The 130,000-nt window shown below is 39.6% G+C and overlaps 5 protein-coding genes, 1 long non-coding RNA gene and 1 pseudogene across 11 annotated transcripts in view; 5 read left to right on the top strand and 2 right to left on the bottom strand.

Moving 5' to 3' along the window:
* The window catches only part of sh3bgrl (SH3 domain binding glutamate-rich protein like), a 7,550-nt gene extending 2,531 nt beyond the window's left edge, over positions 1–5,019 (top strand). The window contains exons 2-4 of the mRNA XM_059516583.1: positions 2,479–2,664; positions 4,210–4,290; positions 4,476–5,019. Coding sequence (XP_059372566.1) covers positions 2,479–2,664; positions 4,210–4,290; positions 4,476–4,511 — 303 coding nt within the window. The 3' untranslated portion in view covers positions 4,512–5,019. The remainder of the gene's footprint in view (positions 1–2,478; positions 2,665–4,209; positions 4,291–4,475) is intronic.
* An 18,353-nt stretch (positions 5,020–23,372) lies between these two features.
* On the top strand, positions 23,373–25,767 carry tbx22 (T-box transcription factor 22). Of its 2 annotated transcripts, XM_059516831.1 has the most exons (7): positions 23,373–23,413; positions 23,529–23,688; positions 24,088–24,189; positions 24,365–24,539; positions 24,624–24,779; positions 25,373–25,431; positions 25,608–25,767. In XM_059516831.1, the coding sequence occupies exons 2-7, from the start codon at positions 23,666–23,668 to the stop codon at positions 25,738–25,740; spliced, it is 648 nt and encodes a 215-aa protein (XP_059372814.1). In that variant the 5' UTR covers positions 23,373–23,413; positions 23,529–23,665; the 3' UTR covers positions 25,741–25,767. The 2 variants fall into 2 exon arrangements, with proteins under 2 accessions (XP_059372814.1, XP_059372813.1); XM_059516830.1 differs by lacking the exon at positions 23,373–23,413 and having other exon boundaries at positions 23,445–23,688.
* A 16,899-nt stretch (positions 25,768–42,666) lies between these two features.
* Positions 42,667–48,607, bottom strand: LOC132110237 (uncharacterized). The gene is made up of 2 exons (XR_009424627.1): positions 48,344–48,607; positions 42,667–42,947 (listed from the first exon to the last, which is right to left on the bottom strand). It is a non-coding gene; the product is annotated as an uncharacterized LOC132110237 (long non-coding RNA).
* An 824-nt stretch (positions 48,608–49,431) lies between these two features.
* LOC132110030 (uncharacterized) lies at positions 49,432–66,523 on the top strand. The gene is made up of 2 exons (XM_059516612.1): positions 49,432–49,715; positions 62,559–66,523. The coding sequence occupies exon 2, from the start codon at positions 62,579–62,581 to the stop codon at positions 65,603–65,605; it is 3,027 nt and encodes a 1,008-aa protein (XP_059372595.1). The 5' UTR covers positions 49,432–49,715; positions 62,559–62,578; the 3' UTR covers positions 65,606–66,523.
* A 6,847-nt stretch (positions 66,524–73,370) lies between these two features.
* LOC132110033 (moesin-like) lies at positions 73,371–97,324 on the bottom strand (annotated as a pseudogene).
* Positions 97,325–98,746: 1,422 nt separating this feature from the next.
* LOC132110236 (ankyrin repeat and SOCS box protein 12-like) lies at positions 98,747–103,279 on the top strand. Its single transcript, XM_059516829.1, has 3 exons — positions 98,747–98,830; positions 100,775–101,586; positions 103,110–103,279. Exons 2-3 carry the CDS (start codon positions 100,794–100,796, stop codon positions 103,241–103,243), a joined length of 927 nt encoding a protein of 308 aa, XP_059372812.1. The 5' UTR covers positions 98,747–98,830; positions 100,775–100,793; the 3' UTR covers positions 103,244–103,279.
* A 10,731-nt stretch (positions 103,280–114,010) lies between these two features.
* The window catches only part of LOC132110032 (rho guanine nucleotide exchange factor 9-like), a 22,562-nt gene continuing 6,572 nt past the window's right edge, over positions 114,011–130,000 (top strand). For 2 of the 5 annotated variants that reach the window (XM_059516618.1, XM_059516616.1), the window contains exons 1-5: positions 114,011–114,081; positions 115,529–115,667; positions 115,878–115,984; positions 128,001–128,180; positions 129,710–129,910. In XM_059516618.1, coding sequence (XP_059372601.1) covers positions 114,040–114,081; positions 115,529–115,667; positions 115,878–115,984; positions 128,001–128,180; positions 129,710–129,910 — 669 coding nt within the window. In that variant the 5' untranslated portion in view covers positions 114,011–114,039. Of the gene's footprint in view, positions 114,082–115,528; positions 115,668–115,877; positions 115,985–124,690; positions 125,413–128,000; positions 128,181–128,545; positions 128,636–129,709; positions 129,911–130,000 lie in introns of those variants that run through there. The other 3 variants (XM_059516615.1, XM_059516614.1, XM_059516617.1) reach the window with 3 other exon arrangements.

Genomic DNA, 130,000 nt, shown 5'->3' with positions numbered 1-130,000 from the left:
TTGCCTGAATTACTGCAGCAATGCAGCGTGGCATGGAGTCGATCAGTCTGTGGCACTGCTCAGGTGTTATGAGAGCCCAGGTCGCTCTGATAGTGGCCTTCAGCTCTTCTGCATTCTTGGGTCTGGCATATTGCATCTTCCTCTTCACAATACACCATAGATTGTCTATGGGGTTAAGGTCAGGCGAGTCTGCTGGCCAATTAAGAACAGGGATACCATGGTCCTTAAACCAGGTGCTGGTAGCTTTGGCACTGTGTGCAGGTGCAGAGTCCTTTTGGAAAATGAAATCTGCATCTCCATAAAGTTGGTCAGCAGCAGGAAGCATGAAGTGCTCTAAAACTTCCTGGTATACGGCTGCGTTGACCTTTGACTTCAGAAAACACAGTGGACCAACACCAGCAGATGACATGGCACCCCAAACCATCACTGACTGTGGAAACTTTACACTGGACCCCAAGCAACGTGGATTGTGTGCCTGTCCTCTCTTCCTCCAGACTCTGGGACCCTGATTTTCAAAGGAAATGCAGAATATACTTTCATCAGAGAACATAACTGTGGTCCACTCAGCAGCAGTCCAGTCCTTTCTGAAGCGAGACGCTTCTGATGCTGTCTGTTGTTCAAGAGTGTCTTGACACAAGGAGTGCGACAGCTGAAACCCATGTCTTGCATACAACTGTATGAAGTGGTTCTTGAAGCACTGACTCCAGCTGCAGTCCACTCTTTGTGAATCTCCCCCACATTTTTGAATGGGTTTTGTTTCACAATCCTCTCCAGGGTGTGGTTATCCCTATTGCTTGTACACTTTATTCTACCACATCTTTTCCTTCCCTTCTCCTCTCTATTAATGTGCTTGGACACAGAGCTCTGTGAACAGCCAGCTTCTTTTGCAATGACCTTTTGTGTCTTGTCCTCCTTGTGCAAGGTGTCAATGGTGGTCTTTTGGACAACTGTCAAGTCAGCAGTCTTCCCCATGATTGTGTACCCTACAGAACTAAACTGAGAGACCATTTAAAGGCTTTGCAGGTGTTTTGAGTTAATTAGCTGATTAGAGTGTGGCACCAGGTGTCTTCAATATTGAACCTTTTCACAATATTCTAATTTTCTGAGATACTGAATTTGGGATTTTCCTTAGTTGTCAGTTATAATAATCAAAACTAAAATAAATAAACATTTGAAATATATCAGTCTGTGTGTACTGAATGAATATGATATTCAAGTTTCACTTTTTGAATGGAATTACTTTTTGATGATATTCTAATTATATGACCAGCACCTGTAAGTCCTCCGTCACAGATCCTGGCAACGGGGCGGATGACTTGGGTCCACTTTCCTGATGAGTTTAGGTCCATACCTGATCAAACTCACCTGAATGAGCTGATCAAGGTGTCCAGGACCACTAGACAGGACACAGGCAGGTGTGTCTGATCAGAGTTGAAGCTGAACTCTAAAGAAAGTGGATCTCGAGGGCCAGAGGCTCTGTAAGAACTCAATGATGAGGTGCCTCCCCATGAATCTCTAAACGCTTCTGAGTTGTTAATCTAATAGTTCATAATGTTTGTGTTTTATATTTCTCACTTGCATTATGGGCAAAAAAAGAAGATGTGGTTGCACTGCTTAGCCAGTTACATTTGAGTACTCTGAATGGGTAAGAGATCCAAGAAGTTTCTTGGTTCACAGGTCATTCAGCTGAATGAATCATGTAATATGATACAAAAATGTACAAATATTACCTACACAAAGAGGCAAGAGTATCAAAAAGAGTCAGACTGGAGAGAAAGTAAAAACTTGAACATGGTCAGAACAAATTAAGAACAATTACAAAGATATGCATACAGACAAAACGGTATTAATTTTTGAATTTTTTAATTGTTGTTGTTGTTTTTGTTTAATGTTATCTTGAATGAGCTAATTCAAGCAACAGATGATTACGTGCCATTCACAAGACAAAGTAATGTCTGAATTCTTGTTACCTGTATGTTCCACAACTCTTTTGTGTGTCTGTGATAGTTTTTCATGAGTGCCTCGTTTGTCTTCAAGCTCCTGCACATTATTTTCTTTTCCAACATCATCTGCATATTTGAATCCTTTAAATGTTCTTAACACTTTATTGGAAGCCTTCCTCAGAACAATGGTTATGCTCATATCCCAATTTTCTGAAAAGGCTGTAACTGATAATTTAATTAAAGGGTTAGTTCACCCAAAAATTTAAATAACTCACCCTCATGTCGTTCCAAAAATCTAAGATTTTTTTAGACTAAATCTTTAAGACTAAATCTGAAATATCTTAAACTGTGTTCCGAAGATAAATGGAGGTCTTACGGGTTTGGAACGACATGAGGGTGAGTAATTAACAACATAATTTTCATTTTTGGGTGAACTATCCCTTTAATAACGCTTTCACACACAAAACACCCTCTGCTCGAGGGCAGCATAATTAGTCCATTGATTTTAATGTGTGATTTAATCTGATTCCCTCAGATCAAGAAACAGCAGCAGGATGTCAAGGGCTTCTTGGCAGCCAATAAGATCGAGTTTGAGGAATGTGACATCGCAGCTGATGAAACCAATAGGAAGTGGATGCGAGAACACGTCCCTGAGGATTCCCGGCCGGCCACAGGGAACCCTCTGCCTCCTCAGATCTTCAACGAGGACAGATACTGTGGGGTGAGTATTATGTGCTGCCTAGTAGCTCACACACTTCATAAAGCAAGCATTATGGAATATTGGGTAATAATGAAAGCAAAATAAAAAAGGCAGAACATTTTTATGATTTACTTCTTCTGCAGAACAGAAAACTATATATTAGGGGTGTGACAAGACACTTATCCCACGAGACGAGACGAGACACGAGACTGGGTTCACGACAACCAGACGAGCTGAGATGTTTAGACTCTTAAAAAAAAAAAAAGAAATCCTCAATGATGATATATAGGGGAAAATGGTCTTTTATTCAACCTAAAAACTAAATGCTAAAAAAGTAGGTGCATTTTGAAATCAACTTGTACTTTATGAAAATAAAACTTCTAATTCAGTTAATTATATGCATAAATATACACCATGCAAACTAGAGCTGCAAGATTCTGGATAAATTGAGGATCATGTTTTTATATTATATATATATATATAGGCCTGTAAATTTGTAGATCACGATTCTGTCACGATTCTAAAGAAGAAGAAAAAGATTAGAAAACTAAGCAAAATAACAATTTACTACTGGTTCTGACCAAATGTAAGGAGCTTTATTAAGGATGAATGTACAGTAATTCAGAGAGTGAAGACTATGCAGTTTTATTTTTACATTAGATTATTACATTTCTATAGTATTTTGTAAATTTAGCCAACTGTTCGTAATAATAAAATAAAATTTACGAAAAAATAATTATATTATAATAACTATATGTACCATAAAATATCATTAACCATGTCATGAAATAAAATATTAGATAAATATAAGAAATATTTTGATCCTCATTTGGAGCATTGGACCCACTGACAAAAACAACTGAGACACTCTTCATAATGTCTTCTTTTGTATTTCCCAGTAAAAAAAGCCATACAAGTTTAGAGAGACATGAGGCTGAATAAATGATGAGGTTTCCAGGTTAACAGATTCGTCCCAAAATATTCCTATTTTCAAGTTTAAAAACAAAAATGATTTAGTTTACCCAACACATGAAGCATGAAGTTCACAGTTTACACTAATACATAAAAAGCTACCAAACTGAATCTATTTCCATCTCTGTTTCAATGTGAAGCAAGACACATTTCTGCACAAGTAATTTCCAAATATCATTTTAAATGTGGTTTTATTAACAAAGTTCGGGAGGAGCACAATCAGATAATCATCCAATTTGGCACAGGTGCATCTCGTTTAGCTAATCATCGTAACTAGCACACAAGCGTATATATATCCAGTCTTCCTACCTCCTGTCCCACGACAGTTTTTCGGCATCCCTCCTCCACCCCAACTCCTTACTTCTAATCTATTTATCCCAAATTAGGGATAGGGGGAGTTATTTGGGTTTGGGCTATGCTCCGGGCCCGGACACCTCCTCCAGTACAGCACGCCAAAATATGCCTACTATTCGCCTTCAGATTAGATGTAAGGGTGAACTCGCGAACTGGCATCTGGTGTTTTGACTGATTCAAACAGACTCAAAACCAGACCATAAGATTTAAGCAGTGCTTTCTTTTGCTTCTGTGCTCTAGAACTACGAGGCGTTCTTCTGTGCCCGTGAGGACAATGCTGTGTATGCGTTTCTGGGCTTGACGGCGCCTCCAGGCTCAAAGGTAGGTGTCTGAGGGACATAAAGGCTCCTTTATTCCCAGCGCATGTGTCCAGTATGCGTCCTCTCTAGGAATGTAGTGCTTATTTCCGTCTGATTAACAAACACTGCTCTAGTCTTTCTGCTGTACTGAAAAGCTTCTCACTGCTGACTGGAACTGACTCGATGCATTTCTGTGTTTCTTCACAGGAAGCAGAAGCACTGTCTAAGAAAACTCAGATGTAATCTAGAGAAGAGCTGACGAGCTTCTGCACTTTCTAATGATTACGTTCCTTTTTTTTTTTTCTTTGCATTCATGAAATTATGTGATGTGATGAATGTTATGATTTATTTGTCCACTCAAAATTCCATCTTATTGATTGAACTGTTCAAACTGAAAAAGCATTTCTTGTGTCGTTCAAATAGACATGAGCAAAGTCGTATTTTACTATTAAAATGTGTCATCAAGGTTTGACGGTTCATCTTTTTTTTTTTTTCTAATGTTTAAGCATGCAGATTTTGTTATGTTTATGCTTGAATCTTCTTGATTATGTATGCGGTTCAAGTTACATTTAATATGTGCGCATATATTTAGGGTTTCTGTGGGTCTGAAAAATTCAGTCTTCCAAAAATGAAAGCCTTAAAAGGTCTTTGGAGCAGAAAGTCTTACATTTATTATCAGAACCTTAAATGTTTCATGCAAAAAAAGTATAATAAAACTTACTGAATGATTAAAAATAATTGACAAATATAATTGAATGTCTTCTATAATTGAATATAAAATTTTTTTCTTGTTTTCCAATACAAATATCTAAACATCTTTTCAAATTTACTTGAGATACAACATGACGATATATATACAGGTGCATCTCAATAAATTAGAATGTCGTGGAAAAGTTAATTTATTTCAGTAATTCAACTCAAATTGTGAAACTCATGTATTAAATAACTTCAGTGCACACAGACTGAAGTAGTTTAAGTCTTTGGTTCTTTTAATTGTGATAATTTTGGCTCACATTTAACAAAAACCCACCAATTCACTCTCAACAAATTAGAATATGGTGACAGGCCAAACAGCTAATCAACTCAAAACACCTGCAAAGGTTTCCTGAGCCTTCAAAATGGTCTCTCAGTTTGGTTCACTAGGCTACACAATCATGGGGAAGACTGCTGATCTGACAGATGATCAGAAGACAATCATTGACACCCTTCACAAGGAGGGTAAGCCACAAACATTCATTGCCAAAGAAGCTGGCTGTTCACAGAGTGCTGTATCCAAGCATGTTAACAGAAAGTTGAGTGGAAGGAAAAGTGTAGAAGAAAAAGATGCACATCCAACCGAGAGAACCGCAGCCTTTGAGGATTGTCAAGCAAAATCTATTCAGGAATATGAGTGAACTTCACAAGAAATGGACTGAGACTGGAGTCAAGGCATCAAGAGCCACCACACACAGACGTGTCGAGAGATTTACTGAACCACAGACATCGTCAGAGACATCTTACCTGGACTAAGAGAAGAAGAACTGGACTGTTGCCCAGTGGACCAAAGTACTCTTTTCAGATCAGAGCAAGTGTGACGAGTGGGGCGGGACCGAGAGACGTGGGAACAGGAGTGAGGCCGGTGGAGTGATTGGAAATGGAAATAGTCCGAGAGCTCTCAGTCCCTCCATTGAAGCTGTGTGTACGGTCTACTGTCCATGTCCAGAAAGGTAAGACAAACATCATCAAAGTAGTCCATGTGACATCAGAGGGTCAGTTAGAATATTTTGAAGCATAGAAAATACATTTTGGTCCAAAAATAGCAAAAACGATGACTTTATTCAGCATTGTCTTCTCTTCCGTGTCTGTTGTGAGAGAGTTCAAAACAAAGCAGTTTGTGATATCCGGTTCACGAACGAATCATTCGATGTAACCGGATCTTTTTGAACCAGTTCACCAAATCGAACTGAATCATTTTAAATGGTTCGCATCTCCAATACGCATTAATCCACAAATGACTTAAGCTGTTAACTTTTTTAATGTGGCTGACACTCCCTCTGAGTTCAAACAAACCAATATCCCGGAGTAATTCATTTACTCAAACAGTACACTGACTGAACTGCTGTGAAGAGAGAACTGAAGATGAACACCGTTTCTGTCAGACGCGTCCGATTCGTGAACCGAGGAGCTGATGATACGGCGCATGTATGATTCAGCGTGAAGCAGACCGACACACAGAGCGTCTGAACTGAACTGATTCTTTTGGTTTGATTGCACATTCAATTTGCGTCATGACGTCGAGCGCAAAAGAACCGGTGAACCGTTTTCTTCAACCGGTTTATTGAATCGAACTGTCCGAAAGAACTACTGGTGATCCGAAAACTGATGCAACCGGTTCTTGACTCGTGAATGAGTCAGTCTGTTGTTCGTTATCTGGCTCGGTGTTCATCTTCAGTTCTCTCTTCACAGCAGTTCAGTCAGTGTACTGTTTGAGTAAATGAATTACTCCGGGATATTGGTTTGTTTGAACTCAGAGGGAGTGTCAGTCACATTAAAAAAGTTAACAGCTTAAGTGATTTGTGGATTAATGCGTATTGGAGACGCGAACCGTTTAAAACGATTCAGTTCGATTTGGTGAACTGGTTCAAGAAGATCCGGTTACATCGAGTGATTCAATCACGAACCGGATATCACAAACTGCTTTGTTTTGAACTCTCTCTCACAACAGACACGGAAGAGAAGACAATGCTGAATAAAGTCGTAGTTTTTGCTATTTTTGGACCAAAATTTATTTTCGATGTTTCAAAATATTCTAACTGGCCCTCTGATGTCACATGGACTACTTTGATGATGTTTTTCTTACCTTTCTGGACATGGACAGTAGACCGTACACACAGCTTCAATGGAGGGACTGAGAGCTCTCGGACTAAATCTAAAATATCTTAAACTGTGTTCAGAAGATAAACGGAGGTCTCACGGGTTTGGAACGACATGAGGGTAAGTTATTAATGATATCATTTAGATTTTTGGGTGAACTAACCCTTTTAGTTTCCACAGTCTGTGATGATTTGGGGTGCAATGTCATCTGCTGGTGTTGGTCCATTGTATATTTTGAAAACCAAAGTCACTGCACCCATTTACCAAGAAATCTTGGAGCACTTCATGCTTCCTTCTGCTGAGCAGCTTTTTGAAGATGCTGATTTCATTTTCCAGCAGGATTTGGCACCTGTCTAAACTGCCAAAAGCACCAAAAGTTGGTTAAATGTCCATGGTGTTGGTGAGCTTGACTGGCCAGCGAACTCACCAGACCTGAACTCCAGAGACAATCTATGGGGTGTTGTCAAGAGGAAGATGAGAAACAAGAGACCAAACAATGCAGATGAGCTGAAGGCCACTGTCAAAGAAACCGGGGCTTCAGACCACCTCAGCAGCACCACAAACTGATCACCTCCACGCCACGCTGAACTGAGGCAGTAATTAAAGCACAAGGAGCCCCTACCAAGTATTGTGTACATGTACAGTAAATGAACATACTTTCCAGAAGGCCAACAATTCACTAAAAAGGTTTTTTTTTTTTTTTTGGTCCTATGAAGTTGTAAATAGTGAATTGGTGGGTTTTTGTTAAATGTGAGCCAAAATCATCAGAATTAAAATAATAATAATAATAATTCATTACATTTATATAGCGCTTTTCTAGGCACTCAAAGTGCTAACATAGTCAGGGGGTATCTTCTCATCCACCACCGGTGTGCAGCATCCACCTGGATGATGCTCCAGAATGCCCCGCACACACACACACACACACACACACAACACACACCAGCTTACGGGTGGAGAGGAGACAGAGTGATGAAGCCAATCAGCAGATATGGGGATTGTTAGGAGGCCATGATGGTCAGAGGACAATGGGTGAATCTGACCAGGATGCCGAGGTCACACCTCTACTCTTTTCGAAAGACATCCTGGGATTTTTAATGACCACAGAGAGTCAGGACCTCGGTTTAACATCTCATCCGAAGGACGGTGCTTGTTGACAGTATAGTGTCCCCATCACTACACTGGGGCGCTAGGACCCACACAGACCACAGGGTGAGCGCCCCCTGCTGACCTCACTAGCACCTCTTCCAGCAGCAACCTAGTGTTCCCTGGAGGTCTCCCATCCAGGTACTGACCAGCTCAGCCCTGCTTAGCTTCAGTGGGAAACCGGTCTTGGGCTCCAGGGTGATATTGCTGCCAACAAAGATCCAAAGACTTAAACTACTTCAGTCTGTGTGCACTGAATTTATTTAATACATGAGTTTCACAATTTGAATTGAATTACTGAAATAAATTAACTTTTCCATGACATTCTAATTTTATTGAAATACACGTGTGTGTGTGTGTGTGTGTGTGTGCTCTTGTTTTTGTGTCATATCAGGACACAACTCTGTATAATGACATGGGTATGACACAGGTATTACAAGGAGAGGGTGACTTATGAGGACATAACCCATGTCTCCATTTTTCAAATGCTTATAAATCATACAGAATGAGTTTTTTTGAGAAAGTAAAAATGCACAAAGTTTCCTGTGGGGGTTAGGGTTAGGTGTAGGGTTGGTGTAGGGCCAGAGAATATACAGTTTGTACAGTATAAAAACCATTACACCTATGGGATGAACACACTTTACACAAAAACAAACGTGTGTGTGTGTGTGTGTGTGTGTGTGTGTGTGTATTGTTTTGTTTGTTTGTTTGTTTTGAGAAAATGAACCAAAAAAAGTGAGTATATCTGTATCTTGTTTTCCCTATCAATTAATTAGATTTTCGGAGTCCATTGATATTTTTTCCTTTTTGAAAGGGGTCATGCGACATTATTTTGTGTATTTGGTGTAATGCAATTTATTAATGAGGTTCAAAAAACAAATTTTCCATATAATGTAGATAATTATTTCTCGTCTTTGCCCCGCCCTTCTGAAATGCGTTGATTTTTACAAAGCTCATCATTCTGAAAAAGCGAGGTGTGCTCTGATTGGCTAGCTATCCACTGTGTTGATTGGCCGAATGCCTCATGCATGTGAGGGAAATGTTACGCCCCTTAAAATACTGTGATCCCTTCTCCCGGCAGCATGAGACTCAGTCCAGATGCTCAGCTCGAGCACATCCCATCATCACTTTCTTTCAGCAGTTCAGTCAATGTACTGTAAGGAGTAACTGAATAACTCGGGATATTGGTTTATTTTGTGTCAGAAGGAGTATCAGGCATGTTTATAAACTGAATGACTTAAGTAATTTGTAAATTAGTGCGTACTGGAGACGCAAACGATTCAGTTTGATTTGTTGAACTGCTTTGACTGGTCCACTAAGAAGATCCAGTTAAATTATTGTATTTATATTATTACTAATTACTGTTGCCTGATGATCACAATCACATTACATATAAGCAGAATTGTGAGAGAGAGTTTGCATTTTGCAAACATGGAGCAGGATAGACTACCTGCATCAAAGAGGTGGACATGTTCCTCAACCAACTCATCAGAGAAGTGTAGGCAGAACCCAAGAGAGTGATGAAGCTGGACGCTGCTGTAACCAACACAAGTATATTTTTTGTGGATGATGTAAGTTTCAGTCTCGCAAAAACCAGATGACGTGGACAAACAGCAAAAGGACAACATCTCCATGTGTTCGGCTGATTGTGATTACGGTGTGGTGGCTGTGATAGCGTTCTAAAGGAGTTTGAACGGGCCTGTCAGGGTGAAGATCTCACCTATGTTATTGTGCAGGACAATGTTAGTTTCCAAAATGCAGAGCTGGTTCAGAAATGGTTTCAGGCTCATCCTCGGTTCATGACCCCCGCACTCACCTTTCCTCAACCCATCTGAGGAATTCTTCTCTGCATGGAGGTGGAAGGTGTGTGATCGGGATATCACTCTCCTTCATGCCATAGATGAGGCTTGCAGTGACGTCACGGAGAGGAATGTCAAGCCTGGATTCATCATGCCAGAAGGAGCAGGAAAAATGAGGGCATCCACTGTGATGCTAAAGAAAATGTAAGGCCAAATGTTGACGACCGGCTTGATGTTACCATAATTGGTGTATTTCAGATCTTTATTTACAGCCCTAGCAAAGATACAGGCTCAGCTGGACTCACACTGCTTTCACGATCTATATGAGGATTTATTACATTAGATGTACTTTATTAATCCCTGAAGGGAAATTAAGTTGTCATGGCAATTTAATACAATCAATAAATCAGTTAGAATACACATGACTACAACACCAACTTTAACTAACACAGTTCTGTCCCAGATAGATAAGTTATACACTAATAGCACCAAGCAGGAATGATTTCCTATATCATTCCTTCAAGAAAAGAGGCTGAATAAGCCTGTTGCTAAAGATACTCATAAGTTTATCCAGGGTTTTATGAAGGGGATGAGCCTCATTGTCCATAATTGCCAGCAACTTTGCCAGCATTCTGTCCCTGATCACTTCCTCCGGAGTACCATGCTTACAGACCCAGCCTTCCTAATGAGTTTTAGTCTGTTGGCATCCTTTGCTTTGATTGCCGCCCCCCAGCAAAGAAGATAGTACTTTCAACAGCAGTCTGATAGTCACAACTAGTTTCATCCGACTACACCACCCTGGTGGGGGACCAAGGAAAGAATCCCAATAAGGACACACAGGTATGTCTTACCAATTGAGGGCAGGAAATTAATGAAGTGAGACACGAGTAACCATACAAAAATACACTTTATTATAAGAACATGAATAAAATTCTCTCTTCCGACACATACCCACAAGATTATAAAAATAGTTCTCCAGGGCCAGGGCAGGCCGGCTGCAACTCGGGGTCACCTAAACCCACCTAAATTCACATCAATTCAACCACAGCACTCACACCCTGTAGAAAGATTACACAAACATACACGGCACCCTGTGAAGCACACAAAGAAAAGCGGCTAGCCTCCCCTGCTCCACACAGAGTCCTCACTGGCTCCTGGAGAAGAGAATAAACACATTAACCAAAAAATACAAAACTACAGTGAATACAAAAAAACGAATTACTTTTACAAAACACTGGACGTGGTCACTTTAGTACTCAGGCCTCCTAATTGGCACAAGATACAGCTGGCACAAGCAGCAGTGCCTGAAGGGCACCAGAAAGATCAAGACCGTAAACTAAGGACTATAACCTTTACATTGACCCAGAATAATGCATTGGACCAAACCAGAAAATAAACATTTGTACAATGAGTAGGAAAAAACAGTAAATTAACACGGTTTGTAAAAGAAATAAACTACAAAAAAGTAGAGTAACACATACACTAAATTCCATAGTTTCAAGTTATCAAAGAATTTAGTAGGTCACCAATCATACCTAAATGGGAACTTCGCCACAAAGCCGATGCCACCTGCCTCACTCTAACCAAACGGCCACAGTAAGGGAAACGCCAGGGAGAGGAGAAACCCAGAATCATTTGGATAACCTTGCACCCATCAAAATAAGAGTCCTTAAATAGTATTTTCATCTCATTGGTCTGCCAATCACACCCCAACCGGTGCCAACAGCAGATAGAATAATTAACCTGCCACACACACATTGAGAGACCTGAGCTTTCTCAAGGAAATATAACCGACTCAGGCCCTTCTTGTAGACAGCCTAGACCACTCTAACATGTTGTCCAACTCGACTCCCAAGTATGTGTATGATTTCACAAGTTCCACATTAATCCCTCCAATGCAGACTGGAGAGGGTGGGATCTTATTACTGTCGAAATTTAACACAATTTCTTTTAATTTTGCCATATTTAACTGCAAGTGATTTTCCTTGCACCACTTCACAAAATGTACACCAAGATCTCTGTACGCCGTTTCTCTACACAGCTTACTATAACTGTGTCGTCCAAACATTTTTTGCAGATGTCATAACTCTATGACATAACTGTATCTAAAGTCTGCAGTGTAAAATGTAAACAGGAAAGGAGATAGCACAGTTCCCTGAGGGGCCTCGATGTTACTTATCAGACGGTCAGACACACATCCCTGTAATCTCACAAACTGAGGCCTGCCCGTCAGATAATCATGGATCTGACTAAGGAAGCATCCACACATTTATTCTGACATGTTATTTCAGTGACAGAAGTTCAACCACAGTATTAGGATACAGCTTTTAAAATAGCTTACAATTTCTGAAATTATATGGATTATTTTCAATGAACATACAAAACATGCACACAACATGCAAAACATAATACATTTCTGGCAAAAGCAACCACTTCTTTCAAAACTTGTGATAGTTTCCTGTTGAGTACAAGAGGCGCTGTTGAGAGTGTATGTGTGTACCCTTACCGTGAAGTGTTACAATGTATTTGTTCGCTCTCTCTAGTTTTCTTTCCCCCGTTGTCAGAGTGTGCAGTGTGTTATGTGATTCACTGGCTTGTTTGCATTGAAACCCGCTTATATTAAACTTTTAGACACTGTGCAAATGTGTTGTGGAATCGATGCTAGCGATTCTTAGGGCTGAGAAAACTTTTTCTGAGAATCTTGTAAAAGTAGTTGTTTAGAGAGAGGATTATGCACATGTGGAGCAGAGTGTAAGCGCTGAACTTGAGACAGTGCGTGGTTAATATGCTCATTTAGTGTGTGACAGGCAGGCAACTGTTCATTATGGAAGCATATGGGTAGCAATATTCAATTTGGAATGTAATATGCAAAATGACAATGAAATATGTAAAATGGCAATGCATTTCTGTATTTACATTTACATTTTCCAATACATTTGTGCAACGTTTGGTGCAAAATGAAAATTAAAATTAAAATACATAATTTTCATTTGCCATTTCATACACCAGTTTTAATATGTAAAATGAATACTAATTGTAACGCTTTATAAGTTGCAAAATTAAAATGAAAATGTATTACAGAAATGATTAGATATGTATAACATGTTCAAGCAAAAACTGTGGCAAAATGATCATTTAAATGCTATTTTTCTTAAATGCATTAACACTCACAGTCAAGACACTTACGATTGCATTTTCATTCAGTGTCCCGCAATGAATGTAGCAAAATTCAATGTGCACATTGAAAATGCATTCCGAGCCGATCACGTGTCCGCCCCTCGCGCCATGTCAATCACTGCGTGAACAAGGCGGGGCTTGCAGAAGGTCAAGAGACTCAAATCTCAAGAAAAGGATTGAAGTGAGAGAACATGGACAAGACCGTTGGTCCGTGTACGTTTTGATCATTTCAGTTTATGGCTTCAATATTTCATTCGCACTGGTGGGCGGAGCTGAAACGCTGCTTTCATCTGATTGGTCGAATCGCTCCACCTTCAGCTCGGTCTTTTCATTCTTTCAGACAGAATAAGAGTCAGTGCGAGTGAAGCACTGTAATGTCTGAAACCACCGCTCACTGTTAATTAGCATAATATTTGAATCAGATGTAGCTGGGCACGTAATTCGTGCTGCTGCGACTTGCAAGAGACCCCGTTAAATTATTTCTAGGTTATAGTATTGTATAAATATTGTCCCACTGATAAAAACAGTGCAAATAGTTCTCTCTCCTTGGATAACAGTGAAGTGGAAATAAATATAGTTAAATTTATGAAATAAAATTAAATAGGATTTTTTGGGAAGGTAAGTCTGGCCAGTTATACAGCAACACGAGTCAGACGAGTCTGAAGATCTGAGCTGAATTTGGTGAAACATTAAAGTTCTAGTCTGTGTCAATTACTCTCATAATAAATAATAATAATAATGTTACGAATATTTTTCGATATAAGTTGCATCAGTCCAAAAATACGTCATGACGAGGTAAAAAACATATATAAGTCGCACTGGACTATTAAGTCGCATTTATTCAGGACCAAGAAAAAACATTACCGTCTGCAGCCGCAAGAGGGCGCTCTGTGGTAGGCTACAGGATCACTGAGCAGCATAGAGCTCATTTTACTATTTTTATTTCAGAAATGTAACTATATTTATTTGTACAATTATTTATTAATGTCACACACATATACCTAGTGCCTTATGACTTAAAAGATGAGAGTGGTAAATGTTACAGACATGGACCTGTTCAGTCTATTATTGATTTTTATTTCCACTTCACTTTTTTCCAAAGAGAGAGAACTATTTGCACTGTATTTATCAGTGGGACGATATTCATACCATACTACAACCTAGAAATAATTTGCAGGTCTCAGCAGCACGAATTATGTGCCCAGCTACATCTGATTCAAATATTATGCTAATTAACAGTGAGTGTAGTTTCAGACATTACAGTGCTTCACTCGCACTGACTCTTATTCTGTCTGAAAGAATGAAAAGACCGAGCTGAAGGTGGAGCGATTCGACCAATCAGATGAAAGCAGCGTTTCAGCTCCGCCCACCAGTGCGAATGAAATATTGAAGCCATAAACCGAAATGATCAAAACGTACACGGACCAACTGTCTTGTCCATGTTCTCTCACTTGAATCCTCTTCTTGAGATTTGAGTCTCTTGACCTTCTGCAAGCCCCGCCTTGTTCACACAGTGATTGACATGGCGCAAAGGGGCGGACACGTGATCGGCTTGGAATGCATTTTCAATGTGCACATTGAATTTTGCTACATTCATTGCGGGACACTGAATGAAAATGCAATCGTAAGTGTCTTGACTGTGAGTGTTAATGCATTTAAGAAAAATAGCATTTAAATGATAATTTTGCCACAGTTTTTGCTTGAACATGTTAGACATCTAATCATTTCTGTAATACATTTTGATTTTAATTTTGCAACTTATAAAGCGTTACAATTAGTATTCATTTTACATATTAAAACTGGTGTATGAAATGGCAAATGAAAATTATGTTATTTAATTTTCATTTTCATTTTGCACCAAACGTTGCACAAATGTATTGGAAAATGTAAATGTAAATACAGAAATGCATTGCCATTTTACATATTGCATTGTCATTTTGCATATTACATTCCAAATTGAATAATGCTACCCATACGCTTCCATAGTTCATCATTTGGAGCACTCCACATAATGATTTTTCTTTCTTCTAAACATTGTTTTTGGTATAATGCGTGTTTATATTTATGGGCCCGGTAGTTCAACTGGTAAAATGGTAAGCCGTTAATATCATTTTGTGAAAGCATGTATTGGAATTATAGTACTTGTATTGAAATAAGTGTTTAAATAGTTGATCTTCTTTCTGTAACTTTTATATAAAGTGCCTATACTGAAGACTACTATTGTGCATATGTTGAGGCCTATTATAATGTTTATATGCTGAAGTCTACTATAAAGTGCATATGTTAAAGTCTTCTACAGTATAATGTGCATTTGTTGAAGTCTACTATAAAGTCCATACTATTAAGTGCATATTCCGAAGTCTACTATAATGTTTTTATGCTGAAGTGTACTATAAAGTGCATACTATAAAGTGCACATGCTGAAGTCTACTATAGAGTGCATCCGAAGTCTACTATAATGTTTATATACTGAAGTCTACTTTAAAGTGCATCCGAAGTCTACTATAATGTTTTTATGCTGAAGTGTACTATAATGTTTATATACTGAAGTCTACTTTAAAGTGCATCCGAAGTCTACTATAATGTTTTTATGCTGAAGTGTACTATAAAGTGCATACTATAAAGTGCATATGCTGAAGTCTACTTTAATAATAATTAATAATAAAAATAATAATTAATTAGTTTTTTATATAGCTCTTTTCTAGGCACTCAAAGTGCTAACATAGTCAGGGGGTATCTCCTCATCCACCACCAGTGTGCAGCATCCACCTGGATGATGCGACGGCAGCCATAGTGCGCCAGAACGCCCACCACACACCAGCTTACTGGTGGAGAGGAGACAGCATGATGAAGCCGATCAGCAGATATGGGGATTGTTAGGAGGCCATGATGGTCAGAGGCCAATGGGAGAATCTAGCCAGGATGCCGAGGTCACACCTCTCTTTTAATGTTTATATGATGAAGTCTATTATAAAGTGCATATGCTGAAGTCTACTTTAAAGTGCATATGCTGAAGTCTACAATCGTGGCCAAAAGTTTTGAGAATTACATAAATATTGGAAATTGGAAAAGTTGCTGCTTAAGTTTTTATAATAGCCATTTGCAAATACTCCAGAATGTTATGAAGAGTGATCAGATGAATTGCATAGTCCTTCTTTGCCATGAAAATTAACTTAATCACAAAAAAACCTTTCCACTGTATTTCATTGCTGTCATTAAAGGACCTGCTGAGATCATTTCAGTAATCGTCTTGTTAACTCAGGTGAGAATGTTAACGAGCACAAGGCTGTAGATCATTATGTCAGGCTGATTGGGTTAGAATGGCAGACTTGACATGTTAAAAGGAGAGTGATGCTTGAAATCATTGTTCTTCCATTGTTAACCATGGTGACCTGCAAAGAAACGCGTGCAGCCATCATTGCGTTGCATAAAAATGGCTTCACAGGCAAGGATATTGTGGCTACTAAGATTGCACCTAAATCAACAATTTATAGCATCATCAAGAACTTCAAGGAAAGAGGTTCAATTCTTGTAAAGAAGGCTTCAGGGCGTCCAAGAAAGTCCAGCAAGCGCCAGGATCGTCTCCTAAAGAGGATTGAGCTGCGGGATCAGAGTGCCAGTGCAGAGCTTGCTCAGGAATGGCAGGAGGCAGGTGTGAGCGCATCTGCACGCACAGTGAGGACAAGACTTTTGGAAGATGGCCTGGTGTCAAGAAGGGCAGCAAAGAAGCCACTTCTCTCCAAAAAAAACATCAGGGACAGATTGATCTTCTGCAGAAATTATAGTGAATGGACTGCTGAGGACTGGGGCAAAGTCATATTCTCCGATGAAGCCCCTTTCCGATTGTTTGGGGCATCTGGAAAAAGGCTTGTCCGGAGAAGAAAAGGTGAGCGCTACCATCAGTCCTGTGTCATGCCAACAGTAAAGCATCCTGACACCATTCATGTGTGGGGTTGCTTCTCATCCAAGGGAGTGGGCTCACTCACAATTCTGCCCAAAAACACAGCCATGAATAAAGATTGGTACCAAAACACCCTTCAACAGCAACTTCTTCCAACAATCCAGCAACAGTTTGGTGAAGAACAATGCATTTTCCAGCACGATGGAGCACCGTGCCATAAGGCAAAAGTGATAACTAAGTGGCTCGGGGACCAGAAAGTTGAAATTTTGGGTCCATGGCCTGGAAACACCCCAGATCTTAATCCCATTGAGAACTTGTGGTCAATCCTCAAGAGGCGGGTGGACAAACAAAAACCCACTAATTCTGACAAACTCCAAGAAGTGATTATGAAAGAATGGGTTGCTATCAGTCAGGATTTGGCCCAGAAGTTGATTGAGAGCATGTCCAGTCGAATTGCAGAGGTCCTGAAAAAGAAGGGCCAACACTGCAAACACTGACTCTTTGCATAAATGTCATGTAATTGTGGATAAAAGCCTTTGAAACATATGAAGTGCTTGTAATTATATTTCAGTACATCACAGAAACAACTGAAACAAAGATCTAAAAGCAGTTTAGCAGCAAACTTTTTGAAAACTATTATTTATGTAATTCTCAAAACTTTTGGCCACGACTGTACTATATGCTGATGTCTACTATAAAGTTAATCCACAAATGACTTAAGCTGTTAACTTGTTTAATGTGGCTGACACTCCCTCTGAGTTCAAACAAACCAATATCCCGGAGTAATTCATTTACTCAAACAGTACACTCAGAGCCGGGGGCCCTAAGCAAAATTCGGTTGGAGGCCCCTTTGACCGTTTTTAGTAAGGCCTAAAGAAAAGCAATGACTACCTTATAACTATACTGTACATATTATATCTACTATGTTATTTTTATTTTTTTTTGTCTATTAAATTATGTTTAAATTATTCTATGTATGCTGTATGTTAATAATCTTTTTTACGCTGCTGGTCGTGAGTAAGTATTTTGTTCTTATGTGGCAACATGTACAGAATGACAATAAAAGACCTTGAGTTATTGAGTTGACTTCCATGTTTGATGTCTAAAAGGAAAATTATGATACCACTGAGCTGAATGGCAGTGCAGTTCAACGGACACACACTGATGAACTTGCTGAACAAGAAGACTGATAAAGTGGTTTTCACTGACCTTCAAAGAAACATTTTTAATTGACACCAGAGTTTAAGAGGCACAAACAACAGCCTATATATAATTTAAATGAAATCGAGCAAATAACATTTAAATAAAATATTATATATAATAATAAATAGAACATTTAAATGTTTGAATTTTTCATATAAACAAAATTAACAATACCATCTAAAACACCACAAACAAGATTAATAGTAACAATAATAAGAATTAGGTAATATTTCAATAGAACTATTAAAATCCATATTTGTGCAGAATGATGTGCTCAAAGCAACATGGAGTCACAGTGTGCAGCGCTGCTCAAGTTCGCATTTAAAAGTTCACGGCACAAAGCGAAGAAATGTCGAGCGCACAAATCCTAATGTATATCTGTCCAACAGTTTATTGATCATTTGTTTCTTCATAGTTTTAAATTCCAGTTATTGTGCGTTTGATGCAGATTCATAGTCCTTGTGATGTGTGTGATCTAACAGGCAGACGGTAGCGAGTCGTTTAAAAACAGCAACAAACATAAAATACAAATACACAAAATAAAGTCATTTTATGCAACTCCACAGCCTTTTATCTAGAGATCAAGCATTATAATGTAAATATATCATATGATATATTGGAGAGAGTTTTACCGTGCACGAGACGCGCCCTTTTTGAATAACGTTTATGAATGGAGAATGATTGACGAGGAAAAACGAGTTTCCGTAAACTTTAATTTAATGATGTTAATAGTAGGCCTTTCGTGATAGTCGATAAATCAATTAATCGCACTATAAAAAAATGAGCTCGATAATTTTTTCGGCCGCGATAATTTCTTTTTTCAATTTTTATTTAAGAAATGTAACATGTCACGATGTGTGGTCAGTCTGGAGCGCAGCCTGTGGACAGCCCGTGGCAGACACACCCTTTCCGATGGCAAAGTTGTCCCGGGAATAAAGAGATAACGACTTCACTTGTCTCCATTGAATCCAATGGGGTCGCTGTGTCCATTTCTTTTACTGTCTATGGTGTCAACGCGCCCAGTGAGTTCACACACACACACTTTCTTTCCAAAGCGCTCGGGCAGTTGCGCTCAGGGGCGGACTGGCCATCTGGATGAGTGAGTCGATCGCGCGGCCGTGGCCGGTATGTTTTGTTTGCATGAGTGTTTTGCCCTCCCTCCCTGTTTAGTTTGGTCTACTCCATTGCGTATCTTGAAACACGCCCCCTTTAACGTCCTCTATTTTACAGAGAGAGAGAGAGAGAGAGACATTTATCCGGTACAGCGAATTTATCTGAGCAGCAGGCCACTGTATACGTTCACTTAAAACATAACCGACTGTGTTTACGAGAATACTTGCAGAAACAATTATTTTTAGAGTGACTCTAGGGGGCCCTCTGCTGGCTATGGGGCCCTTTGCAATTGCAAGGGTCGCTTAGTGGCTTGGCCGGCTCTGAGTACACTGACTGAACTGCTGTGAAGAGAGAACTGAAGATGAACACCGAGCCGAGCCAGATAATGATCAAAAGACTGACTCATCGGTTTTCGGATCACCAGTACTTCTTCCGGACAGTTCAATTCAATAAACCGGTTGAAGAAAACGGTTCGCCGGTTCTTTTGCGCTCGACGTAATGGCGTCATTGCCGATGATTGCTCTTGATTCAAGCCTTCGGTTTACCTGGGCTCATAAAACTAGCACAGAATCAGTTCAGAATCAATCACCAAAAGAATCAGTTCGGTTCAGACGCTCTGTGTGTCGGTCTGCTTCACACTGAATCTGAATTGGAATAACATGAGGCTGAGTTATTAATAACATAATTATGATTTTTCAATGAACTAACCCTTTAATTATGCTGAATTTTCAGGCTTAATCTAATTTAAATGGATGAGTTAAAAAAAAAAATCAACCCCCTCACAGTTGTCGTGAAGGGCAAAATTAGCTATATAGACCACAACCACTTTTTGTAACAGACTTTACACATATTTTTTCTGCTGTAAAGTTGGCAGTTTTAACATGGAGAGTCTATGGGACTGACTTCCTGTAGCAGCCAGCCTCTAGCGGTCAGTCGATGAACTACAGTTCGCCGCTTGGAGAGCGCTGATGACGACACAGCTGTCTCAAGATTAGCCAGATTCACCGCGTGAGCGGCGTGACAACCATCACGTGTGTTTCAGGTTTATTATAACCTTTTCGATTCCAACAAATCTGTGTTTTAGAACGGTAAACTCTAGTCTCACTGTTATATTTATTCGCGTTTATCATACAACACTGATAAAATCATATATACCCCCCACTTTATTAGTACTTAAATAGTAGGCTATATGATTATGTTGAACTTTATTCTTAAAAAGATGGCGCTGTATTAAGCAGTTGGAGTATATAAAACATGTTGCTCATGAAAGCGTTTCTGAAACGTCTGTGTATTTGACAGATATTGCATTTGATTGAGTTGATCTGTGATAGAGTGTCACTAACGGGAGCAGAAGGTGTCCGGCTTGACCTGCTCTCGCTGACCGTCGAACACATTACGAGGTCACGTGGTCTGAACATGTGTCGTCTGTGATGGCTCGAGACAGGGTCGGGTCACGTTACTGTCCTGACCTCAAGGCTATCAGCGCCAACGTTATCACCATTGTAATGCATTATTTTTCTAACGCATTAATAATGTAATGTCATATTTAATGCAAATTATGATGTTTATATACAAAAAATTAACCCTCAGGGCTTCTTCGTAAATGGGTTACACTTAGCTTCCTCCGGGTCAAAAAAGACCGAAGCCTTAAAAATGTAACTTTTTTTTTCCCAGGAAAACCAATCAAATATATTTTGTTCAATAATATTTTTTGTATATTATTTAGAATTTTTAAAGATTTTTATGATACTTTGCATTAATTATATATTTTTTATGAGCAATTTTTTCCATTAGAATTAATATATATATTTTTATTTTATTTTAATTTTAATTTTTTTTCAATAAATGCACCATTGCACATCAAAATAGAGTGCAGGCCTAAAATAAAAAAAAATTCAAGTGAGAAGAGCGCCATCCAGTGGCTTTAAAATATAATAAATGTGTGTAATGTCCTGTAACCGCCTATAGGCTGCCATAGCTTTTTTTTATTTATTTTTTTTATTCCCATTTGGAAAGAAAAAAAATCGAATTACTAAGCAACCACTGAATGGAACAACACAATCTATATATCATTTTAAAGCTTAGGATCTCAGCTTTTTAATGCATCTAATCACATTTATTAACTCTTAACGAGTGCTGAGTAATCCCTCTAAAACCGAGTGTACCGCCAGCAGGCGCCACCTAGCTGCGAAAATATTCATTACCATATTTTTCAAAAATATTGCCTTGATTAACACAAAGTTGATGTCATTTGAAAGCTTAGGGTATGACCTTTACAGTGAATGTATCCACTTTGAAAAAATCTTAAGTATTGCTGAGTTATTTGGTGATAAATACAATTTCTTTTTTTTTCATAATCTATAAAATAATGTACTGCAATGTGTCAAAAACATCATACAGCTCATGAAACATTCACAGATCATTGAAAATGGCACTTCATTTTTTACAGCATATTATTACAATTACAATGAGCCTAAAATTAACATAATCTATTGCTTTTATGACTAGATATTCTTCATGGAGAAACAATTGCCCATGAGGGGGCGTCAAAGACTGTACAAAAAGGCTATCTCTGTTCCAAATGCTGTAACTTTTGATTCCTTTATCCAAATTATTATTATTTTTTATCCAGATGCAGCTAACATGTAGGGGGACTTCACTAAAAAAGAATTTTCCTCCTACCTTATTTCCTTCCTGAGTTATTCCATGACAAATAAGAAAGATATGCAAAATCATAATACAAATTATATATATATTTTGTCTTTTATCCGCAATTTCTCTGCAGGACAATGTCTAAATGTAATCTAATTTATATTTTTGAAAAATTTAAAAAGAGTTCTTTCAAACGATACCTACCTTTTGACTCTCCTTGCTATAGTTTTGGAGTTATTATGATTATATAGTAAAATATAGCAAAATTTGCTGTTTCAGTCTTACCAGTTAATTTCTCTGTGTGTGTGTGTGTTTGTGTGTGTGGGTGTGTGTGTGTGGGGGGGAGGGTGTCTTATTTGCACTCTTGATGTTTTAGAGTGTCACCCCTTCATTGCTGTACACTTTTTTTCTGCACAGTGGCTGATCTGTAGTTAGTACCACCAAAAGTTTCTCTGAGTTTTCCTATTTTCTTGTATTTCCCATTCATTTCCTATGTGGGTCATTTTTGACCCGTAGGAAGCTAAGTGTGACTTTTTTTTTTACGACCCTTTAACATATCAGAATCATCTCCTTGATTTTTTTGTGTGTTCACATAGGTAATACAACAAAAGTCACCAAGTTTCATCCCCCTCCGATGAAGCAAAAAAATTAAACAATTTAAAACGTACATGGTTTCGGTCTTTTTTGACCCGAAGAAGCCCAGATTAATTTATCTATCTCAATGTTTTTCCTCGTTGCTTTTTGTAAATATGTTACATTTAATACTAAGCAAAATAAAATAAATAAATAAAAAAATTCTAAAAGTTAGTCAGAAAACATCACTGAAAATGAGTAACCTACATTATGTTACTAAGTTTCATCATGTGACCTGTAATCAGAAACAGACTAAAATGTACCCAGCACTGACAGATACTTCTTCTACTTTTATTTTTTTTTAATTGTTTTCAAGTCATAAATAATGTAGCAGTCAGACTAACATTATCTGGTTGTCAAAACTTCTAGCCTACAAAGAAATAAATAAATGTTTCTGACTGTAAGTTATTCACTGGGAGTTCTGTTCTTCAGTCCTCCTCTGAGATCCTATTGGTGCCATCTCCTTCCCATCGGCAAACGAGGAGTTAAGAGGAACAGAAATGAAGAGGTGAAACATGAACCCAGAGGAGAGCAGAGTAAGATGTGTGCTGGTGTCTTCATCTGATCTCCACTCATAATGCAGGCGCTCTTCACGGATGATCCAGAGGAAAGATGCAAGAAGATGAAGGACAGAGACGCACCGGCAGAAACTGTCAGCGACAAACAGGGTTAGTGTAGCATAAATGAAAGGGAGAAGAAAAATATCAATGTGCGACATCTGTTTTAAGTATTTCTGTTGCATTATCATTTATGTATTCTATGTAATTTTGATGACTTGTGAAGATCAGCGAAGAAACAAGAAGAAGAAAAGCGTGAAGCCCAGCAGATCCGCAGGCACAGAATGTGAAGCTGCGAGACAAGTCGGAGTAGATCTTGAAGGATCTGACCTGTGGAAGAGATTTCATGAGATCGGCACAGAGATGATCATCACCAAAGCTGGGAGGTAATCACAGTTATGCCTCAGTATGAGCTACACTTGTGTTGAGCGTTAAGCCTGGACTGCACTGAAATGAGTGTGTTGTGTTTAGACCCACAGTCTGTTAGTATGTGATCCTTGTTTAATGTTTTTCTTTAAACATTTATAAAATCAGCAAGTTAATGAAGTTACTGAAAAAAATATGCGTTTCAATACTTTGGATACCCTGAAGCTAAAAACAAAAAAGAAAATGGTGAAATCTGTAAACTCGTACACAACTAGTGTCAGCTTGCCAGACTGTATTTGGACTTGTGATTGAACTATTGGAAGTAGTCCTATGCTAACTGTCTGACAGGATCCAGGATGTGTACCTGTAACTAGTCAAACTGCAGTGATGATGTTATAATGTCAGTGTCACGTCCTCAGGAGAATGTTCCCCTCGCTCCGAGTCAAGGTGCACAATCTGGACCCCCACCAGCAATACTCCATTGCCATGGACATCACGCCTGTGGACTCAAAGAGATACAGGTCCTCCAAACAAACAGTTCAATTAATGAATGAATATTGAGAGACTGATACCTGCAGTTGAATAAAACCTCATCTCAAAGAAATGCGTAGTTAGTAGAAACAGACGTAATGACATGCTTGAATCGTGCACTGAGCAGAACGAGGACTTCTTTATTGTCCTGCTCCTCTGTGTCAGGTATGTGTACCACAGCTCTCAGTGGATGGTGGCTGGGAACACGGATCATTCCTGCGTTCCTCCTCGTCTGTATGTTCACCCGGACTCGCCGTCTTCAGGACACAGCTGGATGAGACAGATCATCAGCTTCGATCGAGTCAAGCTCACCAACAATGAGATGGATGACAAAGGCCATGTGAGTAGCATGACTTCCTCTGCACAACTACAATGAAGAATAACAGTTCTATATCTAAACTAAATCAGTCCGTGTGAACTTCAGATCATCCTGAAGTCGATGCACAAGTACAGGCCCCGCATACACGTGATTGAGCTCAGTTCTCTGGAGACTCTGGTTTCTCTGCCGGAGGATGGCGTCTGCTTCTTCTCCTTCCCTGAGACTCAGTTCATCACAGTCACAGCCTACCAGAACCAGCAGGTCACTCAGATCAATACAACACCAGTCTGCTCTTATGTTGGAGCACTTGAGACTCACCTGGATGTAGAGAGTGCAGATGAGTGCCAAGAACTACTGTTATCTTGCATAATAACACCTTTGACAGATTCTGCTAAAACTTGGAGCATGTAATGATAGCAAGTCTTCCTGATTTCAAGCATACGATATTAAAACTATTTATATCTCATAATTGTGGATTTTTTCTGAAAACTGTGAGTTTACTTCTGAGTTGTGAGATAATGAAATGCAATAGTGAGTTATAAAGTCCAATTCAGACTTTGAACTTATGTCTAACAATTCTGACTTTATAACTCACAATTGCTTGTTATGAAGACAGAAATGTGAGATGTAAACTTGCAGTTGTGAGCAAGTCGGACTTTATTTCTCAGAAAGCCATTTTTAATTATAGCTCGCAATTGCAAGTTTATCTCACGATTCTAAGAAAAAAGTCAGAGTGAGATAAAAAGTTGCAATTATATTTTATTTTTATTCAGTGGTGGAAACAGTCTTCCGTATGTGTAAAATAATATCTGCCAAAGCGTTTGACTGATTGTGTATGTTCTGCTACCTTTAAGATAACGAAACTGAAGATCGACAGGAATCCTTTTGCCAAGGGCTTCAGGGAACGAAATGGGTAATGAAAGTTACTATCTGTGTAAACTATAATATATGTGTGCCAAGCTTTAGAAAGGTTTTTCCAGTGGCGGAATAATCTGAAATAAACACAACGATAGATGATTTTTATGACACTTGATGATGTACATATGTTATCAGATTTCTGAAATCTCATTCCTCTGCAATGCATTTTAGAGGCGTGCTGGAGTCGTATGCATGGCACAGTCCCTTTAACCTCCACTTCAAATCTTTTGCTATGGAGCTACCGGGTATGTTTCATTTAGTTATCATTTCAGCTCAAATGTTCATTAACAATAGTTTCCATTAAGAGCCGTCGTGCATTGCTGTGATGTTGTGTAGCTCCAGCAGGCCTGGGTCTCTCCTCCTTCTCTCCAGCTCATCCCGTCAGCTTCTCAAGCCCTCAGTGCTGCAGTCTTCTCACATACAGAGCATACTGCAGCATCTGCCTGGGCAAACTCAACACTTACACTGGGCTGCGGCCCGTGCTCGATCTGCCCTTCATGACGGCTCTCCAGGTACAGAGAGGAGACTCCAGAAGTGCTTCAGCTGGAGACTGTCAAGCTCAGAGAGACGTCTCCCTACAGCTCCGGTTCCCCCGCGAGCCGCCGCTTCTCTACTGTTACTCATCATCTAAAGCTGGCTCACACTGATGCCCCTGATCTCCAATACAGCAGGATCTCGTGAGCACAGAAACTGACTGTAAATATGGACAGTGTGTGAATAGTACCATTTTTGTATGAACAACTTTAGAGAAATAAACATGTTTATGAATCCTTATTGAGTCTATTGAACATTCAATTCATGGAATTAACCCGTTGATTCTGTTGTATTTATAGTCTGTAAGATTAGTAATGTTTTCAGTGCTGTTTGAGAAAAAATAAATAAATAAAAAAAGTGAACTTTGAAGCTCTGAAACTGTAATGTTTTATTTTGTTCAGTGACATCTGGTGCCACATTCAACTTGTTTTCAAATAAATGCACAATTTTCAATCTTAAAAACTCAATGTTAAAATGAATACAAACTCTATAATCATTTAACCATTTCTTATCATTATTTATTCATTTATTTTATTTTTTGGCACGGTAACCAAAATTAGTTTTCTTAATATACTTAGGTTTCAGCACAAGCCACTCTAATATTTCAATATTTTTTCAATAAAGTAATTTTATTTGCACAGAAGAACTATTATAAGGTTTTAGATCAGATATCTTAAATATACATCAGATAACCCCCCCCCACCACCACCACCGCCAAGGCCATGTAATCATTAACATTTTCAGAAGTAACTGTAATTTAAATTACACAATTTTACACAATTACAGTTAAAGTTCACTATTAGCTTAATCAGTAACTATTATTTTTCATATATCCTGGAGAACTACTATATACAGGTTCATAATTAATGTGAAGTATGCATAATTAATTCTAAAGTGAAGATCATGGTAATATACTAGTAATGACACAATTGTTACAACATTTTGCAAAGGGAATTATTATGCAGAACCTTACAAAAACCCACATTGCTTATAATAATTTTAGTCATTACTAGAGAGTTATCATGTAATAATTAGTAATTTCCTAGGAAGACTGGTAATATTTGACTCATTACTAGTCAGTTACCATGACCTCCACATTAGGATTAATTATAGATTATGCACTGATCATATAAATGATGGATTGGTATACAGTAGTTCTAAGGGAGGTATAATAGAGCACTACTGTATTGGACTAAGCACTATTACTTACTAAACCATTAATCAGAGTCTCTTGTTAGTTACTAGAGTGTTTATCTCATTGCTCGTTTGTTCCTGTGTAATCATTCACTAATGATGGACCAGGATTCTGAAGTGTTACCCTCACAGTATATCGTGTAGTGGACTGTGAGCTTATAAAACTATATAGAACACTGTTCATTTGAATGGTGAATAGCAGCATGCATGTGTGGGAAGCGTTGATACTTCTACCTCAATGAGAGTGAAAACTGTCTGAATCAGAGGCACTGTTGTGTTGCTGGATTCACCTTTTCCACAGAACAGCAATAACACCATTGTGGCGAGAGTTAACAAGTGCTAGAACAGTGGGTTTCATGACTCATGATTTATGGTCTGGTTTAGAGACTGGATTTGCCATATAGAATATTTAGCTCCATGTAAGTGTACTGTATGTATTCAGATAAAGTTGAATGTTCTATAAATACAACATTAAATATGTCACTTGCTGATAATAAAGCTGACAGCTTGCACCATATAAGCAATCAAGCAGCTGAGAGTCTATATATCACATCACATGAGTGTACTGTATGTACAGTATGTGGATGTGTGTATCACCAACACTATCTCACGACCAATTCGTACGTATTTTACGAGGTGACTAATTCATACGAATCATACGATTTGTCTAGACCCCAGTGACGGGTAGATTGCAGGTCATTCGTACAAATTCATATGAACTAGTCCCCTTGTAAAATATATACGATTTGTCAAGATATCAGGCTGCTATCACTGACGCTTCTAAATGATGCGCGTAAAGGATACAATTTTGATCATATTGTATCATATGTTACACATTATACATAATAGTCTCGTTTAGTGCACAAGTGTTAAAGCCAAAAGCGACTGTGGCGAGAAATGATAAACATAATCCGATCTTGGATAATAGAGACAAAACTTTAATAAAACTTTGAATAAATAAATAAAACTTTGGGAGAAATGAGGATACCCCAGGTGTCAGGTTCCTAAATAATGTGGGTAAAAAGTTGCTCTGTTGCTACATTGATTGAACCGTAAGAAGAAGTCTTTGAGGTCCATCTAGAACTGAATAGCACAGTGCAGGCAAATTTAGTCTTGTAGGATATAGACAGTATTAATACTGTTCGTCATATTGAATAAAAGGAAAATGATTTTCTCCTGAGGGCACCTCGGCCCAGGAGTGCCTTCAGCCGGTTTATCCAGCTTCCTGTGTGTGACACTTCTCCATTTGATCCATCTGATCCGTGTGTCTCTGACTGGAAGAGCGCAGACCTCAGGATCATTCAGGATCAGGTGATTTAGAGCCGCTGTACTTTGAAGCTGGAGTGTGAGGTCAGCGGCGTCAGGTGCCTGCAGATGCTGCTGTCCGTCCGAGAGCTGATGTTCAGGATGTGTTCAGCGTGGCTCCACTGTCCCGGGCCCCTGTGCAGGTAATTGATTTCAGGGCACATGTCCCTCCCGCCTCAGCCGCTGAGTGTTTAGAGTCCACGTTCCGGCCCGTGGTGCGCTGTCAACGCTAATTCAATTAGAGATGCAGGAGTGTGACTAACTGCAGCCTGATAAGCAACTTTCCATATGTGTGCCTTAACCCCTCTCACCACACACACACACACACACACACACACACACACTCACACTCATGCTGATGTACATGTGCATGTCATTAGACACATTTACGCAATGTTTAACATCTTATCTTTTGTCGACCTTTACGATTTTTATTTATTCAGGCCTATTTATTTATTTTTGCTTTGTGACATTTTAGAAAAACTAACACATTTATAAACCTCTAGTTAAAAAAATAAAAGTAATATGACCTAGACGTGTATCATGCAAATCATCCAGTTGTTTTTCACATCTGATGTGAAATACTAAGATGCCTTTAATATCGATGAATCGGCATGGGTTTACAGTAGACAGGAGGATCACAAGGGAACACTTTTTCAGAAAGTTAAATCTGGATTAGAATCATCTGTGGCCAGTTGTTCTAAAGTAATCTGATGGGATTTTGGCTCGGATTGGATCAAATCTTGAAAATGGGTTATTCTGATCCCAGCAGAAGGGTGGATTTCAGGACAAAAATGTAATAATAAAATAATATATAATAATAAAACTTTAAAACTGGTCCAAAATTGACAACATTTATAACATAATATATCCCCAAATCCTCAAACAGCTGTCAATATCAAACAAAAATATTATATTTAAAGTAGCTTTTTTTTCACAGATTGTAAACTACATTGGCACAATCATCAGAAATGGACAAGTCAGAAGTAGAAATTTGTGTAAATGAAATGCAAAACTAGAATGCAAAACATTGGCTTTTTTTTCTTTTCATTTTTCTCCTTCACCATGTCTCTTTCGGGGCTCTGTAGAGCATTAGTAATCCAGATTTGGAAATCTGAAAAAGCTTGCGTCTGGATTCAGGCTGATCTGTGTCACGCTGTCTAGTCTCTGTTTCCCTGAGTCTCCACTAGTGGTCTCACTTCCCCATAGGCACCTCACCGTAGGCACTACAATTCCCACAAAGCCTTGTCCCTTCATCACAATAATTGCACTCCTGTTAATTGCACTCAGGTGTCTTCACTTGATAGTCATTACCCTGCCTATATTAACCGGTCTTTTTCTGTTGTCTTCATGGAGTCCTTTCATTCCGTCACCCAGTTTCCTCGCCTTCTGAGTCTCCTGTTCCCGTTCCTGTTCCTTCCCTGTTTGTTTATTGTTGGATTTATGGTTTGGATAACCCATTAAATACCACACTGCATTTGGATCTCTCGTCTCCTGTGTTTCTCTGGGTTCCGATCGTAAGAGAAGGACTCCATCCATGTCGAGATCCAGCGGTGTGGGACTTCATTCCCGTTCCCCAGCCAGTATGGTGGAGCAGAGGGCGAAATATATAAAATTAACCACCCTCCGCCAAGAGGGCAATGTGTTCTGGACCCTGGCGGATGGTACGGGATATAATGATGCGGCCCTTAAAGACATTTTCAACACCGGTCTGGATGACCCAGTACCTCGTACCCTCCAGAGTCAAGTCAGGTTCCCGTTGACCCTCCAGAGTTGAGTCAGGTTCCCGTTGACCCTCCAGAGTCGAGTCAGGTTCCCGTTGACACTCCAGAGTTGAGTCAGGTTCCCGTTGACACTCCAGAGTCGGGTCAGGTCACCGTTGACACCTCAGAGTCGAGTCAGGTTCCCGCTGACACTCCAGAGTCGGGTCAGGTCACCGTTGACACTCCAGAGTCGGGTCAGGTCACCGTTGACACTCCGGAGTCAAGTCAAGTCACCATTGATCTTCATGGGCAAAGTCAAGTCACCAGTGTTCTTCATGAGCAAGGTCAAGTCACCGACTATCTTCATGAACAAATGCAAGTCACCATTGATCTTCATGAGCAGAGTCAGGTCACCAATGATCTTCATGAGCAGAGTCAAGTCATCATTGATCTTCCTGAATCCAGTCTAAACACCACGGAATTACCAGAGTCTCTCCACGCCTCTGCTGAACTACCAGAGCCTCCCCACGTCTCTGCTGAACTACCAGAGCCTCTCCAAGTCTCGGCTGAACTACCAGAGCCTCTCCAAGTCTCGGCTGAACTACCAGAGCCTCTCCAAGTCTCGGCTGAACTACCAGAGCCTCCCCACGTCTCTGCTGAACTACCAGAGCCTCTCCAAGTCTCGGCTGAACTACCAGAGCCTCTCCACGTCTCGGCTGAACTACCAGAGCCTCTCCACGCCTCTGCTGAACTACCAGAGCCTCCCCACGTCTCTGCTGAACTACCAGAGCCTCTCCACGTCTCGGCTGAACTACCAGAGCCTCTCCACGTCTCTGCTGAACTACCAGAGCCTCCCCACGTCTTTGCTGAACTACCAGAGCCTCTCCACGTCTCGGCTGAACTACCAGAGCCTCTCCACGCCTCTGCTGAACTACCAGAGCCTCCCCACGTCTTTGCTGAACTACCAGAGCCTCTCCACGTCTCAGCTGAACTACCAGAGCCTCCCCACGTCTCTGCTGAACTACCAGAGCCTCTCCTCGTCTCGGCTGAACTACCAAAGCCTCTCCTCGTCTCTGCGGAACTTCCAGAGCCTCGTCACGTCTCAGCCGAACTCTCTGAGCGCTCGACTGATCCTGTCGTGGCCACGGAGGCCACCCTTAACTTGTTCATGTTCTCTGATTCAGACTTGCCTAACCAGAATTGCTCTCCTGTGTCATCGATCCCAGTGTGGTGGTCTTCTGCGCCACCCGGGTGGGCTTCTGTCTCGACCTCACGGATGTGGTTGTCTTCTGCACCGCCCTAGTGGGCTTCTGTCTCGACCGCACGGATGTAGTGGTCTTCTGCGTCGCCCTGGTGGGCCTCTGTCTCGACCGCATGGATGTGGCGGTCTTCTGCGCCGCCCGGGTGGGCTTCTGTCTCGACCGCACGGATGCGGTGGTCTTCTGCACCGCCCTAGTGGGCTTCTGTCTCGACCGCACGGATGTGGTGGTCCTCTGCGCCGCCCGGGTGGGCTTCTGTCTCGACCGCACGGCTGTGGTGGTCTTCTGCGCCGCCCTGGTGGGCTTCTGTCTCGACCGCACGGATGTAGTGGTCTTCTGCGTCGCCCTGGTGGGCCTCTGTCTCGACCGCACGGATGTGGTGGTCCTCTGCGCCGCCCGGGTGGGCTTCTGTCTCGACCGCACGGATGTGGTGGTCCTCTGCGCCGCCCGGGTGGGCTTCTGTCTCGACCGCAGGGATGTGGCGGTCTTCTGCGCCGCCCGGGTGGGCTTCTGTCTCGACCGCACGGCTGTGGTGGTTTTCTGTGCCGCCCGGGTGGGCTTCTGTCTCGACCGCACTGCTGTGGCGGTCTTCTGTGCCGCCCGGGTGGGCTTCTGTCTCGACCGCACGGATGTGGCGGTCTTCTGCGCCGCCCGGGTGGGCCTCTGTCTCGACCGCACAGATGTGGCGGTCTTCTGCGCCGCCCGGGTGGGCTTCTGTCTCGACCGCATGGATGTGGCGGTCTTCTGCGCCGCCCGGGTGGGCCTCTGTTGGGTGGGCCTCTGTCTCGCCGCCTGGGTGGGCTTCTGTCTCGACCGCACGGATGTGGCGGTCTTCTGCACCGCCCGGGTGGGCTTCTGTCTCGACCGCACGGCTGTGGCGGTCTTCTGCGCCGCCCGGGTGGGCTTCTGTCTCGACCGCACGGATGTGGTGGTCTTCTGCGCCACCCGGGTGGGCTTCTGTCTCGACCGCACGGCTGTGGCGGTCTTCTGCGCCTCCCAGGTGGGCTTCTGTCTCGACCGCACGGATGCGGTGGTCTTCTGCGCCGCCCAGGTGGGCTTCTGTCTCGACCGCACGGAATGCGTTGGTCTTCTGCGCCGCCCAGGTGGGCTTCTGTCTCGACTGCACGGATGCGGTGGTCTTCTGCGCCGCCCTGGTGGGCTTCTGTCTCGACCGCACGGATGCGGTGGTCTTCTGCGCCGCCCTGGTGGGCTTCTGTCTCGACCGCACGGATGTGGCGGTCTTCTGCGCCGCCCAGGTGCGCTTCTGTCTCGACCGCATGGCTCCAATTCCACCTTGCTTCTCTCTGGATTCCTGCCCTGTCGGTTCGGCCCTGGGCCACGGAACGTTATGTTCCTTCCTGGACTTGTGTTTTGTTGTTGTTTTGTTTTTTTGCTCTTCTTCTCTCTGTTTCGCTCTGTGGACCTGGCCCTCCGTCCCTCCCCCTGATCCTCCGCCGGTCCACCTCCCTCCTGGGCTCCTTGTTTTTTTTTTTCTCTCTGTTTCCCTCTATGGACCTGGCCCTCTGTCCCTCCCCCTGATCCTCCGCCGGTCCACCTCCCTCCTGGGCTCCTTGTTGTTGTTTTTTGCACTTCTTGTCTCTGTTTCCCCATTTTACCTGTCCCTCCGTCCCTCCCCCTGGTCCTCCGCCACTCCACCTCCCTCCTGGTATCTGTGTTCTTTGGTCTCTTCTTGTGTTCGGGTGGAGCATCTGGTAGCTGCTCCGTGGAGGAGGGGGTAATGTCACGCTGTCTGGTCTCTGCCAGCAGATGGCAGTAAATGTCTTTATGAGTCATTCATTCGATTCATTCAAATGGCTGATTCATTCAGGAACGAAGTAAACCACTCTCTTTATGAATCATTGGTTCACACAATTTGTTCAAAATGAGGATTCAAACTAGACACCGATGTGTGGCTCACAGATGCAAAAACACCTAATATTTTGTTTAAAATTTAACACAATATTAAATTCTTATATACTTAACTGTTGTATAAAATCACATTTAAACTTGTGATGTTTGAGACAAAAACAGCACTTGTGTGAAACTGCTCTGGCTGCTTGTGTGAGATCGCTTATATGATATGAAATAAATATGTGATGGCCAACATCTTCCCATCAGACATGCTCTGTCTGTCAGTGAGTCGAGACAGACGGGTTCCATGATCCTGACACCACCTGACATAACCAGAACCCACAGTTAAAATAGTATGCATAAACTCTCTTTTACACATAGATTCTGAGATCAGTCCCAAACAATCAGACAACACTACATTGTCAAAGATTGTTGTTTAAAAAGCTGCATTCAAAGTCTCTTTGGTTTGAATGCGGCTTGCGTTTGATGATTTCCTCCGTCTCTGAGCACGTGAGGCTGAGACACGAGCGAGATGAGAGCTCAGTTCTTTAGCACAGGGATGTGTTGAGAAAAGTACTGTTGACTCAAGACACTTTTAAAGTGGGAAAGTGATAGGGCCAGCTGCAAAATGCAATAAAAACAAATTAGAAGCATTAGCACATATGTGAGGAAACACTGGCTTAGGCAGATGGCAGTTTGTGTGTGTGAATGATGGAGGCTGGGGAAAGACTTTTATTGCACTGATTGGACACACATGCCCCGGCAGATCAAGCAGAACCAATGCTCTCTGCTTCCTGCTCTGTCCGGAGAAAATTCAGTGCTTCAAAAAGGGGAGCAGGAACATGAGGATTCAAAGCATCTGCCAGCAGAACAGCTGTATCATCGGACAGCACAAACACTTAGTAAGGAAGTATAACATTCGCCCGTTTGCAGAATCACACACTGTTTATCCATGCTGCTGTAAGGATTTAATATGCACTGTTTGCAGAGCTTTCACAGCCATGGTGTAGACAAGCTTCTCTCTAAAGCAAAAAAAAAAAAACAAGAATATATATATATATATATATATATATATATATATATATATACAGGTCCTTCTCAAAAAATTAGCATATTGTGATAAAGTTCATTATTTTCCATAATGTAATGATAAAAATTTAACTTTCATATATTTTAGATTCATTGCACACCAACTGAAATATTTCAGGTCTTTTATTGTTTTAATACTGATGATTTTGGCATACATCTCATGAAAACCCAAAATTCCTATCTCAAAAAATTAGCATATTTCATCCGACCAATAAAAGAAAAGTGTTTTTAATACAAAAAAAGGCAACCTTCAAATAATTATGTTCAGTTATGCACTCAATACTTGGTCGGGAATTCTTTTGCAGAAATGACTGCTTCAATGCGGCGTGGCATGGAGGCAATCAGCCTGTGGCACTGCTGAGGTGTTATGGAGGCCCAGGATGCTTCGATAGCGGCCTTAAGCTCATCCAGAGTGTTGGGTCTTGCGTCTCTCAACTTTCTCTTCACAATATCCCACAGATTCTCTATGGGGTTCAGGTCAGGAGAGTTGGCAGGCCAATTGAGCACAGTAATACCATGGTCAGTAAACCATTTACCAGTGGTTTTGGCACTGTGAGCAGGTGCCAGGTCGTGCTGAAAAACGAAATCTTCATCTCCATAAAGCTTTTCAGCAGATGGAAGCATGAAGTGCTCCAATATCTCCTGATAGCTAGCTGCATTGACCCTGCCCTTGATAAAACACAGTGGACCAACACCAGCAGCTGACATGGCACCCCAAACCATCACTGACTGTGGGTACTTGACACTGGACTTCAGGCATTTTGGCATTTCCTTCTCCCCAGTCTTCCTCCAGACTCTGGCACCTTGATTTCTGAATGACATGCAAAATTTGCTTTCATCCGAAAAAAGTACTTTGGACCACTGAGCAACTGTCCAGTGCTGCTTCTCTGTAGCCCAAAAGTGGCTTGACCTGGGGAATGCGGCACCTGTAGCCCATTTCCTGCACACGCCTGTGCACGGTGGCTCTGGATGTTTCTACTCCAGACTCAGTCCACTGCTTCCGCAGGTCCCCCAAGCTCTGGAATCGGTCCTTCTCCACAATCTTCCTCAGGGTCCGGTCACCCTTCTCGTTGTGCAGCGTTTTTTGCCACACTTTTTCCTTCCCACAGACTTCCCAATGAGGTGCCTTGATAAAGCACTCTGGGAACAGCCTATTCGTTCAGAAATTTCTTTCTGTGTCTTACCCTCTTGCTTGAGGGTGTCAATGATGGCCTTCTGGACAGCAGTCTTACCCATGATTGCGGTTTTGAGTAGTGATGTGTCGTTCTTGAACGATTCGTTCATTTTGAACGAATCTTTAATGTGACTCGGGAAGAACGAGTCGTCTCGGGGAGTGATTCGTTCAGTCGCGCATGCACATTATTCTATAGGTTCTGTTCTAGTAGTAGTGATTCACCTGTCAGTCAATGCAGTCTTGAGCCGGAAAGAGAATTGATTAGTTCATAGTTCAGGTCTATCGGGTTTTTGACTCGTTCCTTAATCACGTGACAGCCCCATACGCTAAAACCAATGCAATATGAGCCGGAAAGAGAATTGATTAGTTCATCTCATGAGTCTTCGGGTCGGGTCGAGTCATTCCTTAATCACGTGACAGCCCCATGCGCTAAAACCATAGACAGTAAAAGAATGCAGTATTGAACCGGAGAGAGAATGGATTAGTTCATCTTTCGGTTCTTCGGGTTGTTCGTTCTTTTGTCCCGTGATGTGACAACATTGGCTAGAGTAATTATTAAATCAGATTGTCTTTATAAACCATACTTTTGTAACATATGACACTTTATAAACATTAAAAACACTGTGTACATACTTATTGTTGTTTATTGTTTATTTTTGTGCCAGAAAAGCTTTGTAACAAAGAGGACAACTATTCCAAAATAAATCAAAATAATAAAAAAGTAAATAATTAAAAATAAAATTAAAATTAAAAGATAATAAAGCCACAGGGTCTAATAACCTTAACAAATGAACTTTAAAAGTACAATATAAAAAAAGAAAAAGAAAAACTAAATATTGCACAACAAGCTTTGCTTTTTTTATATAATAATTTAAAATGAATACATTTTAAAATAAATAACACTTTTGTGCCAAAATAAAAACTTTATATCAAAGAGGATAACTATTCCCCAAATAATTTTAAACCATTTAAATAAAAATAAATGAAAATGAAGAGATACTAAAGCTACGGAGCCTTATAACAATAACAAATTACCTTTAAAATCACAACAACAACAAAAATATTGCACAACAAGCTAGTCTTTTTCTAAATAAATAAAAATAAATAAACTTTAAAATAAATAACACACTGTGGCTATATTTTTAGGACTTGCTTTAAGGCATGTTTGCATTAAAATAAAAAAACAAGCTCCCTGACCTTGGATGGGCTGAGTCTGTTTCTTCTATCTGAGATAATCTGCCCAGTTTTAGAAAACAATCTTTCAGATGGCACAGATGTGGCCACAATGCAAAGTCTTGTCTCTGTGACTTCAGAAAGGCTTTTGTATACTGGTGAACATCTCCTCCACCAGGCCAGAGGGTCTGATGTGCGGGGTAAGAGTGACTCTGCAAGGTAGGCCTGCACCTTTATAGCATCTGAGGTCTTAGAAGAGGTAGCAGAAGGCCTCAAGCTTGCTACCCTCTCGTCAAAGTCTTCCCAAAACATGGCCCCTGCACTGGATCTGAAGTATCCTCCTCACTCTGAGCTGGGTTAAAACTGTTAAAGCTGAAGTTATCATAACCTTAATGTTTTAAACTAACATTAATAATTCAAATTCAAAATTTTATTTGCTTTTAATGTATATGTCATTATGTCCTTTTTTGAGCAATCTTCTTATACATATATTACACCAATATGTCAAGTTTGCCTAGGAAAAGCAATTATTATACTAGCAAACTCAAAATTGGAGTAAAAATGAACAAACTAGTATAAATACCTTTTATTGTAAGCTTGAATTATTATATTATTATATAGCCTAGTGTTTATTTACCGATAGACAGTCAAAAAGACAAATTAATCAATATTTTATTTATAACAGGGTTTTATTTATTTATAAAATAATAACAAACCACAGATCCTCAACAAACAGTAACAAAAACACAGTGACAGAAAATGTCAGAAATAGCGTATGGGTCTGTCACGTGATTAAGGAACGAGTCAAACTCGACCCGAGACCCGAAAGACTCATGAGATGAACTAATCAATTCTCTTTCCGACTCAAGACTGCGTTAGTTTTGCGTATGGGGGTGTCACGTGATTAAGGAATGACTTAAACCCGAGGACTCTTGTCAGATAAGAGGTGAGGTGAGCTAATCACAGACTGAAGACCCAGGTAAAGAATGATTTTTTTTCTGTATCTTATAGCATTTTAGTTTTGTATTGTTTTTAGTGTGATCAACGTTTGCGTAAGTACTAGGTGTGTTGGGGAAGTAACACATAACATTTTCATTACATTTTGCTAAAATGAACGAAATGAACGAAATGACTCGAAAAAAGATTCGTTCATTTTGCTGAACGAGACACAAAAGTCTGAGTCGGTAAAATGATCCGAACTTCCCATCACTAGTTTTGAGTAATGAACCAGGCTGGGAGTTTTTAAAAGCCTCAGGAATCTTTTGCAGGTGTTTAGAGTTAATTAGTTGATTCAGATGATTAGGTTAATAGCTCGTTTAGAGAACCTTTTCATGATATGCTAATTTTTTGAGATAGGAATTTTGGGTTTTCATGAGATGTATGCCAAAATCATCAGTATTAAAACAATAAAAGACCTGAAATATTTCACTTGGTGTGCAATGAATCTAAAATATATGAAAGTTTAATTTTTATCATTACATTATGGAAAATAATGAACTTTATCACAATATGCAAATTTTTTGAGAAGGACCTGTATATATATATATATATATATATATATATATATATACAGGTGCTGGTCATATAATTAGAATATCATCAAAAAGTTTATTTATTTCACTAATTCCATTCAAAAAGTGAAACTTATATATTATATTCATTCATTACACACAGACTGATATATTTATATTTTTAGATTAATTTTGATGATTATATCTGACAACTAAGGAAAATCCCAAATTCAGTATCTCAGAAAATTAGAATATAACTTAAAACCAATACAAAGAAAGGATTTTTAGAAATCTTGGCCATTTGAATAGTATGAAAATGAAAAGTATGAGCATGTACAGTCGTGGCCAACAGTTTTGAGAATTACATAAATATTGGAAATTGGAAAAGTTGATGCTTAAGTTTTTATAATAGCCATTTGCATATACTCCAGAATGTTATGAAGAGTGATCAGATGAATTGCATAGTCCTTCTTTGCCATGAAAATTAACCTAATCCCAAAAAAACCTTTCCACTGCAATTGATTGCTGTCATTAAAGGACCTGCTGAGATCATTTCAGTAATCGTCTTGTTAACTCAGGTGAGAATGTTGACGAGCACAAGGCTGGAGATCATTATGTCAGGCTGATTGGGTTAGAATGGCAGACTTGACATGTTAAAAGGAGGGTGATGCTTGAAATCATTGTTCTTCCATTGTTAACCATGGTGACCTGCAAAGAAACGCGCGCAGCCATCATTGCATTGCATAAAAATGGCTTCACAGGCAAGGATATTGTGGCTACTAAGATTGCACCTAAATCAACAATTTATAGGATCATCAAGAACTTCAAGGAAAGAGGTTCAATTCTTGTAAAGAAGGCTTCAGGGCGTCCAAGAAAGTCCAGCAAGCGCCAGGATGGTCTCCTAAAGAGGATTGAGCTGCGGGATCGGAGTGCCACCAGTGCAGAGCTTGCTCAGGAATGGAAGCAGGCAGGTGTGAGCGCATCTGCATGCACAGTGAGGACAAGACTTCTGGAAGATGGCCTGGTGTCAAGAAGGGCAGCAAAGAAGCCACTTCTCTCCAAAAAAAACATCAGGGACAGATTGATCTTCTGCAGAAAGTATAGTGAATGGACTGCTGAGGACTGGGGCAAAGTCATATTCTCAGATGAAGCCCCTTTCCGATTGTTTGGGGCATCTGGAAAAAGGCTTGTCCGGAGAAGAAAAGGTGAGCGCTACCATCAGTCCTGTGTCATGCCAACAGTAAAGCATCCTGACACCATTCATGTGTGGGGTTGCTTCTCATCCAAGGGAGTGGGCTCACTCACAATTCTGCCCAAAAACACAGCCATGAATAAAGATTGGTACCAAAACACCCTCCAACAGCAACTTCTTCCAACAATCCAACAACAGTTTGGTGAAGAACAATGCATTTTCCAGCACGATGGAGCACCGTGCCATAAGGCAAAAGTGATAACTAAGTGGCTCGGGGACCAGAATGTTGAAATTTTGGGTCCATGGCCTGGAAACTCCCCAGATCTTAATCCCATTGAGAACTTGTGGTCAATCCTCAAGAGGCGGGTGGACAAACAAAAACCCACTAATTCTGACAAACTCCAAGAAGTGATTATGAAAGAATGGGTTGCTATCAGTCAGGATTTGGCCCAGAAGTTGATTGAGAGCATGCCCAGTCGAATTGCAGAGGTCCTGAAAAAGAAGGGCCAACACTGCAAATACTGACTCTTTGCATAAATGTCATGTAATTGTGGATAAAAGCCTTTGAAACATATGAAGTGCTTGTAATTATATTTCAGTACATCACAGAAACAACTGAAACAAAGATCTAAAAGCAGTTTAGCAGCAAACTTTTTGAAAACGAATATTTATGTAATTCTCGAAACTTTTGGCCACGACTGTACAGCACTCAGTACTAAGTTGGGGCTCCTTTTGCCTGAATTAATGCAGCAATGCGGCGTGGCATGGAGTCGATCAGTGTGTGGCACTGTTCAGGTGTTATGAGAGCCCAGGTTGCTCTGATAGTGGCCTTCAGCTCTTCTGTATTCTTGGGTCTGGCATATCACAACTTCCTCTTCACAATACCCCATAGATTGTCTATGGGGTTAAGGTCAGGATAGTTTGCTGGCAAATTAAGAACAGGGATACCATGGTCCTTAAACCAGGTACTGGTAGCTTTGGCACTGTGTACAGGTGCAGAGTCCTGTTGGAAAATGAAATCTGCATCTCCATAAAGTTGGTCAGCAGCAGGAAGCATGAAGTGCTCTAAAACTTCCTGGTATACGGCTGCGTTGACCTCTGACCTCAGAAAACACAGTGGACCAACACCAGCAGATGACATGGCACCCCAAATCATCACTCACTGTGGAAACTTTACACTGGACCCCAATCAATGTGGATTGTGTGCCTCTCCTCTCTTCCTCCAGACTCTGGGACCCTGATTTTCAAAGGAAATGCAAAATTTACTTTCATCAGAGAACATAACTGTGGTCCACTCAGCAGAAGTCCAGTCCTTTCTGAAGCGAGACGCTTCTGACGCTGTCTGTTGTTCAAGAGTGGCTGGACACAAGGAGTGCGACAGCTGAAACTCATGTCTTGCATACGTCTGTGTGAAGTGGTTCTTGAAGCACTGACTCCAGCTGCAGTCCACTCTTTGTGAATCTCCCCCACATTTTTGAATGGGTTTTGTTTCACAATCCTCTCCAGGGTGTGGTTATCCCTATTGCTTCTACACTCTTTTCTACCACATCTTTTCCTTCCCTTCTCCTCTCTATTAACGTGCTTGGACACAGAGCTCTGTGAACAGCCAGCTTCTTTTGCAATGACCTTTTGTGTCTTGTCCTCCTTGTGCAAGGTGTCAATGGTCGTCTTTTGGACAACTGTAAAGTCAGCAGTCTTCCCCATGATTGTGTACCCTACAGAACTAGACTGGGAGACCATTTAAAGGTGTTTGGAGTTAATTAGCTGATTAGAGTGTGGCACCAGGTGTCTTCAATATTGAACCTTTTCACAATATTCTATTTTTCTGAGATACTGAATTTGGGTTTTTCCATAGTTGTCAGTTATAAACATCAAAATTAAAAGAAATAAACATTTGAAATATATCAGTCTGTGTTTAATGAATAAATATAATATACAAGTTTCACTTTTTGAATGGAATTAGTGAAATAAATAAACTTATTGATGATATTCTAATTACATGGCCAGCACCTGTATATATTAAATGTTGTCACAATTATGAGCAAAGAGTAAATGAAGTTAAATCCTTCTGGTCAACATGTCAGCGAAGTAAGAAGAAGTGATCGTTGCTTTGAATGATCACACCAAGCCGATGCCCAGCTGTTCAAAAAGTTAATCTGGTTTTCTATCCAGGATCAGGTCATTTTTGTCCCGGTTTTTCAAACCAGCATTGGAGTGGATCACCCTGATACAGATACAGACTCATCCGGAGGACCAGATCCTGAGCTCCAGTCACAGTGCTCATATATGACAAAACAACAGGTAAAGCAGTCAGCGTGCATGGGGTCAAATTTGTCTGGCCCATCACTAATGATTACATCATCGTTATTAATATACAGTGATAAATGAAAATTACACTTTGGGGGGGGGGGGGGGGGGCATTTAACAGACATTTCAGGGATTATATTATGGGGTCCAATAATGTCATTGTTAAACAAATAAAGTGCAAACCATTTTGACCAATAAAGTTGTATTCCTGAAGTCCACCCTCAAGGCCTAGCTGTTAAAAGGAAAATTTATTGGATTTTAGCTTGGATAAAATTAGATCAAATTTGTATAAAAAACTGGGATACATTTGAAAAAACACATAAGGAACACAATGTTATAAATGAAATAAACATTTTAAGTAAACTAAATCTATCTGTCACAAGTCAGTCAGGCTCATCACCCACAGCACTCCCTGACTCGAGCATTAATCACCAGCACCTGATCTCATTCACTCTCCACCACATTAAAGCACACACCTCAGACACTTTCATTGTCTGATCTCATAACTGCACAGCGGGAATCTCCCTGTTCCAAGTTACCTGCATTGACTCCTCTAACTTACCTTTCTACCTGAAGGAAAAACCTGAAGGAACACAAGGTTATAAATGAAGTAAACGTTTTAAATAAACTAAACAAACCAAGTACACCGTTTGTATAATGCAGCATACATACACATTGACAGTTTGCACTTGATCTTGATTTGATAGAAAAATAATCTTTTAATCCTTTTAGCACCAAAAAAAAGTGCATAATATATAAAATGGATAACCTAACCCTGGATATCAAAAAAGGATTTTCAAATCCACGATATTCAGATTCAGATTAGATTGGGCCCAGAATAATCCATATTAATTAATATTTTTGGTTTATTTTGATCAACATTTTGAACAACACATACTGAATCCATACCAAAGCCAAGACTGAATTCCGTAATATAATTCAATTTCAGAATCCTTTACTTTTGAACAACTGGACGTTGCACTAGAGCAGTTAATAAACTCATCACAGCAATGTGCTCGGCAGCTCATGCATCAGTCAGAGGCTGCTGATTATGATTGGGCCGGACAGAGGATTCGTGTGTCTGTGTCCAGGCAACACACTTGAGCAGGAACTCAGATTGGTAGCAGATAGCACATGCTGCTAATGAAGGCTTGGAATGCAAAAGACCACTTCCGTCCTAGATGGGCTGTTTGATCTTCATCTGTTTCTTGCTGAGGAGCTGGAACAGAGGAAGGAATAACCGAACAAGAGCTGCTATTAAAGCTGACCTTTACAGCTCCTCAGATTTGTGAGAACAGATAAATACAACTGGAAAATAATTAGAAACATGTATAACATACAGTGCTAGAAATACATATGCAACGTTATTAATATTATTACCTGTACATATATTATTTTACATTGGGTTAACCTGAGGAAATAAAATAAGAAAAAAATACAACAAATGCAAACATAAATTATATGCATTTATTAAGAAACTCAAATTGGAACATGTGAGAACATAAAATAACATAAAAGAACATGTGACAGTAAAACCAAATTAAACTGATTTGCTGAGTAGAGAGAAACCATTTCTGATTTAAGATTTTACGTTTATAGCACCATCATGAGGTGAAAGGGACCATATGCACGTGTCTGTTGAGGATTTGCACTTTTCACATTCATAGGACACAGGCTTTGGATGCAAGCACACAAGATTATACAAATGTTTAACAAAACTGTCACATTTCAAGCAAGCAAAATCAACAGAACAAGACTTGGACTTAGTTTAGGTGAGACCACCTAAGAACAAAATAAAGCAAACTGAACAACAAACAGTACATTACAACAAGCAGTGGTTCCAGTACAATGTGACTTCACTTTAAACATTCTGTGCACTTTACTATGATCACACACTGATGATTGTTGTATGTATCTCAACATGCCTGAGCATCAGACTCCTTAGCTGCTGTGACAACTGATCACATTTTCATTCATACTTTTTGAGAATCACTAACTCTTGCTTATAACAAAATCGGACAAATATTTAATATCTTAACTGCCTTTGAACGCACAGATGTGTGCCTGAGTCACTGCGGCACTGACAGAACTGATGCAACACTATAAATACAATAGAGTTAGATCTAAATCTGGAGGATCACTCATAGCGTCATTATATATCGTCATAGCATTTTACCACAGGGCAGTAAGGCATAGACATAACAGTCTGACTTTCTGTAAAGCCACTTTGAAACACTGTGTATTATGAAAAGCATCATTGCATGCACACATCAGAATTTGCACATTCTGAACCAAACACTCATTCACCAACTCATACTCTCTCTCCGGGATCGTCAAGCGCCTTGCACAGAACTATTAAGATGCTAATCACCGACATCTTAACTGCACTTAATCTCTTAACATTAACATTTTAGGACAGTGCATAATCCAATAAAAGGGCAATGAAAACACAACTTCCATGTTTTTCATGACCGTGGGAATCATGTGGAATCATACACATTATTTTTTAAACAATACCATTACTTTGTGATACACAGATCACACAAGAGGAATTACATTACGATGAAGGATAAAAACCTTCTGCTGATGTGAAAAGTGAAACTGCATTGTGTATAAAATCTGAAAAGATTTTCAAATTTCAATTTTCAAAATATTACCAAGCATTCTATCATCTCCATGTACAGTATAATGAGAGATAAAGAGTAACAAAAGAACTTGTTTCTGAATACTTCTTTATAGATTTCTTGATTTCTAAATAGTCTGCATAATGAATACAAATCACATAATTTAAGACAGTGAAAATGCAGAAAATGATTCTCCAATTCTGGCAAAATTGCTATCGACATGTTTAGCATGAAGCCAGGAATCTGTAGACAACAAAATGATTTTCTGATGAACATTCCAAATATCGTGAGTAAAAACCTAAAACCTTATGACCTATATGTGACACTTTCACCAAACAGGGCATGCTCCCAGATCATGGTGCTAATGAGGTGCACCAAGTTTTGAATATTTTGATGAAAAAATTCCTGAGCTATAACATCTAATTTAATTTTGGGTAGGTCTCCCTAAATTCATATCATCATTCTGTGCAGCTTAATCCTTGGATCATCCAAGTCAATTTTGGTAAGAGTCTGACAAAATTTAAAGGAGGACTTTCTGTTTCAAAATGCTTCATACTTTAAAAAAAAAAATGGAGTTAATAAAGATAATAAATATTTTCACCATGAAGAGACTTATTACATTTACATTTAAATGTAATCATTTAGCAGACGCTTTTATCCATAGCTACTTTCAAAAGAGGACAATAGATGCAGTCTAACACAGTACACATAACAAATGAAAAATAGATGTCATAGAATAGGGAGGGTTAGTGTTAGAAGTCAAGTTATTATTATTATTATTATTATTATTATTACAACAACAACAACAACAAAAACTGAGTGCTAGTGTTGGAGGGTCAAGTGTAGGTATAGATGAGATGTGTCTTTAGTCATTTCTGGCTGAAGATTCAGCTGCTCGGTAAAGGAGTGCAGAGTCAGTGGTGGTTTTGTAGGCAAACATCAATGCCTTGAATTTTTTATGAGCAGCTATTGTTAGCCAGTGCAAACTGATAAAAAGAGGTGTGACGTGCTCTTTTTTTGGCTCATTAAAGCCTAATCTTGCTGCTTGCATTCTGGATTAATTGTAAAGGTTTGATAGAACTGGCTGGAAGACCTGCCAAGAGGGCATTGCAATAGTCCAGCCTGGACAGAACAAGAGATTGAACAAGGAGTTGTGCAGCATGTTTCTGAAAGAAAGTGCCTGATCTTTTTGTTGAATAAAGCAAATCTGCAGGATCGGACAGTTTTAGCAATGCAGTTTGAGAAAGTCGTGGAAGTTGTGGAAGGAGTTATGGTTGATGCACTTGCTGGATGGAGAAATTGTGATGATGTGATGGGTTGTCTGAAGCCACAAGCAGTTCTGTCTTGGCAAGGTTGAGTTGAAGGTGATGGTCCATCATCCAGGAAGAAATGTCTGTTAGACAAGCTGAGATGCGAATAGCTACCGTGGGATCATCAGGATGGAATGAGAGGTAGAGTTGAGTGTCATCAGCATAGCAGTGGTATGAAAAGCCATGTTTGTGAACGACAGAACCTAATGATGCCATGTAGACAGAGAAGAGAAGTGGTCCAAGAACTGAGCCCTGAGGCACCCCAGTAGCTAGATGTTGTGACTTGGACACCTCACCTCTCCAAGATACTTTGAAGGACCTATCTGATAGGTAAGACTCAAACCACTGGAGTGAGGATCCTGAGATGCCCTTTGCCAATAGGGTTGACAGGAGGACCTGGTGGTGAAATGTTTCAAAAGCAGCAGACAGATTCAAGTATTGAATATTTGGAAGCCTCTCTTGCCAGTCTTAGGGCTTCAACAACTGAGAGAAGGACAGTTTCGGTTGAATGTCCACTTCTGAAAACAGACTGGTTTCTGTCCAAGAGGTTTTTTTCAAGAGTGAAGAGAAGGATGTGAATGAGTGCATGTTTGCTGTAAGATGTGTCTGATAGTTTGTGGTGTGGAGAATTGTGCACTGATCGTTGAAATTACATTAATGAAGAATGTGGCAAAGTCATCAACTGTTAAGTTGATGAAGGTAGGTGAGGACAATGGAAGGGGGGACGTGTTTTTAAGAGCATGCAAGAGTGAGATGAATTGTTAAATCAGTGAACTAAGAATTTTATTTCCAGGACAAGTGTTAAAAGGGTTAAAATGTAAATTTTAGCTGGAGGTGGCGCTATAGAGTTGGTCCTAGAGACAACAAAGTCATACTGCCTTTATAGCTATGTGTGCCAAATTCACGAGTTCACACTGTGAACAGGAAACCCTGTCTGGGGCAAAGGCTCCGAGCTCGGGAATGGACTGAACCTAGTGTACATCCCCGTATATAAGTGTAGTATGAACTTGAAGTGAGGAGATGGGGTGGAGGAGGGATGCTGCTAAACCGTCAATGGATATTGGTAAGTCAGCTGTATTTACATCATGGTGTTGATTAACTTGAGTGTGCTCCACCTGTGTTAATTAGGCTAATTATATGACATATAAATTATATGCTCACACTATTGGAATGGGTGGGCTCTACCAGCTGATGGGAGGAGAGCAGCATGATTGTATGGCCTGACTGGAACAGCTCACGGTTTCGGCATTCAGACTCTATTGGCTGACAAGACCCTGCTGATCAATGGTCTGGAGGGCAAGTGGCTGACCAAGAGGGCCCACGAAGCCTCTGACTGGAGATCAAGTCTCAGAAATACGGATGAGTGGGTCCTCTAGGTTTGGCAGATAAAAAGGCTTTGGTCCGTCTGGCAAGGGGGAGTCTTGCGACATCCACGGCGTCAGATGGATAAGTCTTGCTTGCGGGCAGCAAGTTTAGAAGCCCAACCGGGAGTACTCTCACCAACGTCTGACAGGAGATCAAGACTCTCTGCATCAGACGGTTTGGTATTTTACAGTACATGTACTTACAGTTTACTTAGAGTGTAATTATCTAAGAAAGCATTGGTGATATAATGTAACTACATGGGGAGGTGTTAGGTTTAGGGGTTGGTTCAGGGTTAGCACCTAGTTATTATAATTGCTGTAATAAGTACATAGTATGTACTGTACATGAGGAACAGGACTGTAAAATAAAGTGACTTTTTATAGCATATGTTACAGCTAATAAACAGTATTATTGCTAAAGGGAATCTTATCACTTAAGGGAAGGTTTATATATATTGAAACCCAATATTGTCAACAATTAACTAGCTATGCAAACAAACCAGTGTGACATACTGGTATAAACACACTGCTTACTGTACCGGATACTGTACTACCGGCACACAACCCTTCCTAAACCTTAGCAGATCCAGTGCCTCAGAAACAACACTGTGTTCTTTAATGATCTTAAGAAAGATGATGTGCATTGAAAAAAGAGACTTTTATGATTAAAAAAAAAAAAAAAAAAAAAAAAAAAAAAAAAATATATATATATATATATATATATATATATATATATATATATATATATATAAATTATATTTATACAACTAAATCTAATTTGGCCAAACAGCCTTTCAAAAGTCAAGTATTTCAAAGGGATGTTCCATTGTATATATGTGCATGTTCCGTCAAATTTACACTGCTTTAATAAAAAAGTATTATTTTTCAAGTTTTTTTTCATAAATAATGTTGCTACCTAAACTACTATAGAATATTTATTAATGATGATAGCTTTTCATATGTAAGAGCTTTACTATTATTTTAGATAGTATATAGTATAATATTTGGGTTATGACAATGCTTGTGCAGAACAAGAGAAATCATGTACAATAACAGTCCTATTTTTTAAAGCAATTATTTAAATAATTCTTAAACAAAAGCTTGTCAGAGCTAAGGGCTTACGTGATGTCCTTTTTCACATCTTAAATGCCCATTCACACAGATTGAAAACAAGACTATGCCCTCTCACTGATATTCTTATAATAACCCCGAACTGAGGCTCAACTGAGCTTCCACAATTACAATTGCTTGCTTTATATTTAATTCTAAATGCTTGTTTTGGTTTCATCGAGCGGAATTCAGCAGAGAGCTACGTACCATCCGCGTCACCGACGGCGTCCTCCGTGACGTCACACGCATTCGGGCGGGAGCTCAGCGAAAGGCCAGACGCCAACAAGACATTTCTAATAAACTGTGCTGGAGTCCATTTAGGTAGGGGCGTAGTGACGTCGGATTTATTTATGGAAATTCGCAAATTGCCATCATGTACCGAGAGCACTGGCTTGAAACACTTATGATGTCCTGTAAAACGTAGCCATATAAGCCTATTAAACAATACTGTAACTGGAGACAAAATATAGATATCAATTCTCTGCTTTTATGGGGAACGCTTAGCACTTTTTGAAAGCAATTTCCTATTTTCTAAAAAAAAAAAAAAAACGGTAGGCTATAGTCTCTATTTCATTACAGTATTACACATTATAGAGTTTGGTCAGGCTGTACTCCATATGTCCAGAAATGAACCAGTGAGAAGTGCCTAATGCATTGGACATGACAAGTCTGTCCGGCTTTCACGGCAGAGATCTGTCTATCGTTGACGTGTGCAGCAGGGAGGGTGATTGATGCTGGCTTGTGCGTCTCTACATCATGAGAGCAAGAGAGGGATGAGTCACTAACACAGCACTGCAGCTCCTGTGCAGAGCATCTATGAGCTCACTGCCAGGAACATCTGTGTGAGCAATACAGCATTCATCTATTACATACATCTGACAGTAGGATTCATATTCAAATATGTTCAAAGTAGTGTTTATTCAGATTTGAGCTAAAGTAAGATAAAGTGGGCAAACATCAAAAAGGGAGTTCTTTTTATTGCAGTATAATCAATGGTAAGTGTGGTTCTTGTGTGTCAGCTGCATCAATGCTTTGTAAAACAAGATGTTTAAAGATCCCCTGAATTCCCTGAACATTCTATTTATCTGATGTGTGTAATCATCTCTAGATGCGCACAAGTCACCGAGACTTGACAACAATCACATTTTCGCACAATGTAAACTTTGCATCCTCCTAGACATTATTTTCCCCCCACAGGCCTTTAATGAAGGCTCGTCTGCTTTTATTTAATGCACCTTCTTAGATTAGACTGACTGTCTCAAATCCAGCTGTCGCGCAATAACACACATGCAGATGCATGAGCGCGCACTTGACACCTGTTAGCGCTCGCTGCGCGCGCTTCTGATGCGTGCCATTGTTGTGACTCGCGCTACGTGGACTACCTCAAAACTCTGACGCCAGGTCGCCATGGAAACTGCTTTAAGCTGCGGCTCCGAGAGAGCAGAAGGTGTGGGATATTTAAGAGTTTGAGAACCGCGATCCGGCTCCTGCAGCACTGCCCAGCCTCGGAGCACAGCCTGATGAACCCGACACGACTCACATCACTGTCGGATTAACACACGATTCTGCTCATCCAGCGGTGAGTTCAACAAGTCCCATCTTTATGTGCACTTGAACTAGCTCGGCTTGGCTTCTGATGCCAGCACATGACTAGATAAATCATCTTCGTTTAATGATGTATCTGTAGTAGTGTCAAGTTTTGACAGGATACTGTTTTCATTGGCAAAGTTTGAAAAACCCTCGAATGATGTGGACTACCAACGCAACTCTGATGTATGGAAATAATGAAACGAGTTAAGTGAACACTTTCAGGGTAGCAGAGTGATGACGACACCATGTTTATTATTAATCACAAATATGTGTATGCACTTGTAATAAAAACGCGCTGTTTGGTCTAACGTGTATGTCACGCATCCTGTGATTAGGGAATGTCATGTCTGTTTTGCTTCTGACCGATCAGAACTTTAAATACACTTGGTCTGTAAGCAACTGGATATCAGAAAAGGATGCTGTTCAACACAATACTGGCAAAATGTGCTCTACGCCTTTAAAAGCATCAAGAGGCATTATGCATTAGGAAGAGTCTTTTTTTTTTTTTTTGCTTCTTCTGGAAGCTTCTGGCGTGTATCTGTGAATGAATGGATGAGCAGAAGTACTCGGATGAGTCACAGCGGTTTATTTGCGGGAGAGCGCGCGCACGAGGGGCGGGGGTGCTGCAGCGTCACACTGGCCACGTTTATTCGTGTGTCTGTGGACAGATGGCACCGAAAACACGAATAAAGCTCTTCTGCACAAGTGCAGAATCACGGGGAATTAACAGTGTAATTGTAACATATGCACGGGGAATCACAGTTATTTGAGGTGTTTGACTCTATATCTCCGTGGGATTGAACTGTCGTGACGTGTCGTTCTATCTATGACGTCACCAGGCACCGGGCCGCCGTCACGCGGTCTGTCCCGCCCACTCAGTCGAGATGCACTGACAGGTTCGTTGGCTGTCTGGTGTTCAGGCTACAGAAGCAGATTTTAGTTAGGGCCTGGGGCAGTTGGGTTCATTTTGGTCAAGCATGTTCCCCACACCAGGTACAGTGTCCTGACTGCAATTCTGTAGAGCATTTCAAAGAAGAATGAGAAAGGAACTATAATGTCACTGTGCATGTCTAAACATCTGTGACCCTGGACCATAAAACCAGTAGCAATAGCCAACAAGACATTGCATGGGTCATAATTGTACATATTTTTTATTTTATGCCAAAATCATTAGGATATTAAGTATCATGTTCCATGAAGATATTTAGTAAATTCCCTAACAGAATATTTTTGTAAGTTTCACTAAGAACTTCATTTGGACAGCTTTAAAGATGATTTTCTCAATATTTTGATTCTTTCATGCATGTTTTAATGGTGTTTATATAACTGGTTAGCAGACAGATTTTGATGCACAAACGCAGAAATGTTAATGAACCTACAGCTCACATGTGCATTTATCATCAGCTTACTTGTCAGACTTCTTGGTATTCCTTGGAAACCTTGATAATTACCTGCTCCTTTAGTTCTTGGCGAAGAAGCATGCTTGGTTTGTTTGTTTCAAACCAGTCACTGATCTCGTGAGAGCTATGTGCCTGTAATGGTTAAAGAGGTTCATTCTTGTTGTAGATACATGCACCGAGTATTTCTTTAACGTCAGTCAAAACAACAAAATCAATCTAGAACTTAAGTTCGGTTCAGTTGGTTTTTGTGAAACATCTTTTTTTTTTATTTAAATGTGTTGATCTTTGGATGTGGCAATACTTTTTCTTCAAGAAAGCAGATCAAATGCTCGGGTTGCACACTATGGTTGTCTGACAGGAGGGAGATTTTGAGGTCTGAAGATATGAAGGAAGCAATCCCAGGATAGATTCATAAATAATTAAAATGATCCAGTTATTCATAATTAACTTTTCCTAGCATTGTTATCACTGTTGCTGGTTAGTTAGCTGTATAATATTACCATCCTGTAAGATTTATTTTTGGCTACATTGAAAACAAACAAGGAAGTAAGTAAATAAATCAGTTTTAATAGAATTTTGTACTTTCTACACAATGTATTCTGTGGCAAAAGTTGTAATATATAAATGTTATAGGTTAAGTATACACTATAACTTGCATATATACTGTAGCTTGTTTGCTCACAGCTTTAATGCAGTAAACCAGTTTCAAAATCACTAAATTATATGCTCTATTTAATGCCAGTTTGTTATATAAATAGTCAGATTTGTGTGTTCACTGAAAAATTGAAGAAAAACTGCATTTTAAATACCACTTGATTAACTGAAAAATATGCTGCAGCTATAATAATGTAGCGTGTGCAGAGGGACTATCAAACTCATATAAAATAACTTTATAAAGCGCACTAGACAGAAGAGTGAACTGAGTGCATAGTGTAAAGTATGTCATTTAGGACACATATAACATAAAGAGAAAAAACTAAAGTGTTAAGAGATCAGATGTAGAATGTTCTATACGAACACAAACATTCAGTCATCTAAACACAGTTACATGTTACTGTCATTTACTTTTCATATACATCCTCAGTGTACATTCTCATATATTTTTCATGTACAGCTTCAAAATTCACCAACCATCCAGGCCTAGAACAGTTCCTCGACCCGTCCCTGTCTCGGGGACATGAACACTCACTCCTGCTAATGTTTGAATGAGTTTGATAGCTAGTTCCAGGAACAATGACGTCACTTTCCAAACCAATCAACAGCATTATGGGCCTTACCCAGTACACACACTTGTGGTCTTTGTTTCTCATCACTGCTCTACTTACTTGACATGTTTCCAGTATTTGGCCCAAGTGTTGAAGTGGCCGTAAAGTGAAGGGCTCAGATGTGTATAGAACCTGTGGTAAACCAATGACTCACACTTACAACATAAAGCTGTAAATGCACAAGTAAAGTTTTACAGAGCTTTATTTACACATTTTAATTTGTAATAATTTGCACTTATATAAATAAACATCTAATGCTCTGTTCAGTAGTTTCTATGTAACAGATGACACAATTTAATTGTAGGGCTTTAAGTGATTAAAAGCATTTGCAGACATTTAGCAAAATACACATAAAAAGACTAATAGAATGTGCAATACTTTTTGTTTTAGCACTAAATTACACACAATATCTAATTCAGCTGGAAAGGTTTCCTTAAAATCTTACAGTTTATTGGCACATAAGTTCCTGAACTTGAAGAATAATAGGATGATACTGTTCCAGGGCAGTCTTAGTGAGGTGAGGATTTAGTGTGTTAAGGGGCAGTCAGATTTGACATTTGTCAGACCTGCCATAGTCTTGCACACACACTTGTTGTCTTGTGTATGGTGCTCTCTAGTGGGCAAGACTGAAAGTGTGGGTATTGGGACAGGCCCTATAAAATGTTTTTACAGTACTGTATAGCAGGTGCTAGAAACTCTGGCCCAAACAGATGAATACACTTGAATGTGTATAAAATCACACTTGAATCACACTTCATTATGCTGACAATAAGTCATTTGGATAATATCTATTAAAAGGCTAAAAGCCAATTCCGAGTCATCTAAAAGCCAATCAATAGCCCTTTGAAGGATTTTTTTGTTATTATTACTATTTTTTTTTATAATGACTTTATTTCACTTTTATTTTTAATGTTTCTTTTGAAGTTTGAGATGCTGAATAATGAGCTAATCTGTTATTACTTATGTATAAAAATGGCATAATACTGAGCTAACAAAAGTTTAACATAAATCATTACCTAAAGTGAGCCTCCAAAATTTCGGAAGTGTACACTGCATGGTTTTTGTCTTTTATGACTAGTCACACAATGTTCTGGAATGTTCCAGAAAGCATTAGAATATTAAAGAATATTCCATAATGTTCTAGAATCTTCTCATCCTTGCAAAACATCTTTAAAAAAGATGCATAATTAGTACAAAAACTGATCTGGACCAAACCAATATTTCATAATTATTAATTATATGACATAAATATTTACCAAAATATTTATTTATGGTACGTGAAAATAAATAGTAAAATAATAATTAACCCGACAGAATTACTTGGTGTTTGTTACATTGTTTTACAATTTTATGTTGTCACTGTTCAGAACTTTTCTATCATATGAACGTCTCAGGTTACGAATGTAACCATGGTTCCCTGAGTAGGGAACGAGACACTGCATCCTCTAGGGGTCGCTATGGGAAACACCTCGTCGTGACCCGTGTCTGAAGCATACATTGAAAAACACCAACGAGTTGGCTGGCGACAGCCTCTGACATCACTACCGGTGCAACGTGAGAACACGTCATTCACTTCTTCGTCTGAAGCTTGCATCCGAAGCATGGCAGGGAGCTAGAGGATGCAGTGTCTCGTTCCCTACTCAGGGAACCTTGGTTACATTCATAACCTGAGACGTTCCCTTTCAAGGGAACTTCAAACTGTGTCCTCTAGGGGTCGCTATGGGGAAAAGTATACCCACGCAGCCATGCTGAGGGGAGTGCAGGCCAGAATCATGGTGAACACCAAGTACCAACTCAACCATTTACATGGGAGTTGCCCCTGGGATGTTAGATGGCTGTCCGTGACATACCTCTTGACTAGTCACACAATGTTCTGGAATGTTCCAGAAAGCATTAGAATATTAAAGAATATTTCCATAATGTTCTAGAATCTTCTCATCCTTGCAAAACATCTTTAAAAAAGATGCATAATTAGTACAAAAACTGATCTGGACCAAAACAATATTTCATAATTATTAATTATATGACATAAATATTTACCAAAATATTTATTTATGGTACGTGAAAATAAATGGTAAAATAATAATTAACCCCACAGAATTACTTGGTGTTTGTTACATTGTTTTACAATTTTATGTTGTCACTGTTCAGAACTTTTCTATCATATGAACGTCTCAGGTTACGAATGTAACCATGGTTCCCTGAGTAGGGAACGAGACACTGCATCCTCTAGGGGTCGCTATGGGAAACACCTCGTCGTGACCCGTGTCTGAAGCATACATTGAAAAACACCAACGAGTTGGCTGGCGACAGCCTCTGACATCACTACTGGTGCAACGGGAGAACACGTCATTCACTTCTTCGTCTGAAGCTTGCATCCGAAGCATGGCAGGGAGCTAGAGGATGCAGTGTCTCGTTCCCTACTCAGGGAACCTTGGTTACATTCATAACCTGAGACGTTCCCTTTCAAGGGAACTTCAAACTGTGTCCTCTAGGGGTCGCTATGGGGAAAAGTATACCCACGCAGCCATGCTGAGGGGAGTGCAGGCCAGAATCACGGTGAACACCAAGTACCAACTCTACCATTTACATGGGAGTTGCCCCTGGGATGTTAGATGGCTGTCCGTGACATACCCCTTATGGCCAAAGGCCTAGGCTACATACCCAACCTACCTGTTAGGGCCTCGGCCCAGGGTAGAGCTGAAGGCTTGGAATAAAGAAAGATTCTTTTAAAAGGATATGGCAAAGAACCTAGCATTTTATACTTTTTAAGTCTTACCTGTCACACAGGGGCTACTGCTTGCTCTTGCATAAGCTTGCTGAAGGAGCTGTCTCAACAGATCCCTAGTAGCAACACCCTGTTTAGACAGGTATCCGAGGATAGATAAGTGGAATGGCGCCAAGATGAACGGGGCTTTTACCAACTCAAGAAAGGGCACGAAGCAACCGCATGAAGCCCTTACCATATAGGATTTTAGAAAGAACGCAGAGCACTAGCATGTGAACTTACCACAGTGTGGATTTCAGAAAGTGTGCAAAGACTTCACGTGCACACTTACCATAACATGGATTTTAAATACTGTTCTAAGGAGGGGCTCTCGTGGCACTCTGATAGAGCAGCTCATAGATGGAATGGTGCATCTCAAAACAATGTTTGAGAGTCATTAACAATTAACTCGATCTGTGGAAATAATGCTGGAGCGCTCTGGGGAAAGAACAAAGAACTCAATCTCACATGAGAGGAGAACTCCGAATTCAGAAAGAGAGTAGCGCACTCATAAGTAACCCTTCTTGGAAAAGGGGAGTGCTGCTAAACTACCACGAGAACCACCCAAATAGCCCCTCATGTTGAGAGAAGCGATGCTTGAAGTGTATAAACAAATACACACTGGCTGAGTGGAGCCCAAGTAACCAAGGTCTAACCATCTCAAGAAAGGGAACGAAGCTGAGCGCATAAAAGGATTTCAAAAAGTGCGCAGAGTCTTGAGTGCACACTTACCACTTTTGTGGATTTTAGAAAGTGCGTGCACACTCACCACCATGTGGTTTTCAGAAAGTACACAGAGCTTAGCGTGTGTACCTACAGGTTCCTAAGCATCACAGAGGCGCTGAACCGCACGGGAGAGGCAAGCTCAAATTTACAAACCTCTGGTGAGGGAAGCATCACCTGAGGCAGCATATACAAGAAGACTTCCATAACTGCCCATCCACTTCCCGCTTGATGCGACAGCAACAACTAAGCAGCCAGGAAGCCCATCAGGGTGACCTGGCCGGACATCCATGAAATTCCTTTCAGTACCGTGCCAGACCTGATGATCAAGGAGGCTCCCGCAGAAACCTTATATCTCGGCTACCTAATACCAGAAACATGAAGCCGGAACCAGGGCTATCATACCGGGTGGACATAATGCTGACAAGCGTTTAGTAAACACTGTAACTGAGCACTGCAAAGGAAACTCACTGAGGTTATTAGTACACACATAACCACCAGCAATTTAATACATATATAAGTATATATAGAATGGGTTTCATACTCACCCACCATGGTTCCTGTGCTGGAACCCCGCTCAAGGGGCACCTCCTTTTAGTCAGGACCATCAGCAGGGTTGTTGCTATACATAGAACAAAAACATCATAGGTCCAGCATAGGAGACTGTTATACAAGAAGTTCCCACCTAACCTCGGTCAGGTGGAGAGATGGTGGTTACAGGGCAATTACCAAGGGGTGGATAAGAGCAGATGTAAAAAACCCCAAAGGGAATGAGTAGATACTTAAGTATCGCTCTGATTCGGACGAGAACGCTGCCTCATCTGGATCACATCCCTTAGGTCCTGCCTCCCTCCTCATGACCAACGATTCCTCTTGCCCCTGCCCACAGGTGGGGGAGGAGCGCGAGTCATTGAAGAATTTGAAGGCAGCTGAGCAGGTCTTCACCTCCATGAACTTCTCGACTACCGTCTCAACGGAGGTACCAAAAAGTTCAGAAGGCAAAACCAGTGCATCGAGAAGAAAGCCCCTTTCTTTCTTCCCGATGTCTGCCAGGTTAAACCACAGATGTCTCTCCATTACCACCATGGCCGCCATAGACCTTCCCATGGTGGAGGCGGCCTGCTTGGTAGCACGGAGAGAGAGGTCTGTGGTGCGGCGCAGCTCGACCACCTGATCAGCTGAAAGGCCCTCGCCTTTATCCAGGTCCTTCAGGTCCTGGTCAGGTCGACCAGCCTGATAAGCCTGAAGCACTGCCATCATGTGCAATGAAGCCACTGCCTGATCTGCTGCTGCATATGCCTTGCTATTTAAGCGGGATGTATCCTGGAGGGGCTTAGATAGACAAAGAAGGAAGATTTAAGAGAGGGCATCTCCCCCACAGAGAGATAGAGACAAAGAGCTTTCCTTCGATGTTGGCATAACTTGTATGCTAAAACCAATGGATGCGAGAAGAAAATGGCCTTTTCCATTCCTTTTCGACATCTGCATGGAGATCAAACAAAATTGGAAGGATCACCTGAGCCAGAGGGCTATGATAAGAAAGATAACGCTCATCGAGCCGACCTCGCGGCGTCACCTTGCTGGCACGCTTCGATGGCAAATCCAACTTTGCCATGGCTTGATCCATAACCTCCAACAGCTCTACAAACGCAGGGCAGGAAGACATCTCCTGCTCTTCTTGGGTAGAACCCAGCAGAGCATTAACTTCAGTATCAGACAGTGTTATAGATAAAAAATCCTCCTCCTGAAGTTCACTGTCATCTGCTGCTGACGAGTGCGAAAGGGACCAAATTCCCTCTCTAAACTCCTCAGCGAGATCCACCTCTGATCCCCATGAGCTCACTCTCCTCCGTGCCTCAGCAGCGTCAGGTCCTGAACCATGTGAAGCAGATGGCTGCCCCTCTTTCCTCGAAAAGATCGACAAACGAGAGCAGAGCTTTTTCATAGAAAAACGCTCGCAATGCACACAGATTGCCCCCTCAAGGACATCACGTGCGTGCTCTTCACCCAAACAAATGACACAAAGACTGTGTGTGTCATCCGGTGTCAAATAACGCAGACACGGATGCACACACTGTCTAAATACCTTGCTAGTGGTTGCCATGATAAACAGAGAAAGATCGCTCTTAATGTGTTACTTCATATGCACGCTTCAAACAAAACAGTCAGTAAAGACGAAGAAGAGAATGACATGTTCTCCTGGCACTTATTTATCCATAGTTGCGCCGGTAGTGACGTCAGGGGCTGTCACCGGCAAACACATTGGTGTTTTTTCAATGTATGCGCCAGACTCGGGTCACGACGAGGTGTTCCCCATAGCGACCCTTAGAGGATGCAGTTCGAAGTTCCCTTGAAAGGAAACTTGACACTGTTGCAACCTTGTATGATTTTGTAGAAACTTAAAGGGTTAATCCAGCACAAAATGAATGAAACACCACACCCTTGTGGACGGCTGACACAGAAGAGCAAACAGTGGCAGACAGTGTATTCTGATTTTTTTCATACTTTTATGGACCTTGACACTGTTATTTATTTGGCAGTCTATAGGACAGAGGATGAATGAAGCTTTTACGTATTGGAACGACATGGGGGTAAGTGATTAATGACAACATTTTCATTTTGGGGTGGAGTAACCCATTAAGTTCGTAATATTCACTACATTGTATGCATTGTTTTCCTGCATTTAATTGCTTTTAATTTTTTATTTGATGATGTTCTTTGTTATTTGTCATGAGATGATTATTCAGAGTTTATCCTTATACTCTTAGCCGATACTCACAAGTTTACCTGCCAATCCAGTCTTGATTAATAATGGTTTAATACATTTTTTTATTGCTATTTTTGAAAGAGAAGACTCAGCTTGAGTCTTCCAAACTTATGTTCAGAACTTAATTTCACAAGTTTTCCATCCATCTAAAGTGCCGAGCAAACCCCAAATGATAAGATATAGGGATAGCAAGGCAGGTTTAAAAATGCTCAATATTAACATTAACATTAACATTAGGCAGAAAAGGGAACAGAGTGCCTGCAGGCTCTGACGAAAAACTCACTCCTGAGGAGGTGAAAAAGATGAGGTTAGAGAAAAAGGAGAATGTAAGGTGATATTACTGCTGCAGCACTGAAGAAAATAAAAAGCAGAAAAAGAGAAAGAGCACTCCTGCTGGAGCAGAGGAAGAGTTCACTGTTACAGAAGAATGTAAATGTAGAAAAAAGGAAAAAGTGGAGGGAAAGATCGCTACTGATGTAGTGATGAAATTAGAGATGAGAGAGAGAGAAAGCAAGACCATAGGGAGAGATCGCTATTGTGGAAGTGACTAAATGGAAGATAGAAAAGAGGAAGAGCACTCCTTCAGGAGCGGAGGAAGAGATAACTAACTTGGTAGTATTGGAATTAAAGAAAGAAGAGGAAAATAGAAAGAGTGCTTCAGTGTAAGAAGAAAGTAGAACCCCAGTTAAAGATCAGCTGTGGGAAAGAATAAAAGCTTTTTTATTGCAAACAACCATGTTAACCTGTTTGCTATAAATATAATTTATTGACTATAGTCTCCTTTATTTCAGGTGAGTAGAAGATTGTGTCTTACAGGCTACTTATGAATTATAAGGATAGTGTTCAAGCTGCTATTTAAAGAGAAATCGATTATGGTTGTTGAAGTCTTAGTCGTTAGTGTTATATTAATTACTTAAGATGTAGATGTTTAAAACAAGGTTCGATGAAGTTAATTCTTGCACTCTCATATTCTCAACTAGTGAAGCATGAAAGTTTGGAAGGGTGTCCCTTTCAGAGGCAAAATTCATGGGTGAAAAGTATTTACATAATTCGTGCCACATAATTTACTAAGGTTTGCGCTAGTCAATTTACTGGTATTTGCTCCATTATTTACACTGGAAAAAAAGCATGTCTTAACCAATTTACTCCCAATACTGTCAAGTCTTTTTTAATTATATGATGTCATTACGCTGCTGTCTTGCCACCAGCCAATTGATGCATTGCTGATCATTGTTTTGAGTAGGGCTTTAGCTATCGAATATTTTAGTAATCGAGTATTCTACCAAAAATTCCATCGATTAATCGAGTAATCGGATAAAATGTGTTTTTGCTTAATTAAAGTGCAATATTAATTTAAGAGAAAATAAGACTTCTGGGTCTCTTAAAATGAACAACTAAGTTTCCTTTTTTAGAATTTTTTTTTTTTTTTTTTTTATGCATAGAAGGCAATGCATACATCAAAAATAAACATTTAATTATTACCCATTGTTTCTCTGTCTGTACTTGTACTGTGAACAATGACAATAAAATTGACAGATGAATTAAGTCCATTTAAGTGCCATTCAGTTGGGGTTTTAAATAAAGCATTTTCTGAGATGCACATTAAACATTAAACATGTTCCTGTAGCTCAATTGGTAGAGCATTGCGCTATCAAGCGCAAGGTTGGGGGTTCGATTCCCCGGGAACACATGATAGGTAAAAATTTATAGCCTGAATGCAGTGTAAGTCGCTTTGGATAAAAGCGTCTGCTAAATGCATAAATTTAATTTAATTTTTAAATTTAAACACATAAAACATTAATTTAATTTATGCTCCATTCCTTAACAGAGACACGCAGAACATGCAGGATTCATATTTAAATCGACTGTTCGAGCTTAATATTTACAGATATTAGTCCAAATCGTGATTTGATGTAAGTGCAATGACCTTTTTTGATTAATTCATTCAAAATTTGGCAAATTCCGTGCCATTCCGTGTTTAACTGTAAATTCCGTTTTTATGACTGGATTCCGCGATTCCCTCCGCGTTTTCTGCATCGCGGAAATCATAGGGCCCTAGTTGTGGTATGTCAGCTCTATCTTGCAATGGACACACGCCACGACGCTCTCTTTACGTTTGCCCGCGCCCTCAAATCAAAACACTGCTGACTCTTTGCAGTATGCGATTTTGGATAGAGCGCTTGTGTCTCTTTCTGCTTTGTGGGTGACGTAAACGCGGTGTCGCATAAAAAAATCATTGCGAAAGAACCTGACATGTTATTAAAAATAAATTAAAAGAGGCTTCAAGGCAGAGGAATTTGCCTTGATCAGTTTTTGTAATCGAGTTACTGGAGTTACTTTAGGAATCGTTTCAACCCTAGTTTTGAGTATCGATACATAACCCCTTTTAAACCAAACCGCGCAATTATCTCAGATAACTCAATCCAACCATACAAATAATCTACAACAGGTGCGCTCGAAGTACCGAATTAGCCAGATCCTGATTAGCACGATGATATCATCTTGGATGTGACATTTCATCTCAGATGTTTTAAGTGACGTACGAAAAAGGAAAGAATGATTAATCAGATTAGGCAACTTTCTTTCATTGCTCCAGGGTCCACTTCTGACACACATGCCTATTGTAGGTGCTTTTGGCCAGAGTATGCTCTTACACACACTGTTTGTTGTTTATCAGTTGAATTTTCCAAACCTCTCCACTTATCTCCTTTAAGAGAAAGGGCAAACCTATTAGAAGCAACTGACTTGCACTGCAAAAAATGGAAGTCACCACAAAAGATATTGTATGCTCTGTGGGAAGCTTAGAAGTCCTACATTAGCTTTAATTGTCTCTCACAGATATGTGCAGTGCTACTAAAACTGCCCTAATGAACACCATGAGTGGAGTTTTTGGACATGCCAAAGAACAATGGTCCTCAACCCTGTTCTTTGAGCCCCTGCAACACTGCACTTTTTGGATGTCTCCTTTATCTCACACAACCATTTCAGGTCTTGGAGTGTCTACTTATGAGCTGATAACCTGAATCGGGTATATTTAATTAGATGGATTTACAAAATGTGCAGTTTTGTGGGAATTACTGCCATAGAACTGCCATTTTGCTGATTGTGGGTTCTTTTGTGTTCATAATTAGATTGTTCTCAATGCTCTACTGGTCTGGTTTACTTTACAGAGAGAGAAAAAAAGTTTAAATATTAAAATACTGTGTCAAGGAAAACCATTGATAAGGTTTTTTTTGGGGGGGAGGACATAAAAAGCTCATAAATCAGTGTTTGTATTAAAGTGAGCATCAGTCTGGAGTTTGTATTTATATATGGATTCTTTGTTGTTATTAAAAAGCTTTTTATGTTTTGAAGTTGGATCTGGTAAAACTATATGCCTCTTTATCCCCAAAATGCAGAGTCCCATGATCTCAGTTAAAGGTGGACATCTTTGTTAAAATCTAATGTTTCTGACAACATGCATAAAAACATGCATGACTGTAACATTATCTACACAACAACTGGTGTAAGACTGCCAACTTATGGTCTTCGTTGCCAGTATTAGAGCCATGCTTGCAAACAGGCTGTCATCAGTGTTTTTAAACAAGTCACAAAAGAAACATTAACACTATTTCAGTTGGTTCCTGTGCTTATTTTTCCTTGTTCAGATCCTTCACAGTGTCAGCTATGTTGCCATTAAGCTGAGACCACTCATTCTCCCGACTTGTTATATATATATATATATTAAAATATTATAAACTAGATGTATACCAATTGTATGTTTTGTACCTGAATACATTTAATTTAGCATAAAGGTCACTATATAAAAAGACAAGCAAATCTGGCTACTATATTGCACTTCATTAAACATAAATAGAATGTTATATGTTTTGCCCATCTATAATCAGTCTTCTCTCTGTATTCCTGCCAGATCTTGTGAACATAATAGAGATGGAAGATGATCGCCGGTTTCACAAACTGACACGAGAACAGGTGGAGAATTTGGACCAAGTTCTTACAGAGGTCATTCCCATTCATGGTAGGGGTAATTTCCCAACCCTTGAAATCAAGCCTAAAGACATAATCCATGTGGTCAGAGACAGACTGATTTTGAAGAAGATCAAGGTGAGAGATGTCCGTCTCAATGGTTCTACAGCCAGTCATGTGCTGGTCAAAGAGAATGGCACCAGCTACAAAGACTTGGATATCATCTTTGGTGTGGAGCTTCCCAAACCGGAGGACTTCCAGATTATCAAGGAGGTGGTTTTGGGCTGTCTGCTGGACTTTCTACCTAAAGGTGTCAACAAAGATAAGATTACAGCTCTCACCATGAAAGAGGCATATGTACAAAAAATGGTCAAGGTCTTCACTGAGCATGACCGTTGGAGCCTTATCTCCCTTTCAAATAATAGTGGTAAGAATGTGGAACTCAAGTTTGTCAACTCTCTACGACGCCAGTTTGAATTCAGTGTGGATTCCTTTCAGATCATCTTGGACAGTATGCTACAGTCTTATTTGGATGCTGAAACGAGGAAGATTGTGGAAGGGCAAGAGGGCCAAGATTCTACTTTAACTCAAAGTCAAGGAATTCAGACAGCCCTAATTGATGAACCACTCCTCAGCTCAAGTGACATAGGGCATCACCAGGAAAGTGACATCGACATTTCCTGCGAAACTGATAATATTCAGACTTTTCTTGACTCTCAGTGTTATTGTAAAATTAGTCAGAAAGAGCAGTCTAAATATTTAGAAAGAGAACCAACACTTGAAACAGACAAAGATGTTGAAACAGACATGGTTCAAACAACAACTACGCCTGGATCTATGGAACAGGTATCTGAGCACTCTGTAATGGTGCATGTGGAGGAAAAGAATGAACTTCATGAAAATGTGTCTTTGCAAACTGAGACACTGCTCGAAGTAAATACAAATGAAACAGGTATGCACTCAGGGGAGAGAAATGAACTAGTTGGGGTAAAAACTATGTCTGTTAAGGAAACAAATTCCAAAGTCAAAACATATATTGATGAAACAGATTCTGACAAAACAGAATACATGTTAGACGTAGAGCCAGTTAAATCCCAACCATGGCTTGAAATGGTCCATACAGACTTTTCTTGTCTTTCAACAACAGGGACCTTCAGTGAGCGATGCACATTCCAACCTGCTCCCATTACATTTCTTACACAATCAGCACTAGACACATATGCAGAGTATCCTTTACCACCCCCTGCCAAGAAAAACAGCCAAAATTCACAAATGGTTGTTCTCAAGCATTCGTCACCCAAACCTCCTCGGAAAATGTCCAAAAAGATAACTCCTGTACCGAGTTCACCAGAAAAATCAGTGTCAAGTAATTCAGATGTTAATACTTGTCAGGTTTTGCATCCACCTAAAGCTTACCCAAAAGAATCATTACCTATGCAGGTTAAAATGTCAGGTCTTACCACAAAAAGCTTTGAATTATCCAGTGCCTCAGAAAATGACTCTAAAGAATCTAAAGAACTAGCCAACTGTACCGGAGTTTTAACTGTTGCTGCTCCACAGAATGGTATGCATTCAGAAAAGACATTGTACATGAGTCTATCACCAGAGGAAAGTCTTCAAAGTCGAGTGCAAACTTCAGAACCAGAAACTGGTGAAGCTACTCACGTCACTATTCTAATTCCTACGTCCAATCCCACATATCTCCCCAAAGATCAAAACAGGATAAACCAGCCTTTTAATGAAAGTGTTCAGACAGCACAGTGTCAGGCAACGGTACCTCTTATTAATGTGAATTCTGAACCTTTACTGCAGGCAAATAACAGTTATGACCTCAACTCAGCCTCTCCCAAAAAGAAAGATACTGAGTCTTGTGCTCAAGTTGATGATGCCACATCACCAAAATATCTTATTGAACCCTCAGAATTAGTCACTATGGCAACAAACTGTGCCTCTCAAATGTTAAAACCACAGTCTGCAGACCTTCCTATTGACTCACAAGCATTAGGGACAAATTCATCAGGCTCTGAACATGTTATATCACCTCAAGTTCCTATGTCCACTCTGCAGACTCAGGAACTTCTCGTGCCAAATCCACAGACTAAAGAACCTCCAGAACTATTATCACTTGTCTCCTTACCACAAGTTCAAAGCCACACAATTTCAGCACCACATTTTTCTAAGGAACTAGAACCTTCCATATCCTCAACAGCAAATCTAGAATCTTTAAGAACCTCAGAACCTCTTTTAGTAGCAGAACCATCTGAACCACTTTCACAGTGTTTGAAACCCTCTGCAGCTCTGATGTCACATACGTTAGAAACATCTTTGTCATCAGTAAGTGAGGAGGTGGTTTCAAAGATATCAGACCCATCATTTTCAGTCATTAACGAGCCAATATGCCCTTCAATAGAGCTGCCTTGCATTACAGTGTTGGCTGAGAGCATGTATGGTGACTTTGAGCAGGCTATGGACCACCTACGCTACCGGCTAATAGCGACACGCAACCCTGAAGAGATCAGGGGTGGAGGCCTGCTCAAGTACAGTAATCTGCTTGTCCGGGACTTCAAACCTGCCTGTGAAACAGAAATTAAGACTCTTGAGCGCTACATGTGCTCACGGTTTTTTATTGACTTCCCTGATGTAAATGAGCAGCAGCGCAAGATTGAATCATACCTGCGAAACCACTTTATTGGAGAGGAGAAAAGTAAATATGATTACTTGATGACGCTTCGGAGAGTGGTCAATGAGAGCACTGTGTGCTTGATGGGGCATGAACGCCGTCAGACTCTCAATATGATTACCATTCTAGCACTCAAAGTCCTAGGTGAGCAGAACATCATTCCCAATGCCAATAATGTTACCTGCTACTACCAACCAGCACCATACATGACAGACCACAACTTCAGTAACTATTACATTTCAAACGGCCAGTCCCCACTGATATATCACCCCTATCCACTACACATACACATGCAGTCTGGATTAGTTTAGGTCTAAGTATGTAACATTGATGGGAAAATGCACAGGGAAATCTCTGAATCTTGCAACCTAAAATATCCACCACAAATGATGTGCCCCAACACTTAACTGAAAAAAACAAACAAACTAAAAAACACCTTAAGTACCTAAGTGTTGGACAACAGTGTGTGTCAATTAAGATCTGATACTGAATATAAGTGAGAATTACACATACAAACCATTGAAAATGAAGGTTAAAACAAATGTGTCATGTTTTATTGAAAAAGGACAATGGCAAGGTAATTGGTTTTAAGACAGGAAGACAGGAAAGAACTGCAATATATAGTCTACAAAAATAAATTAGGAGAAAAAAAAACCTTGGCTAGGCCTGTTCTTGTCTTAGTAGCTGAAAAGTCCTGCTTTAACAAACAAACAAAACATGATTTTGATAAAAACACTATTTTAAATAATTTAATGCTTTATTGGCATGACAAAAAGTGCAAGAGAAATAATTAGCATGCAGCCAACGCTTTATTACATGGTAAGGTACTTTTGTTGTCTGAAACAATTAAACTGATTGTTCCCGTCTTGTTATGCTCTTAAGAAAGTTCAGTAAGGTCAGTGTTCCATTCCTTTTTTTCTGATTTCTGTTTGAATTAAGTATTTTATATGTTGTGATACTTCTTAGTACATCTACTGGGTATGTGTATTTTTATTTAGAATATATGCTCATTAGTAGATAATGAATGATATTATTCCAGGGATGTCCAGTTGTGCCCCTGGAAGGGCTACTGTCCAGCAGCGTTTAGCTCCAACACAACTGCATGCAAGTTTCCAGTGATCCTGAAGATCTTGATTAGGAGGTACAGGTGTGGTTAATTAAGACTAGTGCTGAATTCTGCTGCAAGGTGGCCTTCCAGGAACAGGATTGGAAAGCCTTTATGTGTTCAATATTTCACAAGAATCACACGTTTTCAGAATATCAGAAAAAAAAGCTCCATTAATATTAACAAATGGCTAAATGAGAGATTTCAGGAAAAACTATCTAGTGATCTACAAATGTTTGTTTGACCAAATGAACTATACGAAATGCATTAAATTGATGTAAACAAATCTCAAATTTGAAAGAGTGAGGTACAAAGATTACTACAAAAAAAAAAAAGAAAAACCAACCAACTACGAAATAAGAAAGAATAATGCCGTTTACTGGTGTCTTTTGTGTATCTATGGCACACAATGTTGATTGTACACAGAGAGTAACAAGCTGTCTTCTTTAGTTTTCTTTTCTTATATACTGTAAATGTAGCCTCAAACAATCCATGTGAGGACATTAAGTGATGTTATTTAATATTTCTTTGTATTTAACAGAACCATCAGTGGTGCTGAAGACTTAAATACATTTCCACCCTGTTTTTACATCTTTGTGACAAAAATGCATATATTTTTCCAAGAATTTATGTGTAGAACTGTATTATAGCCTACATGAAAGATTGCACCAGCCATACATACAGTATACACAAATAAACATGAATAGAAACTATAAAGTCAGGAACAAAAACATAAATGTGTGTATTGTTGGACATTAATATGGCATGAAGATTACTGAACTGTTATTTTCAGTTGAGTGATTATTCTAGCAAAATTTATTCAAGTGATTTGCCTAAATACATTTTTCAGAAGCATGAGAAAATATACTTGTATGACATGTTGGCTTCACTGAAATTGTATAAAGAAATTTTATTTTTAGGTTATCTTGAGTACATAGTGGAAGTTTTAGCAAATGTTTGACCTTGACCTTAATAAAATGCAAAAGTTTGATAGATCTTACAGAGATCTCATCACTGGTATAGTTATTCAATCCTGTGGAGTTATTTTTTCATGTGCAGACCTACAGTTTTTGTAAAGTATTGGCTTGATTGTATGATGATTTAACATTCTGTTTTATCTGTTTTATGTGATCGTCTACCTATGAAATACAGCCAAAAACCCCTAGCAACACTGTGGTTAGAAATAGGTTTAGCCTGAAATTGTTTACCAAGATGATGTACACCCATCATGAAATACTTAAAACCGTTTATATGACCAAAATTATTTTTGCAGGAAAACATCAGTGCCTAAATGAGCAGGAGAAAGCAAACGCAAAGTAAAGAATGTGATAGAAAGGACAATGCTCCTGCAAACGCAGCAGTCACTTTTTTTTATTTTCAGGTGTACATTATCTCCTCTTCTCATGCTGTTTGTGTTGATGTCAGATGTGGTTCTGTGCTGTGGCTAGTTTTGTTCATTTAATAAAAAGGACAAAAAAAAGGTATAGACCCACTTCATTGCATATGAGTATTGATGTTCTGTTTATGTAAAATATAAGATATTGTGTGTGTTTCAGGTATATGCAATGCTATGGGGAATGTCCCCACCAAGGCAATTTGCTAAATGTTTGACCTTGTGTGGACATTTTACTTTTAATTTTTTTGGAGACTTATAAATCATACAGAATTAAGTTTTTGAAAAACTAAAAAGTCCTATAGTTTTGTGTGAGGGGTATGTTTAGCTGTAATGTTAGGGTAAGGCAATAGGAAATACAGTTTGTATTGTATAATAACCATTATCTTCGAATATTAGAAACAATATATTGCCCATTTCTTTAAACTTTTCCTTAAAAATGCAATGTTCAGCTATTTTTTGTCAGTTTCATTGTTATCTCTTACAAAGATTATCAATCAAATTAAACCCTCCACATCCTCTACGGACCCTGTCCCTCCACACTTTTTTAAGGATGTGTGGAAAAACGATTGGCTTTCATGTTGAGGAAATTATAAATAGTAGCCTGTCTTCTGGAGTTGTGCCTGCATTTTGTAAAAAAGCAGTGATTGAGCCACTGATTAAGAAAGTCCTACAACCCGAATTCCGGAAAAGTTGGGACGTTTTTTAAATTTTAATAAAATGAAAACTAAAAGACTTTCAAATCACATGAGCCAATATTTTATTCACAATAGAACATAGATAACATAGCAAATGTTTAAACTGAGAAAGTTTACAATTTTATGCACAAAATGAGCTCATTTCAATTTTGATTTCTGCTACAGGTCTCAAAATAGTTGGGACGGGGCATGTTTACCATGGTGTAGCATCTCCTTTTCTTTTCAAAACAGTTTGAAGACGTCTGGGCATTGAGGCTATGAGTTGCTGGAGTTTTGCTGTTGGAATTTGGTCCCATTCTTGCCTTATATAGATTTCCAGCTGCTGAAGAGTTCGTGGTCGTCTTTGACGTATTTTTCGTTTAATGATGCGCCAAATGTTCTCTATAGGTGAAAGATCTGGACTGCAGGCAGGCCAGGTTAGCACCCGGACTCTTCTACGACGAAGCCATGCTGTTGTTATAGCTGCAGTATGTGGTTTTGCATTGTCCTGCTGAAATAAACAAGGCCTTCCCTGAAATAGACGTTGTTTGGAGGGAAGCATATGTTGCTCTAAAACCTTTATATACCTTTCAGCATTCACAGAGCCTTCCAAAACATGCAAGCTGCCCATACCGTATGCACTTATGCACCCCCATACCATCAGAGATGCTGGCTTTTGAACTGAACGCTGATAACATGCTGGAAGGTCTCCCTCCTCTTTAGCCCGGAGGACACGGCGTCCGTGATTTCCAACAAGAATGTCAAATTTGGACTCGTCTGACCATAAAACACTATTCCACTTTGAAATAGTCCATTTTAAATGAGCCTTGGCCCACAGGACACGACGGCGCTTCTGGACCATGTTCACATATGGCTTCCTTTTTGCATGATAGAGCTTTAGTTGGCATCTGTCAATGACATCTAGTAATGTCATTGACACAATCATGCCGATGAGTGATGCAGTGTCGTCTGAGAGCCCGAAGACCACGGGCATCCAATAAAGGTCTCCGGCCTTGTCCCTTACGCACAGAGATTTCTCCAGTTTCTCTGAATCTTTTGATGATGTTATGCACTGTAGATGATGAGATTTGCAAAGCCTTTGCAATTTGACGTTGAGGAACATTGTTTTTAAAGTTTTCCACAATTTTTTTACGCAGTCTTTCACAGATTGGAGAGCCTCTGCCCATCTTTACTTCTGAGAGACTCTGCTTCTCTAAGACAAAGCTTTTATAGCTAATCATGTTACAGACCTGATATCAATTAACTTAATTAATCACTAGATGTTCTCCCAGCTGAATCTTTTCAAAACTGCTTGCTTTTTTAGCCATTTGTTGCCCCCGTGCCAACTTTTTTGAGACCTGTAGCAGGCATTAAATTTTAAATGAGCTAATTAAGTGGATAAAAGTGTAAAATTTCTCAGTTTAAACATTTGCTACATTATCTATGTTCTATTGTGAATAAAATATTGGCTCATGTGATTTGAAATTCCTTTAGTTTTCATTTTATTAAAATTTAAAAAACGTCCCAACTTTTCCGGAGTTCGGGTTGTATTTCAAAGGTTCCTTTTTTATCGAAAATTTTGGAAAAATTTGTATTTTTGCAGCTACAGTCTTTTCTGGTGGTACATGGCATCCTAGATACTTTTCAGTCAGGTTTTAAAGTATATCATAACACTGAGTCTGCACTTTCAAAGGTTTTTAATGACAGATTCTGGTGATTCAGCCATTTTAGTGCTTTTAGATCTCACTGCTGCTTTTGACACAGTTGACCACAAAATTATTTTATCTCGTCTGGAAAACTGTGTGGGAGTCAGGGGGACTGCCCTAAAGTGGTTTCAGTCATATCTTTTAAGGAGATGCTTTTTTGTTAAAATCGGGGACTCTACTTCATCAACTGCGCCTTTAAACTATGGGGTCCCCCAGGGATCAATTCTTGGTCCTATTCTTTTTGCATTGTACCTCCTTCCACTTGGAATAATTTTTTAAAAGCATGGCATCTCCTATCATTTGTATGCTGATGATTGTCAAATGTATATGCCAATCAGAAAGCATGAAGGCAGCCCTCTGACACCCCTTCTTGAATGTTTAAATGACGTCAAAGCGTAGTTAGCCCAAATTATTTTTAACTAAATGAGAGTAAAACAGATTATCCAGTTTGGCCCCACTAACCCCATGATAGATTTGGGCTCCCTCAATGATTTTGTGCATCCTGTTGTAAGTAACCTTGGGGTAAAAATAGACAGTGATTTTAAACTAAACAAACAAATAAATGCAGTAGTGAAATAGTTTTTATCATCTTCCCCATTTAGCCAAAGTTAAACCATGTTTGTCTTTTAACAGTTTTGAACAAGTTACACATGCTTTTATTTCTTCTCGTTTAGACTACTGTAATGCAATTTATATCGGTATTAATCAAAACGCACTTTCACGCTTACAGTTAGTCCAAAATTCTGAAGCACATCTTTTAACAGGAACCAAACAGCGCGCTCATATAACTCCAATTATTGCCTCATTGCACTGGCTTCCTGTTCGTTTTAGGATTGATTTTAAGATTTTATTGTTTGTTTTTAAAGCTGTGAATGGACCTGCCCCAACATATATCTTGGACCTCATCCAAATCTATACGCCAGCACGGACACTGAGGTCAGAGGGCCAGCTACAGCTTGCAGTCCCTAAGTAAAGACTTAAAACTCGGGGGGACAGAGCATTTTCTGTGGTTGGACTTAACTATGGAACGCTCTCCCCTCCATGTCCGAACTGCCCCTACAGTTGAGTGTTTTAAAGCTCGTCTAAAGACTCATTTTTATTATTTGGCTTTTAACTGCGCGTGAGCTGTGTGGTCCTTTTGTGGTATTTATTTTTTTCTTTTGTATTCTATATATTTTAATAGCTTTTTATGTTCTGAGTCTTTTGTGCAGCACTTTGGAAACTTTGTGTTTGTAAAATGTGCTATAGAAATAAAGTGGATTGGATTATGCCTATGGAATGAACCTATAAAACGAGAGAGAGACTCTTAGTAAGAGAGAGAGGCTTAGGTGTAAAAAGTACTCACTGTACTTAAGTTAAAGTACATATTATGTCAAAAGTAAAGTAGTATTCACATTTAATTAACTATAAGTAAACACGTTTCTTGGCTTTTTAAACAACTTTTGAAAATAAATTCTCATTTTAGTATTTTTGATGCAAAAACTTTAAAGAAATGTCAGCAATCATTATTTTCTCATTGTTTTGTGTAGGACTCAAAGAGATGGCAGACGTTCATCTAGAACAACACCTTGAAACGTTATCTATATTCTTTTAACTTAAATGAGCAGCAGGTGATTTTACAGAGGTTTGATCTGAATGCATTACAGCTGTAATGAAGTGTGAAGAGTTGAGGAGAGCGGACTCCCCTCACAATGTAGAGCACTTCGAGTGCTTAGAACAGCAGAAAAGTAATATAAATGAAATTATTATTATTATCATCATCATTACAACAATGCTTATTATAAAAACAAATTAGGCCTACTATAGTCGTCGCTATACTGTACCTGAAGGAACACAGAGTTGAGAATAATCAAGAGAGTCTTTATTAATCCAACACAGGCATAAATCCAACATGAAACACAGGAGGAAGACACACGTACTGACTTGTAACTGTTAGCCCTAACAAAACTAAACTGAAAGACTATGATATATAAAGACCGGATAATGAAGGGCAGACAGATGCATGGAATGACTTAATAAATGAGGACATGGAACACATGGGAAATAAACTAGACACACCTGGGAACTAATCAATTAACCAAACACGGGAGACAGAAACTGGGTCACAGAGAAGCTGGGGAATGAAAACACAACATAATGAGTCCAGGGGTGTGACAGCAGTCTGTTCACCCAAAAATGAACATTCTGTCATCATTCATTTACTCAGTATTGTCTTTCAATGCCTGAGTTATTTACAGCAGAATGTCCAAACTACTCTTCTGTATACAATAAGAGTGATTGAAACCATGGCTGTCAAGCTGGATTTTAAAAGTAAGTGACAATATACATTTCTCTTTTTCCCATGTAAAGCCTCACGTGGCTTTGGAAGTACGTGCATAACTTATATGAACAACTTATATGATGATTTCATGTGAATTTGCTATAATTCATGATTCATGCTATGATGCTTTTTTTTTTTTTCAACCTCCTGGCCCCCAAAAGTATTTAAACCCTTCAGAATGTCTCCTTTTGTGATCCAGTGAAGAAATTCATATCTGGAATGACGATTTTGGAATTTTTTTTTTTCTTTTTTTTGGTGAACTATGAAAAATGCTTCCTTGTAAATTAGTTAATTGGCTGTTTAAACAAAAGGAACATTTAATTGATGTGAGCATCATTGATTAGCTTTTTGGTCACATTAGCATAAAGAAAAATACTATTTTTATTTTTTTATTATTGTGGAAACATTTATTAGAGTTTAAAATACTTTCACACATTTAGAAAAAAAACACAAATGACATCAGTAATTTGTCAGTTTAAGTCTACATATAATTGTACAAAATGTTTTTTTTTTCATGTAAATGTAATTGAGAACACAAGTACATATTCCCCACAGTAATACTTCAGTATAGTAGTGCTATTACTGTCAGTCATGCTAGCAGTGCCAATGCCATTACTCAAACACGTCACACATATCCACGTCAATTTACTACTGTTTCTCATTCAAGGCCTGCCTCACAACCCTTAATTTATTATAATTGTAATTACAGAAATTAATTACAGATGAAACTTTGTATATTTATAAAAAAAATATATAAGGACAATGTAAAAATGCATGTACACAATAAGTGCATTGTATCAAATGATTCATTTGAATGTAAGTACACAGTAGTTAAGGCCACTTGATATAAAGTGGGAGCACGTAACTGACAGAATTCACATGGACTCAAATTCATTAATGCGCTGTTTGGTGTTTCCTTGTCGGATTTGTCGTAAGGTCTTGTATTTGTCCCTCCCTAACCTCACGTTCTCGGCATGGATCAGATCATTTGCAGTTTTCTTGCTTTCATCACGAGTATCTGCCAGCTCAGAGCCTGCAAACACATAAGCAAATCATACGCATCATTTCAGTGGGACTGATCTTGTTATTTGCTCTTTGGATTATGCTACAAATATTTGGCAGAATCATGATTTTTATCTTATTTTTTATAAACTGCTCTCCCAAAACAATAAACACTGCACTCCTGCAGTTAACACAGCAGGTTAAATCAATAAATATCCAGTAATTTATCAAATTATTTTACCGTTTATTTTCCTAAAGTGAGTTCTTTAAAACTTTTTCTCCTCTTTTCTTCACTTGTTATCTCTATAAATTTTCCTGAGTTTTACTAACGGGCCACAAGAAATGAAAGAAAGCAGAGGCTCTTGAAAAAGGTTTTAAAAATCTTTTTTTACAAACATGATGACTGTGTCTTCTATTCACCTGAAGGCGCTTCTGCAGACGTTCATTCTGCTCTGTTTCTGTCACGCGCTGTTCTTCACTGCGGTCTTGACATGTTCCAGTGGATGTGAGCTCAGCGCTGGCCTCAGCTCTGCTCTCATCATTTTCATCATGGTCGTTCTCCGTCTGGGACATTGCCTGGATGTGGACCCCAATAAGCTTACTCTTCATCTCCTCTTTTGTCTTCTCCAGGTCTACCTCAACCATAATCGCCTGCCAAGATATTCATACTGAGACTGCTAATGTCTTTGTCTGAGGCTAACCATATGAAACAGATGCAACAGTACATTTACACTCACCCTTCTCTGCCATTTCCTGGCTTCATCCTCTTTCTTCTGTTTGGCATCTTCCAAAAGAGTGATCTTGGATGTCAGCTCGGCCAACTCTGTTGCCTTTAGATATAAATGTTAATTCCATGTAAAGTGTTTCAGGCCGAGGAAAAGAGAAGAGGTGCTACAGAAATGTACAGTATGAAAAAAATAAGGTGTTTTTAGAACTTTTGAATAATGTGACTATTTAGGTGACTCCTAAATAAAACAATTCACTTTTTAAAGGGCACAATATGGGCACATTAAGACTAAGTTTGGAGTGGACATGATCCACCCCCATTGTACGGAAAAGAGCTAAGTGTACATGCTTCTTAATTTCTAATATGTGCTTGGAATGTCATTTATAGTGAGTGATGAAATAATTTTGTCATTCTGAATGATTTTATTTGTTTCTTTTGTACTTATGCTTTAATACCATATTTTCCTGGTTCTTCATCTGGCTCTCAGATTGCTGAAGTAATGCTGACCACTTTTTCTGCAATCCTTCGGTCTTTCTCCAGTCGCTCAGCTTCTTCCTGCGCAAACTTCCTCTCCCGCTCCAGCTCCAATGCCCGCTTGGTCCGCTCTTCAATTTCTGGACAACACAACTATGTGTTAAACAAATAAACTCCTCAGAAAAATAAAATATGATAGAAATATGTAATGTGTCTCTGTTTGATCATCCAGGCTTTCACAGCAACAATGTCTCAACCAATAGCTTCAGAGTGTGGAGGGACTATGTGATTAATTGCAGACAGGTGGTGTATTTAGGAAACCATTTTTAGAACAGCCACTATTTTTCCAATTCTATTTGGTAAGTTTAATTGTGAGGAAATAACACACTTTACCAAACCCATAAACTATTAATGTGACGTATACTAATAGGTAGACATTTGTAGTTCCAACCCTCTTAAGCTTTTTTGGTCTGCTCTTCAATTTATCGAAGTCTTTCCATGAGCTCCATTGTCTCTCTTGCAATCTTCTCAGTTTCTTTCGCTGCATTTTCTCTTCTTTTTTTCTCATTTTCCAGAAGTGCTCTAAAATTAAAATGCATTAAAAATATTGTCACCACTAAAACATTATGCTCAAAATCTAATGAGTCTTTTTCAAACAGTAATTTTAAGTCAAATACAAATATTAATTTTGAAGAAGATTTTGATTGAAAATGTCTCTGTTGCATATGTACCCCTGATTTCTTGAGTAGGAAATGAGACACTGCATTGGTTACTGACACTATAGAAACAACCTTAACGTCTGAAGCCTTTACATGATCATACCAGTTCATAGGCTGATGGCACTAGCACCACCCCACCATGCCCCAAGAATCACCTTAGATTTACATAAAGGAAGTGACAGCAGTAACGAAAGAGTATGGCCAATTTATACAGCATCCCGTTCCCTACTCAGGGAACCAGCATAAGATATGTAAATGAGACTTTCCTTTTCATAGGTTCACTCAATGCTAGTAGGCAGGTAGCTTCGATATATTTAACTCCTGTTACCCCTTCTGTGGTTCAAAAAGAAACACACTGTAAAAAAAGAAAAGTTGACTTAACTTAAAATTACAAGGTAATTTGCTGCACAGCTTTTTTGAGTTTACTCAACTTTTAAACGAATTCGTTCACTTAACTCAATTCACATGTAAGGTCACATGTCTCCCAACTTAAGATCTTCTTTTGTTCAGCTGATTGAGTTTTTATAGTTAAAAAGAACTTTTATTTCAACTTTTAATGTTATTTTCACTTGACTTAATAAAGTACGTTCAGTTGACTAAAATGTTTTTACACAGCATCACAAGGTTAAAAAAACTACTACATGCTTGATATTTTGGTCCAGGTTTTATTTCAAACCAGCTATATATCCAGCTCCCGGGAGCAACTGGGGGTTCAGTGCCTTGCGCAAAAGTACTTCAGTCATGAGTATTGAGAGTGGAAGAGAGCGCTGTTCATTCACCCCCCCCCCCCCCCCCCACCCCACATACAACTCCTGCCAGCACAGAAACTAGAACCTGCGACCTTCAAGTTACAAGTCCAACTCTCTCGCCACAGCTGCCCCCAACCAAGTCAACCAAGCTATTAAGATTACACCCAATGTTCCCTCTAATTTTTTTACTGTGCTGAGCAAATAAAACAATTCTGAGTGCAAACCTTTAAACTGTGAGCAATTTCATCAAAAATCTTATATTGTCACAAAAAGAGCACGTTTGGGCTATAGTTTGATAGAATATTAGTAAATTTTATTAACTGTTCAACAAATTGTACAGTATAGTAATAATAAATGTTCAATATACTTTTAACCAAACACATATTAAACCAGATCGGATTAAAAATATATACAAACTGTATTAACAAATTTTAGTGTAACAGTGCCATTGCTCTCTTGACTGGCCATGCAGGTCTGTGGAGATTTGGCACCTCTCTCAAAACAGCATGTGAAAACAAAGATGCACCACAATAATAAAATATTAAAGAGCCAGTGGGATGAAAATTCTAAGCTTCCTATCACTGTTTATAAGTCCTGTACAACAGGTTTAAATCCATGCAAGGTTAAAAAACATTGTCATTTTGTCAAAATATCATTTTAAAATTACCTCAATTCTCAGAGATCCCCAAACGGTTCGCGCGAAGCTGTTCAAAAGATTCAGTTTCCTTAAACCCCACCTTTCGGTAGCATACTGTGTTCTGATTGTCAACTGACATAGTTTTGATTGGTTGTTCCGCATGTACGTGTTGTAAAACGAAACGCCCATAGCTCACCTTCGGATGTTTTTAGATAGGGTATTATTACAGTACATAAATACCATGGCATCTATTTTGCCTTATCAATATGAGCCAGAATCTGAAGAGGTAACAGACGAAGTCGTTCAACCAGCCACACAATTAAATCAACGAATTGACCAGGACGTATGACTAAGGACCCATACTCATGTAAGCACGTACATAACCAAACTGAGCACACAACTTCACGGTAAACAATGCGTTAGCATTAACATATAGTGCTAGCGCGACATATTGATAAGACGCTAGGTAGAAAACAAACACATAACTTCATAATCATACTTACAGGTTGTGATTCGGAGATGCTTGTTGGTCCAAATAAAGTTGGTCATGAACCCTCTTTTATGGCCAAACGCTTTGAAAATCCCGCCTTGAACTCACCGAGATTAGAAAAGCAGTCATCAGTGAAATGTTGTGAACACAACAAAAGGGATTTGTTGTACTGCTCTGGTATTGTGGTAAAAATTAATTTTAGCCATTGGTTCTTCTGATCTTTATTCTTTGGCAGTGAAAATAAAACAAACTTGCCTTTACAATTAAAAACACACTGTCTCCTCGACATGATGCTATCACACCAACTACTAACCAGAGCGTCTGTGTGGGGGGTGGGGCAGGTCAGAGTTTTGTTTCTCCCAAGACGGTAGGTGGAGATTAGTATGCAAAGTGTTCTCACTACTTACAAAGAGATGGGCAAAAGATTTGAAATCTATAACGACTCGTTTCAGCGATTCAGAGTCGACTCCTTACTTTAGAAGCCAATAACTTTATAAACCGTGTACTTTTTGGTTGAATTACTTTGCACATTGTTTACACTGATGGACAGCTACATCATACACTGTAATACAGGTAATTTTTGATTTCCCATCTGTGTGGCTCTTTAACTGCCTATTTTCTTTCAGTGACTACAGACCTTGTTAAAGTAACTTAACCTTTAAAATAAAGTGTAAAGCTTTAGCATAATAGATAATTAACCACAATACTTAAACATAATACAATATATAAAATTATATAAAAATGTATATTTCAGCAAAAAGTATAAATATTGCAGTCAAACACATTAAATACATGCATTATTACTATGCATTTCTTAATAATGTAGCCTATAAAACATGTACCTTTAAAACTTCTCCCGTCTGTCCTTAATATCTTTCCAGTGGTTACAGACCTTATCCAGATTGATAGACCCATCTGCTTGTGTATACCGTATTCTCATTAGCTGATCCAAGTGGGTGTCCCCAAACTTTGGGGACAAACAGAATAATGTCTGCTGTATTTAAAGCACTGTCATGTTTCCCCAACAGCTCGTTCACATGGGTGCTCCAGTGAACATGCTGCGCGAGATACTGAGATCGAAGTTTTTCCATCTTAGCTCTGGCAAAGCAATGAGCATCAATAATGCTAAGATTGCTGTACTGCAGGGAAACACTGAGCTGAGCTAGTTCTTCCAACACATCTCCGAGAACAGTAATTGCAACTCTGTACTTGGGATCAGATAGTTTTTTGAGACAGTATTTCACAATCGAGTCGTCATTGTCTGCTTTTTTTGGACAGTACTCCGATAACAGACTGTAATTCTGCAAAAATGCATTAACAGCTTGGTAACGCGACAGCCAGCGAACCTCATTCAGTGGTCTGAAAGACAGTGAATCCACTTCTAAAACCTTTGCCAACTCGTCGAATTTGATTTTCTTCACAGAAGACCTTCTTAAAAGTGTTTACACTTCTTTTAACAACAGCATGCATATCCATGCATCATCAATTCCCAAATCCTCTCGATGAGCAACGCAGTGCTGCTCTGTAAGGTCTCAGTATTGCAGTGACTCCATTATGTCTGCCTAACATGACAGAAGTGCCGCCAGACGTTAACATGGCCATTTTCTGCAAATCAAGTCCATGATCAGTGTAGAAATGTATTATTGCATCAGCAATATCCTGGGCACTGCATCGTTCCAGCTGAATGATCCCGGCAAATACAGTTTTGTATGTGATTTTGTTCTCTAAACTTAATGTAAAGAACAAGCATTTTATGTACTGCAATGTCTGTGCTTTCATAGACTATCAGCGTGTGAATATTGGCATTTCTTAAATCTTCCATAGTCTCAGCTTGTACAACTTCATTAATTGACTCCACAAATAAGATTTTAGCTTCGGAGCAAATTTTGCACACAATCCCATTAGCTCCGTAAATAAATATTTCAGACAATTTAACCAATTTATCAGGGCCATCGCTTGTATCCGTTTGAACTATTTCATTTAGCCATTCTTGTTTGAAAGTCAAACAAACCTTTTTTTAAGCTGTTACAGAGATGTTTCATCTTTTAGTTTTGCCATTGCCGAGTGGATGCACATTGTCTGCGTGGACTGAACTGACCTTCAATTAGTCTGCGCGTGGCTTAAAGGGAATGTTGATTAAACCTCTTTTTGTCTTCCTGCAATGTCTGGTTGTGGCTTGCATCAAGTTCAAGATACTAATGCTTGCATACAGAACAGCCACAGACTCCACACCCTCCTATTCTACTCACTATTATGAGTCTACATCCCTTCCAGAATCCTGGGGTCAGTAAGTGTGTAACCATCACATGTGATGATACCTTTTCGTTCACTGTTCTTTGCTGGTGGAATGATCTCCCCACCTCTTCCAGAATGCCAAATCCCTGACAACATTTAAGAGACAGCTGAAAATGGACTCAGACCTCATCCTGTTTGTAGGACACAAGAAGCCACAGAGGAAGCCACATTCAGGCAATAAAACCACCCAAATGTAAGTGAGAAAGTCCAGCCTACTGCTGCATAGACCTCCTCTAAGGGCACACATTTGAATAATACCCAAGATCCCGCCATCCCTCTGGTGAAATGTGCTATCACTCTCATAGAAGGAGTGACACCTGCACTGCTACCTGTATATACCATCTCACTCACCCTGACCACCCAGAGGACCAGCCTGTTTTAACATCATCAGGCCCAGTGCTGACTCTTTATAGCTGACCAGTAGCTGATCTGGGGTGTGTTTCCCAAAAGCAACTATGATCGCAAGTTCCATCATTACAAATGGAGTTCAGAGGAACTTGTGATGATAGATGGCTAACAATAATATTGGGAAATGCACCTCTATTTTCCTTAAAGGGATGGTTGATTGAGATTTCATTTTTTAACATTAGTTAGTATGTAATGTTGCTGTTTGAGCATAAACAATATCTGCAAAGTTATGAAGTTGAAAGTTAAATGCAAACAGAGATATCTTTTACAATTCTGTCAGTTAAATGTCTACAGAAACAGCTGGTAGGGACTAAAACAAGTAACTTCCCAGGTTCATGACATAACAAACCTATATAAACCTACCCTTGGGAAAAGGCAGCAAAGGGGGCGAGGCCATGATGTGCTGCTTTAGAGAAGAAGAGGAGAAAACTAGAGTTGCACGTAAAAATCTATTCATATATGAATCATGATTCATGTTCTAAAGCAGCGGTTCTTAAAGAGGTCCTATTGTACTCTTTTACAAAGTCTTGATTTTGTTTTGGGGGTGTACTAGAACAGACTCTCATACTAGGTTGTTTGAAAAACATTTTTAAAAACATATTTTACATTATTACAACACCTCTCTCCCCAGTCTGGCATGAACGTCTCGAATACTTCCTATATCAACTGAAGGCCCCCCTCCTGAAATACGTGTGATACGTGTGTATCTAAAATGTGTTGTGATTGGTTAGCTGGGCCAGTGTGTGCAGTGTGTGTTGTGATTGGCAGCACACGGCGCCTGGTCAGGAAATGTCACGCTCCTTTACCATAGCCGCCTGCTGTGAGCTTCAGTTTAAATATTGTGTCAAAATCAAATCAATTTGAGCTCAATTTAAACAAAGATGATTGTAACCACTCTAAGTTCGTCTGTCTTGGGACTCTAGCGCAGGGGCGTCGGACTGGGGGTAAAACCAGTACTGATTACCAGGGCCCTAAAGGAAGAGAGGGCCCTTGAAAAGTCTGGAATATATATTTTCAAGGGGAGGGGGGCCCATTAGGACTGCTTTTGTATAGGGCCTGGGATCTTGTGTAGCGCCCCTGCTCTAGCGTGTCTCCGATATAGTGATAACACTCGCTGCCTTCTCTAGTGCAGCTCAACCAGGTCTCATCCCATTTGTTGATCTTTGTGATATCACAAATCCCTGAAAATATGCTTTGTAATTTAAAGGATTCATTCATTGTAATTTTTGAAAAGTGATTTATGTTAAACAAAATATCTCCGTTTGAATTGGACTTAGAGCTTTGTAACTTTGCAGATCTTTTTTATGCTGAAACAGCAACATTACAGACTAACTACAGTTGAAAAAGTGAAAAAGCATAATAGCACCCCTTTATTACAGTTCCTCATGTCCCCCTGCTCTGCACACGCTCTGCATATCTCTCTCTCTCTCATTCAGGTCAGCTCCAACTATGAACTGTTCCAATTACATACTTATTTTCACATAGCTATGAAAAGCATTAAACATGGACACGCATGTAGTTGCGATACTGTATTAAAGCTTTAAAAGCTAACTTAAGCAGTAGCATTTACAGATAACAGCGTATATAAATGTATGAGACAACAACAAACAAAAAACATAGGCCTTCCATTAAAAGTTGTGCTTGCACAGGTTCTCCACGATCCTCTTAATATCCCCTGCTTCTCATTTTGGCTCAAACTGACAAAGTGGTATTAATGACACCATTGACACCATTAATGACAACACAATGGAGCAGATGCTGATTTTAAACAAAGCATTAACACATGTTAAACTGCACCCCATAAACACAATCAAGCCTAGAAAAAATAAAAAACAGAGAACAACCCCTTCTTTCTCCATGGTCAAACATGAAAGTTTTCCAGAAACATAGGTATTGGCACATATGTGTAATTAGTAGGATATTAAGTAGTCCAGCAGGTGGCACTAATGGATTGTATAATGTTATGTGCATTTGCTAAGTGGAGTAGTAGTAGTAATTTGTGTATGATGGATGTTACACATGGAATAAAGATGCCAGCACCAGCCGTTTCTTATTATTGTTGTTCTGTTGAATATTACAATGTACCAGGTGGTGGGTAAGAAGGACACTATGGACACAATCAAACCACTGGGATTGTTGAAGTTGTGTGGAAATGTTCGCACAAATTAGAGGACTTTCAAACTGTATTTTGAGTTGTATGCTGCAGCTACTGGACAAGCGGATCCTGAAATATTGTATTGTGTTGTTACTTTAATTTTGAGGAAGAGGCAGACAAGAAAGAAAAAAAAGAAAAGGTACTGGGAAAAGAAATAGTTCAGATTAAATAATAAAAACATCTCATTGTTTGTCAAAGAAGAATGAGATTTATGAATGATATGGTTTTAGAATGTGAATGCAGCATGAAAGAGAGGCTTTCAATTGGTTTCTTACAGACTTCAAAATAAGGGCAAAAACTTGCAGTTCTAATGCACGGAGAGACTTCATGATTCATGATCATGATATTTGTGATAAGAGAATGATTGATACGGCAAACTGAACTCACCTCGGATTATACTGTCAAAATGTGCCAATCCACCAAATTAGCGAGACAGGAAGTGATGCAGTTTGATGTGGATAATTCTTCGGTGATGTCAAGTAGTAGGTGCCATTTCATTCAGAGACAAGAATCAAGGTCATTCAAGAAGAGGTATTTGGATGATGGAACCCCCTGAGCAGCGCAACCAGATCTGTCATCCACAGCTGGTGTGGCCAATCTTAAACTATGAGCAGGACTCTTGAATCTTGACCAGTACTGCTAGCAGAAGTGGAAAAGGAGGAAAGGTGTAATAAAGGCCCAGATGCCAATAATATGCTATGGCATCTACCCAAGTGTTCTCCTTGGGCCCACTGAGTACCATAGGGAACACAGTGTAGTTTCCTGGGAGGCAAAAAGCTCCATCTGTGACCTCCTGAACTGGGTCCAGGTGGCTTGCATGATCTCTGGCTGCAGTCACCATTCTCCTGGTCTAGGTACTCCCATTGACAGTATGTTGGCTGACACATTGTCTACCCCAGAAGATGTAAGACCCTGTGCCCATGCTCATATGAGGAGATCTCGAATAGCCATGGAGGGATAGAGAGTGCGTTCTCCCGTGATGGTTTATGTAAGACACCTCTGTGGAACTCTCTCTGTGCACACTGGTCTTCTGCCCAAGAGGGCTTCTAACCTTGAAACAGGTGATTTCACCATATGTCCCCACAACCGATCGTGGTTGCATCCATCTCTGTTCTTTCCCTTGACAAATTCTGATCTCAAAGGGCCTTCTGCTGGAGGCCTGGCTTTTAAAACCACAACTTCATGGCTAAGATACAAGGATCCATTCACAAAATTCTCTGACCGCTTTCATGTGCATTCCCTTTGCTACTTCTGAACCATTTATGTAATACTACCCAAGAGACTGCTGCCATCAAACCAAAAGGTCTCCATCCACACATCTCAGATTTTTTTGATTTTTCCATTATATGGTATATATTCTCCACAGTATCAGATTCCTCTGGGGTGTAAACATGTTCTCATAGTCTTTGAGTCCAGAACCAAGCCAAAATACAATACCATTCTGCATAGGGTGAGACAGCGCTTCTACTCTTTCAACATCATAAATAATCTGTATCGCTGCTCTTCTGTACTGCTCCTCGCCTGCTTTATGGTTGGGGCACATATCAGTCAGTTGTCCAAGTAATTTGTGATGCAAATTCCCTGCTGATTGACGAAAATAAATGCTGCATTCATGCACTTTGTACAACTACAAGTAGCTAGAGACAGCCAAAGGGAAAGTTCGGGAAGGGAAGTTGGGACCTCTGCCAAGAGGGACCTGCATTCCACATTTTCTTTCAAGACTGTTGGGAAAATATTGTAACATGGGGGCTTTTTTTCTGAACTGAAGCCTGTATCGGAACCTGTGGTATTGATAACCCAATGGCACTGGGTACACTGGCCCCAGTGAACGGGATGCTGAGGTATAAAGTGTTACTTTGGAGGTTGACAAGTGTCTGTGCCATGACCAGCATCCTGACATATGTAAATATGCCTGCTTTGTCGGCTATTGTTGGTGAAAAGTGTGGTGGACCAAGGTATGATGTGAGTTTCCCCAGCACTGGCTAGATTAGGCTGAATGTCCTGTACCATTCACCCAGTTTGCCGCACTGAGAAGTTAGTTCCTTTACCTTGCATAACTGTTCCAAGGCTGTCTCTAATGGAGGCAGTGTCAAATGCACTAAAAGATGTAACTACATAAAAATGTGCTGACTTTCTTTATGTCGACCTATGACCTTATGACACTGTCCTTGGCCAAAGTTTTATTAAACTATTGTAATACCTCTTTGACAGCAGCCAAGATTGGAAATGTTGTTTTGAGGAAGTGAAATGGTACATGAAGAGCTGCTGCCGATGACATGACCATTACAATTGTAAAGTATGAATGCACTTTGGAAACTGACATCTGGACCAAAAATCAGAAGACACAGTACATGACATAGAAATGACTTCAGGCCCATTCACAAGAAAAATAACAAAAACATTAACTATAAAGATAAAGTCTTTAATTTCATGCTACATTTAAGACAACCCATGGCATAACTATAATATTATAATGAAAATAACTATAATGATATTATGATATGGTGATAATGACGAAGGAACAATTGGGATCACTGGGACTGCATTGAGAGCACTGATAGCTAATAAATCCATATGAATTTAACAGGCTCACTTATTAAATGGTAGGCAGAAAACAGTAAACAGAAAAGTACATCACAAAGATTGGATGGACTCAAAACGTAGCATGCTGAGGACATCTTCTGGTTAAAGCCATGTAAATGCAAATAGATCAGCAAAAAAATGAAACTAGTACTGATTCATATGTAACTGTTAACAAAACTGATTAAAATCTCATATATGGCAAAAGCATCTGTTTTCCTGGGTGTCTTTGTGGAATGTAATAGGACATCTACAATGTCTTTCACAATTCTTGTTTGCTGTGATGGATAAAACACCCAAAAATGGCCAGATTCTGAAAAATGTGTAAAATCTAGTCACATAATTCAAATATACTGGTCTACAAGTCAAACTTGGTAAGCCTCTAATGTAATCTAGTGGAGACAAGATGGAAATCTAATTCTGAAACAGTATGATGGCATTGCAACAATAAACAGTATGACGAAGAAAAATGCATCAACAAGAATACTCTTTAAACTGTGGTGACTTTTTAAGCCATTGAAAGCTTTAGTTCTGCCATGGTCTGTAAAAATAAGAAACCAGTGCGAAGCAGCCAGAGGTTACTGTATTCTCACTGATATTGCATTGTGACTTGTGTGCAATGCTTGGACACACTACTGTTGCTAAACAGTTTAGCAGCAAGTGGAATTTACATGCTCTACAAAAAAGCAGCATTCCTCATTTAGAAATTGTGTCAGTTAAGGGTGATTGGTGTGATAATAAAAGGCAGTCTGTGACATGCTGTCAAAGTGCTAGTTGATGAGTTGGGGTTTAATGAGGAAAGCACAGAGGAAAGCTTAACTGCCACCTGCAAAAAACTGCTTTTTAAGAATTTGCCATGTACTATGCATCCCAGCAGGAAAGAGTTTTTGCAAACATATTTGCATGTACATAATGAAGCAGAGTCATCAGTGAATGACATGGACACATTAAGTAGGCCTGCATATTTATGTATTTATTGATTGATTTAGAAATATCGAAGATATGTCTGTTTTGTTTTTAGGGAAATTTAATAGTTATTGTTAATGATTGGATAGGCATTGCAAAAAGCAAAAAGGCTCTATGTATATTCTATAACAGTATATCTAAATGCTTTAAAGGTCAATGTAAAGTTCCTTTTGTGGGTGGAAGTGGGACAAAACATAATTGTGACAGGTAGGATCAGGAGAACATTATTTTTTTACTTATCCCTAACATTCTTGTGCAATAAACTATTCATTAACATCTATGCTAATATCTGACCAAAAAAAAAGTTACAAAGCAGACATATCAGTCCACATTACAGAACTATTAGAGGAAATCCATACAGAAGCCATACTCATGATATTGTGGCTACTGTAACTAACTGCATCCAACAGAAGAGTAGACAATCCAACTTTCTCTGAATCGTTCATCAATGGCAAAGTGCTCAGCCCTATGAAATGCTTCTGGCAGACTAAAATGTGCTCAAATTCTCAATTAATTATTGAGTCTGCATTAGTGGGTCTGCATAAAAGACAGATAAAGATAAAGTGATTTTACCTCAGGTATCATAAAAAACAGCTTTAGGGATGCAATGTCTGTGCTGTGTGATACATCTGTTATTAATGTTGTCACCTCTCTTGTTGTCTCATATTCTTCTCCTCCCTGGCCTGAGCTTTCATCTGCTGCACCTCAATGGTGTCTGGCTTGCGGCGTCGCATGTAAAGGTCATGGTCTCCCATGCACAGAGCCAGGATACGCTTGTTAATGCGCAGACGAGGTGCATAGAACACAAAGTCCTGTGGATGAGCAAAGGACATGTAGTGCAGCAAGTGAAAGACTGTGAACAAATGAATAAAATGATGGTTAAAGTTATAATTTTCAATTACCGGTGACTTTTTGTCTATAGGCTTAATGACAAATTTCTTGTCATTGAAAGAAATATTCCGTATCTCACTCCAAGGGAATCCGATCTTAGGTGTCAGCTTGTTGAAAAACAGGAATACTAACATGTCACAGTCCATTGCAAAGAATTTACAACACATCAAATTAGTTGTATTAGTTGCATCAAAGTTATGAATAAAACATAGATAAAGATGTACTTGTCTGAACGTTCATAAATGTTAAGACCTAAAGCATCAACACCCAACCGCAACTCTGATCCTTTTTTGTTTTTGATGCTGAAATAGTTCACTGCATACATCTCCAGGTCCTGGGAAATCTTCAAGTATTCTATCATAGCATCCTCTCTGTGGAGATAAAGCTTTACTCACCATGCACTCTAACGGTTAGTTTTAGGTTCAGAAGTTGTGATTGTTCTACCTGAGCAGGCCTTTGTGTTGCTTATGCCACACCTGGATTCGTTCTTCCCACAGCTCTTTAGACAGTTTGTGTTGCTCTAGAACTCTAAAAGAAGGTATTTAAATGAAAAAACCGGCAACTTTCAAAATGCAATACTAAAATCCATTTAAATCGTAGTTAATGTTAAAACAATAGAAAAGAGAAGCACCTTTGTGGCAGCAGTTTGTCTCTGCACAAATATCCAGACACGTGATATTCGTTGTTGTAGTCACTGTATTTCATCTGCACAGCGTATGAGGCCAGGAGAACAGCTGTCTCAGGTGGACAGTAGATATCATCGTTCAAGATCCCCTCTTTCACCTGGAGGAAGAAGAGACGCTGTGTAGCTTCCTGAATCAGCTCTTCAGCCACGTCCTCAGGGTAGAACTTTGCTTGGAATTTAATCAGCAGTGGGTTATCCTTTCTGACATCTTGAGCAGTCACCTAACATATGAACACGAATGCATTTGTTACATGTTTCACTATGTTCTTTTCAAGCAATCAAGTACTGCAAAGAAAAACTCAGTATTCACAGAAATACAAAATCTATGACACATTAAGTTTGTTTCTTGTTCTTGCTTTCCATTTTTGCTTTTCCACAGGTTTTAAGGATCCAACAGTTAATTTGAACTCAATACTGTAGATCCCCAAAATACTTAAGCTTGATTTACTAGATGTTTTTTTTTAGAAACACTCACTGTTAACATGTCCTAACAAGATCATATTTAATTTACCCCAAACCCAAACAACTCTATGATATATGAATATTTTTTTTTTCATTGTTGTATATTTAAAACAGCCCAAGCATGCCTATACATATAGAATGCTGAATCAAACTAATTCATAAAGTAAAAGTGTAAATAAATCAAATCCATAGCACATTGCAAGTGATAAAGGGCTTAGTTCCATTTCAGCCTATTGCAAGGTTTCCACCAGCAGTGGGCACTCGTGAATGAGATAGTTAGCAAGAGAATGGCATAAAAAATAAAATAAAAATGAAGTGGAATGGTGCTCCCGTGTGTCCATTCTCCTTCTTCTACAGGTCAGGAGTGGAACAGCATGAGTGCTCCCTGTTGTTCTTGGTCTGTTTTAGCATGCTGAGCTAACAAGCCATTTAGTAAAACACAGATTTCATGTTTTAGATATGCACCACATCTTCCAGCGAGGCACTTACAGACCCATGCCCACATTGCAGTTCACTGCCTATGTCTGTGAGACAGTTGCATTTGGCTAGATTTGACCATAACTAGGAATCCAATATTTTGGATTGCAAACCACAAAAAAATGCAATGTCCCTGGACATTTTTTCAAATTAAATGCTGGGGTGTTTGAAAACACATGTTGTCTGTGAACACCCAGCAGCTTATACAGATGGAACATGCTCCAAAATACAGAATGCCAGCTGCAGCCTACTTCATAAAAAAAAAGTAATTTACACAAAGCTCTTACTGCATGTTATGGTTATTAAACATCCATTATGAAACCATTAAAACTACACAATTTCCTTATGTTGTATTAAAGGGTTTCGTTTCTATCTACAGGTGAATTCAAGTTTTCAAGAATGAAAAATCCTGACCTTGGCCATTTGTCCAATGTACAAGCTTGAAAATCCTAGCCAGAAAGTTTGAAGTTGTATTAAAAGCTTAAAGTTTGAGGGTTTTCAGATTTAACTAATTTGAAGTTTTCAAGTTTTGAAGGCAATAAAATCTATCAGAAAAATAGATAAATATATAAGAAATAGTAAACTAGCATTTAATTAACATGATTAGCAAGTCCCCACCATGTTGTTATCAAGTTTCTAATATACATTTTAGCAAGTAACTAGCATGTCACTAGCATGTTTCAGACATGATTAGCAAGTGACTAGCATGTCACTAGAATGTAGTTAGCATGATTAGCAAGTCACTAGCATGTTTCTGGCATGATTAGCAAGTGACTAGCATGTCTTTAGCATGATAAACAAGTGACTAGCATGTCACTAGCATGTTGTTAGCATGATTAACAAGTGAATAGCACATCATTAGCATGATTACCAAGTTACTAGCATGTGGCTAGCATGTTTCCAGCATGATTAGAATGTGATAAGCATGCCGTTATCATGTTTCCAGCATGATTAGCAGGTGACTAGCATGTTCCTAGCATGATTAACAAATGACTAGCATGTCACTAGCATGTTATTAACATTATTAGCAAGTGAAGAGCATGTCATTAGCATGATTAGCAAGTTACTAAATTGTTGTTCGGTTGATTAGCAAGTGACTAGCATGTCACTATCATGATTAGCAAATGACTAGCATGTCATTAGCATGATTAACAAATGACTAGCATGTCACTAGCATGTTGTTAGCATGATTAGTAAGTGACTAGCATGTTGCTAGCATGACTACCAAGTGACTAGCATGTCATGATTAGCAAGTTACTAGCATGAAGAACTCAAGTTGCTATACTCACATAAAACATTAACTATATCTTCAGGATTAATGATGATAAACTTATCATTTTAAAGGTCTTTGTGTGATTGGTAAATTGGTCTCAGTAAATTTCAAAGTTGTCACTTGTATTATAAGAAAGATTGAAAACTTTTCTAGAATTGTGTTCTGCTGAGTTTGGTGTGTCTCCCTTTAGGGGTCGGTGGGAATGTTTATCTATCTCCAGTAAGGTGTGAACCTAACAAACCAAAAGGTCTTTTATGTTTTTACAACTGATTTGAAGATTTCTTTGTTGTCTGGTCTGAATATATAAGGGAAGTGACAAAACACTACTTTGCGATTCTATAGTGAGATCAGACCATAGTGTGGAGTGTATTTCATGTATTTCAATGATGCAAGGTTGCCATGTGGCTAAAATCTGATTCACAATTGCATTATCTTTTTCTAAACTGGCTTCTAATTGTTTCATTATGTAATTGGCTTGATACAATTTTACCTGACTAATAATAAAATGTTATATTTGATTTATTCTGAACTCTCCTGAAATCACTATGACTAGTAAACTGATGAGGCTTTTGTTACTGCAAATCTTTGGCTAGGATAGGTCAAACTGAAGGCTCATGAATGATAGGAGCAGTAGGCATGTCATTGGAGACCTTGTCTATGTCTATCGCTGATATTTGTACGGACATGTACGAAGTGAAATACACTTTTTGTTATAAGCAAGCAGTAGGTGGCAGGCAAAACAGGTAATTAGTCTACCTACACTCTCTGCCTAAAAATCAGACCTGCGAATTTGTGAGCATAAGTTCCACGTAAGGCCAACTTGAGACTTAAAAGAGACAATAGGTACCGATCACTCCTTTTAAAATTAAGTTAATTTTCTAATTAATTTATTTAAAAAGTAATTAGTTACATTACTAGTTACTTTTACTAGTATTTTTTTCCATGAAATTAACATGAAAAAGTAAGTTTTGTGTCACCTAGCCACAATTGATTATTGTCTGATTATTGTCATTGGTTTCAGGTGTGTGTCATTAATTACCCATATCAGCTCCACTATAATAGCTGTATTCTGTTCTCTGTTTATAATCCGGTCTACAACATCCCTATGTGTGTCTCCTGCCTGTTCTGTCCTGGATTTACCCTTGTGTGGATTTACTAAAGACTATTTGCATTCATCTTCATCTTTTTTGTGAGTTTATCCTCACCATAGCTGTGACAGAAGACCGGACCTAGAAATAAAGATGTCCCCGACGTGTTTTCCTCATGCATTTTTGTTTTTGTCAGTTTTTGTTTTTTGTTATGGACTATTATGCCTCCCAACTCATCTTCATTGCCCATGCTAACCCAGACCTGCTTGAGTTTGCCAGAAACTTAACTGTTTTCGCCACTGTCTCTGTCTGGATCAAGGTGAATCTTCACCATGCCATCAACCCCCCTACACCACTGGACTGAGTTGAAGGGAGGCCATCATCCAGTAGGAGCATCAAACCACAATCCAAAACGCTGAGTGAAGCAAGAGCCTGAGCCCATTGCTGACAGAGAGCCATCGCCAGAAAGAGCAACTGAGCTGAGGATTGCCCCTGAGCCAGAGCCTGAGACATCAGACCAGTTGTGAGAGCCGGCTACAGTGTTCACCACAGCAGAGAGCGCCGTGGACAGTGAGAGTATGGAGGGAAGCTCTGCCCACTGCTCCATGGCTGAGGGTGAGCCGAGCTCAGTAGATTTTAATTGGAATACAACCTGAACTATCTGCCTGCCACAAATGATCTGTTTGCCCTGATCTGACTATCTGTCCTGAATTGACAATGGAGGTTGTCCTCCTGTCACTGGTGCCCCCCTTGTTGGGAGTGGCCTTGTGGTGTGTTTGGGCAGCTCACACCGTTCCTGAGCCCCCTGAGCATCCTGAACTCCTGCCCAGCCATCCTATCCCAGCACCTCTGTACCAGTCCTCACCATCACCACCGCTGTCTCCTGGCCATCTCTCTGCTCACCTTCAGCACACCATATTTTGGTGGGACTGCCAGTCTCAATCGCCGTCATAGCTGGAGGATCCCTTGTCTCCACTGCCAGCCCCTTCGACCCAGCCGTTCCACCATGGCTCCTAGCTCCCTCCTCTCCATCATGGACCATCAGTCCACCAGCTCCACTGGGCTCCCTCTGGCTTTGCCTTGGTATGTCATTGACCATCCACCGCCTCGGGACTCCACTCCTCCGGCTACTCACTCTCACGGACCTTTTCCTGGACTGTACCCAGCTGGTGGAATGACCTCGCAATCTCAATTCGAACACTCATTCGAGTCTTTACTCATTTTCAAAAAACATCTAAAGACTCATCTTTTTTGCCAGCACTTGACCAACTAATACTAGCATTTACCTTACCTTTTCTTGTCTATCCTACTCTTTGGAAAAAAAACATAGCTACAGGTTCTGTGCTAGACTGAGACTTGTAATGGCACCTCTATACTGTTGTTATTCTCTTGTTGGTTTGATTGCTTCCATTGTTCTCACTTGTAAGTCGCTTTGGATAAAACGTCTCTAGGTTACGTATATAACCCTAGTTCCTCAAGGAAACGAGACGCTGCGTCGAAAACGCTTTGGGGAACGTGTTTCGCGTGAGCGACTCTGAATATCATATCCAATCTGTCTTATAGAAGAGCGTGACGTCACGGGCGGGGTGATGTAAGCGACCAGGAAGCTATAAAGGCAGAAGCCGCGCAGCTTGCTTCAGCTTCGAGTACCAGCAAGCGCTGGCAGAGGTGCCGGGGGTATGGCCTCGAGACGCAGCGTCTCGTTCCCTCGAGGAACTAGGGGTACATACGTAACCTAGAGACGTTCCTCTTCAGAAACTCGAGCTGCATCGAAAATGCTTTGGGGAACGAGTACCAACGCTGCCAGACTACCAAACCCCTGCCTAGTGTGTATCCGAAGAGCACAGCTTAGGACGAGAGGACTGAAGTGCCTGGAGTGACTGGAATGTCTAAGCCATAGAGTCTTGCAAAAGTAGGAGGCGTGGACCCCCCCCCCGCAATATTGCATATGTCCAGCATGGACACACCTGCTAGAAAGGCCTTGGAGGCCGCCATACCCCGTTTAGAGTGAGCCTTAGCTCCCGACAGTGGGAGACGACCAGAGGACTCATAGTGGCGTTGATAGTCTCAACTATCCAACGACTAATAGTCTGCTTAGAAGCAGGAAACCCCTCTTGGGGGGACCGCAGCATACAAGCAATTGGTCCGTTTTTTCTCCACAGGGCAGCTCTGTGGACGTGTGCATTCAGCGCTCGAGCTGGACACACACAATTGAGCTTCTCTTGGTCGGACTCCCAAAAGGGAGGAGGACAGAAGGCCTGCAGCACTACAGGTTGTGGTGCGATAGAGGGCACCATAGGAACATATCCCGCTCGAGGGTATATGAACACTTTGGTCATGCCAGGTGCAAAATCAAGATAGGTAGGGGCCACTGAGAGGACCTGTAAATCTCCAACTTTCCTCAGAGAGGTAATGGCCAACAGAAAGGCGGTTTTAAGAGTCAGATGTCTGCGAGATATCTTGAATCGGTTTGAATGGAGATTTGCAGAGAGCCTCTAACACCACACCCAAGTCCCAGGGGGGAACACGGGACCGTACTGGAGGTCTCAGCCTCAGCGCACCGCAGAGGAAACGTGTAACTAAGGGGTGTCATTAATGCTGCTCGTTATACAGTTGTGAAACTGATGCTTGTGTAACTGTTTGTCTGTGCAACTGATGTTTATGCAGCTTATGTTTGTGCAACTGCGAGCTCATCGATGCCCTCCGTTTCAATCTCCTCGGAGAAAAAAGGGCGGTGCGTCACGGCTTTCACTCGGGGGGAAGGACCGCAACACTCGGGCTTCTGCACCCGGAGATCGGGCAGATCTGGCAGGTGAGGTAGGAGATAGGGAAGCGCCCGTCTCCATACCCTCCAGCAGATCTTATCTGCGAACCCAGTGAGTGCAGGCGCCGCTCCACCTCTCCAGTCGGCAGTCCTACCTCCTCCCTGGCTCCTCCCTCCGTCTGGTCTGTCTGGACTCCTATAGTCACCCCCCTTCTCTTCATCCGGCCACCTCCTGAACCTCCTCCTGCCTGCCTTCCTGTCAACCCTTTGCCATCCCCTGTCGCCATCCCACACGAGAGAAGGGCAAACTGTCAGACCTCATGGACTTGTTTTGTTGTGTTTTCTACCTTATGTGCTCTGTTTGACCTAGTTTCTATTTCTTTCTGATTATTGTCATTGGTTTCAGGTAGGTGTCATTAATTACCCTTGTCAGCTCCACTATATTAGTTCTGTCAGTGTTCTGTTCTCTGTTTGTCATCCGGTCTACTATGTCCCTGTTTTTGTCTTCTGCCTGTTCTGTTCTGGATTTACTCTTGTGTGGATTTATTAAAGACTATTTGCATTCAGCTTTGTGCATTTATCTCACCGTAGCTGTGACAGGGTGCTCCCTTTATCTCAGTTTAGCGCAGTCTCACAAAGCTCTTATATATAGTCTTTCTACAATTCGTGTGTTATAATGAGAGGATTTGTGAGCACACAATTTCAGCACTGCACAGGAGTCTAGCATTTTGAGTGGTGAGTAGTAGTGTTAATTTCGTCAGACGAGACGAGACGAAATATGTTCGTCAACAACCTTTTTTTCATGACTAAGACGAGACGATGACAAGACTGCACCACTGTCCAAAAACGCAGACTAAATTAACATGCATTATTGTTGACGAAAAAAGACGAGACGAAAATGTTTTGCATAAAATAAAAACTAAGATAAAATCTCTCTTCATTTTCGTCTACAATCGTCTCTGCTTTTTCATCAACTGTTACGCCTTTAAAAATTCAGAACGAGTTTGCAGCTTCCCGCTGTTGCTCAAGTTACAGGTCTCATACTCCTGTTGCTGCCAGCCTGTGGCTGCAACACAAAACTGCTGAACACACAACACCTGAAGCGAACAAGAGTGACGAGCGAGCGACGACGACATTCTAAGTCGAAGGAAGAGGCTCGATATTTGTGTGTTATAGTTAGCTGCGGTCTGTTATCAAGAAATAAAATAGTGTGTGCGTAAAAAGAATTTGTCCACACGCCGCTCAAAAAATACAAAATAAAAAAAAATTCCTGAGCTAAATATGACTAAAACTAACAAGAACATTTGGCACAAGACTAAGACTAAGACTAAATTAAAAATAGGTGACGAAATTAACACTAGTGAGTAGATTCTCTAATTTGCTATTATGTTACTGAAATCAACTTTGCTCTGCAGTAAACGAATGTTATAAATAAAAACCCAGCCTATGCTTGTGCCTGTTAATTGTTTTTATGTTATATTAGTTGTTCTTGTTGCTTTTGTGCAATAGATAAATCACAGTTTGTGTTTTTTAGATATTTTATGTTTAGAAATTTCTACTTTGCAGGTGATTCCCGCAAATAATTTTATTCTTCTGCATCCCTCGTGCGAGTTTCCACACACAGCTACAGAATGTGTATTTTTCTCTCTCCATGGTAGTATCCGTGTCACAGGTGCTTAACCAATCAAAGTAGGTATCAGGTAGAGGATGCTGCATGTGCTACACCTTCTAAATGATAAAACACTGCATTCTGTTGGCAATGATGTAATGCACAGAGACCTCTGCTTGGAACTATAATTAAATTACTATTTTGAAAATTTAATTACTCCATTACTAAAAAAGTAATCAAATAACAGTAACTCGTTAAGTAATGCGTAACTGCCCAACACTGTTGACAATACACAACAGATAAGTGTTCGCGCCAAAAGTTTTTGAGACTGTTGTGATACAGCCCAATTTCTGGCTTTTTCTTTGGTAATTTGCCTCTTGTTGAAGAATAGAGCAAGAAAAATAATTCATCACCTTGTTTAAAGAGATGATTCTACGGTTCTACATAAGTTCTTGTTTTCTATAAATTTTGGATTACTTTAAATACTCAACACTTATCATAAAACAGTTTGCTTTCACATCTTGTGTCCTATGTTCTTGTTCTTTGGTAAGTGACAGAGAAAGATTAGCTGACAAATGTTGCAGAAGCCTATTTTCATGTTCCGATCGCCATGCATCACATGATGTTCCTATACTTCAGTTTTATAAGCCAGATAGGATTCTGCCATGTAGTCCATGACATTCATCAGAATGGCACTATTTTGTCACTATGCATGCCTTTCTATCTCAGTCTCAATCTCTTGCTTAGTTTTATCTCCATTCATCTTTCCAGTATGGGATGTTTTTGAGACTGATTGCAATGCTAATGGCAAGCATTAATGTGATTCCTTTAGGGCTACTTCACCTACAACCACTGCAAGTGTAGAACAACAAGCTTTGGTTGCATCCATCTCATCTCCATCAACAAGTTGTTGTGTCATTGCATACATGCTTGTTTGGAAATGGATAAGTCTTTTTTATTTGACAGTAGGCATACCATAGGCCCAGCCTATGAACAACATTTACCTGCTGGAGATGTTTGTAGCTTCTCTGGCTTTAAAGCACTTTTTTTTCCAGTGCCAGCAACCTGCCATGTCAGGAATGTTTGCTATGGCTCACTTACAGTATTCTAACATTGTCACATCCCCAGTTTGCATTACTAAAGGGATGTTTATGTACTGTGAGTGTTCAGTCAGGCTGGAGACACTCTGTCCAGGAACTGGCTACATATTCACCGGAATGTAGCTCTATGTATATGGCAGGAATTTGGTAAGGTGAAATGAAACATCCCACTACCCACTGTGGTCTGCCAGATGGAAATATCCCTCATACAGCTGGTTGGTTTGTCCCCTGTATGCATTTTTATCCCATTTCCAGACTTATTCAGGGCAGACGCAGGGTGCCTCTGGTAGCTCCACGGTGGCTGTCCAGACTATGGTTTCGCAAGTCTCCCACATACTCAAACAAATAGCTTACTTCCAAGTTTAAAAAAAAAGTCTTCAAGACGACTAAATTTAAAACAAGAAAACAGGTACCCATATATTGAAATTAAAGTTAAATATTTCAAGAGAGTTACCAGCTGTTATGTTTAGGGTTATGGCAAGGTTATGAGAATGAAATGAAAAGAAAGTAAATTATTTGTGGAAATTGATAAAGCAAATACTGAATTTAATGTTAAATACTTTGAAATAGTATATAATTTTTTTTACTGCTGTTGGTTTGTGATTGTCTCAGTCATACAGCAAGTGGTGGTGGGTGAATATTCGTGGGGTGCCGCGGACGAGGTCCCAGAGGAGGCGGAGGGTGCAGCTCATGGTTCACAGAGGTGGCGGTGGCTGCTCGGGAAGCACCAGAGGCGAAGGTGTCTGCTCACAATTCCGGTTCTGCCCTGGGTTCCCACCCCACCGGCTCTGCCTCAGTCCCCAAGTCCCCCTCCAGCACACGGACCTGGAGATTCTTTTCGGTTTTGTTTTTGCCCTGTTGGCATTTTTGTTCCAGTTAATTAAAGGATTATTTCTTCCCTGCATTTGGACCCAGACCCTGTTCTTTCCACGGCGCCGTCTCTACCGTGCCGTGACAAGTTGAATTTAAATTTCTTTTTTTTTTCTCTTAAAATCTTTTTTTTTTTTTTTTGTTATAGTCAAGCATGCAAATATGATGAAGATTAACCCGCTTATTGAGTTTCAGCCATGTAGAGAAGTCCTTGCTGTCCTGATACTGGAGTCCAATCGTTTTCACAACCTTCAAGAGAACAAATGCAGTGATCTCACTGATTGTTCAATGTTTATTGTGTTGCATTCAATGACTTTTGTCTTAATTCCATACAAAATACATACTTGGTCAAAAAGTTGTTTACCAGTTGTACTGGGCTTGAATGGCAAACTCCAGCTCAGCATCCATTGTACATTTATCTGAAAATACATGATGTGCAGTAACACATGGTTTTGTTCTTAGGCAGGGTCAGCTGCATTTTAAACAATTGAAATTTAGCAACATTAGTTCTTGACAAGTAACCCCCAAATCCAAGATAACTGCAGAAGAAATGGAGGCCTTTGAGATGAAAGATTCATGGGTGCTAAAGATTCATAAAGCTGAAATAAGCTAAACAATACTGTAGTAATCAGAAGAGGCTCAACATTTAGATAGAGTCACATCTCAAAATCCGGGCTTAAAAGCAGGGTTTAGAATAAAGTTATCTCAGAGTAAAGCACAGTGTGAAATGCCCAAAAATTGAATAAATTAGGATTATGATTATAGCTTTATTTGGCTTAAAATAAATTGAAAGTATTCACAATAGCATGCAAATGAACTAAATGGTTTGCATTAGACACAAGTCCTCAGCTGTGAACCACCACATTCAACTCAACTCAAACAATTAATTTTGTAATTATGTTTTAAACAAGAGTATTTAAAAAAAATTCTCAATAAATCTGCAGTAGTAAATATATAATCAGTACTCACAGACATTTGACTATATTTGTATAGCTCCTCACTGTTGTCTTCTCGTAATGGTCCGCTCTCGTCGGAGTCATATGAAAGGACTTGTGATATTCTCCAGGATTACTCCAGTTAATGTGCTCCATTGTGCCTCCAATCCAATCTCTCTTCAGATTAAAGCCTTGCGCAATTATGCAATTATTAATGAGGAATTGTTGTCGAGGTTCAGTGCAAATGGCAGACATGTAGTCAGCTGTCTGAAGCATTCTGTGTGAAAGCATCCCTTATGCATTTGTATTTTTTTTATTTTTTGCTAAAATGTATATATATGCCAGGAACAGCTCCAATAAATGTATATATAATATATATGTGTGCATTTTTTGGTATTATTTTCTTTTCTGTTTTCTGTTATTAACAGACGCCATGGACTGGAACAAACAAGGCAATGATTCAAAAAAGGCAACACTTCATTTTGTTCTGAACATTTCCGTTCATCAGGAGATTTCAGAACTCCAAGACAGTAAGAAAACAAAATGAACTGGAGAACATTTGTCTCTCAGGGCTTTAGGTGTATCAGCTGCTGACGTTATCTTCAGCTCCTGACAGCACAACAGCTGCGACTGCGGAAAGCAAAAGAAATGTGCGTTAGCATGATGAGAGTATAACACAGCCTTAATGCTTTGAGTGTAACACTGTGGTTTTGCAAATGTCCTCAGTGGATATCATGCATGTATAGATGGCATGGGAGTGAAGCTGTGATCTTACACTAACAGCTCATGCCTGTCACAGGTCTATCACCTTTCTAATTATAACTCCATTCCTCTGGCCCTCCAAGAATGGAAGTTTGGGCTGGTCCATCTGTGGCCTAAACTTAGCCGTGTGTCTGCTCAGATGTGTGTGTGTCCCACTGACCCTCAGTGCTTCAGATCCTTCATGTGTCTTTCGCTGTGGATACTTCACACTCGACAGGTAAGCTACAATTCCAGCAGAAACATGGCACAACAGCCTGCATCGCTGTCTTTTAGAGGACCTCCAGACTTCTCTCGGTGGACTGATTCTATACATTTGTTTATATGATGCTAAAATACTGACAGCAACAGCAGCTGTTGTTAATCATGACATTTGAGTGTGATTTTACTTCAAATATATCATGGGCAAAGAATTCATTTTGTTTGCAGATTTCTGTTCATGCTTGGCATTTGCTAGATTGTTTAATATCTCAGTAAATCTTTGGCTTTGAGTGTAATGTTCAATTACACAAATGCTATGTTTTCTCTAGCAGTGACTTTTAACACCTAGTCCTATATTAGGTTAATTTCTGTCATTTCAGTGCACCAAATGAAAATCCATCATGATTTTATCATATATGTGTGTGTGTGTGTGTGTGTGTGTGTGTGTGTGTGTGTGTGTATGTGTGTGTATGTACATATATATATATATATATATATATATATATATGATTCAAACTGCTGTATTATAATAATGTCAACTGCACTGATGATGGAACGCTGTATTTCTGACTCAAAAAAATACTGAGCTCATATATAAGCATACAACAAAATTACAAAGTAATCAAGAGTTAGATACGTAGATACATAAATCAGAATCAGACAGAGCTTTATTGCCAAGTGTGCTTTGTCTTGTCTTGATTTTGTCTTGTAGACAGAAGTGTCCAGCACACAGACAGGATGACAAGTGACAAGACACAGAACACACAACAGTGATTAAAATCAATGTGTAAACAATACACAATAGACAAAGAGACTAGACAATAGATTGAATGAAGTGATCATGATAAGATAATGATATCAAATGATATCTGTTAGCATATTTAATTTGCACTTTTAAACAATATCTTATTTAACACATTACCAGATTACGTGTCTTAATCCATTAACTGTGGAAAATAGGAAATGTACAATAAATAAATCCATTTTTATTCTGGTCAGTATTTGTGCAGTACAGAAAAAGACATAAATATATTACAACCAATATATCCAACCGTATATATCAAATTCTAACATTTCAGATTAGAGAAAAACACTATTTACTATTAACTAGTTGCTTATTAGAAAGAGCATTGGCTGTTTATTAGTACTTATAAAGCATTTAATAATGCGTGAGCATATTCTAGATCCTCTAATCCTCCCAAACACCTAAACATAACTACTACAACAACTGCCTTACTATCAGTTAACAACAAATTAAAAACTCATAATATTGAATATGTGTTCCCTAATCTAAAGTGTTACCATCAATCTGATTTTTCGGTTGTGCCTCCAAAAGCCCTGATTCACTGATACAAGGAGACTTTGTTGTTTCATTCGGAAGTAAAGTACATTTAGACAACGTAATTGACAGTATAGTGGCTAAAAAGTAAGCTATTCAAATATGAAGTCTTCATTAAACGAATATGTGACCCTGGACCACAAAACCAGTTATAAGATAAGAAGTTTTAGAATATACAATATCTGGCTGAGTTACAACTATTTAAAGATCTGGAATCTGGAAAATCTAAATATTGAGAAAATCATCTTTAAAGTTGTTCAAATGAAGCTCTTAGCAATGCATATTACTAATCAAACATTAAGTTTTGATATATTTACGGTAGGAAATTTACTAAATATTTTCACAGAACATGATCTTTACTTAATATCCTAATGATTTTTGTCATAAAAGAGAAATGTATAATTGTGACTCATACACTGTATTGTTGTCTATTGCTACAAATATACGTCTGTGACACTGATGACTGCTTCTGTGCTGCAGGACACACATCATGCTCACTATCACACTGATGGTCTGAATACCAGGCTATTTTCTGATATTAGAAATGATTTGCAAAGAACATTTTTATGTGGTAGAGCTTGAGAGTAATTAATTAATTGATTCTTTTTTTCTGATGGAATGGAGACCGGAGCAGTCCACCAGCATGAGTTTGATGGACATATCCAAGATCTTTTCTCTTCTTCAGCCCAGAGAGGATGAGGAGGAGGACACGGGCTGCAGTCAGGAGCTCAATCAGGCCGTGTTTCGAGACGATGAGGGACTGCTGTCTGATCTGCTGTCTCAGGACAGGTACAGGAGGTGTGTTAACCTGCGCAGCGGCTGGGGCGTCCCGGTCACTCCACTGCGCTCCGCTGCGTCTCAGGGTCACCTGCGCTGTCTGGAGCTGCTCCTGGCTCACGGGGCCCAGGTCGACAGCCTGGACGTCAAAGCCCAGACGCCGCTGTTCATGGCCGTCGCCGGCAGACACCTGGACTGTGTGGTGGCTTTATTAAGAGCTGGTGCTGACCCTAACGGCAGCCCGTATAACAACTGCTCCCCGGTGCTCACCGCGGCCCGAGAGGGAGACGTGGACATCCTGAGAGAGCTCCTGCAGCACGGAGCCGATGTAGACGTCAAACCCAAGATCCCAGACTGGGCCTCCAACACCACGGCCTGCCGGGGACCGCTCTATATCTCAGCTTGTTACGGTCATCTGGAGGTCTTCAAACTGTTACTGCAGCATGGAGCGAACCCAGACTACAACTGCACTGACGAAAAGATGCTGAGCCGCATCAAACAGCCCAAAACTGTGCTGGAGATGTGTCTCAGATACGGCTGTGGGCCTGAATACATTCAGCTGCTCGTAGACTTCGGAGCAAACGTCTATCTGCCCACGCTCACTGTAGATAAAACCTCCAGACAGAACGAAGCAGTGCTGCTTCTGCTCAGAGAGAGAGGTGAGTCTCTAACACAACAGTGATGTCTGAAAGTAGCTGTTCGGTAGAAATACACCAAAGCTGTACCTTTATTATTATTATTATTTATTTATTTTTGCAATAAGTCTGCTCTTAAATGTGCTTACAGTAAGATGCCTGTAACGGTGAAGTTTAGTGTTAGTGCATGTCCTTAATTTGTGAGGAGACAATATTTATTTTAAGTTCTAAAATATATAATTTAAGTAAATAAGTGCATTTGAAAGAAAGAAAGAAAGAAAGAAAGGAGGTAGGAAGGAAAAAAGCAAGGAACAGCATTGGTGATTTCCAGTAAACCCTTGTTCTTCCCAGCCTGTGTGTGTGTGTCTGTGTTACTGTCTGTCTGTGCATGTGTGCGTGCGTGTGTGTGTGTGTGTGTGTGTGTGTCTGAGTGTGTGTGTGTGTGTGTGTGTGTGTGTGTGTGTGTGTGTGTTACTGTCTGTCTGTGCATGTGTGCGTGCGTGTGTGTGTGTGTGTGTGTGTGTGTGTCTGAGTGTGTGTGTGTGTGTGTGTGTGTGTGTGTGTGTGTGTGTGTGTGTCTGTGTTACTGTCTGTCTGTGCATGTGTGCGTGCGTGTGTGTGTGTGTGTGTGTGTCTGAGTGTGTGTGTGTGTGTGTGTGTGTGTGTGTGTGTGTGCATGTGTGCGTGCGTGTGTGTGTGTCTCTGTCTGTGTGTGTGTGCATGTGTGCGTGCGTGTGTGTGTGTGTGTGTCTGTGTTACTGTCTGTCTGTGTGTGTGTGTGCATGTGTCTGTGTTACTGTCTGTCTGTGTGTGTGTGCATGTGTGCGTGCGTGTGTGTGTGTGTGTGTGTGTGTCTGAGTGTGTGTGTGTGTGTGTGTGTGTGTGTGCATGTGTGCGTGCGTGTGTGTGTGTGTCTCTGTCTGTGTGTGTGTGCATGTGTGCGTCCGTGTGTATGTGTGTGTGTGTGTCTGTGTTACTGTCTGTCTGTGTGTGTGTGCATGTGTGCGTGCGTGTGTATGTGTGTGTGTGTGTCTGTGTTACTGTCTGTCTGTGTGTGTGTGCATGTGTGCGTGCGTGTGTGTGTGTGTGTGTGTGTGTGTGTGTGTGTCTGAGTGTGTGTGTGTGTGTGTGTGTGTGTGCATGTGTGCGTGCGTGTGTGTGTGTGTCTCTGTCTGTGTGTGTGTGTGCATGTGTGCGTGCGTGTGTGTGTGTGTGTGTGTGTCTGTGTTACTGTCTGTCTGTGTGTGTGTGCATGTGTGCGTGCGTGTGTGTGTGTGTGTGTGTGTGTGTGTGTGTCTGTGTGTGTGTGTGTGTGTGTGTGTCTGTCTGTGTGTGCGTGTGCGTGTCTGTCTGTGTGTGTGTGTGTGTGTGTGTGTGTGTGTGTGTGTCTGTGTGTGTGTGTGTGTCTGTGTGCACGTGTGTGTGTGTGTGTGTGTGTCTGTGTGTGTGTGTGTGTGTGTGTGTGTGTGTGTGTGTGTGCTTGGCTTTCATACCTTGCTGTCATTCGTTCCTATGTGACTGTAACATCTTATCCTCTCTGTACGCAGTTTGTCCAAAAACACTGATGTCTCAGGCTCGACTTTCTTTATGGAAGTTCCTTCCCATGGAAAACAAAATGTGCTGCATAGATTGTCTGGATATTCCCAAAATACTGAAGGACTATTTGAATCATGTATCCTGATTTTCCTACATTTTCTCTTCTGACGTGGAATACATATCTGACGAATATTAGCTTCTTTTTGTAAAACATTGTAACATCTGTAATATTTGATGTATTTAGAATTCTAAAAACTACAGATAATGTAGCATTTAATGTATTGTGTTATTATTTTGCTCAAATATTTAGGAGTATGTGGTTGATACAACAGTGGAGTAGGTCATGTTCTTTTGTTGATGTAAGGTAAATGAAGCTGAAGGAGTAATGGTTGAAATGATGACAACAGCTTGTGGAGCTGATGATCTGCTGTGGTTCCCTGAACTACTGTGAAAGATGAGCATCACTTTACATCTCAAGCAAGACTGAAGTCTGTTTATGAAGTATTTTATACATGTTGATTAATTTTTATGAATGATATTATACATGCTGTAATGTTGAAGTTTACTAACGTGGTTTATTTATGCTTCGAGATGTGAAGGGGGAATTCTGCCTCTAGAATACAAAAGCTATAAACAAAGCACTGTTCTTTCACTGTGTCCTATAACAATCATTAACTACATGATTTGCAATAAATTTCTTGACTGTACTGTACATATGCGGACAAAGTTGCATTTACATCATTCGTTTTGCAGTGTTCAGTTTATAGGCTATAAAAAACCTAATCAAATATACACTGTATACAATGCTGATGCAATGTATCAAAAATGCATTTCAAAAATATACTCATTTAAAAAAACGTAACCTCTGGGCACAACACCTCAGAGTCAATCTCAGCACCGCCAGCAGAGGGCGCTGTCACCACCTGATCATCATTTACCATATACTCTAGTCCAGGGCTGGGCAACCTCGGTCCTGGATGACCACTGTCCTGCAGATCTCAGCTCCAACCCTGAACACGCCTGAACAAGCTTAGTCATGTCTTCCAGATCACTAGACAGCTACAGGCAGGACAGTGGCCCTCCAGGACCAAAGGGGTGTGTTTTTTTTTTTTTTTTTTGTAACCTGTGTTTTCACACTTTATTATCTTTTGCCAATAAAAAAAATAAAAAAAATAATTAATTCAAGTATCTTTTTTTTTTCTTTACTTTTTTTAAGTAAATTTAAGTTTAACTTTGCATTTTATTCAGTGATTGCGCCATGGAGGTTGGTATATTCTACAACCCGAATTCCGGAAAAGTTGGGACGTTTTTTAAATTTTAATAAAATGAAAACTAAAGGAATTTCAAATCACATGAGCCAATATTTTATTCACAATAGAACATAGATAACGTAGCAAATGTTTAAACTGAGAAATTTTACACTTTTATCCACTTAATTAGCTCATTTAAAATTTAATGCCTGCTACAGGTCTCAAAAAAGTTGGCACGGGGGCAACAAATGGCTAAAAAAGCAAGCAGTTTTGAAAAGATTCAGCTGGGAGAACATCTAGTGATTAATTAAGTTAATTGATATCAGGTCTGTAACATGATTAGCTATAAAAGCTTTGTCTTAGAGAAGCAGAGTCTCTCAGAAGTAAAGATGGGCAGAGGCTCTCCAATCTGTGAAAGACTGCGTAAAAAAATTGTGGAAAACTTTAAAAACAATGTTCCTCAACATCAAATTGCAAAGGCTTTGCAAATCTCATCATCTACAGTGCATAACATCATCAAAAGATTCAGAGAAACTGGAGAAATCTCTGTGCGTAAGGGACAAGGCCGGAGACCTTTATTGGATGCCCGTGGTCTTCGGGCTCTCAGACGACACTGCATCACTCATCGGCATGATTGTGTCAATGACATTACTAAATGGGCCCAGGAATACTTTCAGAAACCACTGTCGGTAAACACAATCCGCCGTGCCATCAGCAGATGCCAACTAAAGCTCTATCATGCAAAAAGGAAGCCATATGTGAACATGGTCCAGAAGCGCCGTCGTGTCCTGTGGGCCAAGGCTCATTTAAAATGGACTATTTCAAAGTGGAATAGTGTTTTATGGTCAGACGAGTCCAAATTTGACATTCTTGTTGGAAATCACGGACGCCGTGTCCTCCGGGCTAAAGAGGAGGGAGACCTTCCAGCATGTTATCAGCGTTCAGTTCAAAAGCCAGCATCTCTGATGGTATGGGGGTGCATAAGTGCATACTGTATGGGCAGCTTGCATGTTTTGGAAGGCTCTGTGAATGCTGAAAGGTATATAAAGGTTTTAGAGCAACATATGCTTCCCTCCAAACAACGTCTATTTCAGGGAAGGCCTTGTTTATTTCAGCAGGACAATGCAAAACCACATACTGCAGCTATAACAACAGCATGGCTTCGTCGTAGAAGAGTCCGGGTGCTAACCTGGCCTGCCTGCAGTCCAGATCTTTCACCTATAGAGAACATTTGGCGCATCATTAAACGAAAAATACGTCAAAGACGACCACGAACTCTTCAGCAGCTGGAAATCTATATAAGGCAAGAATGGGACCAAATTCCAACAGCAAAACTCCAGCAACTCATAGCCTCAATGCCCAGACGTCTTCAAACTGTTTTGAAAAGAAAAGGAGATGCTACACCATGGTAAACATGCCCCGTCCCAACTATTTTGAGACCTGTAGCAGAAATCAAAATTGAAATGAGCTCATTTTGTGCATAAAATTGTAAACTTTCTCAGTTTAAACATTTGCTATGTTATCTATGTTCTATTGTGAATAAAATATTGGCTCATGTGATTTGAAAGTCTTTTAGTTTTCATTTTATTAAAATTTAAAAAACGTCCCAACTTTTCCGGAATTCGGGTTGTATGATAAGAACATCTCTGGTTATAGTCTGGTGTGAATGAAAGCCCAGAGCCTTTGGGAAGAATTGAAACCTTTGACTAAAAGCAGGGCCCATCGCCTGACATCAGTGCACTTGTTTTTAGTTTCTGCTTCCATGTTCCTATATCCAGTGGAAAGACTTTCCAGAAGCTGTTACAGAGCAGAAGTGTTCAGGAAGAAACGCAGCCAGTAAACCATTTCTACATGGACATTACACAGGCGTATGGTCATTTGGAACAGAAAATGAACATCTCAAAACATTACATTCTGTTCATCAGAAGAGGGTTTCCACATACTTCATCTGTGAGTGGAATGTCAGTATGATGGATTTAGGTTTGTTTTTACATTCTTTGGATGACTGTGTCTATGTAGTCATATTGGCAGTTTAGCCACATGGATGCTGCTTCATGTATTTCAGATTTAACAGCCTCCCACAGAAAATGTAGGTGATGGGAAACTGAGTAGGATTAACTTAGTAAGATCAAGACATAATTATAGCTATGGATGCACCCGAAGCTGTATACCCTCGAATAATAGAAGAAATATTAGACAGACACAGTCACTATTGGAGTGAGCCAGAGGACATTAGAATATTATACTATTAAACCTCTAAAATAACTACACAATAATGATTGTGTGAAGTGAATGAAATCAGTGCATATCAAATTTATTTATTTAACTTTTAGTGTTTTATTTAGAAATGTTAGTAATATAATAACAAGAATAATAAACTATAAAGGTAACAGAATTACATTTAAATGCACTTATTCAGTACGAATCTTGCTGGACCTGTCTGCTGCTTTTGACACTCAGAAAGATGGGCATCTCTGGAACAGCACTCCTGTGGGTTAAGTCCTACCTCTCTGACAGATCCTTCAGAGTGTCTTGGAGGGGTGATGTTTCAAAGTCACACCACCTTGCTACTGGGGTTCCTCAAGGCTCAGTACTTGGACCACTTCTCTTCTCAATCTACATGACATCATTAGGATCTGTCATTCAGAAGCATGGCTTTTCTTATCACTGCTACGCTGATGACACCCAACTCTACCTCTCATTCCAACCAGATGACCCGACGGTAGCTGCTCGCATTTCAGCCTGTCTGAGTGACATCTCTAGCTGGATGAATGACCATCACCTTCAGCTTAACCTTACGAAGACAGAACTCCTGGTGATTCCAGCTAACCCATTGCTTCATCACAACTTCTCTATACAGCTGGGCTCATCAACCATTACTCCTTCGAGGACAGCCAGAAACCTAGGAGTTGTGATGGATCATCAGTTAAGCTTCACAGACCACATTGCTACAACTACCCGGTCCTGCAGGTTTGCCTTATACAACATTAGGAAGATTAGACCCTTCCTTTCAGAGCAAGCCACCCAACTTCTTGTCCAAGCTCTTGTTCTCTCCAGACTGGACTATTGTAATGCTCTCCTGGCTCTTCCTGCATGTACTGTCAAGCCTCTGCAATTGATCCAGAATGCAGCAGCGAGGGTTGTCTTCAATGAGCCAAAGAAAGCTCACGTTACTCCGCTCCTCATCAGGTTACACTGGCTACCAGTAGCTGCTCGCATCAAATTCAAGGTACTGATGCTTGCCTACAAGACGACCACTGGCACGGCACCAACTTACCTAAACTCATTGGTTAAATCTTATGTGCCCTCAAGAAGTTTGCGCTCTGCAAGTGATCGACGCCTTGTGGTACCATCCCAAAGAAGTTCAAAATCACTCTCAAGGACCTTTTCCTGGACTGTGTCCAGCTGCTGGAATCACCTCCCAATCTCAATTCATACAGCTGAGTCTTTACTCATTTCCAAGAAACATCTAAAGACTCATCTTTTTCGACAGCACTTAACCAGCTAATACTAGCACTTGTCCTTCTTTTCTTGTCTTTTCATAAAAAAAAAACCTGTCTCTGCATTCTGTACTAGACTAACTGAGACTTGTCATGGCACTTGTATACTGTTGTTGTTCTCTTGTTGACCTGACTGCTTCTATTTTTCTAATTTGTATGATCAAAAATGTCTGCTAAATGATTAAATGTAACTGTAAATGTAAATTTCACGAACTTCCGGTTTAAGCCCCTCCCCTTTCTGATATTTTAAGACTATTTATAAGACATAACTTTGTCTTAAATAGTTCTTTTAATGATGTTTCACTTGATTCTTGAAGTGAAAGTGGTAGAAAATGAGCGAGTGGACTGGCATCACAGAGCAACACAAGCTCCCATAGCAGAAATAAACAACACTAATCATATCCTGCTATAAAACACCTATTAATAGTCTTTGGGTTACTGACATTATAACCTCATTTTTGGCACACAATGCCGCGTGATATAAATAAACCGATCAGAGCAATGGCATTCAGATGAAGTTTCAAGAGATTCTGTCTATAAATTATCTCCAAACACACACTTCAGAAAAAAAGATGACAGATATAATAACTTGTAGAGCAAGACATAATCGATGCCTTTTGCCAAGAAGAAAGATTAAGATCTATCACCATATAATGTGAGTGTTTAACTCTTCTATTTATAGCACTTTTAACATTGGTCATAGGACAGTCACTGCTGGAACAGTTCGAGCTCTAGCTGCTGTCGAGCCTGCACTATAACACTGTTGATCTGTGTCACAGGAAACTAAGGAAGACGCCAATTGTTCTGCCAGATAAAAAGTGATGACATCACATGAGGTGCTTTCTAAACACCAGTCAGAAATAGAGATCATACAGAACATACGTCACCGCGTTAGCTGAGAAAACCTGCTTTAATTTTAAGTCAAAGTCGGGTAACTCTCCATCACCCCTTATCAGTGGGTTTTTTTCACAGCTCATTCACACCATAGTTTAGTCTTGGTTTTGAAAAACAAAAAGTGAGGGAGGGTTTTCTTATCCAGGATGTGCATTGTGACAGAAATGGATGCAAGGAAAGCTGCAGAGGAAGTGGGCTGAACGTGACCCGCGCTTCACGGCCTTTTATCTTCTTTAAGTAGAAACGCTGGTGAAGAAAAGTTGATACCAGATGAAAGCCTTTGAATGCGTGATATGTATATGTTGGATATGTATACAGAGCGCCAGCGACATGCTTCAGCAGCCCTATCATGTTAACAAACTGGAGTGTACTGACTCACAAGGGGAATAAAAACCCAATTGTCTTTCCCTCACAATGTCACAGCACAGACAGAAGGGAAAGAGTGTACAGCGCAGATATTTACATGCTGTCAGACAGGCTTCCTGTCTTTGTCAAGCTTAAAGCATTTTTTCAGTCACTTGTGTAAGATCCTCTCTTTCCTGTGTCCAGCAGGAAAATGCCATGTGATTACAGTAGTACCAAAACAGGACGAAAGGGAAGCATTTAAAAAAGGCCCTCAAAATGTTTGTTCATTGTGTTCATTCACTATGGACATTATGACGCTCAATGCCTCACTGACAAACACACTCGACATTGAATTCAGTTTCACATTCACATTTGAGTCCAAGTGTAAGCAGAACTGACCCAGCTGGAGTGTGTGTAGCTGCAGTGGCAGAAATAACTGGATGTTAATGAGAGGAACTGGGCGTGTGTGTGTGTGCCGTCTGCTCGGTCTCTGTGGGGCTTCAGGCTGAGAAAACCCTCCAGCGCTCCTGGAGAATGCTGTGGATTAATCATTATATTGGAAAACCACTGCTGACGTTAAAGGATTCGCACAGAATGACTTCTGTTCTTCTATGAGACAAACATTCTACTTTGGTAAGTCCCCCCCCCCCCCACCCCGAAATACATTTTCTTATCAAAGAACAGGATTTTTCTGATGAGTGCGTTCATAACATTGTGTCTTGTTTTTGATTAAGTGCATTCAGATTATCTAGAAGTTTGAACATTTGGTCACACTTTAGTTTAGGGATCAGTTCTCACTATTAACTAACTATTAACTACAATGTTTGACTCAATGAACTCTTAACTCACTGCTTATAGTTAGTAAGGTAGTTGTTAAGTTTATGTACTGGGCAGGATTAGGGATGTAGAATAATATAAGCACTAATAAACAGCCAATATGTTAACAATATGCATGCTAATAAGCAACTATTACACTGTAAAACCCGACAAGTTAACTTAACTCAAACCGTTTGAGTAAACAGATTGCCTTGATTTAAACCATGTAAGTTTTGACACTTTGCATTCAAGTAATTAAGTGATTAACTAAGTGCTGATTGAGAATTAGTGATGAACAGCTGCTGTTAACAAACAGAATCACAGAAGAAAAGAGAAACACAAGAACTACTACAACTGACTTCAGACACAGCCTTAGATGAAATCAACTGAAATAAAATACATGAAATCTCTCAAGATCTGATTAAACAACCCCACAAACAGCATCACCAGCTCCACTTATTAATAACCAGACTGACTTTATTTCTGTCAGACGTCTACAGAAGATCTTATTGAGAATGAACTAAGGTTTAGATGTTGATTTATTGTTTCATTTGAAGTAACCATGTTAGAGATCAGAGTTTGCTTTAGTTGGGCTCTTGATCCTTGACTTCTGTCTTTGTGTTTTCTCTGGCTGTTATAACCGTGTGTTTCTAAAACACATTTGTTGTAACTCAAAAGCCCAGAAGAAATGCCACCAGGTGTTAACCTGTACCTAGATGTAGGTTGTTATACTTTATATTGGTGATGATAATCATCAATTATTGAACTGTACTGAGTCTAATCTCTGATGAAATAGGCATTGTGTAATTTGATTGATTATATTAAAAGTGATTCTAAGTGGAAGTGGTTCTGTGATAATCAGATAATATATGAATGACTTTCCAAACAGTGTGGTCTTCTACGGTGTCAAACAGTCACACAAAGACATCAATAATCAGCATATGAACCTCAACAATGGTGACCAAAAAAATGCTGCAGAGCATGCTGGGAGACATGGATGAGTTTTGTACTACAATAGTACCCAGCATGCATTGCAGCATGTTTTTTTCGTCACCATTGTAGAGGTTCATATTCTGATTATTAATGTCTGTGTTTGACCAACTACTGGCATAGAAGAAAAATTTATGTGTAGAAAATGTTTAAAAAGTCATTTTTATATCATTTTACATCAGAGATTAGACTCCGTAAGGCTCAATAAATGTGAATAATAATGAATAACTATCATCACCTCTGACAGAAATAAAGTCAGTCTGGTTATTAATAAGTGCAGCTGGTGATGCTGTTTGTGGGGTTGTTTAATCAGATCTTGAGAGATTTCATGTATTTTATTTCAGTTGATTTCATCTAAGGCTGTGTCTGAAGTCAGTTGTAGTAGTTCTTGTGTTTCTCTTTTCTTCAGTGATTCTGTTTGTTAACAGCAGCTGTTCATCACTAATTAACAATCAGCACTTAGTTAATCAATTAATTACTTAATTGCAATGTACAGCTTCTTTCAGTGAACTCAACTGAATTAAGTTCAGAGTACTCATAACTGTTAGTTTTTTCAACTTAAATGGTTTAAGGCAATCAGTTTCCTCAAACGGTTTGAGTTAACATAACTTAAGGATATCTGTTTACTCAAACCGTTTGAGTTAAGTTAACTTGTCGGGTTTTACAGTGTAGATAAAGTGTTACCGAAAATTCTAAAAGGATTATGGTTTGAAATCACACTTTTTTATGTTGGCTGTAATTACTTGTGTATTCATATATGGTTGGGAGTCAGTAATATGTATATTGTTTTATGTTTTTGAAAGAAGACTAAAGGTTGGATCAAAAATACAGTCAAGAACTTTAATATTTTGAAATAGTATTGAGATTTCTTAAGCTTTTTTCCCATTCTTAAGAAGTTTTCATGATTGCTATTATTGTTATTATTGTTATTAATTTTAACTGCTGAAAATATTTCATGAAAGATGTGATACAGTGCTGCTTAATGATACAGTTTGTCATTTTTTTCAGTTTTCTTTGATGAACAGAAATTTGAAGAACAGCATTTATTTATTTATTAATGTTTTACTTTTTTATTTATTTAATTTATTTTTATTAATGGGTGTGTTTAATTAAGCTACATCTTAATTTGAACCTAAACTAAAGACTATGTTAGCAGGTATTAGTCAAAACAAGTCTTAAGTGTCAATGTTTTCAAAATTGAGATGTGTACATCACCTGAAAGCTGAATAAATCATCTCTCCATTGATGTGTGGTTTGTTCGGAGGACAATATTTGGCCAAGATACAACAATTTGAAAATCTGGAATCTGAGGAAGCAACAAAATCTAAATATTTACTATATACAAAATATCTTAAAAGAAAAATCTAAAAGAAAAATGTATAATTTTGACCCATAGAATGTTTTTTTGGCTATTGCTACAAATATACCCCAGATACTAAAGACTGCTTTTTGTGCTCCAGGTACACATATGATGCAGGAGAAAGTAAAGGTGATTTATGGTAGATAGACTGCTACATTTAATTCATTGTGGACCTGGTTATGGAACAAGTGTAAAAGTATTCTTCTCTGTCTTTAATGTGACAGAGTCTATTAGGAGACATGATTGAATGCCATCTGAATGTAAAAATGTTAAATAGATCATTTGCATTAGACACATTAATCTCCAGTAGTGTTTGGTTTTGTTTATCACAGATTTCCCCAATGATGGTAAAAATGATGCTTCCTGAGCTGAAGACCTGACATTTATCTTAAAATGCGAGAGGATGGATAGCGCAACCAGCCACGCATCAGAGTCTTGTCTCTCCAATGGATTCGTCAATAGCGTGTTCAACGTTTCCATTGACGAAGAGAGCACGGCTGAGATCTCATGGATTCCAGAGTGCAATTCCTCAGACTCCATTATTCCCGGTCAGACGCTCAGAAGAGAAAAACAGGAAGTGGTCCGGCACTCCAGGACGGCAGCCTTCTGGAGGATCCTGCAGCGCCGCAAGACCCCCTCGGGTCTGGACAGAAGACCTCACTCCGTCATCCTCCCCGGTGAAGCGTCCTTCCTCAAGCTGTCCATCACTAACAAAGTCAGGGTCTTCAAGAAACTAAAGTCCCCTTCTGTATTTAGAGGGAAAGCCGGTAAGATTTCTGATGCCAAATCCAGCACCGACCTTAAAGACGAGTCTGATGATGTGTACATGTGCAAGGACTCTCCTTCTTCAGACTTCAAGCATGTGTTTAGGAATAAAGCCAAGAGACATTCATTTGCAGGACACACTGCAGACTTCTACTGTTCATTTGAGGACCTCGACCCCACTGGAACCCCGAACAACATCCAGCAAGAGAACAAAGACACGGTTAGCAACCAAAACGGGTATAAGTTGTCAGAAAGAGTCATTTATACAAAAAAATCTCACCCCAGATTCTCAAACTGCAACAATTCGACAGAACAGGAAGACTGCTGTGTGAAGCAAAGCCTCGAGATACCTCAAAGAAGACGCTGGTCCAGGAGGGGTGACGTTTTGAATTACTTGAGAAGAATTTCCCTCAAAGGAAAGGGAAATCAGACGTTGGCAGAGAGTAGTTTTGAGTCGATGAATGCCCTGGACAAAACCATTGATTCTGACTACGGCTCGGTCAACTTTGAACTGGTCAAGGATTTGAACTCTGCACCTGAACAAACAGGGATCGATGGCAAAAGCAGCCATTTTCGAGGCCTTCTCCGATTTTTCAACTCCGTGGCTGAGACTGCAATGAAATGGAGAAACTCATCCCGCTCGTTCTCCCCGCCTGAAGGACAGCAGTCATCTCCCGGATTGAGAGAGACACAGGAGACCGGAGAACTCGTGCCTTTGACAGTCAGGAGCAGCGAGCAGGAAGCTGATACCTCAGTTCAAGATAAACCCACATTATCTGCTGACATGAGCAATGCGTTCTCGCCAGTCAATGCCAAGGTGGATTGCTCTCCTCCTGTTGTGCTGAAGGCCTGGAGAACATGCCCAGACTCTCCGAGAGATAACATCTCCCTGTGTAATAACTCGGATGAATCACAGTCCCAGCTCAGCTCAACTCAAATCTCTCTAGCCACCATCGAGAGCCACCCCAGATATGAAGAACAAGAGCCTATCAAAACTATTGATGAAAACCAAGATGTTTGCATGGATAGCAAAAAGATGAACTGCCCGGAGGATGTATTTAAGGTAATATAAGCTGGATCATGTTGTTTCAACATCGAAGCTTTTTGATCATCAAGCTACAACCCATATTATTTCCAAACCTCAACATATTAAAATACACATATGGTTAGTTTAAGATGTGTGCATTCAGTTAATCTGGAAAAATCATGTACTATCCTTCAATGCATTATTAAGCCAATGATTGCAGCTTGTGATCCTACAGTATAAGTATGATATTTATTGGTTGTTTATGTCCATCAAGAAATGGAATTATCTGAAGTCTTCATAAGAGACTCGAACCAAACTCCAATGACCTCAGGATGAGATAGAAGCAGGAAGTCAGAAGGAGGATAAGCATAGTTTGTGTAATTTGATATATTTTCTCCAACATCCCAAGCATATAGGCAAACTACATAAACAAAAAAATATAATTATGAATCAGCTCCATGGTGGATCATTTGTTTAGTATGTTAGCGGCGGTGGTCATAATCAATGACATACATCTGAGTCAACGAGATGGAGGGAAGTTGCAAAAAAAAAAAAAAAAAAAGTGGAACGCAGCCCAGAAATACATAAGTCAGATACAGGAGGTGCATGTGCCTTCGGGAACAGGGTTGAAAAACAGTGACTTAATGAAAAAGCTAAATTATAATGGTGTTATATTTAAAATTGAGTGTGTATTTATATTAACTCCACCTACCATTGTCTGTTCAAGCTGGATAAAATTTAAACTGGGACAGTGGATTTAGCTTTTTTTCACCCCATCCACCAAATATATTTAACAGACACTTTTATTCAAAGCGACTTCGAGTGCATTGAGGCTATACATTTGTTTTACCAGTATGTGTGTTCCCTGGGAATTGAAACCACAACCTTTTGCACTGCTAACACAATGCTCTACCACTGAGCCACAGTGAATACACATGTAGCACAAATACTATGAATACACATTTTCCCCATCTCACTCTTCTCCGTTTTCCCATCAAATATCATTTTCATTCAAATTTAACAAAACATTGGAAAAATGGATGTAAAGTGAATTATGCATATTTAATTGTAGAATAAAACAGTAAAGTGTTTAAGTTAATTTAATAGGCCTATAAGTGAAATTGGAAGTGGTGTCCTCACACTGATTCCTTGCATTCAGTACCTGTGGGCCCTGATTTTCTTCTCTACATTAACTAAGATCATATTTGAATTTAATTTCAAAGCAACTCCAGCAGGCTTGTACAACAGGATTCCATGTTTAGACTGGAAAAAAAGCTTAAAAAAAAAAATACAGAAACAGTTTTTTTGTTTTGCTGCCTGTGTGAACAATATCCAAACCTAGTTGACTCTTTTCAGATGCTGTTCTTCACTTGACTAACCCCACTCCACTACTGATGTACACTGCTGTTGGAGACGCTCTGGATGCAGTGCATTGTGAAATGTGTTGTTGTATGGTTACCTGACGTGCTGCAGTGATTTTCAGACCCTGTCGCGGCCCCGGGGCCAGTCTCCTGCAGATCCTCCTCTCAAAGCTCTGCTCCAGCGGTGTCGCTCTCTGCCACTGCCCAGCACACTGTTGGCCCTGGAGCCCATGGCCCTCACACACATGCTCACTCCTCCAGGTACAGCACAAGCCAAAACCACAGCCCAGTAATGCTTAACACACAGAGATACAGTACAGCACATACTCTAGCCCATCAATGTTCAATAGCATATTCAAGTCTAAAGTTAGCTTAATAGTGCTGATTATAGTTTTATGTTGTGGTGTGAATTACTGTATAATGTCATTTTGGATAGAGCACTTTGTCTAATACTAGCAATCTTTCCAGCAGCTAAAACCATGGCTAAATCAGTCATTCTCCGCATGAGGAACAGCAGCACTGGATCTAACAGACAGAAGCGGTTTCGACCAGGATCTGGACCACTGCACATCAACATGGTGAGTGATCCGGCCTCTGTCCTCCTGAGACTTCATCTGACTGACATTGAGTCATGTTAAGGAAGTATTATAGGACAATTGGTACTGGCATTAACAATTGAGTTGTGACTGTTAGCTGGTTAGATGAACCTCTTGTCCTCATGTTATTTCAAACCCATTGGGTTTTTTATTCCTCTTCAAAACAAAAAACAAGATATTTTTTTTAGTTAACCTGACAGTTCTCTTACCCCCAAGTTAAAGTAAATGCAACCAAAACATTGTAAATGTAATCCATTTGAATTGATTTTTTTCCAAAACTTGGCTTTATGTGATTGAACAGACTTAGTCTGAGTATTTATTGAAATATAAATACAAAAAAATCAGTCCATAATTATCTTGAAACCTATGTTTGTGACAACAATATAAGCCACCAAAAATGAAGACAGGTCCAAGTTTCCCACACAAAGGGTTTTTAATCAAAGAATAAACACAGGGCATCAAAGCCAATGTAACAGTGTGCACTTAAACGCAAACAATTGACAATGAACTGAGGAATCCAAGGAAATAAGGTATACACCGATAATAAACAGGTGTGATAATCAAATGAATTGTCATAGTAACTAAATAGCATGGGAAACTTGAATAAAGACAACAGGAAATAAAAACAAAACCAACTAAAAGTCCACGATAATAAAAACTAAATGGACAGTTTGGAACCATGTCAAGCCTCACCTTGGGCTCAGGGTTGGGCGATATTAACAGAAATATCATATCACAATTCTTTGTCATGTTGGTTACAAATGTTACATGTACTTATTATTATTATTATTATTATTACTATTATTATAACAATAGATCATGCATAATTACATTACAAATACCCCTAACCATATAACAAGTACATGTAGGTAATTAATATTACTCAGTACTTAAGTGTATAGTTACATTGTAACAAGGACACCTTAAAATAAATTGTAACACAAGCCTTCAAAAAAAGCTGATATAATGTGGCCAGTCTCCTTCAGTAATTACTACTTGTTTTTGTTTTAGTTTCGACAGCTCCAGGGCTTTTGTTGAAACTACAGATCTTACTTTCACATTTGGTTACTGTATCCCTGCTCACAGATTGAGCCCAGTGCATTATGGTGTTGAAGTTTTCACAGCCCTCGTTCTCTGTTTTCTCTACCAAGTAGCACTTCTTTCTCTTTCTTCTTCTTCTTCTTCTTCTTCTTTATTCAATTTTCTTAAGAACTAATCTTGGCAGTGGTGAATTATCACTGTTCTGCTATGAAATCAGCTGTATACACAACCCTGAGAATGCAAGAATGGGCAACGATTTGATATGATACTATGAAACTGATCTAGAAACTGATTATTATTCATAAAATTAAACACCAAAAGAGCACCTTAAAATTCTTGTGCCATTTGCTCCTGCACCCTAGATGAGAGTCTTGTGGATTAGTGCCTGGTTCAGGCATGTAGCGGTGGATGTGTAAATGAGTGAAGCACTTATCTTCTGAATGAAGGGCTGATGAAGAGCTCAAGCGCTGGTTTAGCGGTTAGCGCAGACGCTGTCAGCTTAAGCTCATCATGTTTGCAGAGTCAACCACAGAGTCAAATCTCACCCTCTCAGTTAATTTGCCATCGCTATTAAAATTGTTTCCTTGCCTGCATTACGTAATGGGTACATTTAAAGAAATGAGTCATCGAGTCATGAAAAGCATGCTGGGAATCAGAGATTAACTTTGGTGTGGAGGGGTTCTGACGAAGTTTTTCAGCTCTGCAATTTGTGTGAAGAAATCATAATAGCTTCTCTAATAACATTTTATACAAATGAGACACTAATTTGATCAATTGTTACCACATTTATAAAATTTTATAGATGTATTGCTGCTTCGCCACATTAATGTACATGCATTTAGATTTTGAGTTAATGTATTGTTGTTTGTTTTACTTCAGTTTGTACTCCTTCAGAAGCTTCAGAAACTCACAGACTTACAATTAAGAAGACTGTGCAGATGATATGTGATTATGTTTGATATAGACAAATGGTTAATTGCGATTTAATTGCAATGGCAGGTGCATAATGTATCACCATTGGCTTTCAAAATTTATGCATCATTCATGATTAATTATAATTACAGTGCAATTAACACAGATCATGCTTGCAAGACTGAGCACTAGCAGACGTTTAAGGCAGGAGTTCATAACATTTTTTGTTTATGTGGAAATATGCCTTGACACTATGTTGTTGAGGAATGTATTATTCATGCTGAAGCTGATGATGGGTTGTTATCGAGGAGAATCAGACTCATCTGATGTTAAACCGTGCGGGACATGACAGATAAATCATGCTATGTTTAAATAGGCTGTTTCTCATCAATCAGAGCCACGCTAGGGATATGTGTCTTACATCCAAACTGAAACATTTTCTCATTCTGATATGGATGCTGGATAGGGCTGATGCTCAATATGACCTTGAGTAATTCATCCAAAGTGTTCAGATGTCTAGTAAGGGATATTATGACAAACATTTGAGGTATGCATAAAGCTTTTTTCATCGTGGCCTCTGTGTCCTGGGCAGTATCTTTTACTGTAGAACAGTGGTCTTGTTTGTTAGGGTGGTCAGCATTAAAGGAGATTGGAGAAGAAGTGAGCAGCTGCTGTTACGCACAAACTCTCAGACAGGAAGTGTCATTGTTTTCATATGTTCGTCAACATTTTGTCCGGTCTGCTGTTGTTTCCTCAAAATGTATGCCTACATAACTTAAGACCTGTTCACACCAAGAGCGTTAAATATAACTATTATCATCCACACCAATGTATGATATCGTTCTTTTGCTGTGGAACTGAAAAAAAAATGATTCATTGAATTTGCTAAAAAAAAACAAGTTAAGTGGTTGCAATCAGTTTATTTTAGCTTAATTTAAATAAACAAATTTAGACAAATAACATTAAATAAATTTGTTTATTTAAATGTAGCTAAAATTCGTTGATTGAAATAACTTAAAAAATTTAGCAAATTCAACAAATATATATATATATATTTTTCAGTGAGTTTTCAGGTTGGGTGGGTTTGTTGTTATTGCTATAGCTGTGATGTGGAGTGCTCTATTCGCATAAAATGTAAATAGAATTTAGTGGAAATAAAGTTCTTTGACTCCTTCTTTAATAATCGCTGCAGAGGTTACCATCTCCTCTTAAATGTCTGGCTAGGTAACTTTAGAGGTCATTGTGCTAAAAACAGTGTAAGTTTCAGAACTCAACTTGGTCTTTTAGTCCAGAAACAGCTTTTATTGAAATCAAGCTGTCAAAAGGACTTGATATCTACCTTTAATTTTTCAGCAATAAGTGCATATTTGTGTCAGTAGGACATAAGTATATGTCATAATTGGACTTCAGATGTGCAAAAATCTTTTTAGTAAAAGACTGACATGATTAAAATGATTCCTTTCAGTGGCATAAAAAAAACAATTGATATTCAAAATGGGGTTAAATTATTTACAGAAAACTATCGATGTCTCTCTCGCCAATTCTTTGTTTGTTCACCTTGAATGAAAAATGATTCTCAAATTTTGGCTACACTTTGCTGGTTATGATGAGAGAACTTGTGAGAATCCTCTGAACAAACTGTCCATTGCATTTGTGCGTTCACCACTGGCTCTAATGCTCAGGTAAAAGCATGCTGTTAAAAGAAACCTTTGATGGAGTTCTGTAAGCACAAAACTGCAATACACACTTTCCACAACTAATAATTACACTTCAAAGGTTGCTCACGTGTAATACATTTATTCATAAGATATTACCCAGTCATAGCATTGGGCCTTTACATTGAAATCTCATGCACCCCTTTAACCAGTTTTAATCCAGAGGGTCAAAAACACAACCTGTCCTCCAACTAATTTGTCCAAATCCCTGAAATACGACCCATCAGAGCGTGTACTACAATTGCGCCCCTATCGGCAAAAGGTCGTTTTCATATTAATGTTTTGTACTCTTTTATTTGCACTCTGATTTGCGGTTCGTGTAGCTCAGTTGGTAGATTATTGCGTTATACATTGATATGCAATCATGCTATCATGGGTTTGATCCCAGAGAACGGACGTGTGGGTAAAATTTTTATACTCAATAAATTATAATTTAGCATGATTTCTGTGAGGGTTGGGTTTAGGGGTGGGGTTAGGTGTGGTCATTCGAACGAATAAGCCGCCTAGTAAAATATAACAAATTACTGTGAGATCGGTTTAAAAAGTCCACACATTGCATTTAAATAAACGCGCATTTAGATTGGTAATGACGTCATACGTCATTTCATGACGACAGACGCAACGAGATACATACAGTCGGCATCTAGTCATAGTTGGGGGCGTGGTGAGGGCGTAGTCGGCGTGGGGGAAAACACTGCGAACATTGCGTGTATTTGAATGACAAAAGTCCACATATTGAGCGCTAATTCCCAGAGACGCATAGAACAATTGTAGTCTCTTTTAACTTTAATATTCATATAAACTAGTCCATATCGATATTTGATTCATTGTACTGCCCTAATATAGATGTATTCATAAAAAAAATAGCCAAATTCCGTGACGTTCTGCTTTAGTTCCATTTTTGACTGGATTCCGCGATTTTATCCGTGTCCTTTCGCAAAAACAGACGGGGTGAATTTATTTAAGTTGTTACGTATTCTCACACTTTTATAAGAGGGTATACGGAAATCCTTGGCCTTTTCTAGTGGGAATACGGCGTATCACGTAGACTTACACCTCTTAGCAGATGCGTTTTCATGCGAGTTAAAGTTCCACACTAGGCTAAGGTTATATAGTTTTGCTTCAGGTAGAATGATAAGGCTAATTATATATGCATGCCACTTTCTGAAACAACCTTACACAGTTTTGATAACGTTAATAATGAACACGATGTTAATATAGCCTACCTGTGATGAAATGCCGACTGCACACACACACATGCTTAGTCTTGGGATTCCACAACTTCCCTTGATCATCCTCACAACTTATTGCTTGTAGCCATTTTGTCATCCTTTCCGGTTCTGTATGTTTATTAGGAAGGATGTAGAACTTCAATTCATAATTTGTTAGTTTATTGGAGGTACAGAAAACGACACAGCAACTCTTCGGCGTGATTATCCCGTGTATTTCAATTGGCGCCAAGGCAATGTTTTCCCCCACGGGCTAAAGTCACATCACGTGACGGGGCGTTCCCGGGGGCGTTCCCAGACCAACCGTCTGGATCTATACTGTCATTATTTTTATGCCTGCTAGAGGCCGCTTAACTTTAAAACGTAAATATAGGTCGTAATAAGGTGCTTACACAAATGACCTATATGGTCGTTTTTTGTTGGAGGACAGGCTCCAAAAACAGGGTAAACAAAATGGTCATATATGTGCAAATGATGACTCTTTTTGATGTAAAAATTGTATGTGTAATACTCTGGAGCAAGAGAAGGCAGGCAGAGGAGTTGATGTTACTGCAGGAGTTTTAGTGGAAGTTACAAAATAAACAAATAACCAGGAACACAAGAACAATGAAACAGAAACATGAGCAACAGGCAACCATTACATACAACACCTGACAAACAAGGGCATTTAACAAATGAGTCCACTGAGGACAAGTCTGGACCCATGCGCAGTTTTATTAATCAAACATAAACACAAAATAAAGCCTTGACAATAAACCATGAAACAAAGACTCACCAACAGCAGGTTACATTTAACAAAGGCAGACATGAAGCAATGGGAACATAAGGGCTATATACAGCGGGTAAAATAAGTATAGAACATGTCACCATTTTTTCAGTAGATATATTTATAAAGCTGCTGTTGACTTGAAATTTTCACCAGATGTCGGTAACAATCTAAGTTATCCATACAAACAAAGAAAACAAAACAATTAAGTTATGTGTAATAACGTTGAATGACACAGGGAAAAGGTATTGAACACATGAATAAAGGGAGGTGCAAAAAGGCAAGGAAAGCCAAGATCCCAGCTGAAATATATCAGTAATTAGAAATCAATCCTGCCCCTCGTCAGTGGAAATGAACACCTACAGTAACAGGATGATGAAGATTAAACATGAAGGATGGACATTTCAGCAAGACAATGACCCCAAACACAGCCAAGGAAACTCTTGATTGGTTTCAGAGAATGAAATTAAAGCTGCTACATGGCCAGCCAATCACCTGACTTGAGTTCATTGAAGAGACCCACAGACTTAACTTAATTTCTGAACTTATTTGTTTATTTGTATGGATTACTTTGGTTATCTGGTGAAAATTTCATGTCAACGGCACCTTTAGAAATATATTTACTGAGAAAAATGGTGACATGTTCAATACTCATTTTACCCGCTGCATACACATGGACTAATGACTAACAAGAAACACCTGAAAGCATTGGAACAATAAACCAGTCAGAACGTTACATGTGAAACAAAGAACCAATGAAAACAAGGAGTGTTTTTTTATAAACTTTTTATATACTGCTTAGTATAGTGCCATCTGTTCAAGAGTAGGATGCATTTCATACAAGATCTGGCAACTACGTGGACAAACTTGGAATAATAACGAGGTTTGGGCCTTACAAATTACCGGAGTTTCCCGGGAGAAATAACAAAACGGAAGGTGGGTGTGGAATACGGGAGACTCCCGGGAAAAAACCTGGAGTGTTGACAGACTTGAACAAGACAATGAAGACGAATCAACAAGACTACAAAATAGCACAGGGGACAGGAAGTAATACAGGAGTCCCAACAAGACCAGAGGAACATGTAACACCAGCATTATATGTGTAGCTCAAGGAACATTATAAAATAACACAACAATGCAGTTCATGTCCCCTTTAAGGCATATTTTGTCATATGGCAACCACCATAGAGACTACAGAAGAAGAAGATGATTCCATGAGTGAGTGTGCAGTTATATTGTAAAAATACTGTACAGCACTACATATGCATTTCAAATGTATCCCAAACAGTGATTGATTGTGGTAAAACTGTGTTCCCAAGCTTGCATTATATGTAAATGATAAAGTAGGAGACACAGCACTCCCCTCCCCAAAACAAAACGATTAATGCTGAGATTTTCAGTTTGACTTCACATATTTCTTTAAGTTGGCAGTATCATAGAGACACTGTGTCTGTGTAGAATAATGTGTGTAGCTCCTTAAATCATAATTTCGGATAAACTGTGGCTTTATATTCATGAAACCATTTGTGTCTGTTTGAATTTCAGATGTGACCTTTGTTGTGTAAATGTCAGGATGGGTGCAATTGAGGCGTATGGGAGTCAGTGTCAGTTATGTAACGGTCTGCTCTGCATCACGAGAGAAGAGCTTTTTCAATACATAATACTTCAGATAATCTCAAGACGCAAATAATTGTTTGCCTTCTGCTATACTCTGTGAAAAAAACACAATCAGTTAGTCGACATTTATAGCTTTGTGTAAAGACGTACTGTAAGATGTGTGTTGTTGTTTCTTGTTTTTTTTGCACTACTATTTCTATCTTGACTGTTACTAGGTTATACTCAGTTTTGTGCCATGAAAGGGATATTTTTCAGATTTAGTTTTTATCATGATGTCAAAGCATAAGGTTATTTAACCGATGGCAAATTATTATTTATTCTGTTCTGTCTTATATTTAAGCCTTATACTATGCAAAGGACATTTGTTTAAGTAAGAGTTGATTTGGCCAGATCCTAATGTGTACAAACGTCAAACAGGAAGTGTCCTGCAGTGAGTAAAAGCAGATTTAAATTCATCAGCATGATCACATCACAAACTGAATGTAAATGAGTTTGCATTTTAGTGCTTCCGGCTCTATCGCCACAAAGTCAGTGCATGGGTTTTGGGTTAAATGCCTGAGATAAGATCTGTGGTGAAGACAAGCTCAAGATATTTTCATGAAAAAAAAGTTATATCAACCATGTAACCAGAGTTGTCCTCAAACTGACACAAAATATATATATATATATATATATATATATATATATATATATATATATATATATAATCAGACCAAAGGTTGATTGTATTCAAGCTTCAAAATTCATAAAAATTCTCTTCATATGTGAAGGTTATCATGATGAACACAACGTAAGAATCATAAATTTGTGTTGGTGACAGAGCTGATTTTCTGCAATAATAATCACAAAACCCGATGAAAAAAAAAATGGAGGAAACCACCCTGCTGCAAAAACTATAGACACCATCCTAACATTTGTAATGGTTTTACTGGTTATAATGGGACTTTTATTGGTTTTAATGGAAACTGTAATGGGTCTCTACTGGCAGTGTGTCACTTTCCATTCATGGCTTTTGTCGAAACCACCAAATGAAATAAGTCCCAAAAAAACACTACAGGAAATAATGTTTTAATGTTTTTAACGGTTAATGGTTTTATAATGGTATTTGTAATGGAAACCATTAGAATTTCTGTAACACTTTCTATAGTTTCTTCAGCAGGGTGGGATGATGGGAACTTCCAGGTTGTCCTACAAAAAACAACAAAAAAACAGGTGTATGATTCCCGAGTGGATTTCTATTGAAATCACTGAATCTCACCTGTAAAAGTTCACCAGACAATGGTAAATGTATATTATGACTATATTATACTAAGTTAAGAAATGTATAATAACAATATTTATCTTGATTATGAGATACTAAGTGCAGGAGTAGGCAAATAGAACTTTTGTCATTTTTGGCCTGGATGTTGTTGAGATAATGTGTAATTTCTTCTTGTGAATCTGTTGAGCACCTGATGGTTTTGGACGGCTTGGCTTTCTCGTTATAAGCCGGTTTGACTGAAACACGGATGACAGGGCATTACTGTAAAGATGGCACAGCTGATGCACATTGACTAACGGTGTGGCGGATCTTATATAACAGAGAGGGAATGTTTGTAAAAGTTAACGGCAGTGTTTCCATGGTGACGCAGACCGGCTCCGGTTGGCGGAGCGCAGCTGCGCGTCATTGCGCTGTAGAATAAGCGATCCTTCTCGCTGCTCTTCTGAAGATGATGGTGAGCAGGAGGCATGTTTATGCGTGTCTTTTCTTACAAGTCTCGGAGCTGTATCTCAAACCCCAGCGAGCTGCCTAGCAACACAGCCTCCCCGGGCATCACAGGTGCGCGCACGCACGCACGCAGCGGCGCGCTGGGCTTTGAGACGCAGCCGGAGTGTCGTGTTTTATAGACATCTGTGCGGCTGGATGCATTGATAACTGTGCTGATCGCAGGTCTGACAGCAGCTCTGCAGCATGACCTTGGACGTGCAAACGGTGGCTGTGTTCACTGTGATCGCCATTCTGCTGCTGGTCAACGTGATTCTGATCTGCTTCATGGGCTCCAGCTGAAGGCTCCTCAGCATGACATCTGTGACTGGAAACATCTGAGGCTGCTCGTATCTGTGATTCTGCTCGTTACTGTGGCCGAGATGGTAAAATATGCCCTACACATACATGTCCAAGTGTTTGTGTGCGTGTGTCATCTTTCAGTCCAGATGCATTATATAAGATGATTTCTAGAATTATTCCGCGGCCTTTTGAATGCATCTCATGTATTGTTTGTGTGTATTGTGCGCATGATTTATTAATGTCTGTTTAAAAATGCTGGTGAATTAATATTCATGGACAATGCTCTGAAATCATAAAAAAATATAAAATGTTATGTTATAAGACTAGAATTGTGCTAGAATCACAATAATTGCAATCAAAACATTCTTTTATGAACAATTTATGAATGTAAAATGATTAAAAATACTGTAGTCTTGCATCTGATATGCAATGCTTATTTAGATCTGAGTAAGATTATGCTCGGATGTCATTCTGTTTTTAGAGAAAGGTAAATTCAGAGCAGCTGTTAATGTTGTGTGTTTGATCACATGCCGGCACACGTGGTGTGACAGGTTGAGAATGGTCAATTCCCACATTACTGTGAAAACATCACATCACATGTACTGGGTTTATTTCCAGTCTGGAGGGTTGACTCTCAGACTCATGCTTCTGAAGGCACATATCATGTTTCAGATGTTGTCTTGTGTGTCTTTGATTGGCCCTCGCTCTCAGGACTCAAGTCTGTTGCGTAATATCTCTCTTCTGGCTCTTCAGTGAGAAGCTGGATTTTGTGCTAATGTGATTCTCAGAGCAAATTTATACCCATTTCATGTTGTCTCTACAGATGTTATAAGTTCCTCATTTTCATTCTAGTTTGATGTTAAAGCAGTTTAGAAGTCCACTGTAGTCAGCTTTAGTATCAATTCTTCTGAAAAGATAAGAAAATACCATGAATCTGACATTTTCGTGTTTTCATATATGCACTTGGTGCCAAAGTCGAATGCATTCCTCTCAAGACATATGCAGAAATATGAGGGGAACAGCGGTCGATTATGTAATGATAATTACATCACGTTCACAGGACTCCATAATGAGAGAGGACTTCAAGGTGTCTTAATATTATGAGCTGTGCAGAGTTTTTCTGCATTTTTCATGATTTTCATTCACAGAACAGTCTGAAGGTGCTTGAGAGGATGTTTTTTGGCACTATTCATCCAGACAATAATGGTGTTATGTCGGCTTCTCAAAATATGAAGAAAAAGAATCGTGGAAATGGAGGGTGTGTTTCTGATCTTACTGAAGTTATGTACTGGTGGTGTCCATCGATCGTGATTTCACCAAGTACAGCATGTTCCTGGATCAACATCCTTGTCAACATTCCAAGCAACCAATCAGAATTGAGGGATACGTTTACAGGAAATGTCAGTTTTAGCCTAACAACCAGAGTTAGGTGCTTCTACACCCTTGTTAGTCAGCTATCATTTCCCTCTGATTTTAGCTATAAGTTATGGGTAGGGTTAGGTCTATGTTTTGGACAGTAATGTTAATCCAGGAACATGTCTTAGTTGGGGAAAATCATGGTGACCTTATGTCGTATGAGTGCATCAAACTGTGTTAAAGAGATCTTGACAGACTCAAGGTGGAGGTCTAGTTCCCATGCCAGCTTTTTTTTTTCTTTTTCTTTTTTTTTCTGATGCCACAGACAACTTGTGGTTTCATCTTCTGAAAAAAAGAAGCACTACACTACAAAAAAAAAAAAACCTTGGAAATGTTTTGATGAGGCGGTGAAAATAGTGAGTCTTCTAGATTTCATTCATACACATGCGAATGCGAGAGACAGGACCTCAAGCTCAGATGAATATCCATGTTTCAAATGAGGTACTCTGACCTGCAAATCTGTATAATGTGAAGACCTTGTAGAAGAGTATTGTGGCCTCTTCGCTGAACTAAAGGAACACAACCATTAAACCTGCAGCAGACACAGATTCACTCTCTGCCGGCAGGTGGTGCTTGTGAACGGCAGTGACACAGTGTTTCCTTCCTACTGCTGTTAACAAAGTGCTTATGAACACTGCTTTAATTTGCATTCTTCAGAGGTTAGAAAAAAACATGTAAAGACAGTCCATTTCCCTCAGAGATACACTGATCCTGCATGTTGTCATCCGCGATCGTGACGGCCGTAACATTGCATTGTGATCTGTTAGGCTCACTACCAAATTTATTGAGTTACCCACCATATTTATAAAAATTTTAAAAAAATGTTATATTTCCTTCCATGGCATATTAATTCCCTCTTGAATGGTGTACATTACGTGTCCAAAATTGTTCTGCTGTCATTGTAAGTCAGTGAGCAGCTCTGTTTGTTTGTCCGAGGGAGCAACAGTTTGGCATTTCAACCGATTTGATCATCACACATTTGAATCGATTTTTAACCAGCTCATGGTTTATCATTACATCCTTATTGCTCGGTGATTTTGTTTTGGATTTAACTGATTTTTCTCGAAATCAACTTTCATATGGCTGTAGCTCAGTCCATTTTCCATGATTCCAGCAAGAACAACAACAAAAAGAGATCTCAGTTTTGAAAATGTGCTCATTCTGTTTCATTTGGCTAGCATGGGTCACAGATGTTTTCTGACCAATAGCAGATGTGGAAGTGTTCCTCCATCAGACTCACTGTGTTGTTCTGCAGCTGATCAGCGGCGGTTCGGTGGTCAGCGCGGAGGCTGTATGGGATCACGTGACCATGGCCGAGAGGGAGCTGGCCTTCAAGGCTGGAGACGTCATCAAGGTCCTGGACACCTCCAATAAAGACTGGTGGTGGGGTCAGATGGATGACGAGGAGGGCTGGTTCCCCGCCAGCTTCGTGAGGGTATGTCTTTGATCAACTCTCTCATCTGATAAGCTCCTGGAGCAGTGGTCTCAAACTCAGCTCCTGGAGTGCCACAGCCATGAGGAGTTCAGCTGATCCCGAAGTGCTTGATTAGCTTTGATCAGGGCTGGAGCTAAACTCTGCAGAGCTGATGTCCTCCAGGAACTGAATTTGAGACCAGTGTCCTAGATCTTATAGTTGAATTGTGATGTGGCTCAAGGTCTGAAGTGAAGAGATGGACATGGATTAGATGCGTCCACAGTCAGTGTTGAATCAGTGTTGCCAAGCCTCTATCACTGTTCCATTTCTATTCCTCCACAGCAAGAAAATTAAAACCAAGTGTATTTCTGTCATTCTTTCCAAAGGTCGATCCCCACCCTCCTCAACCTTACACAAAACCAGTTTTCTATATCAACCCTATAGCAACTCCAAGGTTCCATAACACAACAGCAAAGGTGCGTTCCCAGCTCCTCAAATCTCTTCAGGTGCTGCTGATTCTGTCAACACAGCCGTCTCACAAAGCATTTAATGCATCCAAATCAAATCACGCTCCTAGTGCTCTTCATAGCTTTTCAAATAGATGCACATCCAATAGGTTTCTTCATTACATGCGGTGCTTTGGATGCGTTTTGTAATAGCCTCCAAATGTTGAAATAGATGTTAGTAGTCGTATCTGCTTTGCATTCAGAACCATCTTCACATTTTCTCCAGGCAGCATCCCATCTTATGTTTGCATCTCTGTAGATGCCTAGATTTGAATTCTCAATGTGTGTGTAATGGCATTTCAAAGCTGCTGGTCAGTGTTAAGTTGTCTCTTGATCTAGGAACATGGTTATTTCTGACAGGAAAGAGTTGAAATGTAATGGGATTACTGCGAGTGAACGTTTCTTCCCTCACTTGACCAGATGAGTAAAGACCAGACCCTCCAAACCCAGGCCAAGAATAGACCCCTGCAGACCCAAACACACATCAGAAATCAATCAAAGGATTGGTTTTCCTACACCATACATTTTAAACAATGAAGGTTCCCTTTTTTTCAGTGTTTCCAATTGTTTTCCTAAAACAGAAATCTTTTTCTTCTCTTTTTACACCGAAAACATGTTTTCCTAATGAACATAAATGCAACAACAACACTATCATACATGTTTTTCTACTCTGTTTCACAGGGGTTTTACTTCTTTGAACTAACAAATGAAGTACTTTTGAATTGACTCTATAATAATATCAAAGTTACTTTAAAAAGTGCATGTTGTTTCTATTTCATCACTGTATTTAAAAACTAAGAAAAAAACACCCTACAGAGAGCATGTCCTGTCAAAAATGGTTAAAGATCAACTGATGGTGGAATGAGTCGAGAAATGAATTAGTATGCAATCTTTAAATGCATGGACTTCTCAGTAAAAACACAATTTGTCAGTTAGCAAACATCTTTACCCCAGTGAGGCTTAGGGCTCAAACCTGTTCTCCTTTGCCAATCTCACAGCTTGGAGAGGTAATAGTGCTGTATGCCTTTGTTTGTTTGCCGTTAGCTGTGGGTTAACCAGGAAAATGCAGCCACAGAATCAGCTGAGGGTGGCGGCGAGGTACAGAACGGACACAGCGACTCCAGCAACGGCTGTCTGTGCATCGGCCAAGCGCTGCAGAACCGAGACCAGATGAGGGCCAACGTCATCAACGAGATCATGAGCACTGAGCGCCACTACATCAAGCACCTGAAGGACATCTGTGAGGTACCATGGAGAGATTACAGGGACATGTCATCCTGACCGTCCAAACCCATAGGACTTGCATCTTCAGTAAACAGATGAAGATATTTTTAA

This window comes from Carassius carassius, chromosome 29 (assembly GCF_963082965.1).
Source record: "Carassius carassius chromosome 29, fCarCar2.1, whole genome shotgun sequence".
Taxonomy (NCBI): domain Eukaryota; kingdom Metazoa; phylum Chordata; class Actinopteri; order Cypriniformes; family Cyprinidae; genus Carassius; species Carassius carassius.
Note: the sequence above shows the minus strand (reverse complement) of the source record. Positions and strands in the feature narration are given on the sequence as shown.

Bases quoted from the DNA above. Each gene is read 5' to 3' on its own strand.
- tbx22 (XM_059516830.1), top strand. From the start codon at position 23,453: ATGTGCGACATCTGTTTTAAGTATTTCTGTTGCATTATCATTTATGTA. The intron at 24,780-25,372 runs GTCACTCAGATC...GCTACCTTTAAG, and splicing joins CAGCCTACCAGAACCAGCAG to ATAACGAAACTGAAGATCGA. The intron at 25,432-25,607 runs GTAATGAAAGTT...AATGCATTTTAG, and splicing joins GGCTTCAGGGAACGAAATGG to AGGCGTGCTGGAGTCGTATG.
- LOC132110030 (XM_059516612.1), top strand. From the start codon at position 62,579: ATGGAAGATGATCGCCGGTTTCACAAACTGACACGAGAACAGGTGGAG.
- LOC132110236 (XM_059516829.1), top strand. From the start codon at position 100,794: ATGAGTTTGATGGACATATCCAAGATCTTTTCTCTTCTTCAGCCCAGA. The intron at 101,587-103,109 runs GTGAGTCTCTAA...CTCTGTACGCAG, and splicing joins GCTTCTGCTCAGAGAGAGAG to TTTGTCCAAAAACACTGATG.